The sequence below is a fragment of the Gorilla gorilla genome, chromosome 5 (genome assembly GCF_029281585.2).
Source record: "Gorilla gorilla gorilla isolate KB3781 chromosome 5, NHGRI_mGorGor1-v2.1_pri, whole genome shotgun sequence".
Classification (NCBI taxonomy): Eukaryota; Metazoa; Chordata; class Mammalia; order Primates; family Hominidae; genus Gorilla; species Gorilla gorilla.
In genome coordinates this window covers 114657255-114801433 of record NC_073229.2, presented here as the reverse complement: position 1 = coordinate 114801433, position 144179 = coordinate 114657255, and the positions used below count along the sequence as shown (strand labels likewise).

At 36.7% G+C, this 144179-nt stretch overlaps 1 protein-coding gene across 4 annotated transcripts; it reads left to right on the top strand.

Moving 5' to 3' along the window:
* Positions 1–51057: 51057 nt before the first annotated feature.
* MAP3K7 (mitogen-activated protein kinase kinase kinase 7) lies at positions 51058–124328 on the top strand. Of its 4 annotated transcripts, XR_010134322.1 has the most exons (18): positions 51373–51863; positions 66461–66571; positions 69650–69715; positions 76587–76632; positions 78042–78180; positions 81636–81760; positions 84660–84788; positions 86067–86197; positions 87698–87779; positions 90064–90194; positions 90851–90980; positions 93606–93686; positions 101848–101912; positions 114157–114262; positions 118610–118671; positions 119366–119481; positions 121242–122881; positions 124089–124328. XR_010134322.1 is itself a non-coding variant. In XM_031012287.3 (17 exons), the coding sequence occupies exons 1-17, from the start codon at positions 51744–51746 to the stop codon at positions 121420–121422; spliced, it is 1821 nt and encodes a 606-aa protein (XP_030868147.1). In that variant the 5' UTR covers positions 51313–51743; the 3' UTR covers positions 121423–124328. The 4 variants fall into 4 exon arrangements, 2 of the variants coding, with proteins under 2 accessions (XP_004044464.1, XP_030868147.1); XM_031012287.3 differs by having other exon boundaries at positions 51313–51863; positions 121242–124328; XR_010134323.1 differs by lacking the exon at positions 93606–93686.
* Positions 124329–144179: the final 19851 nt, after the last annotated feature.

The following is a 144179-nucleotide window of genomic DNA, read 5'->3' as shown; positions in this document are numbered from 1 at the left end:
TGAATTTGAAGAGTGAACAAGGGGAAGCATAAGAGACTCAGTGAAAAAGAGGGGGGAAGAACAGAGGACTGAAGCTAAGCACAGACAAAATTAGAAAGAGAAAGTCCAAAACCAAGTCATAAAATACTGAAAAACAAGACTTGGTAATTCATAGCACCAGCTGCAGAGAAGGAGCTTAGAGGTAAGTAGGATAGAGCATGAAAATATCCAAGAAGCACACTTCTATGGGAGAATCACATAAATAGAGAAAAGATGGTGCCTCTGAGAAGCATGGCCCCTTATTTCTTGAAGAAAAATAAGTAAGGAAGAAGAAGACGTTAAAAACTCTGCAGAAAAAAAGAGAAAAAGTAAACACCAATACCTCCACTACCAACATCATTGATTAAAGAGATTGCACATTACTCTACCTCAGGAAAGGCACTTTTGAATTCAGAACCCTATCCAAAATATGCCTCAGAATAGAAAAGTTAAGGCTAACTCCACACAAAGATACTGTACAAGGAAAAGAGAAAATGCATTTCAGCTGATGAAAATTCTTCCCCTCCTCTCAAAAAGAAAAGCCATGAGACAGAAGAGTATAATACAATACTCCCAGCTGAATTAAATAGCATTAAATGAGCATTTTGAAATTTTTTTAGAAACTAAATGTAAAAATTCAAAAACTAGAAGCCTTTTTTAATAAAATCAAACTTGCAGGGAAAATATGCATAGGAGGTGATTAAACAGTGATTAAACACAGAAAGAAGTTGAAGTAAAAGGCAAACCATCTCAGAAAAGAAGAATAAATTACATGATGCCCAAAAGAGAATACATTTACATAAATATTTAATTAGAGATGTCAAAAGGGAAGAATGACAACCAAGAGAATGAAAATAAGATTTTTTTTAAAAAGGAGTAAAAGAGAAAAATGCTTAAAAGAGAAAATAGAGAGGAAGGGGATCCAACATACATGTAATAGGAGTGCCTGAAGAAGAAACACAAAACAATAAAACAGAACCAAAATTTGTAAATATAATCAAGAAAAACTTTCTAGAAATAAGAGATAACTTAAATGTCACAGTTAGGAATAGTGAACCCTACTTGTAAACCCAACACTTCAGGAGGCCGCGGACAAAGGGTCACTTGAGGCTAGCGGTTTGAGACCTGGGCAACATAGCAAGGCAACTCTATCTCTAAAAAAATTTTTAAATATTAGCTGGGTGTGGTTGTGCATGCCTGTAGTCCCAGCTACTTGGGAGGCTGAACCACGAGGATCACTTGAACCCAGGAGTTTGAGGCTGCAGTGATTTATGGTCATGCCACAGCACTCTACCTTAGGCAACAGAACAAGACCCTATCTTAAGCCCCTCCAATGCCCCCAAAAAGGAATATCCAACTGTATACATGGAAAAACTGAATAAAATAGTCCTTCTAAAATGACTGGGCTTTATAAATAAAGAAAAAGTAAACATGCAAGAACACTTGGAAAGTATTGAAAGAAAAAAGCTATAAGAGAGTACGAGCCCTACTAGATGTTATAAAGTACTATGGAACAGTGTAGTACTGGTGACTGAATAGACAGGCAGACCAATGGACTAGAATAAAAAGTCAAGGAACAAACTCAATTATATATGAACATTTTTTTTTAAAGAAATGTGATAAAGTATTTGATAAAATATTTTATAATGGTGGTTTCTCAAATTACTGGGGTAAAGATAAATTGAATGTTTTAATAAATTGCTTTGGAACAATTAATAGCCATTGATAAAAGATAAAATATAATTCATTCTTGACACATACAACAAAACAAAATGAAACAACATAAATACTAGAAGAAAACACATTAACTTCTATAACCTGGCTGTAGGGAAAGACTTAATAACCATGACTCAAAATCTGGACACAATTCAAAAAAATTGATATATTTAACTACATAAAAATAAAGATATTTTCTTGACATAAAACACCACAAGCAAAATCAAAAGACAAATGCCAAAATGGGAGAAAAATCTGTGAGATATAGGGCAGAGAAAGAATTAGTATTTCTGATATAAAAAGAAATAATGAACAAAAATCCTATAGAAAGGTGAACAAAAGTCATGAACAGTCAACTCACCAAAAAAGAAAGCCTTAACAATGACTCTAACCATATGAAAAAGATGTTCAACTTTACTCATAGTAGATGATAAAAATTAAAATTATACCGAGATACCGTGTTTCACCCTTCCAATTGGCAAAAATTTAGAAGCTTGACAATATAGTCTGTTGATGAGGTTTGGGAAGAAAATCACTCTCATACAACACCAACAAGAATGCAAAATGGTATAACCCTTATAGAGAGGGCTTTGACAATATCTAACAAAACTGCGTACATATTTGCCTTTTAATCCAACAATCCCATTTCTAGGATTTTACCCGGAAGTTACACCTCTAACAATATGAGGTTATTTATTGCCACATTATTTGCAACTAAAAAATATTGGAAAGTACCTAAAAGCCCTAATGTAAGAGATTGAATGAATTAACTATGGCACAAACACACAGTGAAATATGATACAACAGTGAAAAGAATGAAGAGAATACGTATGAACTGATACGGAGTAATTTTTATGTCAGTACAAAAAATGTATATATAGTATGCTACCTTTGTATAAAAAGGAGGGAAAGCAGGAAACATATAAGAATATGCTTGGCGAGGCTTGGTGGCCCACGCCTGTAATCCCAGCACTTAGGGAGGCCAAGGCGGGTGGATCACCTGAGATCAGGAGTTCAAGACCACCCTAGCCAACATGATGAAACCCCATCTCTACTAAAAATACAAAAATTAGCCCAGAGTGGTGACGCATGCCTGTAATCCCAGCTACTCGGGAGGCTGAGGCAGGAGAATCGCTTGAACCCAGGAGACGGAGGTTGCAGTGAGCCAAGATCATGCCATTGCCCTCCAGCCTGGGCAACAGAGTGAGACTCCATCTCAAAAAAAGAAAAACAAAAACAACAAAAAAGAGCTACATATTGCACATACTCCTTCAAACATATTCCTTAACTTTTCCTCACAAAAAATAAAATATTGTCCCCCAATCCCCTAGAAGGCCAAAATGGAAGAGAAAAGGAGATGGAACACAGGGAGTCAAACTATGAGGGTTAATGAGAGAGGAGTCAAATTCCCTCTGTTGTGGCATAAACCATTCAGTTGCAATAGTGAAGGGCACCAGAAGAGAAAATCATGATCCTCTTCCTCAGAGAAATTAATTACTTTCTTAGATTTGAAACCTTTCCAGTGAAAATTTTCCTGTTGCCCAGAAGCACCTTTCTAATTAATGATCTTTAGTTTCTCAGGTAAGCTCATGCTACACAAATCCCCTCTCAGCTCTTTAAGAGGAAGAGGCATTTAAGGCACGAACTGCAGGCTAATAGGAGAGTTCCATGGAGGAAATGAACTGGCAGTTGGAGTTCATGCATGCTACTCTCATGCATGGAGCCTTAGGATGAGGGGCCACAAGAATCTTTGCCCCCTGGCTTGGTGGACAGGAGTATGTGCTGACTCAAGGCTCCAGTGCATTCTTGAAAAATCACTGCACAGTTAGCTTCTAAATTAGTGAGAACAATTGTAAAGATCAATAGAAAACACCAAGCTCTAAAGACATTTCCTACAGCATAATTTGAAGAAGTAGAATACATGAAGCAGTGAGCCACAGAAAATCAGGTCTTAGCACTAATTAGAAAATTTTCTAAGCTTTCTCTCTCAAGAAAATCAGTTCACTGGTTAAGGGGCCAATTTGAAACATGGTTGGTTTACAGATTTTCATCTGGACTGAAAAAAATTACAGCCAGATATTTAAACCAACATTCTAAATAAAATTGTGAAACTGATTAATTACTTACTGTTAATAAAATTCTAATGAAAAATCGATTATTCACTAGTAGTTGAAAGCTGTTTTCCATATGTCAGAATAAAGAAAACCTATAAAGCAGAAAAAAATAAAACACCCACTAGAGTTTCTTGTTTAATCAGAAAAGGGGGAAAGAAGCTTAATACTGTGTCCCCAGAAACATAACTTCCTCCCTTAAGCCCTCATTTTATAACATTTACTTTCAACAATGTAATAAACGCTTACCTCATGCTTAACTATGAACACTAACTAGCAAGGCAATCTTCTTCTCTTATAGCTTAATCCCATCTGACCCAGAATAGAGATGCCCCAAAGAGCTATTCGATGTTTATCTATATGTGTGTATGGCTTTTTTCAAGTAAGTAGTTTAGGAATCATTTTTGCTCCCCCTATCAATGGAAAATCCTGCTGAACTTCATCCAGATTCACCCATCTCATTTGATTTTTGTATGTTTGGTTCAACTGTTCACACTGATGTGACGTCTCAGGCATCACATCAGTGTGAACAGTTGAACCAAACATACAAAATGCCCTGAGAATCCATCTGCCAAAAACTATTCTTTTAAATAGAAATAAGAAAATAAACTCTCCTTGAGCAGATCAGTTGGGCCAAGATTTCTCCTCACTAAAAGGGATACACCGTGTAGAAATAGACCACCAGGGTGTTAGCTGACTCACCATCTTTCTCAAAGGATTTGTCACACCTCCTGTCCTGACTATTGTGAAGGTCACTCCCAATAGTTCTATCTTCCTCCACAGATTCAAAAGGTGGTCTAATGTGGACTTCTTTCATCTCAGCCTTCTTCTATGCCCAGGTCACGTCCTATATATATTATCTTAAATTTTCACTTCTATATTTGCAAAGCTAAAATTCAACTTTATTTTTCAATTGTCCTTTTTTTTTTTTTTTACTGTTTCCGAATTCATTGTATCCTCTCATTTGTTTAAGACAAAGTAGGTATTATCTGTGTTTTATTTTGCCAAATTTTTAATGAATGTTACAAGAAAATATATAAATATAAAATCAGAGAACACATGAACAAGTAGGAGTTATAAATATATGTTAGGACTAACTAAATATCAGCAATATCACTAAATATTCTGAAGTCATATGAAAAATTTCCTGCTACATGTTGGGCAGACTGGATATTAATACATCCTTTTTATTATATAATTGAGTATATTTGTTACAGAAAAATTAGGAAGATACATATAAGCCTAAAGAAAATGAACACCTCCCTAATCCCACTGCTTAAGATGACCACTGTTAACATTTGGGGTATGTCCTGTTTGATTTTTCACATTCTTATACATGTCATATTTTTCTTACAATAGTGGGACTCACTGCATCATCTTTTTTGCAATGTGCTTTCTAGGTCAACAAACATACATTTGAAACATTATTCTTTATTGCTGCGTTTTATGAATTTTATGAATGCCATAATTTTGTTATCCAAATCTTCAAAGATTTTTAGATACTAAACCTGGATCCATTTGTTGCATGGAATTTTGACTTCATGATTGTTTTATAATAGTTAATGCACACTGACCAGGTTCCACCTAAAGGCCAAGGATGTATCAGAATATCAGCAATAATGTTTAGCTCTTAGAAAAACCACACATAGTAATGTGAAATCCAGCTAAACGCATTTTGTGTTGAACTACAACATTTTGTTCCTCGGTCTCATCTATCAATTAGGGTGATAAGCAGGCACTCAAAAGCTAGCTTTTCAATTATGTTTTCTACCTTCAACTGAAATGTTCCTGTCATTGCATATCTTGTAGTAATTTTGAAAAGGCTTCATCTTAGCAACCAAGTGATAACTTTAAAATCAAGAATCTGAACCAATTAATTCCTAACATTAATTACTTCTTTTAAAACAAAAGACTCTTTAACGTAAGTGACTGCAAATATACTTTTAATCCCACTAACGGTCCTTATCTCTTTTTCCCTCAGCTCACAATTCTGTTGACAACTCATGCTCAGTCTCAAATCATCATTCAAATCATAATTAAAGCATAATTCTGAGCTCTCTTTGTACATGCTAATTCCAAAACCACCAGATGTAAAAGCCACACAGAAATTCCTATAGAGTATTATTAGCTTGCAAGGAGCAGAATTAAGATGCATAAAAGTATCTTCTATAGCAAGTAAATATTTTGATTTTAATTACGTTATTACCTTGTTTTATGCTACTAATTACAATTTATTGCATAATTGACTCTCAGAGAAAAATATTAACAGAGCAGTTCTGCAGTCTTAAACTGAAGATAGTATATACTAATGATTTTGCCAAACTACTCACCTCCCTTAAAAAATGTGAAGTATTTTTTATAATAAGTTTGATAAATCTCTTTCCTATTTTTGCACTAATATATAAAGTTAAGTACTACACTTATTTGCTGATTTATTTCTCTATAAAAAACAGGACAATAAAAAATTATGTTATTGAGCTGGGGACAATATATTATCTGTCTTTATTCCCTAGCACCCAGCTCAGAACTTGAAACTTAGTAGGTGCTCAATAAATTTTACTAAATAATGAGTTAATTATTTAAAGTGATCTTTTAACTTGACATCATAAAAGTAGTATTACTTAATACTAGCTAGTGTCTGTTTTAGCCTTTACAGATTAAAAACCTGCAGCCTTTAGAGCAAAAGACTGATTAGAAATAATAATAGTTTGCTGTAGATTGAAAACAAATGAGCTCATTCTGAGACTGGACAGTCATTCATAAGCCACTTGAGCTGCCTGTCCTCTGGCAGTTTATGAACTCAGTCAAGACTTTCCAGTGAAATAAAGCCTTGTGATCACTCCAGGGCCATCTATTGTTCTCTCTGTAATTTGTACCAAATTTTAAAGGTTATAAATATTTGCAGCGAAGCCTAGTTGCTGAGCTACATTCATTCACACTTAGGTGCCTTTTATTATTATTATTAACTACAAGACCAGGGACTGGCATTTGCTTACTTCATACTTATTTCATAATAACTTGATCATACGTACTTTTGAACTCAGGATGTTCTTCAAATGCCATGATTTATTAGGTCCTCCTTGGTCACATAGCAGTCAACCTCGTCAAATGCAACTAGGTCAACCTCATTCTCCAAGGAGTAGTAGCTAGCAGTAAAAAGTGAAGAGTTATTTCTTATACGAAACTACATATACTTGAATTCTTTCTCAGATTGAAAAAACTTTCTGGATAAATTATACTGCAAATGACAATGAAATGAATGAAGATAAGCATAGTTAAATCTATAAATTTTTTCTGCCCCCCACTCCAAAGCCTATTTCCGTCTTATTATTGTGCTTTCTCATTAATTTCTCTTGAACTAATGTACTCTCTAATGGTTAAAATAAAAATATAATCAGAACCATAAAATAAGTGCCAACTTATTAATTGCAAGAAATATTCCTACTTAAAAGATACTTCTTTAACTCAAAACTATGCCTTCAAGATCAAAATGTATGTCTTTTAATAAATAACAAGAAGAATAAGCATTTTATTTTATTTGTTCTATGCAACAGACTGTGCGAACGAGATGCAGCAAACTAACTTTCATCAATAAATTCAAATGCTAGTTCCTATAAACAAGGATCAAGTATTAAGGCTTGCATATACTGATAATGAAATACAGATTGGGGCTATGCCTATTTTACTATCCTAATAAGCATTTAAGAAATGGTACTACAAAAACATATTTTTTTCGTTCATTCTTCATTTTTATTTCTCTAACCTGAAATGAACGTTTGTCCTCACAACCTTCAAAAGAGTAAACATGTGTACACGCAAAAATGTTAAATAGCTGTGCATTTTTGTTCACAATTTACCCTCAGTGTTCATGTTCTCTTATTTTTTGTCATACTGTAATATCAGAAAATAATGCCTATTAAGTAATTACCCACTTAATGTGAGCAACGTCAATTGTCAATCCAGATAAGACAGGGATTTAGGAAGAAATTACTTAAATGGTTTATCTTGGTTGATTAAGTTCAGGAAAGGTATTGTAGTTTTATAACAGAATTTATTTCTAACAATAATTTGGTCAAGACAGAAAAATATAAGTAGAGAAAACATATTTAATTCTGTCTAGAAGGGTAGAGTTGAAATCAAAGACAGAAACAAAATATCATGCTAATAGACCTTCTGCCTTGTTTAACCATTATTGTTAGCAGTTGAGATAATTTGCTTCTTATCAAAACGTTACAATATGTACTTAACATGGAATTTTCAAGTCCCTTCCAATTGGTAATAGTTAAAAAAAAAAAAAACCCTGCCTTTTTCTCCTGTCTCAGAAAGTAAAGACATTATTTTTTCTGTTGTATATATGGGGTACATGTCATTGAGGTAAACTGAACTATCAAAGACTGCACTGAGTTAGTGATGGAAGTCATATTCGAATTTAGAATTATTGATGTGATTTGCTGATTTTGCTGGTGCTTTATGTGCATCACAAGAATGTTTTATTTTGTTAGAGAAAAAAAATTACACTTACCTGAATTAAATTTCTGCCTTTATCTTCCAGCACTCATTGGTGGAAGATAAAGATGTACAGATGTACAATCTATATTGCATGCATGATATTAATATTTTAAGTTAATACAAAAACAAAGAAAGGGCTGCAGGCTGAGGAACAGGAAACCTGGATTCTAGTTCTGTTTGTGCTACCAAATGACCCTGAGCAAGTTATGAAAAATTCTAATCCTTGGTTGTTCACCCTCTGAAAAGGAAATTTGAATTAGATAAACTGGGAGCTCCCTTCTAATTTAAAACCTCCAGTTTTTAAAATAATACACATTGAAAATATATATACACATTTTGTATGTATAATCTAAAATTCCAAGATGTTGTTCAGGTTTTTGTATTTTTTTATTATACTTTAAGTTCTGGGATACATGTGTAGAACGTGTAGGTTTGTTACATAGGTATGCAAGTACCATAGTGGTTTGCTGCGCCCATCAACCCGTCATCTACATTATGTATTTCTCCCAGTGCTATCCATCCCCTAGCCCCCCATCCCCCAAGAGGCCCTGGTGGGTGATGTTCCCCTCCCTGTGTCCATGTGTTCTCATTTTTCGAGATGCAGTGTTTGGTTTCCTGTTCCTGTGTTAGTTTGCTGAGAATTATGGTTTCCAGCTTTATCCATGTCCCTGCAAAGAACATGAACTCATTCTTTTTTATGACGGCATAGCATTCCATGGTGTATATATGCCATATTTTCTTTATCCAGTCTATCACTGATGGGCATTTGGGTTGGTTCCAAGTCTTTGCTATTGTGAATAATATTGTGAATACTGCAATAAACATATGTGTGCATGTGTCTTTATATTAGAATGATTTATAATCCTTTGGGTATACACTCAGTAATAGGATTGCTGGGTCAAATGGTATTTCTGCTTCAAGATCCTTGAGGAATCACCACACTGTCTTCCACAATGGTTGAACTAATTTACACTCCCACCAACAGTGTAAAAGCATTCCTATTTCTCCACATTGCCTCCAGCATATGTTGTTTCTGACTTTTTAATGATCGCCATTCTAACTGGCATGAGATGGTATCTCATCAAAAATAGTTTTGATTTGCATTTCTCTAATGACGAGTGATGATGAGCTTTTTTTCATATGTATGTTGTCCGCATAAATGTCTTCTTTTGAGAAGTGTCTGTTCATATCCTTTGCCCACTTTTTGATGGGGTTGTTTGTTTTTTCCTTGTAAATTTATTTAAGTTCCTTGTAGATTCTGGATATTAGCCCTTTGTCAGATGGATAGGGTACAACCCCGTTCTGTGGGTTGCCTGTTCACTCTGATGATAGTTTCTTTTGCTGTGCAGAAGCTCTTTAGTTTAATTAGATCCCATTTGTCAATTCTGGCTTTTGTTGCCATTGCTTTTGGTGTTTTAGACATGAAGTCTTTGCCCATGCGTATGTCCTAAATGGTATTGCCTAGGTTTTCTTCTAGGGTTTTTATGGTTTTAGGTCTTACATTTGTCTTTAATCCATCTTGAGTTAATTTTTATATAAGGTGTAAGGAAGGGGTCCAGTTTCAGTTTTCTGCACATGGCAGGCTAGTTTTCCCAACACCATTTATTAAATAGGGAATCCTTTCCCTATTGCTTCTTTTTGTCAGGTTTGTCAAGGATCAGATGGTTGTAGATGTGTGGCGTTGTTTCTGAGATCTCTGTTCTGTTCCATTGGTCTATATATCTGTTTTGGTACCAGTACCATGCTGTTTTGGTTACTGTAGCCTTCTAGTATAGTTCGAAGTCAGGTAGCAGGATGCCTCCAGCTTTGTTCTTCTTGCTTAGGATTGTCTTGGCTATACGGTCTCTTTTTTGGTTCCATATGAAATTTAAAGTAGTTTTTTCTTTTTTTTCTTTTTAAAGGTGTCTTGTACTACATCTCCATTTTATTTTAACATTCAATAATAATCACAATGTCTATAGTTTAATTTTTGATTTTCTTTTTTTTGTTTATTATTATTATACTTTAAGTTTTAGGGTACATGTGCACAATGTGCAGGTTAGTTACATATGTATACATGTGCCATGCTGGTGTGCTGCACCCACTAACTCGTCATCTAGCATTAGGTATATCTCCCAATGCTATCCCTCCCCCCTTCCCCCACCCCACAACAGGCCCTGGTGTGTGATGTTCCCCTTCCTGTGTCCATGTGTTCTCATTGTTCAATTCCCACCTATGAGTGAGAATATGCGGTGTTTGGTTTTTTGTTCTTGCAATAGTTTACTGAGAATGATGATTTCCAATTTCATCCATGTCCCTACAAAGGACATGAACTCATCATTTTTTATGGCTGCATAGTATTCCATGGTGTATAAAGTAGTTTTTTCTAGTTCTGTGAAGAAAGCCAGTGGTGGCTTGACAGGTATAGCATTTAATCTATAAATTACTTTGAGCAGTATGGCTATTTTCACAATATTGATTCTTCCTATCCATGAGCATGGAATGTTTTTCCATTTGTGTATGTCCTCTCTTATTTCCTTGAGCAGTGGTTTGTACTTGTCCTTGAAGAGGTCCTTGACATTCCTTGTAAGTTGTATTCCTAGGTATTTTATACTCTTTGTAGCAATTGTGAATGGGAGTTCACTCATGATTTGGCTCTCTGTTTGTCTATTATTGATGTATAGTAATGCTTGTGATTTTTCACATTGATTTCATATCCTGAGATATGCTGAAGTTGCATATCAGCTTAAGGAAATTGTGGGCTGAGATGATGGGAATTTCTAATTATACAATCATGTCATGTACAAACAGAGACAATTTGACTTCCTCTCTTCCTATTTGAATACACTTTATTTATTTCTCTTTCCTGATTGCCCTGGCCACAACTTCCAATACTATGTTGAATAGGAGTGGTTAGAGAGGGCATCCTTGTCTTGTACCGGTTTTCAAAGGGAATGCTTCCAGTTTTTGCCCATTCAGTATGATATTGGCTGTGGGTTTGTCATAAATAGCTCTTATTTTGAGATACATTCCATCAATATCTAGTTTATTGAGAGTTTTTAAAATGAAGGGATGTTGAATTTTATTGAAGGCTTTTTCTGCATCTATTGAGATAATCATGTGGTTTTTGTCATTGGTTCTGTTTACATGATGGATTACGTTTATTGATTTACATATGTTGAAACAGCCTTGCATGCCAGGGATGAAGCCGACTTGATTGTGGTGGATAAGCTTTTTGATGTGCTGCTGGATTCGGCTTGCCAGTATTTTATTGAGGAGTTTTGTATCTATATTCATCAGGGATATTGGCCTGAAATTTTATTTTTTGGTTGTGTCTCTGCCAGGTTTTGGTATCGGGATGATGCTGGCCTCATAAAATGAGTTAGGAAGGAGTCCCTCTTTTTCTTTTGTTTGAAATAGTTTCAGAAGGAATGGTACCATCTCCTTTTTGTACCTCTGGTAGAATTCAGCTGTGAATCTGTCTGGTCCTGGGCTTTTTTTGGTTGGTAGGCTATTAATTACTGCCTCAATTTCAGAACTTCTTGTTGGTCTATTCAGGGATTCGACTTCTTCCTGGTTTAGTCTTGGGAGAGTGTATGTGTCCAGGAATTTATCCATTACTTCTAGATTTTCTAGTTTATTTTCATGGAGGTATTTATAGTATTCTCTGATGGTAGCATGTATTTCTGTGGGATCAGTAGTGATGTCCCCTTTATCATTTTTTATTGTGTCTATTTGATTCTTTTCTCTTTTCTTCTTTATTAGTCTGGCTAGCAGTCTATCTATTTTGTTAATCTTTTCAAAAAAACAGCTCCTGGATTCATTGATTTTTTTAAGGATTTTTTGTGTCTCTCTCTCCTTCAGTTCTGCTCTGATCTTAGTTATTTCTTGTCTTGTGCTAGCTTTTGAATTTGTCTGCTCTCATTTCTCTAGTTCTTATAATTGTGATGTTAGGGGGTCAATTTTAGATCTTTCCTACTTTCTCCTGAGGGCACTTCGTGCTATAAATTTCCCTTTAAACACTGCTTTAGCTGTTTCCCAAAGATTCTGGTACACTGTGTCTTTGTTCTCACTGGTTTCAAATAACTTATTTATTTCTGCCATAAATTCATTATTTACCCAGTAGTCATTCAGGAGCAGGTTGTTCAGTTTCCATGTAGTTGTGCAGTTTTGAGTGAGCTTCTTAATCCTGAGTTTTAATTTGATTGCACTGTGATCTGAGAGACTGTTTGTCATTATTTCCATTATTTTGCATTTGCTAAGGAGTGTTTTACTTCCAATTATGTGGTCAACTTTAGAATAAGTGCAATGTGGTACTGAGAAGAATACATATTCTGTTGATTTCGGGTGGAGAGTTCTGTAGATGTCTATTAGGTCTGTTTTGTCCGGAGCTGAGTTCAAGTCCTGAATATCATTGTTAATTTTCTGTCTTGTTGATCTGTCTAATATTGATGGTGGGGTGTTAAAGTCTCCCATTATTATTGTGTAGGAGTCTAAGTCTCTTTTTAAGTCTCTAAGAACTTGCTTTATGAATCTGGGTGCTCCTGTATTGGGTGCATACATATTTAGGATAGTTAGCTCTTCTTGTTGCATTGATCCCTTTACCATTATGTAATGGCCTTCTTTGTCTCTTTTGATCTTTGTTGGTTTAAAGTCTGTTTTATCAGAGACTAGGATTGCAACCCCTGCTTTTTTTGCTTTCCCTTTGCTTGGTAAATATTCTTCCATCCCTTTATTTTGAGCCTATGTGTGTCTTTGCAGGTGAGATGAGTCTCCTCAATGCAGCACACCAATGGGTCTTGACTCTATCCAATTTGCCAGTCTGTATGTTTTAATTGGGGCATTTAGCCCATTTACATTTAAGGTGAATAATGTTATGTGTCAATTTGAGCCTGTCATTACGATGCTAGCTGGTTATTTTGCCTGTTAGTTGATGCAGTTTCTTCATAATGTCAATGGTCTTTACAATTTGGTATGTTTTTGCAGTGGCTGGTACTGGTTTTTTCCTTTCCACATTTATTGCTTCCTTCAGGAACTCCTGTAGGGCAGGCCTGATGGTGACAAAAATCTCTCAGCATTTACTTGTGTGTAAAGGATTTTATTTCTCCTTCGCTTCTGAAGCTTAGTTTTGCTCAATATGAAATTCTGGGTTGAAAATTCTTTTCTTTAAGAATGTTGAATATTGGCCTCTACTCTCTTCTGGCTTGTAGGGTTTCTGCAGACAGATCCGCTGTTAGTCTGATGGGCTTCCTTTGTGGGTAACGAGACCTTTCTCTCTGGCTGCCCTTAACATTATTTCCTTCATTTCAACCTTGGTGAATCTGACAATTACGTATCTTGGGGTTGCTCTTCTTGAGGAGTATCTTTGTGGTATTCTCTGTATTTCCTGAACTTGAATGTTGTCCTTTCTTGCTAGGTTGGGGAAGGTCTCCTGGATAATATCCTGAAGAGTGTTTTCCAATTTGGTTCCCTTCTCCCCGTCACTTTCAGGTACACCAATCAAACGTAGGTTTGGTCTTTTCACATAGCCCCATATTTCTTGCAGTCTTTATTCACTCTTTTTCATTCTTTTTTCTCTAAGCTTGTCTTCATGCTTTATTTCATTAAGTTGATCTTCAATCTCTGATATCCTTCATTCCATTTGATCAGTTTGGCTATTGATACTTGCGTATGCTTCACAAAGTTCTCATGCTGTGTTTTTCAGCTCCATCAGATCATTTGTGTTCTTCTCTAAACTGGTTATTCTAGTTAGCAATTCATCTAACCTTTTTTCAAGGTTCTTAGCTTCCTTGAATTGGGTTAGAACATACTCTTTTAGCTCGGAGGAGTTTGTTATTACCCATCTTCTGAAGCCTACTTCTGTCCTTTTGTCAAATTCATTCTCCATCCAGTTTTGTTTCCTTGCTGGCAAGGAGTTGTGATCCTTTGGAGGAGAAGAGGCATTTTGGTTTTTGGAATTTTCAGCCTTTTTGCGCTGGTTTTTCTTCATCTTCATGGATTTATCTACCTTTGGTCTTTGATATTGGTGACCTTCAGATGGAGTTTTTGTGTGAACGTCCTTTTTGTTGATGTTGATGCTATTCCTTTCTGTTTGTTACTTTTCCTTTTAACAGTCAGACCCCTTTGCTGCCGGTCTGCTGGAGTTTGTTGGAGGTCCATTCCAGACCCTGTTTGCCTGGGTATCACCAGCAGAGGCTGCAGAACAGCAGAGATTGCTGCCTGTTCCGTCCTCTGGAAGCTTCGTCCCAGAGGGGCACCTACCAGATGCAGCCGGAGCTCTCCTGTATGAAGTGTCTGTTGACCCCTGCTGGGAGGTGTCTCCTAGTCAGGAGGCCTGGTAGTCAGGAGGCCTGGTAGTCAGGGATCCACTTCAGAAGGCAGTCTGTCCTTTAGCAGAGCTCGAGTGCTGTGCTGGGAGATACACTGCTATCTTCAGAGCTGGCAAGCAGAAATGTTTAAGTCGCTGAAGCTGCACTCACAGCCACCCCTTCACCAAGGTGCTCTGTCTCAGGGAGATGGGAGTTTTATCTATAAGCCCCTCACTGGGGCTGTTGCCTTTCTTTCAGAAATGCCCTACCCAGACAGGAGGAATCTAGAGGGGCAGTCTGGCTACAGTGGCTTTGCCAAGCTGTGGTGGGCTCCACCCAGTCTGAATTCCTGGCAGCTTTGTTTATACTGTGAGGAGAAAATCGCCTACTCAAGCCTCAGTAATGGCGGATGCCCCTCCCACAACCAAGCTCAAGTATCCCAGGTCGACTTCAGACTGCTGTGCTGGCAGCAAGAATTTCAAGCCAGTAGATCTTAGCTTGCTGGCTCCATTGGGGTGGGATCCAATGAGCTAGACCACTTGGCTCCCTGGCTTCAGCCCCCTTTCCAGGGAAGTGAACAGTTCTGTCTCACTGGCATTCCAGGTGCCACTGGGGTATGAAAAAACTCCTGCAGCTAGCTCAGTGTCTGCCCAAACAGCTGCCCAGTTTTGTGCTTGAAACCCAGGGCCCTGGTGGTGTAGGCACCTGAGGGAATCTCCTGGTCTGCAGGTTGCAAAGACAAGGGGAAAAGTGTAGTATCTGGGCCAGAATGTGCCACTCCTCACTGCACAGTCCCTCTTGGCTTCCCTCGGCTAGAGGAGGGAGTTCCCATCCCCTTGTGCTTCCCAGATGAGGTGACATCCCACCCTGCTATGGCTCGCCCTCCGTGGGCTGCACCCACTGTCTAACCAGTCCCAATGAGATGAGCTGGGTACCTCAGTTGCAAATGCAGAAATCACCTGCCTTCTGCATTGATTTCACTGGGAGCTGCAGCCTGGAGCTGTTCCTATTCAGCCATCTTGTCAGACCTTAGCTTTTTTAAATACCATAATTTTTATTTTCAATTTCATCATTGTATTTAATCATTTTGCAAAAAATTCATAGTATTTAAACAAATTGTGATAGGATAAAATATCTTGTGAAAGTACTTTTCAACTATAATCACTGAGAATTAATGTAAGTAATCCCACTATAATTTGCCCTTGTTTACATTGATTTTGATTAAGTTGATTAGCTTTTGTTTTGTTTTGTTTTCTGGTATATGTTCCTACCTCTATGCTTTAGAGACAGGAATTATTTTCTTTATATCAGCTCCCCATGGTACCACTATTCGATAAATGGGTCCTCAATAAGATTGACCAACATAATCATGATTGACTGTGCCAGTTTTATGAATAGAATACAACCGGGATCAGGTGAGTGAGTTATCAGTAAAAGAGGTGAATGAGTATGTTCTCATATTCTTTACGGAGAACTTAGGCACAATATATCAATGAGTTTAAAAGTTATGTAGTAAATGTATGTTTGCACTAAAATCTATATCATGGTAAATGATTGGAACTAGAGATGTTTTGGTGATAAAGGTGAAAATACCTAAAAAATCAACACAACTCACATTATGCAGATTTAGAACAGGCAACATATTGAATCTAGTTCTTGAATCTCATAATGTCTCACTATGAAGAGATTTGGGAATAAAGGAATAATCAGTCCAATGGTTCCTCTGTGATTTCTCAGCACAGTAACAGCCAGGTGGAACCTCTGTTAAGATCACCAGCTATTTGGAGGTAGCCAGGATTGGCAGGTAGGCCAAGAAACCTTGGTGCATTCATTAGAAAACCTCCCCTTGTCCTTGTTCTCCCCAGCTCTCTTTCATACTTTTATTCCCTGGAAGCAAGAGGAAGTCTTTCCCTTCTATCAAGAAAAACTGAAGCCTAGGTTGTGTGTATAGTCCAGGCGTAGATCGAATTGATGGTCAGGAGCCTGCATTCCCTACCTTTACTCCTCACTTCAATCAGATGCTCCTTTTCTTTGCCTCTGCCTGCTCACCTGGCTCACTGCATGGTTATTACTTCTGCTTGCTTAACACCATATGTCACACCCACATGTGAGAAACACACTGAAGGTCATCCATAACAGTAGCCTAATTCTCTAATTTCTGATCTCAGATACCAGATGTTTTATCCTGGTCTCTAATTATTTACTTCATGACCTCCTACCCTGGCCCCTAGAACTGCAAACCCCTGAGGTCTGCTCAGCCCTTCAAACATTACTGCGATTGGAGACCTCCCTCTAGAATCATCAGTGCTAGAGGCATGAGAGGCAGAATAAGGTGGCTGTTAAGACATGGATTCTGTGGCCAAAATACCTGGGTTTTAATCCCAGATCTTTTACTTACTAGCTTTCTGACCAGAGGCAATTAACTTAACCTCCCCAGGTATCAGTTTCCTCTTCTATAAAATAGGGACAACTATAGCAACTTCACAGAGTCATCATAAGGATTAATCCTGTTTCTAAAATAAAATGTACAGAATAATGTCTGGCACGTAATAAGTGGTCAAAAATGTTTGCTGTTATTAGAGTGGCCAATTTCACTTTTTATCTCAGTCATAATGGCAGAACACTAAAAAGGCAATTAAATTAATTTTAATGACTCGATCATCTGGCAATCTTAGTTTCTATTTTTTATAATCTAAGGTGCTCATAAATTCTAGTTTTCCAATTTATACCTGTTGTCCTGGGCTAATTATTAATAGCAACCTCTTTTATTCTCAGAAGTGTCCAGATTTGGACAATAACGTACGTAATCACCCAAATTATAATATACAGTACTCAGTTGTTCTCCTGTACAATTAGAAGAATGAATTAGATGGCCTCTGAGATCATGTAAAACATGAGGGTTTTGTGAAAATATATGTTATATATATGGAAAGAAATATTTGGGTGTTTTATAAATAAATTTTAAAATCTGATAAAGGGCCATTAGCTTCAGTGAAGATGACATAATTCGATGGCTTTTTAAATTTTTAAAATAAATAAAGAGCGAACTTACATGTATGCGGAGTGCTGATTTTATTTTGCATGTTCAAAATGCATAAGAACGTCTGCGGAACTGTTCCCTCACTCTCCTTTAGTTCTTCCTCTCCTCTTCCCTACTTACTTTCACTCTCTCTTCTCTTCATTAGATTTGAGGTGGAGTAGGGAGTAGGCAAGAAGAGAGAGAGCTTTTTCCCTCTCCTAAAACTCAACCTATACTCTGTTAAATCAGGGTTCCCAAAAAAGCTTCATTTAGTTCATTACTAAACATTTCAAAGCACTTAAAGCCAGAAATAGCTTCTGGAGGATGACATAATTTTTTAAGGTTAAATTAAATACACCACATGAGAATTGTTTTTATTTCTTATCTCTTTTCCATCACACAGATTAAGTTTCCCAATTCAAATATTGTACTATTTATGTCCATCTTAAAATTATTTTTAATCACTCTGCTTTATGTCATTGATTAAGCTTGTAAAATTTAAGCTAAATAAATAACACTTATAGAGCATATATTGCAATTAATACTACTTACTTTAAAAGTTGATTGATATATAAATATGGTTCATAATTATGAAAATAGAGATTTTATATACTTCAGTAGACATGAAAAATCTAATCTTAAATATGAATCACACTATAATTGTGTGATTGTTGCAATGAGCTGAAAGAAAAAAAAACAAAAAACAAGGATCCTGCAGAGAACAAGAAATTGTGAAGGCAATCATTGTGGGAAATAATTGCTACATTTATGATTCTTTCAATTATGGATTATGGAGACGATTGCAAGGCAACCTCTTCAGTTTCAAGACAGCATGGTGTTTTATATAATAAGCCTCTGAATTAAGCAACTGTTATCAATAGTGTTTGCAACTTAATTGGCTACCTTTAAAGCTAAGGAGGTCTTTTTGCTCTCCAGCTTTGATTCCCAGCTATATTTTAAAACATTGGCATTCTGTCCAGCTGTTTAACCTCCATCCATGTTCACAGATTCTCTGGAGGACAGTGCATATACATTTTACTAGAGCCGAGCAACATTTTCACAAGGGAGAAATAAACCTTACAATAAGCCCAGAATCTGTTAAGCATTCATAAATGTATATGTTTATACAACAACATGCCCACACTGCACCTCTGCCCTATTATAATTACATTTAACATAAAAGGAACATCACCTCAAACCACAAGTAAAATTGATTAAGTTCTTAAACAAAGCTAGCCTCTAACGCTTAGCCCATTTACCAGAAATAGTATTAACAAGGAATGCATTCCTGTTTCAAGGTTTGTCTAGAAGAAGCTTTGCCTCAAACAGGCTTCGGTCCCTCAAAGTCCAATGTTCTCAAAGGCATCTGCCCCAACAGGAATGTCAGCCAGTGAGGATAGCAGCTTGAGAAATGACAGTTTCATGGCCCTGGTTTGGTGTAACCAGGAAGAGACGAGGGAGGCTTAGTAATACCAGAAAGTGGGGGGGAAAAGAAAGTACAAGTGTACAGCTTGTGATTAAAAAGGGGAGATCAAGAATTCTAATGACTCAAATATCTTGGAAGGTAAAATCTGGGGGAGGCAAACACTCATCTCAAGCTCATTTCAATGATCCATCTCATTTGCTTTTCCTATAGTGAGGTCTCAGCTATAATATAACAATATCCCCTTTAATTTATGTCATAGAAAAAAAGCGTTAATTTGATGTCTCTTGGCATTCAATCAGTAATACCAAAATAGAAAGTATGTAACAGTGGATTATTAGAGACACCAATATTTTAAAAGCAATACACTGATTCGGAGTAAAGTTTCCCACAGTGATATTATCTCAAATAACTCAGCATTTGATTGGTTTTACCAAGACTATTTCTGGTTTTCCTGGATAATCAGTGCTTATCTAAAACTATTTGGAATGAAGTAAATGCAGTTCTGGGCAGTGAGGTCCCAGTCATGGTTTTCACTCAATCAGCTCCTGCAGAGGAGTCCTTCTGTCCCTCAGACAGTTCCTTCTGTTGCTGCCCCTACACCCTGCTGTCCTTAAACAAAGATATGTAATCATTTCAGAGATGTTGAAAGACTCCCAAAATGCCTCCCCATGAAATTCAATACTGACAAAGCCCTACTTTTATGGCTTTTCCTGTACCTCAAAGGATTTGTTCCAGACAGCCCTTATTAAAATACAGGTATGTTACTGGAAGTCCTAACACTTTGTCATCCACTATGATAGTAAAACCAACCTTGCAATTTCATAAGCTCTTTGTTAGGACATTAAAAAAATAGGATTCGTTTTCATTCATCCAAACATATATTGTCAACCAACCACAGCTAGACTAATTGCTGGGAATCTCAAGATAAATTTTATAAAATGTCTCTACCCTCAAATGGTTTACTGTCTGTTAAGGAAGATAGAGTACTACATACAAATCATTTAATTACATGTAATAGATGAGTCTTAATAAGGAATTGTCTGATTAAAAAAAAATTCACTTTGGCCAGTTAAATAAAGGAGATAGTAGCATAAAGAGTTGAGTATCTAATAAGAAATTGCAGTCTCAAGAGGAACTCAAACAGGAATTGATAAGCCAACAGGAACCAAAATGGTATCCCACTCATTCTCTCTTTCTTAGGCCCCCAAATATCTCTCATATATGTTTTTTCTTGCAATCTGCTTCATTTTCCTATTCTTTTCCACAAATCAGCTCTCTTGGCTTGCACGTGTGACTATGAGACCTTTAAGACCATGAGACCTTATTCATCCAACACCCATAGCCAACAAATTTACTTGCTCTGTATCTCCATATCAATTCCCTAGAAAGAGAATCTGGCTTAACGTACACCAGGTCTAAGGACACATTCTCTTAAAAGAAAGTGTGGTGATGAGAAGTAGACACTTGTCCTCTCCAGGACAGTAAGATAATTTCAAGGTGAGCTTTGAAGGAAAGGTAGGCATCTTTCAGAGAAACAAAGGGAAAAAGGCAGTCTATGACATGTTCAAAGGTATGGATGGAGCAAAGCAGCCCACAAATAGCCCATAAAGACCCATGTATAAAGATGCATGGCCAAGAGGCAATTAATGAACCTGGGAAGATAGCCAGGGACCAGATGAGGAAGCACTTTTTATGCTGTGCTAAGGAGTATGATTTTTACCCTACAGCTGATGAAGGCAGGATGTCAAAATATTTCAGCAGAGGAGAGACAAAAGCAGACCTGTGTTTTAGAAAGAAAACTCTAACAGCAGGGTGAAGGATGGACAGGACACACCACTCAAGAAGCTATTTCAGTAATTCAGACAAAAGGTGGTGCAGACTCAAAATAAGACCATGGCAAAGAGGAATAGGGAAGAGGAAGGTTTCAAAAATATTAAGAAAGTAGAATCTAAATGGAATGGGGTCAGTTCAGAAAAGCAAAGATTCATAAGCTTTGATATGGGGAAGAGAAGAAAGTTTAAACCAAACCCAAGGCAGGTGGTAAGGGGTGTACCAGACATGGGAAAAAAGAACACACTGAAAGAAATGATGGGCATATGAGAAACATTGTACCTTCTTTCTAACCTTTTTATGGGCTAGTCTATTCCATGGTCTCTGAGTGTGTTAACCCAAACAAATGAAGACCCCAACTTTCCAGGGTGTGAGCATAAGAGGCTGAAAAATAATTGGTAATTAAGCCTTAAAATCAAAGGCATACTCCATTTATCCTGTTATTTTATTAAAATGTGTTTCAATTCAACCTATCACACAAAAGGACAAGAATTCACTTCTAGTGAAGCCTTAACTTGTGAATGCTGGGCCTTGTTTTATTATGTATCTAATTAGAAGCTTTTGTGATGTTGTTTTCCTTTCAATTCCATGAAGAAAAAGTAAAAAATGAGGAATGTGAACTTCTCAGATGATCCTGTGACTTTGAAGCCACGTATCTAAATATATGATCTCTTGCTTTTGCATTTAGAAGCCCTGGGGAGCTACATTATCTGACTGATTATGAATGCATATATTTTCATAAGAATATGCAATCTTAACCAGCTCAGCACAGGACACTGAAGTGACTAAGTATCAAATTAAAGATTATTCTTTTTTGTGTAGAATTTGCTCTAGCAAGAAATTGAACAAGGGGATTTGAAATCCAAAAACAGTGGGACCACCTCCCGAGACATTATTCATTATTAGTGGGTCCCAGTCTTCCAGTTTCTTATCTCCCTGTACACCCAATTCTCCCATTGCTTTAAATTATTATCATTATTTGCTAAATGCCTTCGGTATGCTCGGTACCCTGTCAAGCACAGAAAAAAGGTGCCATACCTGCCCAGGGGCTTTCTACCTAAATTACACAGATATAATTTAAGTTTGAAAATGAGTTGTAGTTGTCAGTTACAGTCTTTGCAATAAGCTTAGAAGCAATATGACAAAACTAAAAGAATATAGATTCACATATTGAATCTTTCCCCCCTCCTTGGATCTTCTTTCTATCCCACAGCCCAGTTTACTAACCCAGACAACAGCATCACAGAAATATGCCACAGGTCAATAGTGAGAGGTCATTGATAGCTCAGAGAAAATCATTAGCACTTAGAAACAATCCTGTGTATGTGCCCCATTTCTTACCTGCCCCCGCAGAGAGAGGGGAGCCTGTATTCAAAAGCAGCAGCAAGTGAGGAAAGCTGAGTGAAAGGTGAAGTTTCCACAACTGCCTCCCTCTTCTCTGACCCTACACCACCCAGTCCAAGGCTCTATATTGCTGGCAACACTCACACCCCTGTCCAGATCTTCCCCATCTTCAGAGGCCTTGTTCACCCCAGACCTCTCCTCCAACTCCTGTGACAAATGTCTGGAGAAGTAAGGTCTGAAACTTCAGTACCTCTGATTTCAGTCCTTTACATACCCTGAGAAACACATCTCATCAATATATATTGTATTAATGTTTACATGCAAGTTCAAGTGTATAAAAGGAAGAGAAAATGGGGGTACTCTTTCACGTATATTTCTTCCCTTCACTCCCATTATTCCTAACAAAAACAATCCTTTTTAAAAATCAAAAATGCTGTGTTTTCCTCAGGGTCAGATCGGTGATACAGCAAAGGCAGTGAATCTGGACTCTATTCCAGAAGATGGAGAAAACCCCAGACAAAAACCACAGGAGGCAGATGTGGAAAAGGAAAGCAGGACAACCATCCCTTGAGCCAGTGAAGCAAAGAACAGCAGGGGGCTTGGTGCAAGGGATGGGATATAAGGAAATGGCCTGAGACTTCAGAGAATAGCTGCAGGTTTACTTACACTAGAAAGTTCTTCCACACCCCCAACCCTACTGTTATCGCAGCCACCACTAAACCGACCTTACCCCAAACCCTAGACCCTGCCAGTAGTTTGCCTGCCAGTAGTTTGCCTGCCAGTGGTGTCTCCACCACCTATGGTTTGTCGTTAGAGCATTCCTTGTTTCCTCTGCCTAACAGGAAGGAGAAGAGGAATAATCAGTCCTTCCAGGATGCATAAAGGGGAACCATGCAGTACACTCAGGGGTTCAATCACTGAAAGTCATTTCCTGGCACAACATCATTCCACAGTGACACAAGTTTCACTGCCTTTGAGGGCTAAGCCAAGAACCTCCACATACACATTTTTCTATGGGAGGATGTTTGAGTTACCTAAATTTGAACACGTTTCTCCTTTGAAATATAAGTTCCTTGAAGGCAAAGCTCATGTCTGACCATGAATATAGTGAACAGTGTATATGAATACTTTTCTAAAAAATAAGTACTTACATACCCACTGCATTACTACCTGCTGGCTTTACCCTCTACCTTATTCACAGAGCCAGCTCCTCAGTCATTTCAATCCAGCCAAGTACCACCAGCTACACCCACTTCTACAATGCACAAGGCCAACTCTGCCACCTGCTCTGGCCATCTCTTTTGCTTCCTATCTGGATCATTCCACCATGCATTTCCTCCCCGATGCATGCTTAACACACATTCATTATTGATTTAAGGGTTATTTACTGAATGCCTATTATGTACAATACATTGTGCCAAGTACAGGGTATTGTTAAGTTCAGAGTTTTTTGAGTTTTAACATTCCATTCATGTCTGCTCTAACCTAATAATTTCTAAAATGTCAAACAGGTTTTATAGTCCACTGACGCAATATGAATCTAACTTCTTATTCCTCATACTCCTGGCATTTGTCTGGAGGGTCTTGAATGTATGCATAGTTCATTTCTCACTGATCCTTTATAGTCTTGTTGTTTGGACCACCAAAACCTTAGTCTATTTTCATTCAGGTAAATAAAATAGCATTCAATAGACAGCACGATGAAACTGTGTTTTGCAGACTGTATAAAAGTAATTTCAAAAGTAGTTCTGTTCTTATGGGGCTTAAGATTTGCTACCCCAAAATATGGAACCTTGGCATATGTTGAGCTGAAGGAATAATTTAAGCTAAAATAATTTGAGAAAATAGCAAAAGCAGAAAGGTCTCCCTGACCTGTTCCCATCCTTCTCCCCTGAAGCAGATCATAAACCTAGGAAGGATTTTCTGACCTGCCCTCAAAGGAGGTCATAACAGCCTCAAGTGAGAAGCGTCCTCCTTATACTCGGAGAAAAGAACATCTTTATCTCTGTAGAAAGAGAGAAATCAGAATCAAAAGACCTTGCTTAATTTCCCTGAGTTTATCATATTTAGCTCATACCCTATTTGTCCTATCATATTTCTCCACAAATGTCCACTCTTCACCAAACCCACCAGAAAAAAACAGTCAGGTTTCACTGTTCTTCAGGTCTTCATTTCCTTATGAAATGACATTTTCCCATGTCATGTAAAACTTATATTTAATAAATTTGTATGTTTATCTCTTGTTAATCTGTCTTTCGTTATATGGGCTTCAGCCATGAACCTAGGATGGGTAGAAGAAAATATATTTTTCCCCAAAATATGTACACCTATTCCGTATCAGCTAAAAAAAAAAGATAAAAAGAAAATCTTCACCCCTACAGAGCAGAGATGATGCTCAGGAGACAAAGAAAGCAGAAGGAAATATATATATATATATATACACACATATATATATACATCCATATATACATAAAACAAATGTAAAACAAAATTGTAATTAAAATCGAAATAGTAAAAATCCTGAGAGTAAAAACTACTGCTATACCAATGTTTGCTTGAAAATACAGATTTTCAGGGCAAAACAATGAGGCAAAGGTGAGTTTTTGCTTGACAAAAAGATTCACAGTATCACTGCAATATGAATAAAGCATGGTTCAATCAGTAAAAACAGAATATACATATACATACCTCTTTTCTGGTATGCATGAATATCGCAAATCTGTAGTATTTGTACAATAATTACTCAATACAAGCTTGTTCAATAATGGATCATCATTTATCAATTTTTAGCTCCCATTCTGTCTTCTAAACGTTGCCAAATATCTATAAAAATAAGAATAATCAGGTGGGAAGTATATTTTAAGAACGGGTCAAATGATTTAAGATTGGATCAGTCCTCTCCTTTCTCTTCACTGCCCAGACAAAGGCTAATATATGATTGTCAGATCTGGAATCCATAAATGTCATAAGCACAAAGCTAAATAATCCACATCATTGCGGGGAGGGGTGCAGAGGTAAAGAGGAAAGAAACAGTGAGATCATGTTTAAAGAAAACATATTATTATCATACTTTGTAAATGTTGGTTAAAGAAATGTTTTAATCTTATTGTAATATATTTTTCCTAGTTTCCGTGCTGCCTAAATTTTTCCTATCTAAATTACTACCTGGATTTGCCAGTAAATTTCCTTTTTTTCTCTACATTTTCTGTAGATCTTTTAATCTTATCTGTCTCCAGGCTCTCTCATCCCTGCCTCTCCCCGAACCCTTCTTTCATTAGTCTATATAATATAATCTATTTTCCTCTCAATAATTTTATTTTTTTCTTTTTTAATCTTAAATCTGGTTTGTACACAATCAGGTATATAGACAACAGTAGTGACTAATACAGGATGCTAAAAATAGGTATAAAAATAGCAACATCATTTTATTTTTAATTTTTTAATCAGGTTTTTTCTTTCCTCGGGGAGGAGTCTACCTTACTTTTTATTGTCATAATCATCTTTATTCCGTTAAAGGCATAAATGTGAATCAACATTTCCAACAAGAGCTCAAATCCTAAACTAGAAGTCCAGAGAATTCTCGGTATGTAAAAACTTGTGGGTGCCTTGACTTTTTAATGGGAGTAGATTTGGGTCTGGATGAAGTCACCGATGTTTCTCAGAAGAAACAAATGTCAGCGCGACCTATTAAAGTCAACCCTGAGCTAGGCAGCAACAATGAGCTAGGGATTAGCATTGACAGCTCCCTTAATGTGATTCTTTTGGACAGGGATTAATTTAATGTGTTGCTGTCAAATGAAACAAAAAACGAGATGGATTTACTAATGACTCTATTCTATACCACACACTTTTCCACTCCTGATCTATGTCAGAATGAATCTGACAGCGAGAGAAAATAATTTTTTAAATGAAAAGGAAGAAGACATTGCCTTCTTGACAAACTTTCAAGAAAGGAGTTTTCACTGGGCTCCCAAGAGGAAGGATGAGCGTGGGGTGCGCGCCCACGTGGAGGGAAGCACTGGGAACCGCTGCTCCAACGAACGCGCACAGCACCAGGCCCGGACCCGGTGTCAGGTCCCAGCTTTGGCACAAACTGGCAAGACAGCCTTAACTTCTGCAGGCCTCAGTTGCCCCCGATGTGAATGTTAACGGGTCTGTTAGGCGGCTTCTAAATTTCCCCTTAGCTCTAAATTGCTCACCTCTAGAAGAGGGAGCCCCCAAACCCACCAGGAGCTCTAGTCTTGTTTCAAAGACAACTCGGCTGTGAGGCTGTGACAGAGAGGGGGCGAACCACAGAGCGAAGGGTTGATCTTTAGCAAAACGGTTTGCCAAGTCAAATGCTAAAGCCTCCTTAAAATAATTTGGATTCTTCTTTGTTCTCCCTAACAAAGAAACTTTAATTCGCAGTTCTCTGAGAAGAAAGACAATGCAGACAAGCCATTTTCAGGTGAAAGGTGTCTCGTCAATTGATAATCATTGAATAATCACTGAGGACTGGCAGGAGCTATTCTTCGAATGGGGTGCTCATAATATGCAACTGCATCGATTTACAATATAGACTGGGCAAGATTCGTCCTTGTGATTGTTTTGATTTGCCCCCTGAGGTACAAACGTTGCTAGTCTTGTGTATTTGTGTATATTCCTGTAAGTTACCGTGAGGTTGGTAATAGCCCAGGCCCCCTCGTGTCTGTGAGTCTGGTCTCACCGACAGGGATGCCCCCTAGCAGCGTCTGAGCCCAGGCGGAGGACACGTTGTCCCCGCCCGGCGCCTGAGCCCTGGGACGTGTGGTTGACTGGGCTTCAACCCGGTGCAGCCCCCGCCTGCAACCCTCGGGGCGCGCCGGTGTGGCTGGAGAGGAAAGAGGTGTGGGCCGGGACGGGGACGCCCCGCGATGGCGAGGCTGGGAGACCTGCCCGTGGCGCAGGAAGAGCTTGAGCGAGACGGGGAGGGGAGGGATGGGGGATGCTTCTCCCCTCGCCACAGCCTAGACGCCTCCCGGCCCTCGCTCCCCTGCCCAAACTGCGGCTGGGGAAGGGACGCCAAGAGAGGCTTCCCGGTCGCGCCCCTGAAAAGCGCCGTTGCTTGGGGAGGAAATGGCTCCCAGCCCGGCCGCCTCCTCTGCGCGCGCCTGGCGCCGGCTCCTTCCCGGCCCCCGGCCGCGCTCTGCTCGCCCCGCGCGTCCTCTCCCCCGGCGGCCAGCGTTGTCTGGCCGGAGCCCCGATCTGGGCTGAGGAGCGGTGAGAATCCTGGCTCTGGCTCTTAGCTCGGTGACCTTGAGCAGTCACCTAACCTCTCAAGGTCGCTGCTTTCCCACCCGTAAAGCGAGACTGAAGCCGCCGTCTCTGCGGGCTCCCGAGAGGATGAAAGGAAGGATGGAGACCCAGCCTCAAGCTCCCAGTGCCCGGCCCCGTCTCCGTCCGACTCGTTTCTTCCTGTTCTCTATTTTCTGCCTACTCTTCTCTAGTGTTTGCTGTCGTTTTTGATTCTGTGTTTTTCCTCTTGGTTTTGTCTCCCCAGTCTCTCGCAGAATCCATTTCCTTTCAATTCTCCTTTTTCTCCCGTGTTCGTTATTGTGACCAAATTTATCAAAGATTGGTTTCCACTCCCTAGACCCATGCCTCCCCAAGAAACCGCCCCCACCCCCATAATCTCCAGCGCCCCCTCGCCGGGCTATCCCAAATAAACAGACAGTCAAGAAAGAACTCGGCTTGCTACACAAACACGGTCTTCAGACACACGTCCCCTTCGCACCATTTCCAACCATGAAATTTCTGCTACGTGGGACCTCTGAGACCACGGCTTCCCTGAGGGCAGGAGCCACCGTGGCTTCTTTGTCACCATGTCCCCAACACCAGGCCCAGAAATCCATGCGAGGGCTGGAGGAACGTCGGCCCGCGACCGACGAGCCTAGTGGGGAGCTGAGACTGGAGCCCAGACTTCCAAATACTCCTCTTGGTCCTTGGTACAGAGAAAAACGAAATTGTATATGATGTTCCATAGTCAAATATGAACATATTATTTAAAAGCACAATGTTGACTTGTGTTTTTTTAAAAACCATGTTCCGTAACTTTTACCTGTAGAAATGAGGTTTGGATCAAGTTCTTAATTATGAAAGTTGGTTAAGAGAGAAAATTAAAACACCACCAAGTTGAATTGCCTAAAGATGAGCTGCATTTATACTCATTTATTGAAACATTTTAAAGATGCTTAAAAATACATGTTATTTCTTTACAACCAAAAACCACACTGTATACACTATCATAGTATATATAACACAAAGATTATAAAATGTCGTAAACTATAACCAAAGTATGTACAAGAACTTTTTTAAAAGAAGAAAAAAGCTAAGGAAAAAAAAACTCTTGTAAAGAAGGCTAAGAAGATAATTTTTAGTTGCTTGCAAGTTACTTCAAACCTAAAAGTAACAGGTTTCCTTTGAAATTATTTCTCATTTTTATTAGAATCTAATTGAAGATCACCTGTAAAAGGTGGGGGAAGGAAGACAAGTGGGGAAATAGCAGTTCTAGGTAAAGATTTTGGAAAAAGTAAAAGAACCACAGTACCACCTTGTGGGGAAGAGAGATTTTTTCTCTTTCAATATTATGGTTGTTTTATTTCCCTATACTACAGTCACACACACACACACACACACACAAATTAAAAATAAAAACAAAGCCATTTGGGGCTCAAAGCAAAAATTTAGTTGTGATAATATGCTTTCCCTAATATTTTTAACACACTGGCATGTTCATATTAAAACTTTTAAGATTATACTAGAAAGTTAAACATAACAATACGTGATATTAAGAAATTTTACTCTTAATGCTGCAAATAATCCCATAAATCTAACGTCAAATGTTAGGCATGAAATAGTAAATATAAAACTGTGAGCACATTCTAACAGAATAATAATTGTTTTAAAATTGGCTTTGATTTCAGTATTAAATACAATTTATGCATTTTAAAAATATATTTTTTTTCAATTGCTTGGACTTGGAAAAAACATTTTTAGATAAATACAAAGCAATTTTTATATATTAAAGTTGTTTGTCTCATTATATCTAAGAAGGGTGGAGCAGCCAGACATTTATAGAACTCAACAATTGTTACCTGAACAAAACTGTTCTAGCCACTTTCAGGATATAAAGAGGGCACAGATCATAAAGCTTGAATTTTAAAAAGTAAAATTGTAAGACTCCAGAGCCAAGAAATGCAAAACAAAAACTGCTCCTCATCTATTGTACATCTGGAAATATCTTAAATGACATGAATGTTTCCTGCTCTAAATGTGTTTTCTGTGAGGCAAGAGGGAATTCAGGGGTTACCTGTAGGCATTCTTTATTCTTTGTGCTTTAGAATCACAGGGCTGGTATATCCCTCTGACCTTCAGGAAGGACTAAATCAAAAGCATCCCAGGAAGAGACCAGTGTATTTCAAACTGTGTTCAGCAGAGCCCTAGGGGCTGCCAAAAGATTATGAGGGGAGGGAAACACCGAGAGAGGCCCCTCACTCGCAGCTTCCACCAAGCAAGTCTGCTTTCATCGTTTTCACATATAGGAATTCTGCCTACAATTCAATGTAAACAACAGGCTCTGTGGCTTTAAAAATCCAACTAATTTTGTATAAGTCTAATAAATAAATGTTGTAAGAAATGTCCTGATGCTTCCTGCAAGTTTATTAACAAATGCACTTCAGGAGCAGCCCACCATGCTTCCACATACTACATTCTTTTCTTCTTTAAAAAGATTCATTCACTACAAAATGTACATAGGTTGGAAAACGTTTTTCAATTAAAATGGAAGTACATTAAACTAAAAATCTCCTTCTCATAACCCCAACCCTTTCACTCCCCAGGAGTAACACAGTGAACGTTCTGATTTGTATCTTCCTAGACAGTTTTTCTGTGTGCACAGGCACACGCCTGTATGGGTGCATACACATGCCCACCCCCAACAGTGTTTGATTGTTTGTTTGTTGGTTTCAAGAAAACAGGATTATATACTTGTGTTTTTTCTTCTCAATAACATAATAACATCTTTCTGTGTCGGTAGCTACAGAACCACCTCATTCCTTGCAATGACTCCATGGTATTCAAGGTATGGATGTGTATAATTTATTTAATCTCATCCTTCTTGTTGAATATTTGGATTTTTCCTCTACTTAAAAAAATATTTCCTACACTTTTCACCTGGCCAACATCTATACATACAAGTTCCAGGTTTTTAAAATGTTTCTTCCTCAGAGTAAACCACACCATCAACTTATAAGAAGTAACAACTGCAAATTTTTAAAACATAATTTCTCAATACAATATACTTTTCCTGAAAGAACATTTTAAATACAACAGAATGGGATTTTTGTAAGCATAGTTTCGTATTAATTTCTTTACTGGGAAACAAATAAACCTTTATCTTTTTAAGATTTTTTTTCCAGTACCACACAAATGAGATTTACGCTTTTTTGGAGAGCTACTTGGCTGCATCCATCGATATTTAAAATATTCATGTCTTTCAACCTAACATCAAGGTAGCTTTTCTATAGGAATATTCACGCAAGTTCATTAATTCATTGAACACATTTATTGAATCGATCCAAGTGCTAGTCATTTTGCTAATTTCTCATGGAAGAGTATTTAAAAGAAAAAAATACTCAGGGGGATTATAGTATAGTGAGAGAAATCTATACTGGATAATCACATGGTACATGCCATTATAAATTATGAAAAACAGTAATAGGAAAAGTAAATTATAATAAGTGATTTTAACAGTGGGTTTTCTTCCCAAAGAGCTACAAAATGTTACACCGTCTTCTCTCTCATTATACTTGACCTTTTAAGCCCAATCTTTTACGATATATTTCTAAAGCATCCCACATACATTTTTCTTTTTTTTAATATACCTCAATACACGGACAAACCACTTAAGTCTAATGAAACTTCAAGATTGACAAGTCACTGCTTTCAGCTCATTTTAGTCTTTGTCCCAAATTTATTATTAAAATATTATTAAGATACTTAGGCATTTGTATTTTACCAGCCCTTTCACTTTTCTATTGTGGATTCATTTTTCAAATAATGAGAAGTAAGGAGAAAATATAATAGAATATTCAAATATATAAATAAATATAGTTGTTTGGATAAAGCCAAGAACATAAGTGCAGCTAACTTTTTGACTGGCAATCAACACCAACCTACTACAATTTCAAAAATCATTGCCGATAAGATGGTTTAGAAGAGTCCAAATTTAGTACACAGAAGGTAGTTCAGGCATGCCAATCTCAAAGTCCGTACAGACTTTAATACATGAAAAGATACGTATGAAAGCTAAAAGCTAACATAAAGTGTTTTTTATTGTAGTGGAGGAATAAGAGCTAGAAAAAAGGTGTGGCAATGGTTTAGTTTTCAAGGATGTCAGTTGTGATAGTAGTAGGAGACATCAAGACTAAGCTGAGCTATGAACCCACAGAAAATTTCGACAAGTCTGAGCATATTTAGAGGACAAGTTAGATTTGGCTACCAGGCTGGGCGCAGTGGCTCACGCCTGTAATCCCAGCACTTTGGGAAGCCGAGGTGGGCGGATCACGAGGTCAGGAGGTGGAGACCATCCTGGCTAGCACGGTGAAACCCCGTCTCTATTAAAAATACAAAAAAAAATTAGCTGGGCATGGTGGTGGGCGCCTGTAGTCCCAGCTACTCGGAAGGCTGAGGCGGGAGAGTGGCGTGAACCCGGGAGGCGGAGCTTGCAGTGAGCCGAGATTGCGCCACTGCACTCCAGCCTGGAGGACGAGTGAGACTGCGTCTCAAAAAAAAGAAAAAAAAAAAAACCAAAAAAAAAGATTTGGCTACCAAAGGTCTATTTGTAAAAGGTGCTCCTGGAAAATAACTCATCTTTAGGTTAACAGAGACTTTTAGAGTACAGGTTTGACCCAACAAAGGATAATGAGCCAGTCTCATTAGAGGAATGATTTTGGCTGTGTTAGCAAGCTATGGAGACTTCCTGAAAGCACTGGTAAAAATTTAAGAGGCCAGAATAACTTGAGGGTAGATGGAGGATGGGGAGGTGATAATCAGAGAAGTACTGTTTTGTTTTTGTTAGTGTGAAACTGTGACCCTATGACCTCATTTTTATCCTGTATCTGGTGCGACCTAAGGAAATGTGAGTTAGATAACATAACAGTAGGCCCAACTGGGGAAAGTCGTTATGAAGCTGACACTGGCTTTGTTGTGCTAAGTTCTTTCTTTCAGGCTTTGGCTGAGTTTGAATTTTGGAAGCAGAGTTCTTTCTATCTGAATCATGAGAAGAATAGATCACTATCAAAGAAAGATTATTTGAGAACTCATTAATGACTCTAACTGGTATAAAACAATGTCTTGAAACTATAATAGGATAAACTCCCACTCTCTTCCCCCCTCCTCCCCCCACAAAAACAAAAAAAAAACACAGAACAGCCCTGGTCTCCAGTATTTGGGGTAGGGATTGACTGGGAAGGGGTATGAGGGAACTTTCTGGGATGATGGATACTGTTTTATAATATAATAGGCTTTCATTTATACAGGTATATTCATTTGTTGAGACTCAGTGAATGTATACTAAAGATATGTGCATTTATTGTATGTAAAATTTTTCGCAGAAGAAAAATATGTTTAAAATACTGAATTCTTGTTAATGTTATCAGTGCTGAACTATTTAGGGGAAAATGTACCAATGACTGCAATCTACTTTCACTAGTAAATACATCAAAAATTAAGATGTAGTAATGGGTGGATAAAGGGCTAAATAGATGGACGGAGATGCATAAAACAAGCAGAGTAAAATTTTAATGATAGACTATAGGTGGCAGACATTTGGGTATTCACTGTAAACTTCAAGTTTGATGTATGTTTGAAATGTTTAATAATAAAATATCGGGGGGGAAAGTTAATTCCTTGAATCCAAGAAGGTTTGAAGTCTAAAAGGGACAAGAGTAGACTAAGAATCTGTTTACACGCCATCTAAAACAATAAAGAACCAGAATAATGGGAATAGGCAAGATCAGAATGTCAGCTCTTTTAATTTTCCCTGCCTCTGACTCCCCTAGATCCCCACAATTGGTTATACTGGTTTCCCACCTTGAGGTCAGTTTTTTCCTGGTTATCCAGTCATTCTGAGTGTTAGGTAGTCAGTATGTAAGCAGATACAGCTGTTCACTACACAGCTACCCCTCACTTAACACACAAACATCACACTCGAAACAAACAAGCTTAGAAGCAGACACTTGCCCATTTCTCAGTCTCATCACTGGCTTCCATGTTGATGCCTGAGCCTCTTCCACCCACAGTCAGGCTTGGGGTTCAGTGCCCCAGGGATGATAAGTAGAATTCTGGAATTATCTTGTCCCTTTCAATCCCAGCTCTGGGAAGCTCTAGTTGTAAGGGTGGAGTTTCTGTTTTGGTTCCTGTTATCTCATCATGTCCCTGTGGTCACTTTCCCACTTTGGAGCCTGAGACCCAGCCTATCACGTAAATAGATGATGACTGCTATACCAGAATGACCCCTAGGATAAAGAAGAGAGCTGGAAAGAGTCCTAGACTTGGAAGCATGAGACTCAAATAAGGGTTGAGAGAGTTGAGGCTACCACTAAAGAGCTTGAGGTCAAGCCACATAATTATTTAACAAATATATTTAAGTTTCTGCATTGTACTAGGCACTATGCCAGGCACTGACCAATTGGTGGCAAACAAAACAGATATAGCCTCTGACCTCACAGAGCTGACAATGGTGGCAGAGTTAGTAAACACCAAAATATATATATACATATAAATAGATATACATGAATATATAACAATTTATTATAAATACTATGAAAAAAACAGAGTTCTCTGAGATTATATTAAGGCAACTCACTTTAGATGGGGTAGGTAAAGAAGAGCTCTCCAAAGAAATGCCATTTAAGCTGGGACCATGTGAAGTGAAGTACAGGGTAGAGAGGGGAAGATAGTCAAGACTGGCTGAAGAAAATATGAAAGTGTCTGAGACAGATTAACGTTAGAGGAAAGGGAAGAAATCTGGTGTGACTGGTGTAAACTGGTGTAAACCAGGGAAGGTATAAGTCCTTGGATAAGATTTCAGACAAGTGAGCATGAACCAGATTTTATCACGCAGGCCTGAAAAGTATGTTAAGGCCTTTGGGTTTTTATTTAAGCACAGTGGGAAATAATTTAAGAGTTTTGGGCAGAGAAATGAAGTCTTCCTGAGTGCCACGTGACCCAGAAATAGCTCCAGTTCTAGGTACCAAGGCTTCTGAAATAATACAACAAGAATGTCAGCTTCAAGAAGTCAAGGGATTTTTATGTGTCACTCACTACTCTTTCCCTAACGTCTGAAATAGCAGGAGCTCAGTAAACAGTACATTTTCTTTACAATTATAGATTCAGGTCATACTCAGTTTAATGGCTCTGCATTTAACTATGAATTCAATACCACAGGGCACTTCTTTTGGCTCCACAGCAAAGAAAACCCTAACTCTGCCACACATAGGACAAGGGCCAATTTGATATTTTGATCACAAAACTCCTGTGGAGGGAAGGAGAACAATGGATTCATATAGATTTACGTAGTAAGTACTGGGAAAAAAGTGACAGAAAAACACAATCTGCGAAAGGATGGTGGGAGAGCGTTGGTGGAGCAGTTGGAAATGAATGGTTCAAGTAAGAGTGGAGAGGTGGATCTCCAGGCACTACTGGATCCAGATGCTCAGACTTTGTCAGTAGGTTTCCATTTCTCTCCATATATCCTCCAATTCCTTTTACAGGCTTTGTTTTCAAAGCAAGCTCTTCCCATATGGTCACAAGGATAACTGCTATTAGCACCAGGCATACAGACTATCAGCCTAGCAACCCTGGAAGAAAGAGAATGCCTCTTTCGTACAGTTGTAGCCAAAGTTTACTGGTTCTGATTTGTCTGACTTGGTTTACATATCTACCCCTGAACCAATCACCAAAGACATGTTGCAAGAGAGGTACTACTCTCATCATTCACAGATGGTGTTCCCACCACTGAAGAGAGGAGCAGTCAACCTCACCTAAAACCCAAGTACTAGGAGAGGTCATTCTCCGAGGGAAAACCGAGATGTTAATGCCAAAACAAACATCAACGACAGACTTAGAAAGCACCATTTCTATGTGCAAAGAATGTTAATGGCAAAGAATGACTAATAAACCATTGTTTTCTTCAAATAAAACGCATATATTAATCCAAAGCTTTAAATAATGTACTGTATTGTACATAAGCTTTCTGCTATGTTTTCTTAAGTTCTGGCTAGTTGCAAATTTCAGGTGAACACTATAGTCAGTGAATGCACAGGAATACAGTGACCATGAGAAAACCATAGTTCTCAGTTTATAAATGTTTACACTGACATATGACTGTAAAAAATAACCATTTTTAAGATTTTTATGTATTTCTAAGGAAGTATTAACTTAATATTTTTTAATAAGCTGAAAAAATTGCTGCAATGTATAAAGCTAAATATGGCACTTATTTCAAACTTCTGCATAGTATTAAGAATTATTTGTGCTTCAGACCACTTAATTAAAAAAGTATTCAGTTTTGAGCATTTTTATACTTAATCAAAAGCTTAAACATTTTTTAGCAAATATGCCTGAAATAAACACAAAGACTTTGAGAAATGCTAATCTCAGTGAGACATTAGTGGAGTAATAAACCCTGAAACAAATAAGATTCGACAATAATGAAAACTCATTCTCAAAAGAATGACCAATATAAAGAGCAAAAAAAAGAGAACTAGTTAGGTTGATGTACGAGATATGCAAAATCAGTAGGCTGTAATCAATATAGAAGAGCACAGCAGAGAAAAATGTATTTCCACTCTGAGTACTGCAATGCAAGTACTAAGGAAAATAATCAGACACATTGAGTAAAACCAATAAACTCTTATTAACAGCCATTAAGATTTGCAAGAGCAGCATGTAAATATAGCTGTAAACAACAAAATAGCTCAACTTTAAGCTTCCATGAAAGCAGAAAGTTAAGACTAAGCAATCATTAGTCTTAGTCATTGTTATATATCTACCTAGCACAGTACCTAGCACATAATAGATGCTCAGTGAGTTTTGTTCGATTTAAAAATTACATAAATAATCACTCCACCCAGTGATTTATATTATTTAAAGCTATAATTTGGTAGGTCATTTGGTGATCTCAAAGTGAAACAAGTTAATGAAAAATTCCTGGGTACATAAATTATGTGAATGTGAATTTATATATACCAGCATTTATGTGCCTGTTAATCTGCAATCAAATATACCTAGTAAGATTCTGCCAGTCATATGTTAATGTATATGTTTTCAGGCCTGAAAAAGAAATAAAAAGTCTAACCACTATCTGTATTTAGTAGACCTGCACTGCTACAACCAAGGTTCCACCTGGATTGTTTGGACAATACCAAGTTTTTAGTTCAGTTTCCCCTAGAAGCAAAATCTGAGAAAACAATTATTGAGTGCATATGGGACAGTGTACTCAATGGACTTACAGAAAAAGTCCATGGAACAGTGATCCTTACAGAAAAAGGGGAAGATGATGGAGAAAAGGAAAAGCAGGCAGTAAAGGGTGTATTATTAAGCCAACTGCCCAAGTGACACCACGAGGAAGCTCTGGAATTAGTCCATAAAAACAGGTGAAGAGCCTGGGTATTTATACCTCTACACCACAGATCACTGGGTTAAGGGCCATCACCTGAAAGAAATTAATTTCCATCCCCTTCCAGCCGGCCCATGTATGTGGGCAAAGTGGGTTTTGGCAACTCAAAGGTAGCCACCCAAGAAAGACGTAGTTGCTGCCCGTGGGAAGTCAAGCTCACATGTATGGAAACAGTAAGATAATTTAAGGAGATATGGGTGGGACACTCAGAATATCTGCTACACCTGGCAATTATTGGCAATTCTTACATAAGCAAAAGAGACCCTAAAGTAAAGAAGAGGATATGAAAACAAAATATAACTGTAACTTCTTTTTAACTCCAGGCTAAACAGGCTTTACAGTATAGTGGCTACTACCGTCTACACTCAGTAAACCACTGTGCTTGATAAAGGAATCAGTGAATGATTTAGAAATAAACTATCCACATATAGATACACCACAATACAGCCATTCACACCCCACATGCACTGAGCTCTGAGTTTTAATTTGCTTTTAAAACTTCACTTTTATGTAAGAAGGGACAGCTTTGATGCAGGACTTTTTCTTCCCTAAGAGATGGTCACATACTCCATTTTTGGCCATAAAGAACCAAGAATAAAAATAATAGATTTAACTCTAACAATTTCTCCTAATATAAACATAGTTATGTAGCCAATTAAAAACCTAAAGTAAAAGAGCATCTTGAATGTAAGAAGCAAATTCATCTTCCTTTTTGTTCTCTACATATTCTGAATCTCTCACATTCTTTCTCAGGATCCAATGGCAACTCAAGGCTAAATTTGTAATGCAGATTTTACATCTTATCATAGTCCTTCAGCTAATTTTGTTGCTTTCAGAAATCATTTTTATTCCAGTTCAATATGCTTCAATCGTACATAAATTGTCAATTCTGATAATACCTATTTTTTTAATAAATTAAGCTAGAGACAGGGTATAATGTATTCTTTGTTTTCCAACGGAGATCCATCCCAGGCTTATTAAAATTGATAATGAGTGAGGGGCTGGAGACTGGTTAGGCTGAAGAAAAAAGTAGAAATCAATTCTGAGCAGGGGAGTTAAGGTAAGCAATACATGAAATTAAAACCAAAGATAAATCCATTTTTGTTAGTTTAATAAATACCATATGTCAATTAGAATATGCTATTGTTTTTCTTTTAATGAAGATGGCTTATATTGATTAATAACCTTTTGAATTGTCTGAATGTGTGAGGAGGTATAGAACTTACTCTCATTTAGATTGATCAAGAATTGCTTAATTTGATCTCACAATGAAATTTCCCTTTAGGCTGTGAATTTCATCAAGTTTGGATCAAGATAATGACATAGTAACCTTAAACAATTGTCATTTATCAAGGAAACCAGAAGTATTTATTAGAAAAGTTTAAGAAATGTAGAGGTTTAAAACCCAAACATAAACTGAATGATAATATTTGCTATTTTTCATCCTCTCAAAATCACCTATTTATGTACTTAATATCATGCAGTATAACATTACATTTGATGCACTCATTATAGTACAGACTCCATTCCTAAACATCCCAGAGGATTCATTTCTAGGGATTAATTGACCTTGCATTCTTTAAAACGTTTTACTCTGCATAAATTTCAACTTTAATTTCTTCTTCCTAAAATCAAAGAATCTTTCTACCCTACTCAAGTTTGAAGAATAGTTGGCGTCAGATAAGAAAAGAGAATACTATTAAGAAAACCATAGTGATGCAACACTAAAGTATAATTATCTCATCAAATAAGCTAACAGGAAAACCTCTTATTTTCCCAGGAAAGTCTATATTCAAAAAACATACTCTAGACAAGGAAGATTACAATTAATCATTTGTCTTAAGGAACTCTGATATGCCCCCAAAGGAATGTGATCATCTAATAGCTTCCGTAGAGGCCTAGAATTGGAAATCCAACTCTAAGCTTTCAGACAAGTAGGCTTTGGTGACTTTACATACAAGGAACTTTTGGAGATAATTAAAATGAAATGTCTTCCTGTGGTTACAAAGCTAGCTGTTTTCTTTTCAATGATAACCTGACCAAGTTGGTAACACAATTTTCTAGGACATTAAGAAGCTCACCGATAACTACGCCAATATCTTTTGTCAGTAGACTGCCCTTATCCAAGGGGAAAACGTTCCAAGACCTCTAGTGGATGCCTGAAACCATGCATAGTACCAAACTCTATATACTGTTTTTTCAACCTGATAACCAAGATGGCTGCTAAGTGACTAATGGGTGGGTAGTTTCTACAGCATGGATACCCCGGACAAAGGGACAGGACAGAATGTGACAGCACAAGATTTCATCATGCTATTTAGAACAGTGCACAACTTTAAATGTATGAATTGTTTATTTCTGGCATTTTCACTGAATATTTGCAGACTGAATATGGTCACTGAAACTGCAGAAAGTGAAACCATGGATAAAGGAGAACTACTGTATATACCACTCTTTTCAAGTCTCCTTTTATTCATAAGCCTATTATCATTCTCTTCAGCTTAACCAGTCTCCAGCCCCTCACTCAGGACTAGTATACTATATTGGCTCTTTAGTTCATATGGCACTAGTGGTTCTGGCAAGGAGGAATCAAAAGCCTAATCATCCTTTGAATTAACTGATAAAAAGGAGTTATTAAGCTTACAAAACCAAAGATTACAGCCACGATCAAGGTATCCTCACCAATGTGTAAGTGCCCCATGAACCCTACTGGAAATAGTCTTCAACTTCAGTGAAAAGAAATGTATTATAAATCAAAACAGCTAACACCAACTTGATTGATTGATTGAAGCAAGCTGTCACTCTGTTACACAGGCAAGAGTGCAGTGGCATGATCACATTTTACTGCAGCCTCAACCTCCTGGGTTCAAGCGATCCTCCTGCCTCAATTTTTTTACTTTTTTGTAGAGACAAGGTCTCACTGTGTTGCCCAGGCAGCGACTTTCTTCATTTAAACAACAGGAAAATGTGCTGAAGATTAAAATACAATCACTAATTTTTAGTTATTCAAAATGAATAATTCAAATTATTTATTAACATAAATGCTGCTGCCTATATGTGACCTCAAGGGCTCTCAACTCTGATTGGCCTGTGACATAGAAACTAATGCTGCCATATCAGAGACTTACTGATCAGAATCTATAGAATGGTGACTAACTATTGTTGTTGCATCATGTTGTTTATTTCTGTTCCTCTATATAGTATTTCATTCATGTTAACATTTTTGAAAACCACATATTTTCTAGGCTCCATACTACATACTTTCACATACTGTTTCATACACACTAAAATATTTAGAAATGGATTGACATTTTAATATTTAACAAAACTGATATGATTCAAATTCCGATTAACAACTAAAACAAAATATTTTAATATTGATAGGAATATAGCATAGCTCACTTAGCTCAATACTTAGAGTTAGCATGGTTAGTCAGGCTTCAAATATTAAAAGTTTATCAGATTATTTCTTCATTTAACAATTCAAGCTAAAGCGTGAGTTTAATAATCTGTGCTTAGATTGTCTTCTGCACTTCAGATAGAAAATTCCATTAAGAAATAATTGTCATAATTCCACTTCCTGAATTTCTTCTAATACTTCTAATATTTCTTCGGATATCTAAGCACTAAATATTGATTTCCCAAACTTGTCAAGTGTAATAGAACAAGTGAATATTTTAGATTCAACTAAAACACCATTTGGGGACACTTTTCCCATTAGACGATTTCCCTTAACTTTCTGAATGCCTCTGGGCATAATTAAAAGACCCTGTTACTTTTCCTGTATCACGTGTTAAAGTTTAAGTGTGTTACATAATTGAATTGATTAACAATTTTTAGAAGATTAATTAGCATCCCAACAGAAATTTAACAGAACTTTTCATTAATACCTTAATCTTGATAGTACTGACTTCCCTCTCAGAGCACTTTGAATTCCCAGAGATGGCTTTTAAATATGGAGCCTCTATTTACTTAATGGAGCTTTGTGCCACTGAGAGTAGCTCTGTGGGGTGATGGGGAACTCGGAGGAAGATGTGAAATGGGTTGCTAACGAACAAGAATGCAAAGTAGACCCTCTCAGCCTCACAGGTTTCAAGCACTACAATATCCCTTACCCTGGTTATAGCTTCAGGAGAGTGGAGTGGTTTGTTTGTTGAAATAATGAAGAGTGGATGGCATCCATTTTAGTGGAAAGTTTTAATTTGTGATTTCCTGAGGCTGTGTGAAATGAAATACCCTTATTTATTCCCATAAATGAAACCAAATTGCTTCTGCAGTTTCTTCTGAGAAAGATCATCTAAGAACATCGATGTGACATATTAGTCTATGATATAAAACATTCAGTGAATGCACTTTTGTAGTGAAGAGCACTATTTCCATGAAGATTATTTTTTTTCTGACTCATGTTCTTATCTGATTAAGTTTCTGCCATGAAAAACCGATGCTGAAGTATATCATGATGATAAAGCTTAGCTCAGAAGCTCAGAAAATAAAAATCTGTCTATTCTCTCTATTTTTACATACTTTTTGGTTAAAATATCAGTTATTTCTGAAAGTAATCATTAGTGCCATAATAACACCTTATTAACTTTCAACAAGCAAACTATTCAAATGAATTAAATAGGTATTTGGAAAGAACTAAAGTTTACCCTTGGAAAATCCAGGGGGAAAAAGTATCCTAAAACTTAGTAACATTAAGATTGGGGAGATATTTAAACTGACCAGGAGAATGAAGACTTTTCAAAACCCTCAAATACTTGAGAAATCTTCATTACAAATAGTTGGTATGCCAATTATATATCAATTTATTTATTAAATCTTCCCCCAGTTATAGAAAACATTTGGTTAACCCAATCCTTACACCTGAAATAAAGTAAACAGCATTTATTTAGAAATGTAGATACTCATTTACTTTCTAAAAAGTTATTAAGTGTCTACTAAACACTTACAATTCTCACCCCAGTTCAGCTAACATCCAGTGGGCAGGGTCTGGTAAGGGGTAGGAGGACAGAAAATAAACAAGAGAGAAAATAATTAAAAAGATGATGTTGATAGGTAAAGGGCTAGAAATAAAACTTAGTAATAGATAGAAGTGAAGGGAGAGGGAGCCAAAGGGAAGACAATATCACTATCTCTGAGGTGCTGTTTGAGCTGAGACCTACGTGATAAGGTACAGACATCTGTGGAAAATTTAGGAAATAGCAAATCCAAGCTGGGAACATCTTACCTATAAATCACGAGTAGTACACAGGAACAGAAATCTAGCACTTACAAAAGCAGACATTCGCCTAACATCTGTGGGGCTCAGGGTAAGAGTACAAATGAGGCTCACATATTATATGCCTAAATATTTATAAGCAGTAAATCAAGGTAAACTGGTAAATAAAATATATTCCATCCTCCTACCTTGACAATATTCCCTTTCACTAGAATGTAGTGGTATAAGCAAAGCTAGCCTCCAACTCCTGATTTATACCCCTCTCCTCCTACTCTGGGCTCAATCTACACTGCAAGGGGCCTTTACACACCCACATGTGGGCTCCCAAACCTGCCCATCTGAGCCCATTCACACACACATACGCATACACAGATACACTTTGGCTAGCCCTCCGGAGAACAGACCCAGAGGAGAACCTTGTACACGTAGCTTTGGGGCTGTTTGGGGGCTATTTCAGGGGCTTGAGTACCTAGAGCTCTCATCCCATGACAAACATGCTATAAAAGGAGATTTTAAAGTGTGTGGCTCAGAGCAGAGACCCCTCTTACTGGGGCTAGTGGAAAGAGTATACATAAAAAAATTACCAGCACACTTTTTTCCTCTCAACAAATCTCCCCAATCCAGCCTCTCTTTTCTTTCCAATTTTATACCAGTTAGCAACTAAGGATGATGGGACAATAGTCTCCTAGTATCTGTGATGGAGAACTGTTTTGCCCATTATCACCACACCAAGAAGGAAAAAAGGAAAACTAACAATTACTTCATATTTAATTTCTATGAACCAGTCACTTTTAATCTGCACCAAAACCTTTGATGTAGGTATTAGATAAACTAAAGTTGAACTTTTAAGTAATTTATTCAAGATATGTGGCAGAATCAAGATAAGAACTCTATCAGAATTCTAAAACCTGTGCTTTGAAGATAAAACACAGAAATCCTAACTACAATTAGTTTACCACCCCTCTTTAAAGCATAAGCAAACTTGAAGCATTTTAAGATTACCAAAGAAATAGAATAGCTTTTGCATGAAGATACCCTAAAAACACTAAATTTAAATAATGTTCACTGATGTTCATCTCAGTGATATTTAAAGGGGGGAGGGGGGAGTGTTAAAAACAACCTCAATGTCCAACAGCAGACAGTTAGATGAATGACTCACAGACATCCTGACATCTCAGTTCCTGCCCTTCTCAGTTCCCTCCTTTTCTCCCAATCATATCTCAGATCGAATGTTGCCCTTACCTGAAACTGCACCACCTTTGAAATCACAAATTCAAAAGTCTCACTCTCTAAACACAACCCCAGATCCACCCAGTTTGCCCAGGAAACGTTCACCACACCTGTTCTTCAATCACATGGCAAACCTCCACCCTATCGACCCTTCTACCTTCTCCCAAACTATCATACCCTCCCATTATCTCTTTATCCTCTCTTCAGGTTAGCTCCCATGGCCCATCATTCAGCTATACTCTTGCCAAAGCCCTAAACTCCCTCGCCGCAATGTGGGTTTAATTTATACTGTTCTGTATTTTGCCTTCCCTTAACAATCAAATTTCTCAAAAAGTTGTCCACATTACTGTCCTCATTTCTCTCACCTCTCACTCAGTCCAACTCATCTGGTTTCTGTTCCCATCTTGGAAACTGCCCTAGTCAAGGTTATGGGTGACCTCTGAGTTCCTAGACCTGACAGACCCTTTTCAAGATTTTCTCATGTTTAACTTTTTTTTTTTTTTTGGAGATGGAGTCTCACTCTGTTGCCCAGGCTGGAGTGCAGTGATGCAATCTCGGCTCACTGCAAGCTCTGCCTCCTGGGTTCCCGCCATTCTCCTGCCTCAGCCTCCCAAGTAGCTGGGACTACAGACGCCCGCCACCACGCCCAGCTAATTTTTTGTGTTTTTAGTAGAGACGGGGTTTCACCGTGTTAACCAGGATGGTCTCGCTCTCCTGACCTCGTGATCTGCCCATCTCGGCCTCCCAAAGTGCTGGGATTACAGGCGTGAGCCACCACGCCCGGCCATGTTTAACTTCTTGTAAGTATTCAACACAAACATCCTTTTCATGTTGGTTTCTACAATATCATAGTTTTTTTTAATTATTTTCCACAACTTTCTTTGGTAGTTACTCCAGCTCTACCCACTCCTTAACCGTTTTATTCCTTACAGCTCTTTCTTAAGTCCTAGTCTCACTTTACATATCTTTCAATTTCCATGAATTTAATTATTAATATCATCAGTAGATCAGCATCTGTTTCTCTAGCTTTGTCTTTTCCCGGAAGATCAACTGCCTACTTGATCATAATACTCTCTGGTACCTCTAGCTCAACATGTTTAAAACTTATTTCTTCATTCTCCTCTTCCCTAACCTTGTTCCCGCTCTTCTTCTTGCCTCTTGTAAAAGGCTCCCTTTCTACAATGAATTGCACAAATGAAAAATCTGGAAATCCTCCTCTATATTGCCCTTTCCTTTACCTCTTTCCCCACTTCCAGTGTCAGTCACTAACTCCCACCAATCACTAACTCTACCAATTCTATTTCCTCAATGCCTCCCATTTATCCGTTTATCTATAACCCCTATGGCCACTATCCATGTTGTTTAAACCACTATTATGTCTTGCCTTGAATACTGCAACAGCCTCCTAACTCGGTGCTTCCCAAACTTTTTCATGTCATGGCACACATAGAAAATGATATATTGGCCAGGCGTGGTGGGTCACGCTTCTAATCCCAGCACTCTGGGAGGCTGAGGGGGGCAGATGACCTGAGGTCAGGAGTTCGAGACCAGCCTGGCCAACATGGTGAAACCCTGTCTCTACTAAAAATACAAAAATTAGCCGGGTGTGGTGGCAGACACCTGTAATCCCAGCTAATCAGGAGGCTGAGGCAGGAGAATCGCTTAAACCCAGGAGGCAGAGGTGGCAGTGAGCCGAGATCATGCCACTGCACTCCAGCCTGGGTGACAGAACAAGACTCCGTCTCAAAAAAAAAAAAAGAAAAAGAAAGAAAGAAAAAAAAGATAATATTGTAAGATACTCTGGGATAAACTAGAAGGGATTGAAGTCATCTATTCAGGGCTTAATTTTAAAAACCATCGCTTTTTTTTACATTATATAATTTTGAAAAATGAAATACAATATATTAGAGACAATGTTAAACACTAAATTTGTATAAAACACCAAATAGACTCTTTGAAATTTTAGTAAGAATTTGTAATAAGCTTTCCTTCATGAATATAATTTTTAACATAAATTATTATATTTGAAATGACTACCATCAATTCCTGATCCAGACTTTTTAAGGATGATCTCTTCAAATTCTTGATAGTCATCATCAAAGAAAAACTTTCTTCATAAAAGTAAATGAAAAAAGCATTTATATAACCATTCTAAAATTTACAACAGTTCAAATTAAACAGCTCTCCTTTAGTTGTCAAATATAATGTTCAAACGTCTTGTGGTAATATAAGCAAATTTTGAGATAAGTTGTACTTTCTTATATCAAGTGTTTAGAAAATAATGGACATTTTTATTGGCAGAACACACAGACATCATCAAAACAGTCACCTATAACTAGCTTGGATGGGGATGGGGTTAAAGGAGAGAATGTTACCTGCAAACAGAAATGTCAGCTAACTGATGTCAGAGAATGTCTTGGAGCTGCACCTGCCAGAAGCCTCTACTCCACCTTTGCAATGCTCACCCTTAAAAGCTACATTGTGGGTAACTGGAACACCAACCCTTCCGGCATCTCCATGAGTTGGCTAAGTTCCAGCTTAGTTTCTCCTGGGATGCCAGAGACCTAGGATGAAGATATGGAGGGTAGAAAATATAGAACAAATGCATATATTAAAGAAATGCTGCTCTCTAGCAGTGTCACTAAAATGCTAAGGGACTGGCTATCCTCTGCATACTCCAGTTCTGAATACGGTGCAGCAGAAAACTATTTCTGAACTTCCTGGAAAGAATAATATTTAATTGGGTTGGGTGGGTTTGGGTCTCAGGCAGTAAAAATAGCACTTTCTAGGTGTAGAGCTTGTGTTAGGGCTTTCCGGAGAATCAAAACCAGTAAGATATATATAAGGAGATCTATTATGCAAATTGGCTCATGTAATTACGGAGGCCATGAAGTTACCCCATCTGCTTTCTGCAAGCTAGAGAACCAGGAAAGCCAGTGGTGTAATCCAGTCCAAGACCTGAGAACCAGGGGAGCCAAGAGTGTAACTCTCAGACCGGCTCCAAAGGCCTGAGGGGAGGACTGGTGTAAGTCCTGAAGTCCAAAGGCCAAGACCCAGGATCTCTGATGTCTGAGTACAGAGGAAATAGATGTCCCAGCTCAAGAAGAGAGAGTGAATAATCCTTCCTTTACCTTTTGTTGGGATCTCAACAATGGGATGATGACTCCCTACATTGGTGAGGTCAGATCTTCTTTACTCAGCCTACTTAATCAAATGCTAATCTCTTCCAAATACACCCTCGCTGACACACCCAGATATAATGTTTTGCCAGCTAGCTGGGTATACCTTAGCCAAATCAAGTTGACACAAAATTAACCATCAAGAGCTCAATCTGAATAAACATATGAATAATGAGCATTTGCTGGTTGCATACCCACCACCCATCAACCATTGCCTGCTTTGCTGTTCCTAAGAGTATTAAGATTTTCCTTCGGGTTAGCATCTCCTCCTCCTCCTTAGAGCCCATGTTTCCAGGAGCCCTCAATCTAAGTTAAACAACGTACAGTCATGCATTGCTTAACTACAGGGATAAGTTTTGAGAAGTGTGTTGATTGGCAATTCCATCATTATGTGAACATCATAGAGTGTACTTTTACAAACATTATATACTTATATCATTACAAGATGACATAGCCTACTATACACCTAGGCTATATGGTATACCTAGGTATATAACAGGTATACCTGTTCGTAGGCTACAAGCCTGTATAAACCATGTTACTATACTGAATACTGCAGGCAAATGTAACACAATGGTATTTGTGTATCTAAACATAGAAAAGGTACAGTAACGATACAATATAAAAGATTTTAAAAAATGGTACACCTATATAGGGCACTCACCATAAATGGAGTTTGCAAGACTGGAAGTTACTCTGGGTGAGCCAGTGAGTGACTGGTGAGTGAATGCGAAGGCCTAGAACATTACTGTACACTACTGTAGACTTTATAAACACTGTACTCTTGGGTTACACTAAATTTATTTTTTAAAAGTTTTCTTCAACAATAAATTAACCTTAGCTTATTATAACTCTTTTACTTCATAAACTTTTAAATTTTTTAAAACTTTTTGACTCTTTTGTAATAACACTTAGCTTTAAAACACAAACACACTGAACAGCTGTACAAAAGTATTTTATTTGGATCCTTATTCTATACACTTTTTTCTGTTTATTTTTTTTTTTAGTTTTTAAACGTTTTGGCTAAAAAGTAAGACAAACACATGTTGGCCTAGGTCTACTTACACAGGGTCAGGATCATCAACATCACTATCTTCCACCTCCACATCTTGTCCCACCAGAAAGTCTTCAGGGGCAATAACACGCACGGAGCAGTCATCTCTTATGATAACAATGCCTTCTTCTGGAATACCTCCTGAAGGACCTGCCTGAGGCTGTTTTATAGTTTTTTTATGGAAGTAGGAGTACACTGTAAAATAACAATTAAAAAGTATAGTATAGTAATTATATAAACCTGTAACATAGTTGTTTATCATTATCAATATTATGCACTGCACATAATTGTATTATACTTTTGTATGACTAGCAGCATAAGTTTGTTTACACCAGTATGACCACAAACACGAGTAATGCACTATAAGTAATGTGTCATGCTATGACATTACTATGGCTACAATGTCACTAGCCAATAGGATTTTTTCAGCTTCATTATAATCATATAGGACCACTGTCACATGAGGTCCATTGACCAAAAAATCGTTATGCAACGCATGACTGTGTGTATCCTCAAGCATCCTGTTCCCCATCCCTCAAGGGTACACTTACCAAGGGCTTTTGAAAAAGAATGTTTAACTGCTCTTCTGAGATGGCTACCAAGAGATGCTCTCTGTTGTACTTTGTGATGTGTCATGTGAAAAATGAAACTGCTAGTACATGCATTCTCAATGGAGGCAATAACACCTCCACAGGGGGCAAAAACTGGGGAGAGAAAAAATCTTACTCTTTTTACATATAAAGCACAAATATACATACAATACATAAATAGATATACAGTGTATCTGAGGTATTAAAACTTTGAGGAGGGGCATTAAGATGTCTAAAAAGGCTCCTTAAAAAAGATTGAAAAACACTATTGTAGAATACAGCAAATACCACAAAAGGCAGAAGAGAATAATGGAAACTCAATTATTGATGTTATCATCAAGCCTATGATGGAAATATGGAACACTTGTCTGACATATATATGACCCAGAACATTAAAGTGGTGCTACTTTAGTCCCAGTTTCTGCTAAGCCTCCATTAAAGTAGGTCCCAGATATCCCTACACCCAAAATGAGCCAAATAAGATCAGAATCTCATTTAGAACAAGCAAAGAGGTGGTGGGAAATGGATTTTGAAACCCTGTCCTCTCAACCCCTGGAGAGTATAAAAGGGCCAAAATTGAAGACAGAGTTGGAAGTTAGAGAGTAGTTATTAGGGTGCTGACATGAGGGAGAATGGTGGAGGGTGCTCAAACTCAGAGGGACTTCAAGGAATTTACCTAAATAGTTTTGATATGTATCTGGAAACTTGTGGAGACACACAGACTGGTGACTGAAGTTGACATGAAATTCTGAGGTCAAGTTTCTATCCTTAATTCATGAAAGTTAAAGGAAATGCAAAGTCAAAATTGAAGTGAACTGAGAGAGGTTCAGCTCCCCTCCATCATTCCTCTGCATTTAAACTTTATTACTTAGGATTATTTGGTTACAAGTGACAAAAATACAACTTGGACCAGCTTAAATGAAATGGTAATTTACTAGCTCACATAACCAAATCACAGAATGTAAGAGATGGATTGGACCTTGGGAATGACTGAACCCAGAGACATAAACACTGATGAAACTTTCCATCTATTACTAGAAGCTAGGGAAAAGGTGCAAGCAGACAAAAAAGAAAAAAGTAATCTGCAAGCAAGTTGGACAAAAATTGATTTTAGACTGGCATCAATATCAGAAGTCCAAATCAGTGGATAAAACATAGAAGTGTTGGGGTAGAAGATATTCAAAATCATGTAATCAATTCACTTTGAAATGCATCTAGCAAAATGGTAGATGGATGTAAATATGGATGGAGAGATGCACATATGTATATTATGATAAAGCAAGTATAGTAAAATGTTAAAGGTAGAATCCTGGTGGTGGGCATATAGGTGTTCATCATAACATTCTTTCAACTTTTCTCTATATTTGACATTTTTGTAACAAAATTTTGGGGTGAAAAAATCAAGCAGGAGAACTGCATCATGGCTGTAGTAATTAGCCCTTTGTCAAGATTCCAGTCCTAAACTGAAGGTACAGGAAACATATCTTACACTCCAGGGAAAGGGAGGACTGACAAAAGCTGTTCATTTGTACAGAATATCTAAGTATTTATTGAGTTCCCACCTGGCAGCAAGATCAAGGTGTTAAAAGGAAATCGGATATAGACCTGCAGAGTTATATCACAAGGTAAGAAGTGACCATCCTTGTTTGGAAATGCAAGGGGAATGACAGGTGAAAATGACTGTCCCACTGATTAAATCAGCTTCTATTGGGTATCAGTGCACCACACATCATTTCACATGCCCTGATTTCTCACTTGGACAACCAACTGGGTGATGGCATCCTTAAGTGACATAGGAAAATAACATAGGAATATATTTGTGGTGGGTGACAACTTTTGAATTTGCTGTGGTATCTTGAAGTTTAGGTGTTTGTCTAAGTAGAGATGACCAATAGGTCCAGAATTCAGGAAAAATCTTGAGTATTTGGAGATTAGGAGTCATCATTATAAAAATAGTATGAGAAACAGAGACCTTGGGTAAGAGCATGCAAAGAGAGAGTGTACAGTGAAAAGAAATTATCGCTTCTTTCATTTTTTTAACCACTCATCAAACTGTCACTGCGTGTCACTAGAACTACGAATAAAAAGTGACAGAATGTTTCCCAGGAGTTTGTAACTTCTTGATGGTCAAATCCAATGATCTATTTGCAATCCCAAATGTGTTTAACATAATTCTATACAGCATATACTTGGTTGGCTACTTCTTCATTGGAAAGCTCTCCTCTGGTGACATTCCAATTACTATTTTCCTCACTTCCCCTTTTCAGTCTCTTACTGAAACTTAGAATTTGACATTCGCAGGAATCCATTCTTGGTCTTTAAATCTTCATCTCTAACTCAAATTTTCCACAGTTAGGCTTTATGTCAAACGGACTATATAAAATTCAACAGTTAGTTTAAAACTAAAACTTGTGCTGGTAGTACAACATGAGCAATACTGACCATCTTGGGGACAGACTGATCTAGTTTGTGAGGACCATAATTGCTTTAAACTCTCAGCGTACTTTCTCATGTCCTGAAAATGGTGACAAAAATATTTGATTTTCAAGGCGACTGTTGATGATTCATTTACCAATCTAAAGCACTAGTGCCCCGCACTCGTAATCCATAACTTGAGATGAACACACCAAATTATAAATATCTTATTCACCTAATCCGTGGAAAGTTTGTAACACCAAAATATTAACTTCTGTTCTTGATCACTCAGCCTCCATAGTTATTCATGTTGCATGATCTGATTCGCTCTTTTAGAATTTCTCATAGCGTCAGGTACTAGCTCAAAGTAACAGGAGCAACTGCTTCTTTCCATATCCCACATTGAGGAAAACACATTTTGCAAGCCGTCTTAAAGAAACAGGTCAACTTAGTTTAGGGATGAAACTTGAAAGTAAGCTTCGTCACAAAAAACACAGTTCAACACCACCTCGCCCGTCCGCAGGCAGCTCAGAGGAGAGGAAGTGAGGCCAAGACATATTTCACGCAGCACAGACTAAACCCCAGCTTTTATCTTTCCCGCTGATCCTTAAGGGACCAACCGTACTGATTTTCCGTCATGTTCCGCGCCACTTCCGTTCGCGCACTTTAATTACGTCAGGCGTCCTCTCTCGCGGTATCATCCGGTTGCTGAGGCCCTGTAATAAAGGTCTCGCGAAATTTGTTCTAGAGGTCCAAGCTTGCTTCTTAGCTTACTCCACCCCACCCCCAACCTGTCCCTCCTTTTCTCTCCAAGTCACAAAATTCTCCCCTCCCCTACCCCGGAGTTTACGGCCCTCCTCCTGTTTCCGATTTCAGCCCGGAACCGGAAGTGTAGTGGGCGGGGCCCGTCGGCGGAAAACGCAGCGGAGCCAGAGCCGGACACGGCTGTGGCCGCTGCCTCTATCCCCGCCACGGATCGCCGGGTAGTAGGACTGCGCGGCTCCAGGCTGAGGGTCGGTCCGGAGGCGGGTGGGCGCGGGTCTCACCCGGATTGTCCGGGTGGCACCGTTCCCGGCCCCACCGGGCGCCGCGAGGGATCATGTCTACAGCCTCTGCCGCCTCCTCCTCCTCCTCGTCTTCGGCCGGTGAGATGATCGAAGCCCCTTCTCAGGTCCTCAACTTTGAAGAGATCGACTACAAGGAGATCGAGGTGGAAGAGGTGAGCGAGGCCCGGCATGGAGACGCCGGTCCCGGCCTGCCCCGCCCCTGCCTCTGCCTGGTCCCGGCTTGAAGGTGCCTCCCGGGGCCCCTCTAATTCGCGGGACCCTGCGGGGTCCACCCGGGACACCCCACAGCCCTCAGTAACGTGGGAGTGGGGGTTACTCTCTGAGCTCAACTGCTCGGGAGTAGCTGCCTTTTTTCCTCTCTTGGGTACTCTTGATTTTGGATTTGATATTCCGGTGATAAACAGGAGAATGAACTGGTGAGATAGTGTGGTCCACCAGTTCTCGTATCTGTAAGTAGTAGTTTCAGCGAAGATCGTAGCCGTTCTGGAGTTTCAGTCCGCTGGACGTAATGTTCTTAATGGCCAAAGATTGTATTATGTTCGACTTCTACTTCAGTACCTGGCATGTAGGGGATGCTCAATAAATGCTTGTTAAATTAGTAGATCATCAAGTCTAATAAAGTGTTTCACTTAGCACGGAATGGTTCTCAATTTCTCCGATACCGCACAGCAATACTCGTAATGTTTAAATGCTCGGCTTTCAGTTGGGCTAATGTAGGTGAATTTCACCATAAGTAACAGACTGGTCTACGATCAAAAGATGTTTCAAGTAGCGTATTCTGAAGAGATAACGAATGATTTCGTTGACAATCAGAATATAATATTAGACTAGAAATCGCTATCAGAAAACCCATATCCTTTCTTTATTCTGCAGTAATTTATTTTAGAACAAGATATTTCAAAGTGACTTTAAAGCGTCGTTTTTCAAATTAACAGGTAAATTGGGTTCTAATGACTATAAAATTTAGAAAAATAAAAACTGCATATATATTTTTTAAAGACACTTTAGAACTTGTTAAAAACTTTGGTTGAAAATACTATCTCTTACCATTTATTTGCCATTTTTTAAATTTATTAAGCACTTTGCGTTATATAGCCCATGAAAAACCTAGTGAAATATTATAGATCGTCAACGAGTTATGTCTACTTTAAAATTCTAAAATTATTTTTAAGTGTCAGCAAGTTCAAAGTAGTGAGATAACGTTCAACAAATTTTTTTTCCTGTGCATGTTTTCGAAGAGTAATGGATACTGAATTATATATTTTTTATCACATAAAGTAACTTTAGAGATTATTGAGAATATTCTCATTTTACAAGATAATATGGTGGGAAGAGCAAGGTCTTTGGAGTTAGAGGAAAGTTCAGTGTATCAGATATGCCATTTATTAGCTGTGTGATTTGGGGCAAGTTTCCTAACCCCTTTGAATTTTAGTTTACTCTAAGAAAGGGCTAATAAATTCTGTTTCATTTTATCTGCATAACAGATCTTAGTAGACATTATATGCAAAACACCTACCACAGGGCCTGACACATATTAGGAAACCTAGTTCCAGAGAGGAAATGTGACCTGCTTTAAGGTCACATGGCTAAAAGAAGACCTGTATTTTGAAAAGAGGGGGAAATGTTTTTAGTTTATTTTTTTTTACATTGAGGCTATGATAAATTCCTTTTCCAGAAGTGGATAGTTGATCCAGCTTTCATGGCTAATATTCTTTTTTAAGAATAAAAATTCAGTGAGTCAGTATACAAGAATTGCAGTTTTTAAATAAGCGTTTACGTCTGCTCTGTGGTGAATTGCTATGCTTGTAGACTACGAATTGTTATATAATAATAACTTGTGCTTTATGGTGTACTAAATGCTTTCACAAACTTACTTCATTTGGTTCTTACAACCTTAGTTTTTGAATGCTACTTTCTAAAGCTTTTTACATTCTTGATTCAGGGAAAAACAAATTACTAAGGAGGTAGTTATCATTTTGATGTTCTTCCCCTAAAGCTGTTTCGCTTCTGGTTAGGTTTCTGTGTTTCCAAGACTCTTCTCTCAGTTTAGATGATGTTTCAATCTTTGTGTGTATGTGGGTGTGTGTGTGTTTAGGACATTTCTGGGAGTAGGTTTTTGTTTTTCGATGAAAATTTGTTTCTAATATTAGGCAGTCATTTGGGTTTTTTTGTTTGTTTTATTCCCTTTCATGTTTAGTACTTAGTTCATTTTTGCATTAAAGATTGAATTCGGACCTTTCTGATGTTGAAAGCATTACATAATTTCCATCATCTTCTTCATTTGCATACATTAAACCAGTGTTACACAATCCAGGGTGAACCGTGAACACTTATTAGCTATTTGTCAACTTAGATTACACTTCCAGTTCAATTGTAAGAAAACAGAGGAAGATGACCAGAAACAAAAACTATTTTATGTTGCTTCCAATATTTTACATTGTATGAGAATATTACCTTCTAAATTAAAATCATGTATTTCTCAATGTAATTGAATTGTATTATATCAATATAATTAGAAACTGTAAAAAAATAATAATTCAACTACAGGCCAAATATGCAGCCATTTAGTAGATACATATTTCTAAGACATTAGCTGATCTTGCATTTCTAATATTGTAACTCAGTAGTATTAGCTTGGCACATCTTAGATTCAATTCAATTCAGTCAAATTAGGTAAGGTCTCAGCCTCAGAAATCTGCCTAGGTACTTTTTAAAAGCCATTTAGTGTTTACCATCTAGAACTGGCTTTAGAGAATGTTGGAATAAAAGAGGGGATGGGTTGCAAGAAGTGTTACACTGGGTAGTATAGTGGAAAGTGTTCTGGACTGAAAAAGAAAATTTAGATGCTGTACTGATTCTGCCATAATATATTTTTGTAACTTTGAGGAAGTCACCACATTTTTCTGGGCCTGTGGTTACTCATGTAAACTGATTGAACAAGATCATTTAAGGTCTTTTCCAGTTCTAAAATGAAAACACATTCATGTTTTCCAGTATTTAACTGTTTTCTATAGTAAGCTTAGCAGTTCTTTAAAGACTGATCATGGTCTCCTATAGAATTCAGTTGGTGACCAACTAATCCTGGGTTGACAGGGCAAATGATATCCCATTTTACAGATATTGACAAGCAGTCATAGAGTTTGACTTGCCAGAAGCCGCATGCCTAAGTAAATGGTAAAGCTGGGAATTGAATATGAGACTTCTCACTTGTGAGTCAGTTGCCCTTTCCACTGGATTTACAGTGTCACTCAGTACTTTCTGAAGTACTCTATAACCAAACCTAATATGGGAAAGGGGAAACAAAATACTGATTTCCTTTTTAGTGTAGTTGGTCCTGAGCATTTAATGAACATTCTCATCTGTGCGTAATACTCTGAGGTACTATAAAAGATAAATAGGGCTTGGTGCGGTGGCTCACACCTGTAATCCGAGCACTTTGGAGGGCCAGTGCGGGCAGATCACTTGAAGCCAGGAGTTCAAGACCACCCTGGCCAACACGGAGAAACCCCGTCACTACTAAAAGTACAAAAATTAGCTGGGTGTGGTGGCACAGGCCTGTAATCCCAGCTACTTGAGTGGCTGAGGCATGAGAATCGTTTGAACCCAGGAGGCAGAGGTTGCAGTGAGCTGAGATCATGCCACCGCACCCTAGCCTGGACAACAGAGGGAGACTCTGTCTCCAAAAAAAAAAAAAAAAAGATGATAGAAGAATCCTAGGATTACCTCCTTAAAATGTCTGACTTAGTATGATATCAGACTGGAGTAAACACAGAATAGTTAACTATAGACCACAAATTTAAAACTGTGAATATAGTGTAAATTAAACACTTAAGCCATAATTTGAAAATAGAGTTAATCACAGAAGGTTCCATTGAGTAGGGACAAGTTTAAAACTAGGTTTTGAATAAAGTGACCATCGTGGGTTGGGAAAGTCACTAAGATGAATTTTCTTTGTAGTTGTTCCTCTGCCTAAAGTGCTGTTTCCCCAGAACTTAAGATGACTGACTCCTCACCAGTCAAGTCCCACCTCAAATGTTATTAACACTTCCTTAGAGAAGCATTCCCTGAGCAACCTAGATCTTTTGTCATTTCTATTATCTTTCATGGTACTTACCAGTAACTGAAATTGTGTCTCTCCTTCAGCAAAATGTAAGGTGCTTTATTCACTTTTGTAACCTCAGTGCCTAGAACCTAGAAGGTTCTCTATACATATTTGTTCAATGAGTACATGAAAGTATCACAGCATAATCATAAGAAGTAAATGCCCATCTTGTTCTCTTATATTTCTTGTGATAAAATAGGAGCTAAGTTATGCGATTTGGCTAAGGCAACACATTAGAAATGAGATCCGAGTCTTGTTTTAATGTCGAGTCTATTATAATTAGCAGATACTTTTGTTTAGCAGGGATAAAAAATGCTGTAAAGGGCCAGATGCTATGAGTAAGCCACGTATGGTAGGTCTTTACTACAGAGTGCTAAAAAGACACTGTTTACAGTGGTTGCTTTTGAAAAGGGAGACCCATAATGCTGACCTCAACTATAGTGTAGGAACAAAGCTACAGTATTGGACACATAAAATTACTGCAGCATTTGTATATATTCTTCAGCTTTGTTAAGGAGACACACAAAGGCTTTGTTTTAAAAGCTAAAATATGCTACAAAGAGGAGATATAGATAGAACTTAAACAGTTATATGTACTTTATAGGTTTAAGTTATAAATATATGGGGAATTGGTATTAGAGAAAAACCTAATTTATAGTGGTCTAAACAAACTGAGTACATAGATTTATTAGTCACTATTTAATTATGGATACCTAAAATAATCAATACATTTTTTCATGTGAAAGTGACCACTGATTTCAGTAGAAATCTGGAATTACTATAGTTAAGAGGTAGTTACAGAGATAATTTTTGCATTGTACACGTGTAGCTTAAAAGATAGCATGAGCATATTATTTGAAATAAAAGCCTAGAAAATGGGTGAGATGTACTGTGGCAGGTATTAAAAGACTGCATGAAACATTCAGAAGAAAGTTTGAATAATCAAAGCTTTACTTTTATGTTATCAAATCCATCTTGTCAGCAGATGGCAGTTCCACTCTGCCACAGTTTATTAATAGATATTGAAGTTCTAACATAGTTGGAGGCTCCAAGTCCTAACTAATAAATGTATGATCTATGCTTGTTCTGTCTTGTTCTGCATTTCCAGCCAGAACAATGCCAGCATCACCAGGGGTCCATTCAGATAGTTCATAGAACAGGGCCAAATGAAACTGACAGCTGTAGTCACTGAACTAAAAATAACATGAATTCAGAACAATTAAAAGAATTATTTAATAATAAATTAAGAGCACAAAGGCATACATCCTTTTCCATTTAGGTTAGGTGTGCGTTTTGTTGTTTTCTTTTAACATGACTTGTCTGAAGGAATGGAGTCATCTTACATCATAAAGAAATTAATTTTTAAAGGAATTTCTTTAAAAATAACACACATACACACAAAACCTGATTTTTGTTTTTGTGCCTTTCAATAGTAGTTGCATGGAAATATTCTATATACCATCTCATATTCTTCTGTATTTTTTATTAAGAAATTAAATTTAAATCTACTTAATTGTATGAGACTAAAGTTGTAGACCCAAAACAAAGAGGTTTCAACCATAGGGGGAGAAATGCTTATCATAAAGTAATTAATCAAAAACATTTTGATTTAGAAAACATTCATAAATTTAGAAGGAAATATTTCCAAATTGACCTCCCTTTTAAAACCAAAGTCCTTTTTGCATTCCTCTGTTTTTTACAAATGAAGGATTATGAAGAATATCTGAAATATTTATTCGTAGGTCACCATTTTAGTTGGATGTGTGTGATGGGGAAATACTTGTAACTTGATATGTTCTCTTTTTTACTCTTGATGAAAATTCATCTTTGGGGAAAAAACAGTCATTTAAAATAATGTTGGGCTAGGTACAGTGGCTCACACCTGTAATCCCAACACTTTGGGAAGCCAAGGTGGGAGATTGTATGAGGCCAGGAGTTTGAGACGAGTCTGGGCAACATAGTGAGACCCTGTCTCTATAAAAAATTTTAAAAAACAAAAAACCTAATTGTTAATTACAGTGTGTCAAATAAACTGTATTATTCAGAAAAGAATACGGTTCAGAAAGCACGTTTGATTTGTGAACTTGGACTAGAAATTTGGTAGTAAATAAAAAGTGGCCTTCTTTCAGTGGTTTACAACTTGAATATTAAGTTTTTTCATTGTTTACCTCAGTTGCCAGTATGTCTCAAGAGTGGCCATCTATGCCACTTTTTTCTGTTGATCTACCATATGTCAAGAAAAATATCAAATTTGCTTTCTGTAGTTTGTAACATTGGCTCATTCCTTATCTAATAATGTACATAATCTCCTTATGTGTTTTTAGGCTTGGCCTTTGTAGTCCAGACATATTATTATTCTACATCTGATCTTCTCCACGATTTTATGTTCTTGATTAATACAATAAGGAAATTTGTTACCAAGATATTTGCATTTGAAACATTTTCTTAGAAATATGTGATATAGTTTTTAAAAATCTGTACACATGTAAGATTTTCCCCAGTCGGTGGAGTGCTGTTTTACATAGCCTGAGAGAGGTGGAGTGCAGACAGTAATGAACTTTCTTAACCAGCGTTTCCTGTTGGAGCGGTGGTGTCCACAATTTTTTGTTTGTCTGTCTCCCACTGGTAAAACAAAACACTTTCTATTTTGTATACTCAGTTTTCAGTGTGTATGTATGAAATCGGTATTTTTAAACAATGGGAGATGAAAGGTTTCATACTATCATTTGATCATGGCTCAAGTTGCAATAAGTACTTTCTAAATAAAACCTTTCTAAAATGTGAGAATTGACTTAATTAAAATGAGATAATATCTGTAAATCTACTTAACTAAGGTCAAGTAAACTACAATATACACAAATGAGGGACTGATAATGGAGTCAGTATTTGACATATTGAACTTAATAAGCCTGTAGGACCCCTGAGTCTCAAAGGCAGTTTTAAATGTATCTTGAGCTTGGGCAAAAAACCTGGATGGGAGAGATTTGAGAGTATGAAGCCATGAGATTAGAGAACAGATTCAGAAACAAAATGGCCAAGGACAGAACCCTGGAAAGTAGCAACATCTAAGGTTTGGACAGAGGAAGGAAGAATCAGTGAAGGAGGCTAAAATAGAACTCTTAAGCAGAGACAGGCAGAGAAGGGATTGTTGACAGCCATCTTTGGAGACTGCCATAAGCCCTTTATACACAAGCCTTCTATTAACCCAACTTCACTCTTTTTTCTTAAAGGAGATTAGGGCTTTTTAAAACCCCCTTCTAAACAGCTAAAATCTGATTCGAATATAATCTTTTGAAAAGTTAATTGTTGTTAATTATCATACTTGCTGCCTTTGAGTAGCATTTTTCTCTGTACCAGGCACTGGACCAAATCCTGGCAGGCCTCTGTTTTGTTGGCACCATGAAACATACCTGAAAGCTGACTCTGATTTACTAATTACATGATCCTTGAATAGGTAACTTCAGTTCTTGGAGCCTTGGTTTTCTTCTCTCTAAGGTAGGAATAAAAAATCCTATATATTCATGGGTTTATGGTGACACTCAAACTCCATCATATTTGTAAGAAAGAGCTTTACAAGTTGTAATATATTGTTAAATATAAGGTTGCATTATCGTTACACAGATAATAAAATTGCATTTCTTTAAAATGTTATTTCTTGAAGAAAGGAATGAGAAGTATATTGGAATGCCCTGGGAAGCTTTTTTTATGCTACATAGCACCTTCTGCCACCTCTAATTCCCATTCAGACTTCTCCCTTAGATAGCTAATATCAGAATGGGGGGAAGGAGAGCAAAATATACCAGGAAACAACTTTATCCATTGTATATATCATCTGATTATTCTGTCTTCTACTCTTATGGATATATGCTTATACTCTTTTTTGTTTAAAGTACAAAACTCCTGTCTCTGGCCAGGTGCAGTGGTTCACGCCTGTAATCCCAGCACTTTGGAAGGCCAACCCAGGCAGATCGCTTGAGCTCAGGAGTTCAAGACCAGCCTGGACAAGATGGCAAAACCCCGACTCTACTAAAAATACAAAAATTAGCTGGGTGTGGTGGCACAAGCCTGTAATCCCAGCTACTTTTGGGTGGCTGAGGCAGGAGAATCACTTCAGCCAGAGAGGCAGAGGCTGCAGTGAGCTGAGATCGCGCCACTGCACTCCAGCGTGGGCGACAGTGAGACCCTGTCTCAAAAAAACAAAACAAAACAAACTGTCCTGCTGGTATTTCTTACTTGTTTTTAAAAGTTAAGAAATGTAAATATTTTTCTATAACTACTGTTTAATTATGAGTCATTCCTCTTTTCAACTCAGTAGAGAAAAGCATTTAATCTTGCCACAACAAGGATAATTTCCATGTAATACTTGCCTCTTTTATGTATCTTTTTACTCAGAAATTTCAAGATTAATTCGGTTATTTCAAAATTCAGTCTTCCCTCATAAGGATTTTCCTTTTCCCTTTCTCCTGCCCAAGATGACATATGGGTGCTGTGGAAAGCTTCCACAAATAATATAAACAGCAAGGGAGAGCTCTCTGGTCTGTGTGATGGCTTCCACTGAAATATCTTGCCTTATTATCTGTTGTTAGTGGATTAGCCTTGAATGCAGTGATATTCAAACATTGAAACTACCTGGAGGGCTTGGTAAAACATGGATTGCTTGGCCTTACCATCAGACTCAATAATTCTGGGTTGCACCCTGAGAATTTATATTTCTAATAAATATCCAGGTGATGTTGATACTGCTGAACCGGAGACCACACTTTTAGAGCCACTGGCATATGCTTTCACTGTCCTTATATCTGTTTTCCTCCTGGAACGTCTTTTTCTTTTGGCTTCTCTGACACTCTCCTAGTTTGCCTGCTACCATATTGACTGTTCCTTCCTGTTCCTTGCCCATTCCTTCTCCTCTCTTGTGATCTAAATGTTGAACTGCTTCACAGCTCAGTTCCTGGACTCCAGTATCTCCATATTATTTTTGGTTACCTCTTCCAACTGATTGACTAGAAAAACTGACTACATGCTAATGACTCCCAAGTTTGTATCTCTGTCTGACTTCTCCATAGATCCTCTCACTCAGTTTCTACCTTCTTACTTGATATCTCCTCTTGGATATCTAGTAGGCATCTTAAACTTCATATGACTAAAACCAAACTCTGAGTTATTAAAAAAAAAAATCTGCATCATTCTTATCCCTCAGTAAACTGTTGTCCAGTCTAGGTGTTTTCCTTGATTCAGCTCTTTTCCTCTACACCTGTCCTGCCTAGATGCAGAGCATCAGCAAACCCTATTGACTCTGCTTCTAAAACATTTCCCAGATCTGCCCAGTTTCTGCACTACCATTGACCTTGCCCTCGCAGCTATTGTTGCTTGTTTGGACTGCTGTAATGGCTTCCTAATGGGTCTCTATTTACATATCCTAGCTTCCCTACAATCCTTTCTTTAAGAGCTATAATGATTTTGTTTAATGTCACATACCATCCTTACTTCCTTGAATTTTTTCAGTTCCTTCACATTGCACTTAGACTGAAATTCAAACTCCTTTTCATGGTAGGTAGAGCCATTCAGGATCCAACCTCTGCCTGTCCCTCCAGCCTTACCTTACAATCACTCTTCCCTTCCTCCACTATACACCAGCCACACCAAACACTCCCAAGTATTTCTCTAAATCATCACTAAAATGTCACCTTTCTCAGTGAGGCCTTGAGTGATTACCTTGTCTAAAATTGGAGTGGGGCAGAGTGCATACATGTGTGTATACACACACAATTATACTCCTTTTCTTCTTAGCACACAACTCCCTTCCTTTTCATTTGTCTTTTTCCACAAGAATATAAACAATGAGAACAAGGATTTTGATTTGGTTTGTTCACTCTTTTATCTTCAGTGCCTAGAATAGCGCATAGCCCTTAGATTGGGCTCACATATTGGAGTAAATAAGGTAGTGAGGTTTTTCTTTTCCCTTAGGGCAAAGCTTTATATTAGTTGTTTCATGTGTGTGTGTGTGTGTGTGTGTGTGTGTGTGTGTGTGTGTGTGTTTGTGTGTGTGTGACGGAGTCTAGCTCTGTTGCCCAGGCTGGAGTTCAGTGGCGCGATCTCGGCTCACTGCAACCTCTCAGGTTCACGCCATTCTCCTGCCTCAGCCTCCCCAGTAGCTGGGATTACGGGTGCCCGCCACCACGCCCCCGCTAATTTTTTGTATTTTTAGTAGAGATGGGGTTTCACCGTGTTAGCCAGGATGGTCTCGATCTCCTGACCTCGTGATCCGCCCGCCTCAGCCTCCCAAAGTGCTGGGATTGGTGCCTTGTGTCATCCAAATGTCAGATTTGTAACCTCTTTATATGGCCTTTTCAAACTGCCCAGCCTGGAGCTGCCAGTAGTCTCTTGGTCATAGCATCCTGTTTTTTGTTGTTGTCGTTGTTCTACGTGGCATTTTTTTAAAGTCTGATTTTTTTCTTACTCATCTTTTGTTTGTGTATCGATTGTCTTTTCTCCTTCTCCCCTCCCTTCACATACGCTAGAAAGTACATTTGTGTAGATCAGAGCCTTTGTCTTACTTCTTTCTGTATTTCTGATGTCCCAAACAGTAGCTGGATGTAGTACACACTAAAGAAATATTGGTTTAAGGAGTAAACAAACGAAGTTCATTATTCTTTCAATGTCAAGCCTCACTTGGATCCTTTGAAGGCAGAAGACCTAACCCAGTTCTCCCTGCTTGCTGACCATGCCTTCGCCTTGGCTTTCATTAATCCTCTGCAACCCAGCTGTGTTCTTCATTAAGTATTTGAGCTAGCTACCATCCCACAGACCTCTAATGTAGGTCCCAACACTCTGCCCTACCGCAGCCTCCTTCCTGCGATCAGAAGACTCCTTACTTCTCAGTTACCTTGCTTTTTGCTTCACAAGAGCTTTTCTTTATCCCTTACGTGTTCTACTGGGGCTGAGGGAACCCGGGTTAGGGCCTCCCTTGGTCTGTCTTCCTTGCCACAATCCTTACTCCTTTGAAGCTTCTGGTGTTTGCAGAGCACATGCTGTGAGGATGCCTGCTCTTAGGGATCTAAGTGAGAAGAGAGGGGTATGAGTCTTTTTTGCTGTTGAATCCCTACCCTAACCCTATCCTGAAAAGGGGGAGGGAGGAGTTTATTAGCCTTCATCATTAGCCCTTACTTTGGCTCTCTTCAGCTGGTAAGTGTTTAAAAGTTTTTAAGTAGTATTATTTACTCTTAAATTTCTTCTCTACTACACTTCATTCCATGAAGGCAGGGGTCCATTCTTTATATATATTTTTTCTTCTCATCCCCAGTGTATCTTCCTTTATGCTATTTTTAAAAATGGGAAGTCATTTTTGATACACACAAACTTAATTCTTTAAGTATTGACTGTGCTTATAATCTCACTCCTTTGAATTCACAGCAGTTATTATTTCTATCCTGTATTTCAGGTCAGTACAACCTTGGACATCTTCACCTTTCTTTATTATAACTTTAGATCCTGTCATTTCACTGTGCATGTGAAATATCTTGTGGCCCTAATAAGAATGGAGGCTTCTTAAGCCCATGGGCTCATCTTACAGGAATGTGCCTGTTTTGTATTTCAGGGTGTTCTAGAAAATTGCTTTCTTGAGCAAAAAGAAGAAAGTTTTTCATGTCCTCATTTGACCACATTTTGTTCCCATGGCTTTAAGTTGAAAGCTCAGAATCAGCTCTACTCTCATCACTAGGTGGCACTTGTGAATTACAAATAGTCAAATGAATTTTTACGACAAACATGTGATTCACAAATATAGATAATGTTTGGAATCCCTGCATGGACGTTCCTCAAAATGGAAGAAATGAAAGAAGGGGATTCCTAGTAAGTACCAGTTGCTGTGATGTATTTATAAATACATGGTTGAAGAATAAATTACTTCATAATCATTTTGTATTTAATACTAATATCAATAGGTAAAGTCTGGTCTCCATGCCTGTGTTCTTAAACTAATGTTGCCACGAAGTCGAAATTTTTTTAGGACCTGCTTGCTATTCATCTTAGTTAATTGCAAGAGAAATGAGTACTACAGGTCAGGTGCAGTGGCTCACACCTGTAATCCCAGCACTTTGGGAGGCTGAGGCAGGGCGATTACTTGAGTTCAGGGATTCAGGACCAACCTGGGCAACATAGTGGGATCCCATCTCTACCCAAAAGAAAAAAGAAAGAAAAGAAATGAGTACTACAGCACTTTACACTGATTCATACCCAATTCCAAGCACTTACTGTTCTTTGTAGTATTTGAGGAAATACCTGATTTTAACTTACGAATCCTGTAGATATTCATGAAGGAAAATGTCAGCACTTCTATTTTACTGTTGAGAAAACAGAAACTCAAACTTGTCCACCATTAAGAGCTAATAGGTAGACAGAGCCCTACATTCAAACTCAAGTGTGTTGGATTTCAGAGCCTGGGTGTGCTCTTTCATTTATTCTAATGGTACCAGGTAGCCAGTACCCTCTATTCACAATAAAGTAACTGAATGGCAAGTACAAATGTCTGATGAGAATTGTGAAGGAGAACAAGAACCTAAACCACAGAACACTGAGTGCCCAGGGCTAGGACGAGTGAAATGGGAAGTCAACAAAACAAAGACTAGCTACCAGAGAAGTTGGCCTACTTTGAAATTTTGCCTAGAGACAGCCGCATTTCCTTTAAGCCACTGATGAACAGAAGCTGAATATAGAGTATGTTCATCATTAGGTGCTCTAGGCTTCAAATTCTGGCTTCTCTGAATATTTTCTGACCATCCAATCTTGGGCAAGTTAGAACCATGTGACTCTATTTGCCTCCCTTTTAAATGGAAGAGGATTAAATGTGTTAATGCATGAGAAGCACATAGAATAGTACCTGGCACATAGTAAACATTCAATAAATGTTAACCATTTGAGTAGCTCTAGACATTGAACAACATGGTAAATGTTCATTCTGCCTTATTGATACATGAAGTGGAATTTAAGCTATGGCTAGAGTGGTCATACACATCGCAGTTTACAGCTAGTGTCCTAATATTATTATTATTAATGCCCCTTTTTTGATCTCCAAAGTGCCCTCAGTTAGATAATAACTCATTTGATCAACCTAGTTATAGTCAGCTTTGTTACAGAAGAGTTTTGTGCCAGGAATTTGTTCATGTAAGTCTAAAGTAAAAGTTCCTCCAAGGGAAGATACTAACTTCTACTTCCCGACATGGGGCTTTATATATGTTACAAATTAGGACTGGTAACATTCCCGTGTTAGACTACCTGGCATCAGACTGCACTTTAACACTTGCTAGCTATATAGCCTTGGGCAAGTTTTACTTCTTTAAAGCTAGGCACTTCAACTGTAAAATGAGGACAGCATTAGTACCTTCCTCTAGGCCTGTGTAAATGAGGTAATGTATATAAAGCATTAGTTAAGTGCCTGCTGCATAGAAAGTACATATAAATATGGTTAAGAGATGCAGATTTTTTGCTAAAGAAAAAGGCCTTGATACAAAGTGCTTAGGTTCATTGGAAGCTGAGAGATTGGAGTAGGTGGTGCTTAACTAAGGTCCTTTCACAATGATAAAATCTAATGATTTTATTCTAACAAGTATCAAAAGCTATTTTTGTTTTCTTTTTTTATATTATGAAAAATGTCAAATATTTGTAAAAATAGGACTCCATGAGAGAGCAATGAACCCATGCAGTATTCATCAGTTGGCTTCAACAATAGTATGATACATGGCTGATCTTTATTTTTATGACTTTTGAAAAATAACTGTAATGAGATCTATTTTACACATCATAAAATTCACCCATTTGAAGTGTACAATTTGGTGGGTTTTGCAAATTTACCAGGTTGTCAGCCACCACCATAAATTAGGTTTTTGGGTTTTTTTTTTTTAATAATTTCATCACTTTGTCAGGATACCAGCTACTCATTTACTGTTAATTCTAATTTTCACCCTCAGACCCAGGTATCTACAGATTTGCCTTTTCTGAACATTTTGTATAAATGGAATCATACAATATGTGGTCTCTGGTGTCTGACTTCTTTGACTTAGCATAATGTTTTTGGAGTTCATATTGTAAGTAACATATATCAATAGTTTTTCTTGCGGAATAAAATTCCATGGAATAAATAATACTATATTTTGTCTGTCCTTCATAGCCGGTCTTTTAACATCTATATTTATATCCTTTCTCCTCCATTCCCTATCCCTGTTGAATTATTCAAAGGCTATTTTTAATTTCTTAAATATGATAGCTGAAAATATTTATTATATGTTCCTGCTTTTTGTTTTTCCATATCATCTTCTGTCTTCTCATTCATCTTGTCTGTTTTAATTTTTTTTCTCCATTTAACAAATCACTTTACTTTGTTCCTCCGTGTGTCTTTTTTAGTTTTACTTGAGAATGAAAGGGTATACAGATCATAAACTTTCAAAGATAGAGACAAGTGTGCATTTAATTATCTTCTCACTTTAACAAAAATTCATACTTGTTCAGTGGCAAATCCAGATACTGTTGATTTCCATGTTTTTTTTTTTTAATTTAAAGTCTTAAAGATTGGCTTTAGTTCTTTATATTGGGCTGATCTATTTGATTCCGATTCTTGTGGTGTTTTTTGTTTGTTTTTTTGTTTGTTTAACTCAGGTTGTTGGAAGAGGAGCCTTTGGAGTTGTTTGCAAAGCTAAGTGGAGAGCAAAAGATGTTGCTATTAAACAAATAGAAAGTGAATCTGAGAGGAAAGCATTTATTGTAGAGGTAAGTTGAGATTTCATTTCTTTTGTATAGTTCTGCACTTAAGATACTCTGTGAATTTAATATTATGAAAAAGATTGGTTTCTCAGATGTCATTTCTTTGTATACATGAACATCAGCAATTCGGTTTAATCAAAGGTACTGCCATAGGAACATTTTCTCGTTCATACTCTTAATTCTGATTAAAAATTAGGGGAAAAGTGACTTAACTACATAAATGAATTCACCCCTGAATTAAAACAGTTTCATCCATGGAATTCAGATCTATTTCAAGGCATAATATTTTAATTTTAAAATAGAAAAGAAATGGTATGCTTTCCCATTATCTAAAATTAAGAAATTTTATACACTTATTTTAAATGGAATGTTTTTAGAAACTCAAATTAGATTATTTTAAAGAAAAAATATTTCAAATTTGATTTTTCTCATTTAGCATGAAAATTTGCACCTATTCTTTTAGAAATAGATTAGATTGAATGATGAAAGAAAATCCAATAATCATGAAATTAGCATATTATCAAATTTATCCTTTTCTAACTTTGTTGTTTTGTATTTTGGATCACATTAGTTAGTTAAATCAATGTTTTTATCACTATTAAACCTCATTGGCCAATGGATAAGTGGCCTGTACCTTATAAGCCTTCTGAATTTATATCTCTGTTTTTTCATTTAATCATAATTTCAAAATATACTTCATATTTTAAATGTATAGCATGGAAAAATGAGGACTTAATTGTGATATGAGAAAGTGATTTGTAAGTGGCTGAATGAGTTGAGAAATGCTGATAAGTGATTTGATGTCAGCATGAAGAAAGATGATTTCTAGTAATATGTTCTAGGAGTCTAGCCTCAGCTTTGTCTTATGCAATATTTTTATTAGTTTAGATAAAGCTATTGATCATTTCCTGTTACATTAGCAGTTTCACAAAGCTGGGTGAAATAGCATATGTGTTAAACATTAGGAATCACAAGTCAAAAAGATCGTAATAGCGTGAAGAAAATTTTTTAAATCCAGATGAGATGTGCATGTAATGTAAAAAATCAAATGGTTCTCCAAAAATTCTTAGTAAAAAAGACTTCAGTCTCCTGTACCTCCTCCAATCTAATTTTCTGCTTCCCAGAGACAACTACTTTGAGCTCATTCCTTCATGTTTGGTGTCCCCAGTCCAGATGCTGTTTATTACCCCTTCTCTAAAGAATCAACCTCTAGTCTTCTGCTGGGATGATAAGAGATAGTCATTGAGCTTTTTGAAGTCAAAGAAGGAATCTTTGAGTCTTTTACGCTGTCCCCTGCCCTATCCTTTGATTAGCTCATTTGCATAGGTACCTCGTTCTGCTGCCACTCCCCGACCTTTTGGAAGCTTTGTGAGATAAATCTGGTTGCTTCTCCATTTTTCTCATTGCCGGTTTATGATGCAGCTCTTCTAGGTCTGCTCTATCAGTTATTGCTAGTCATTTGCTTTCCAGCTTCCAAAAATGTATGCTGTTTGTGCACTTTGCATTCTCTTCATCCTTCTGAGGTTATGCCTTAAAATTTTTCAAATCTTTACCATCTTAGTGGGAATTAGGGAGAGAGGAGGAAAAAATGCTTGTATAATCTGCTATCTGAATCTCAGTGCTGAACCTTAGCAAGATGAAATATAGTAAATATATTTTCATATAGTAAATAAATATAATAAATAGTGATACTAATTCTATTAGGACGAAAAATCCACACATGTTGGCTCTAGATAGCTAGAGCTTTTTATTAGCATACAGTATGAAGGTTTAGAGACATTAGTGTGCTGAATATGAGCCAGCAGCATAATGTATGTAATAGAGAAGAGGAAGAAGAGTGGAAAAAGGGCAGAAAAGAGAGGAGAAGGGAGAAAAGAATGAGAGCAAGAAGCAGTTTGCTGTAGAGCGGGATGCATTAACAGAAAGAAGTTTGAAGACAGACATGATGGTTCACATCTGTAATCCCAGAACTTTGGGAATGGCAGATGGATTGCTTGAGCCCAGGAGTTTGAGATCAGTCTGGACAACATGGCAAAACCCCATCTCTACAAAAAATACAAAAATTAGCCAGGCATGGTGGCTGTGCACCTGTAGTCCCAGCTACTCCAGAGGCTGAGGTAGGAGGATTGCATGAGTCCAGGAGGCAGAGGTTGCAGTGACCCAAGATTGTACCACTGCACTGCAGCATGGGTAACAGAGCAAAACCTGTCTCAAAAGAAAGAAAGAAAGAAGTTTGAGATCTAGAATAAGAGAAGTGAGTATAGCCAAACCCCTCATTGACCTCTGTATGGATCATTGGATCAGGGATGATTAAAACTGAAACAGGGAAACCAGCTAGTAGGCTGTAATGATCACTGCAGCAGTTCAGGTTGGGATTACTAAGACAATGGCAGTGGGAATGCAGAGGAGAGAATTAATTCAAGAAATGAGAAATGGAATGGAGGCAAGTATACAGAGGGAGTGCACATTTTAAGTCAGATAGACTAAAGTTCACACCCCACTTCTTAGCTATAGAACAGGTCATTCAACCCTCTCTGAGACTTAAGGTTAAAATCTCATCTTTAAAATGGAAATGATAATACCTACCTTGCGGAGTTGTGATAATTATACAATATCTATAAAGTGCACATTAGGGCCCCACGCAGAGTAGCTAGACTGTTCAGCTATAGCTATGAAGATGATAACAATGATAGCATGACGTCTGGTTTGGATGATGCAGCTCAGTACCATCTCTGGGATCATATCCTAACATTTCTTGGCAGAGTTCATCTCTTCTTATTGTATATACTCATCGTGCCTTGTTCATAACTCCTGTTATAGCACTTTGCACATTGATTTAATTATTTGTTTAGATGTCTATCTCTCCAGCTAAACTGTATGAGCTGGAGAACAGGGATTCTGTGCCAATTTGGGCAGTCACTTGGTATTTTCAGTGACTATGATTACAATGCCTGTTACATAGTAAATAGTGATTGTTGAATGATTTAAACAAATGTTTTGTACACAGTAAGATTTTTAATGATACTGTGAAATCAGTACTTCAAAAGTTATCACTTTTTAAAAGAAACCTTAATTTCTTAACAGCTTCGGCAGTTATCCCGTGTGAACCATCCTAATATTGTAAAGCTTTATGGAGCCTGCTTGAATCCAGTAAGTTTGTTACTTTTTCATGGTCACCTGTGAGAAATGACATGGCAGATGTGTGTGTGTAGTTTATGTAGCTATTTTTGTTTTTTTTTAAGTTTTTCAAAAATATTATATTTTTTCAAGCTAAAAAGGTACCTCCAATACTTTAAAATATCAGCAGTGATCCCAATAGTTCAAGGACTATATGAGTACATGTGGCTATTATACACGCAAAATATGTCACCAACACACTCTAAACAGTGAGAATACAGCACCGTGGCATTGCTCCCATATTATTATTTTTTTCTTTCTCTTTATGTATTTACTGAGTTACTTATTTGTTTTTGATATCTTTTTTTATTATACTTTAAGTTCTAGGGTACATGTGCACAATGTGCAGGTTTGTTACGTATGTATACATTTGCCATGTTGGTGTGCTGCACCCATTAACTCGTCATTTACATTAGGTATTTCTCCTAATGCTATCCCTCCCCCCTCTCCCCATCCCACAACAGGACCCAGTGTGTGATGTTCCCCTTCCTGTGTCCAAGTGTTCTCATTGTTCAGTTCCCACCTATGAGTGAGAACATGTGGTGTTTGGTTTTCTGTCCTTGCAATAGTTTGCTCAGAATAATGGTTTCCAGCTTCATCCATGTCCCTACAAAGGACATGAACTCATCCTTTTTTATGGCTGCATAGTATTCCATGGTGTATATGTGCCACAATTTCTTAATCCAGTCTATCATTGATGGACATTTGGGTTGGTTCCAAGTCTTTGCTATTGTGAATAGTGCCACAGTAAACATACGTGTGCATGTGTCTTTATAGCAGCATGATTTATAATCCTTTGGGTATATACCCAGTAATGGGATGGCTGAGTCAAATGGTATTTCTACTCTAGATCCTTGAGGAATTGCCACACTGTCTTCCACAATGGCTGAACTAGTTTACAGTCCCACCAACAGTGTAAAAGTGTTCCTATTTCTCCACATCCTCTCCAGCACCTGTTGTTTCCTGACTTTTTAATGGTCACCATTCTAACTGGTGTGAGATGGTATCTCATTGTGGTTTTGATTTACATTTTTCTGATGGCCAGTGATGATGAGCATTTTTTCATGTGTCTTTTGGCTGCATAAACATCTTCTTTTGAGAAGTGTCTGTTCATATCCTTTGCCCACTTTTTGATGGGGTTGATTTTTTCTTGTAAATTTATTTAAGTTCTTTGTAGATTCTGGATATTAGCCCTTTGTCAGATGGGTAGATTGTAAAAATTTTCTCCCATTCTGTAGATTGCCTGTTCACTCTGATGATAGTTTCTTTTGCTGTGCAGAAGCTCGTTAGTTTAGTTAGATCCCATTTGTCAAATTTGGCTTTTGTTGCCATTGCTTTTGGTGTTTTAGTCCTGAAGTCCTTGCCCATGCCTATGTCCTGAATGGTATTGCCTAGGTTTTCTTCTAGGGTTTTTATGGTTTTAGGTCTAACATTTAAGTCTTTAATCCGTCTTGAATTAATTTTTGTATAAGGTATAAGGAAGGGATCCAGTTTCAGCTTTCTACATAAGGCTAGCCAGTTTTCCCAGCACCATTTATTAAATGGGGAATCCTTTCCCCATTTCTTGTTTTTGTCAGGTTTGTCAAAGATCAGATGGTTGTAGATGTATGGTATTATTTCTGAGGGCTCTGTTCTGTTCCATTGGTCTATATCTCTGTTTTGGTACCAGTACCGTGCTGTTTTGGTTACTGTAGCCTTGTAGTATAGTTTGAAGTCAGGTAGCGTGATGCCTCCAGCTTTGTTCTTTTGGCTTAGGATTGTCTTGGCAATGTGGGCTCTTTTTTGGTTCCATATGAACTTTAAAGTAATTTTTTCCAGTTCTGTGAAGAAAGTCATTGGTAGCTTGATGGGGATGGCATTGAATCTATAAATTACCTTGGGCAGTATGACCATTTTCACGATATTGATTCTTCCTATCCATGAGCATGGGATGTTCTTCCATTTGTTTGTGTCTTCTTTTATTCCATTGAGCAGTGGTTTGTAGTTCTCCTTGAAGAGGTCCTTCACATCCCTTGTAAGTTGGATTCCTAGGTATTTTATTCTCTTTGAAGCAATTGTGAGTGGGAGTTCACTCATGATTTGGCTCTCTGTTTGTCTGTTATTAGTGTATAGGAATGCTTGTGATTTTTGCACATTAATTTTGTATCCTGAGACTGCTGAAGTTGCTTATCAGCTTAAGGAGATTTTGGGCTGAGACAATGGGGTTTTCTAAATATACAATGATGTCATCTGCAAACGGACAATTTGACTTCCTCTTTTCCTAATTGAATACCCTTTATTTCTTTCTCCTGTCTGATTGCCCTGGCCAGAACTTCCAACACTACGTTGAATAGGAGTGGTGAGCGAGGGCATCCTTGTCTTGTGCCAGTTTTCAAAGAGAATGCTTCCAGTTTTTGTCTATTCAGGATGATATTGGCCATGGGTTTGTCATAAATAGCTCTTATTATTTTGAGATACGTCCCATCAGTACCTAGTTTATTGAGAGTTTTTAGCATGAAGGGCTGTTGAATTTTGTCAAAGCCCCTTTTCTGCATCTATTGAGATAATCATGTGGTTTTTGTCTTTGGTTCTGTTTATATAATGGATTATGTCTATTGATATGTGTATGTTGAACCAGCCTTGCAACCCAGGGATGAAGCCAACTTGATCGTGGTGGATAAGCTTTTTGATGGGCTGCTGGATTCAATTTGCCAGTATTTTATTGAGGATTTTTGCATCGATGTTCATCAGGGATATTGGTCTAAAATTCTCTTTTTTTGTTGTATTTATGCCAGGCTTTGGTATCAGAATGATGCTGGCCTCATAAAATGAGTTAGGGAGGATTCCCTCTTTTTCTATTGATTGGAATAGTTTCAGAAGGAATGGTACCAGCTCCTCTTTGTACCTCTGGTAGAATTTGGCTGTGAATCCATCTGGTCCTGGACTTTTTTTGTTTGGTAGACTATTCATTATTGCCTCAATTTCAGAGCCTGTTATTGGTCTATTCAGGGATTCAACTTCTTCCTGGTTTAGTCTTGGGAGGGTGTATGTGTCCAGTAATTTATCCATTTCTTCTAGATTTTCTAGTTTATTTTCATAGAGGTGTTTATAGTATTCTCTGATGGTAGTTTGTATTTCTGTGAAATTGGTGGTGATATCCCCATTATCATTTTTTATCGTGTCTATTTGATTCTTCTCTCTTTTCTTCTTTATTAGTCTTGCTAGTGGTCTACCAGTTTTGTTGATCTTTTCAAAAAACCAGCTCCTGGATTCATTGATTTTTTTTGAAGGGTTTGTTGTGTCTCTGTCTCCTTCAGTTCTGCTCCGATCTTAGTTATTTCTTGCCTTCTGCCAACTTTTGAATGTGTTTGCTCTTGCTTCTCTAGTTCTTTTAATTGTGATGTTAGGGTGTCAATTTTAGATCTTTCCTGCTTTCTCTTGTGGGCATTTAGTGCTATAAATTTCCCTCTACACACTGCTTTAAATGTGTCCCAGAGATTCTGGTATGTTGTGTCTTTCTTCTCATTGGTTTCAAAGAACATCTTTATTTCTGCCTTCATTTCGTTACGTACCCAGTAGTCCATTGTTCAGTTTCCATGTAGTTGAGTGGTTTTGAGTGAGTTTCTTAATCCTGAGTCTAGTTTGATTCCACTGTGGTCAGAGAGACAGTTTGTTATAATTTCTGTTCTTTTACATTTGCTGAGGAGTACTTTACTTGCAACTATGTGGTCAATTTTGGAGTAAGTGCAATGTGGTGCTGAGAAGAATGTGTATTCTGTTGATTTGGGATGGAGAGTTCTATAGATGTCTATTAGGTCCACTTGGTGCAGAGCTGAGTTCAATTCCTGGATATCCTTGTTAACTTTCTGTCTCGTTAATTTGTCTAACATTGACAGTGGGGTGTTAAAGCCTCCCATTATTATTGTATGGGAGTCTAAGTCTCTTTGTAGGTCTCTAAGGACTTGCTTTATGAATCTGGGTGCTCCTGTATTGGGTGCATATATATTTAGGATAGTTAGCTCTTCTTGTTGAATTGATCCCTTTACCATTATGTAATGGCCTTCTTTGTCTCTTTTGATCTTTGTTGGTTTCAAGTCTGTTTTATCAGAGACTAGGATTGCAACCCCTGCCTTTTTTTTTGTTTTCCATTTGCTTGGTAGATCTTCCTCCATCCCTTTATTTTGAGCCTATGTGTGTCTCTGCCTGTGAGATGGGTCTCCTGAATACAGCACACTTATTGGTCTTGACTCTTTATCCAATTTGCCAGTCTGTGTCTTTCATTTGGAGCATTTAGCCCATTTACATTTAAGGTGAATATTGTTATGTGTGAATTTGATCCTGTCATTATGATGTTAGCTGGTTATTTTGCTTGTTACTTGATGCAGTTTCTTCCTGGCATCAATGGTCTTTACAATTTGGCATGTTTTTGCAATGGCTGGTACCGGTTGTTCCTTTCCATGTTTAGTGCTTCCTTCAGGAGCTCTTGTTCAGCAGGCCTGGTAGTGACAAAATCTGTCAGCATTTGTTTGTCTGTAAAGGATTTTATTTCTCCCTCACCTATGAAGCTTAGTTTGGCTGGATATGAAATTCTGGGTTGAAAATTCTTTTCTTTAAGAATGTTGAATATTGGCCCCCACTCTCTTCTGGCTTATAGAGTTTCTGCTGAGAGATCCACTGTTAGTCTGATGGGCTTCCCTTTGTGGGTAACCCGACCTTTCTCTCTGGCTGCCCTTAACATTTTTTCCTTCATTTCAACTTTGGTGAATCTGACGATTATGTGTCTTGGAGTTGCTCTTCTCGAGGAGTATCTTTGTGGCGTTCTCTGTATTTCCTGAATTTGAATGTTGGCCTGCGTTGCTAGGTTGGGGAAGTTCTCCTGGATTATCCTGAAGAGGGTTTTCCAACTTGGTTCCATTCTCTCCGTCACTTTCAGGTACACTAATGAGATGTAGATTTGGTCTTTTCACATAGCCCCATATTACTTGGAGTCTTTGTTTGTTTCTTTTTACTCTTTTTTTCTCTAAACTTCTCTTCTTGCTTCATTTCATTCATTTGATCTTCAATCACTGATACCCTTTCTGCCACTTGATCAAATCAGCTACTGAAGCTTGTGCATGTGTCACGTAGTTCTTGTGCCATGGTTTTCAGCTCCATCAGGTCATTTAAGGTCTTCTCTATGCTGTTTATTCTAGTTAGCCATTCAGCTAATCTCTTTTCAAGGTATTTAGCTTGTTTGTGATGGGTTCAAACATCCTCCTTTCGCTCGGAGAAGTTTGTTATTACCGATTGTCTGAAGCCTTCTTCTCTCAGCTCATCAAAGTCATTCTCCATCCTGCTTTGTTCTGTTGCTGGCAAGGAGCTTTGGAGGAGAAGAGGTGCTCTGATTTTTAGAATTTTCAGCTTTTCTGCTCTGGTTTCTCCCCATTTTTGTGGTTTTATCTATCTTTGGTCTTTGATAATGGTGACGTACAGATGGGGTTTTGATGTGGATGTCCTTTCTGTTTATTAGTTTTCCTTCTAACAGTCAGGACCTCAGCTGCAGGTCTGTTGGAGTTTGCTGGAGGTCCACTCCAGACTGTGTTTGTCTGGGTATCACCAGCGGAGGCTGCAGAACAGCAAATACTGCAGAACAGCAAATGTTGCTGCCTGATCCTTCTTCTGGAAGCTTCGTCTCAGAGAGGCACCTGGCTGTATGAGGTGTCAATCTGCCCCTACTGGAAGGTGTCTCCCAGTTAGGCTACTCAGGGGTCAGGGACCCACTTGAGGAGGCAGTCTGTCCGTTCTCAGATCTCATACTCCATGCTGGGAGAACCACTGCTCTCTTCAAAGCTATCAGACAGGGATGTTTAAGTCTGCAGAAGTTTCTGCTGCCTTTTGTTCAGCTATGCCTGCCCCCAGAGGTGGAGTCTACAGAGGCGGGCAGGCCTCCTTGAGCTGTGGTGGGCTCCACCCAGTTCGAACTTCCTGGCTGCTTTGTTTACCTACTCAAGCCTCAGCAATGGCAGATGCCCCTCTCCCAGCGTCACTGCCGCCTTGCAGTTGGATCTCAGACTGTTGTGCTAGCAGTGAATGAGGCTCCATGGGCATGGGACCCTCCAAGCCAGGTGCAGGATATAATCTCCTGGTGTGCTGTTTGCTAAGACCGTTGGAAAAGTGCAGTGTTAGGGTGGGAGTGTCCCAATTTTCCAGGTACCATCTGTCACCGCTTCCCTTGTCTAGGAAAGTGAATTCCCCAACCCCTTGTGCTTCCCGGGTGAGGCGATGCCCTGCCCTGCTTCGACTCACACTCCATGGGCTGCACCCACTGTCTGACAAGCCCCAGTGAGATGAACCCTGTACCTCAGTTGGAAATGCAGAAATCACCTATCTTCTGCGTCGCTTATGCTGGTAGCTGTAGACTGGAGCTTTTCCTATTTGGCCATCTTGGAACCTCCTATGTAGCTATTTTGATCTGCTATCTTAGATGTATTTCTGAAAGAACAGTTATAGTTTGTTCATTTGACTTGTTTCTAGTCTTTTAGCAAAACTGTATCAGAAGAGTTGTTTTAGGTGATTTTGTCCAATAACCTCATCTTCTTATGAGGCTTTTGATATCCTGTGGCAGCACCTACTTACTGGCACTGGAGAAAGTCCCCAGAATATCCTGTGATTGTATTTTACATACATCTTCACTCTTAGTGGACTCCTAGAAGACAGTCTTAGGTCATAGATACCTTTTCCTTCCCTAGTGCTATTCACATAGTAGGGGCCAAAAGAATGATTTTTAATATATCTATAAAATCAGGGGAGTGAATTAAATTCTCTCTCAAAGGCCCTAAGATGATGGAGCTTCTTGGTTAATGCTTCTGGTATATGTTTCCTTTAGGTGTGTCTTGTGATGGAATATGCTGAAGGGGGCTCTTTATATAATGGTGAGTGTCATTAGACCTGTCTTTATCTAGTGGATTAAAATAATTTGAAAAATTTTAATATAAACCCTAAGTTGTTTAACATTCTTCACAATTTGCCGTCAGAGTCTCAAAAGGACATAATTTTTAAAAATCTGCTAAAGAATAAAAATGGAAAGATAAGATTCTATAACATTAGTATGTGAAATTTAGAGGTCTATCAATTTTTTAAGTAGATGGTACTTTGCATTTCATTAAAAGCATTTAAGTAAAAGTTTACTTTTTAAATAGATTTTAAAATATCTTCAGATTTTTTTTCTTTTTGCCCTCTCATAACTTTGAGCCTCCTCATTTTAGAATTCTTTAACCATATTTCGATTTCACTCTGCTTTATTTTTTCTTTTTTTCAAAAAAAAATGTGAAAACTCACTTCACACAACCTTTTATTTGTAGCAATGAAAAAAAACTTTGTGTAGTTACCTTTGTAGAACAGAGCTCTTTTACCCTAAAAATACCAACCATATGCAGAAATGTATTGTCTCTTGTAGCACCAGTTATATAAAACAAATTGTTACATTTTATTTTTTAATTAATATTATTTTACGTAAACTTTTACTTATATTTACTGCCCATGTGTTCATCATTGTTGATGGATATCTAATACCCCATTGTCTTATTTGATTGAACTACTTCTGGTTTTTAGCCATTACAGAAAATACAGGTGCAAACATCTTGATATACATTGTTTTGTTTCTTTCTGTACTGTTCTCTGCCTCTCTCTTGTAGTAGTGTGCCATAAGACTGCTCATAATTTATATTACTTTATAAAATTCTTTTCTGTTTGAAAAAATGTGGTAATGTATATTGATTTTACTTCAATGTAGGAATAACATTTAATAGATGTACTATTAAATGTTAATATTATGGCAGTTATCCACTCAAAATTATTAGATATTTTCATCCTTTTTATTTAGAAAAAAAACTAAAAGGCCAGGCATGGTGGCTCACTCCTATAATCCCAGCACTTTGGGAGGCCAAGGCAGGCAGATCATGAGGTCAAGAGATCAAGACCATCCTGGCCAACACGGTGATACCCTGTCTCTACTAAAAATACAAAAATTAGCTGGGCGTGGTGGCACACGCCTGTAGTCCCAGCTACTCGGGAGGCTGAGCCAGGAGAATCGCTTGAACCCAGGAGGTGGAGTTTGCAGTGAGCCAAGATCGCACCACTGCACTCCAGCCTGGCGACAAAGTGAGACTCCGTCTCAAAAAACAAAAAGAAAAAAGAAAGTAAAAAATTAAAAGCAGGACTGATGGAGCATATGTATATGTAGAAAAATACCCAGTCATGTGTTCTGATAGTGCTTGCATTCACATTGTGTCTTTTGTTATATGCAATAAAGTTCTTTTTAGTTTGTGCCTTTCTTTCGCAGTGCTGCATGGTGCTGAACCATTGCCATATTATACTGCTGCCCACGCAATGAGTTGGTGTTTACAATGTTCCCAAGGAGTGGCTTATCTTCACAGCATGCAACCCAAAGCGCTAATTCACAGGGACCTGAAACCACCAAAGTAAGTTATAATAATGTGACACCCCTCAGCCTCTTCCTCCTTCTCTCTCACTCTCACCACCCCGAACCCACTCTCTAATTCAAGCTCATTATTGTACAGGAGTTTCTCTTTTCTCTATTTGGCTTACTCAGTGTTTACTTTTAACTCACCTTCATCATTTAGTCATTTATCTAAGCTTGTATTTTAGATGTTGTCTTTAGTGGGATTTTTATTTTTGGTAACCTCTACCTTAGATTAGCATACTTCTAGAATCTGTTAGCCTATAAAAATCTCATTTTGTGCCTGCAGTATATAATGTTGCTGTTAGACAATTCCTTGGGGGCAGAGATAGGTCTGACGTTTTTCTTGCTGTGTCCCTAACACCTAGCACATAAACATTCTACAGAAATTTGCAGAGTTGTTATTACTTGCTCTTTCAGAGGAAAGTAAAAGGGCATTTCTTGGCATCTGGGTAGAAATGGAAAATATTCTGGATTCTTCATAATGTGAATACTTGGGACTTTAAAAAACTTATAAATTCCTTAGATAAGTATTTTAAAAGACTAAAACTTTGGGGGTTTTGTTTGTATAGGTATTCAGTTAAAGAAAACATACACATAAAACATATTGTTTCCTTTTCTCTCTTTTTTTTTCTTTTATGCACCTGTGACAGAGTAAAAATAGTCTCCACGTATCTTCTTTACCCTCCCCCAAGCTCCCACCCCAGCACATCAGTCTTTACAGAAGAGGTTTCCCTTAGGAAATCAGTATAGTCTTCAGTTATTCCATTCTCTTGATACTGGTTAAAGCATTAAAACATCCCTTCTGGGTGCAACTTGTCACTCTCAGGTCTAATCTGATATACTCTACATAGGTTCCAACTCTTAGAATCACTGTTCTTGCTATGTATCTTATCTCTACTCCCAAACTTAAACTGATTTCTGTTTCCCCAGGTCACTGATAAAATAATGTTTAAGCTTTTATTTTTCCTGAGGCTATTATCTTAGTTACCTGCCTTAACTAATGAAAAAATCACTTAGCCTTTTTTTCTTCGTTGTGAATATTCAGTCATCCTTTTTCCGCTATATTAACAGAGTTGAATTATTAAAGCAAACTTATGAGAATCACAGCTCTTACCCAGCAACAAATTGACAAGTGATCCAAAGGATATAGGCAAGCATCAGATACAGTCAAAGCATTCTTTTCCTAAAAGAGTCTGAACGCTTCTGATGCAACACCCAAAAGTATCCCTTTTCTCCTCGTTACAGTGTGTTTTGGCTTTGGAATAAATGATTAGTTATTGAACAATATATGGAGAAATATCTTACAAAAGGAAGTCATTTCCATTTTCTAACATCTTTTACATTGCACTAATTACATGGTTTAAATGACTATCCCTAATCTTCATCCAACTACACCCCATAAATTTTAGGTTTATTTAATCAACCTAGTTAGACCAGATATATCCTTCTAAAATCATTTGTAGATAGAGATTCTCCTTTTGCTAGTAAATACCATTAACATATTTACAGAAGGTCTGGTCTAGGTCATTTATTCCAGGCCTCTCCATGATTGGATTCATCTTGCAAATCGTCTTTGGAGCCCCTGGTATACAAGTTGGACTTTAGAATCAGAATTGATTCTAATTCAGAAAGTACTGGGTAAAAGAAATTCTTTGGAATGGCTGTGCTTTTATATATAATTGGACATACATGAATACCTGCTATATCTTTATTTTTTTATTTTTTTTATTATTTTTATTTTTTATTTTTTTGAGACAGAGTCTCGCTCTGTCGCCCAGGCTGGAGTGCAGTGGCGCAATCTCAGCTCACTACAACCTCCGCCTCCCGGGTTCAAGCAATTCTCCTGCCTCAGCCTCCCGAGTAGCTGGGAGTACAGGCATGTGCCACCACGCCTGGCTAATTTTTTGTATTTTTAGTAGAGACAGGGTTTCACTGTGTTAGCCAGGATGGTCTCGATCTCCTGACCTCGTGATCCGCCCGCCTCAGCCTCCCAAAGTGCTGGGATTACAGGCCTGAGCTACTGCACCCGGCCAATACCTGTTATATCTTATTGTCAGTGGAAAACCTACAGATTCTGTGGTCAGGAAGAGTTCCTCAAAATGGTATCTAAAGAAGGTACCTGATGATCTGGGGAGGTGTTTTATACACTATCAAGTTGTGCTTGTGCTTGTATTTTATCTTTTGCAAGTTTATTCACATTTACATTAGAAATTAAAATGTGTTTTTAATCTTAACAGTGTGAAAGTAAGCCTACAAAGATAATTTAAGTTCAGATTTCAGTGAGTCTTGAATTTCCTGTTCAAGGCTGGTGAACTTTTGAAGTCGAGTAAAGGAGTACTAACATAAAACTCATTCAGGAAAATTATCTTGAATCATCAGAAATTATCTTGATATCTTGAATATACCAGTATAAAACAAGGAAACTAGTTACAGAGTTCTTATAATTTTCTTGGGTAAAAAGTGTAAGAGTTTGAACAAGAACATTGAGATGCGGGAAAAAAGTTTTGTTGAAGTACATATAGAGGTATACTGGATTTAGCATTCTTTTCACTGGAATGATTATGAGAGTCTTTTTGGTATTATGGAACTGTGAATAGTAGTTTATCTGACTTATTTTAGTCACATTGGACTAAAAGAGAAGAAAGTTCCAAATAGTCTCTCCAGATGTAAAAAGTTTATAAAACTTGTAATTAAAATGAATTCCTATGTACTGCTATTGGATATTACTACGATGTGATGGTGCAAATTATATTACCCATTTCTATTTCTGTTTGTCATGAAAAGCAAAACCTTGTAAGTAAGAGTAGGCTACTTGGTGACTGTAGTTGGGTAATAGTACACCTAGGAAAGTCCGAATCTTAAGTTCAGAAAATTTTCCAGAAATCTCTCATTAGGTCATTTTAGCTATAATAGATTTGTATTCCTCCCACACATACATAGTCTAAGCACAAAAATGGTTTTGGGATTGAACATTTTTAGAAGTATCTTCAAAATAAAGACATTAAATTACAGACCATTTTTTTCCTTCTATATTGGCTTATTTTCTTTAAATTTTATAGTGTTACTATTTTTTAAGTAATACATGTTTATGATTAAACTCCCATTTCAGGATACCATAATGTTGACCTAATAGAAGTTTTTTAAACCCTACATTTTATTTTGGCCAGAGAGAAGTATGATCAGGAAAGATTTTGGAGCTAGAGATGAAGACATCAGAATGTGAGTCTAGCAGCCTTCCAAAGAGAGCTAGGTTATGGTCAATTAATTTTTGCTTATTATTTCTCTGAACTATTAGGCTTTTATAGTGACCAAGTAAATTAGTCATTTCACAGAGGTTGAATGATAACATTCATTTTGCTTAACCTTTTCCATTTCCACAAATGTCTCTTCTTTTATTGTAGAATAAAATGTTGGCCTTGTAACTTTTGATGTTTTTTGTTTTTTTTTAAACAGCTTACTGCTGGTTGCAGGGGGGACAGTTCTAAAAATTTGTGATTTTGGTACAGCCTGTGACATTCAGACACACATGACCAATAACAAGGGGAGTGCTGCTTGGATGGCACCTGAAGTTTTTGAAGGTAAAATGGCAAAAGTATGGTATGTTTGATAATCTCCCTCACTCCTTGTGAATTCATATGTTTTTATAGATTTTCCCCATTTCCATGGTTTTATTTCTGCATAGTACATAAAGTATACAATGAAATCTAAGGGGATATTAAATATAGTGTTGTATCCTAAATTTTATAGTAAGATTTAAATCTTCTATGCTTCTAAGCATATGTACAGTTGATCCTCATTGTTCACCAATTTCTTAATTGCAAAATTGCCTATTTGCTAACCTTTATTTGTAACCCCAAAATTAATACTCATGGTGCTTTCATGGTTATTTGCTGACAGTGCTTTCATGTATTCGCAGACAGTGTGCATGCACTGAGCAGTGCAAATTTTGAGTCATCTAACGCATGCTTCCAGCTGAGGTTGAACAAGACAACACTTTTCCGTCTTGTTTCAGCTCTCATGCTGTAAGCAGGTGTCCTTTTTTGTGCTGTTCAGAGCCCTTTTTCATTTTTGTGATTTTTGTTGGTAATTTTGCTACTTAAAATGGCCCTCAAGCATAGTACTGCCTAAGTACAAGAAGGCTATGATGTATCTTAACAGACAATATACATATGTTAAATTATCTTCATTCAGGCATGAGTTACAGAAATGTTGGCTATGAGTTCAATGGTAATAAATCAACAGTATATATGAATAAGGTGTCTTTAAGCAGAAATACACATGAAACAAGGCTATATATTGATCAGTTGACAAAAACATGGTGACCAGAGGCACACAGGAACCTACCCCTGTATTTTCCTTAGGAGCAATGATTCAGTGTTCACTAATTCAGTGTTCTCAGAAACTTTATAGAACATAAATACCAGGAATAATGAGAATTAACTGTGCTTTTGTATTGGTTTCCTAGCAATTAAAAATTGAGATCCCTAAAGTTTAAATGAGGATGCCTTAAAAAGAATGCAAGTAGCTGGGCGCGGTGGCTCAGGCCTGTAATCTCAGCACTTTGGGAGGCTGAGGTGGGCGGATCATGAAGTCAGGAGATCGAGACCATCCTGTATAACACGGTGAAACCCCATCTCTACTAAAACTACAAAAAATTAGCCGGGCGTGGTGGCGGGCGCCCGTAGTCCCAGCTACTCGGGAGGCTGAGGCAGGAGAATGGCGTGAACCCGGGAGGCGGAGCATGCAGTGAGCCGAGATCGCGCCACTGCACTCCAGCCTGGGTGACAGAGCAAGACTCCATCTCAGAAAAAAAAAAGAATGCAAGTAATTGGACAGAAATAAGATACTAAGAATTACAAATAAATGTCAAGCTTATATGTTTACCTTCTTTTATACCTCCGTATGTCACTGAAGTTCTAAAAGAGTTGTCTGTAAATTATATGCTAGGTTTCTGTATAAAAACATCAAATTATCTTTTAAATGAAAGAAGTTGAACTGAAGGTATGTGATTTGTATGTTAGGAAGTGTAAATGCCCATAAAATTCAGATACGTTCAGTTAATCAGACTCTGGTTATAGCTTATTTCTTTCAGTTTTGATGACTCTAAAGGGTTTTCTGTTTGTTTTTAGCCACCCCAGAGGAAGAGAAATTGCAATGCAACTAGTCACCTGAGTGGAGCTCTTTTGCCCTAAAATTCAATTTAGTAATAAATGAATAATCAGGTGTTATATTACACAAGATTAAGTAATGCCTCCTGTTTCATATACAGAATGTATACATTTGACATTGTTTTAAAATTATTTACTTATTTAATATACCTTTATGTGAGTTAAAATGACCCAATGTTACTGTATGTGGAGAGCAAAAAGATTTGTTTATACAAAAGATTAATTTTATTGCTCTAGACAACCCTTAATTGTCTAGAGCAACAAAATGCAGATGGTTAGGCTGTGTAAGTTTCTTCATTTCTGAAAGATGTCAGTCAACCTGTAGCCCAAATTAGATTGTAGCATGGTTGTAGTGCTATATTACAGTGTACTGCTTAGCATGTAAAGCTATAGCTATAAGAATTGTTCATTCTTACAGTGAGTTGAGTTTTTCTTTGTTTGTTTTTGGGAGATTATGACGGGTGCTTATTGTGCTGGCTGATTCAACCACCTACTTAGTTTGTAAATTTTGCTGTATAACTCAGGTTATCCATAATTTTCGTTACTTACAACTTACATTTAAGTTTACAAATTAAGAATTTCCCTTCACCATATATTGAGGAAAAAACTGTAACACTAAATTAGAAAGTTCTTCTGCTTTGATAGCAGAGTAGTGCTGTCTGTCAGAGAGTGGGAAGAAAATTTAAGATTAAAATGTAACAGAAAGGAGGCCAGGCACAATGGCTCATGCCTGTGATCCCAGCGCCTCGGGAGGCCAGAGCAGGATGATCAATTGAGCCCAGGAGTTTGAGACCAGCCTGGGCAACATGGCAAGACCCCATCTCTACAAAAAATTTAAAAAATTAACCAGTTGTGCCAGCGCATGCCTGTAGCCCCAGCTACTCAGGAGGATCACTTGAGCCCAAGAGTTTGAGGCTACATTGAGCTCCAGCCTGGATGAGAGTGTGAGATCCTGTCTCAGAATAAAATAATAATAAACAACATAAAGGAATGTACAGATGTTTCATACTCTGCCCCAGAGAAAGTATCAGTCTAAATACATAAAAGTCAAGTCCTGTGCCTCTTGATGAAAAGATAGAAAATAACTGAGTTTCTGAAGTAGTTTTTTTAGTGTATTGTTGATACTTAATTCATTTAAAAATGTACTTGTTGAAAACACAAAGTACTTCAGAAAGAGTAGTTTCTTAGTTCTACATGTGACAGCCTCATTTTTATCCATGATACCCATTCTCAAAATTTAAGCCATTGTTTCTGTAAGTCATGTGGAAAAATAGTCTTTAGGTTATATACTACCTTTTTTTTTTTCTAGGTAGTAATTACAGTGAAAAATGTGACGTCTTCAGCTGGGGTATTATTCTTTGGGAAGTGATAACGCGTCGGAAACCCTTTGATGAGATTGGTGGCCCAGCTTTCCGAATCATGTGGGCTGTTCATAATGGTTCGTAAAAAGAAATTTTTCTTAAATGTACTTTTTGTGTTTTCTACTTGGAAGACTACTCCTGTCCCCTTCCCTAAAGAATATCATTTATCTCTAACATTAAAATGTACAATTCTTTGTTAAGAGACTGCTTTACTATTATCAGACTCTGCCCTGTCCCTGCCCCAGAGTCCAGCAGAGCAGGATTGAGAGTAGTCCTGGTCTACACATGCGGCTGAGGATGTTCACTGGCTCCACTGATTAGGGAAAGGCCATCAGTACACAACCTAGACAGTTGGCTCTCTCTTAGGGAGAAGCATCAGGCTGGATCATGGAAAAAATAAAAAAATACATACATAAAATCTCTGACATGGTTAATATAACTGGAGAGTTATAGCCCTTTTCTCCTGAAGAAGCAAGGGCCTCATCAAGGAGAAAAAGCAAAGAATAATAATGCTTCACATATTTTTCCTGTTTATATTCTCACCCACCCTTAGAAGGTGAGTACTATTGCCTCATTTTACAGATTAGGAAACTGAGGCCTAGAGAGGTTAAATAACTTGCTTAAGGTCACAAGATTAGTAAGTGGTAGAGCTGGGATTCAAATCCAGATGCTTCTGACTTGAATGCTCATATCTTAAGTCATATTGACTTATGGACTCAATGTCCTTGCATCTGTCCTGTTTCTTTTATAGTTCTGGTAATGTTGTTTTTAACCACATATGATGTTAGAATGCATCCTCTTCATTAGTAAAGTTACTTTACATTTGCTTGGGAAAATAGCTTTTCATGAAGGAAAATTACTTACCTTCTTAATTTTAGCGCCACTCTTAGTTATTTCATTTCTATGCCTTGTTTATAATCATGTGACTAATGGCCATTTTTTACATTATTCCACAAGTCTAAAAACAAATGTCTGCCTAATTATTTAGGTCATTCATAGATTTATCAAACAGTGCCATCATCTGAGTAATCTTAGCTGTTTTTACCAGTTTTCTATACTGCCTTTAATATTACTACCGTTAGTATCATTGTGGAGACTGTTCAGCATTGACCAGGACAGCTTGCTTGCTTGCTTTCTATCGGTTGTCAGTGAATAATTGAACGTCCGTGAAGTAAAGAGTAAAAGAACTAACTTGTTAATTGATAAAATTACAAAGCACTTTTATTACTCCAAATTACAGATCTTAAACTACAAGATCTATAAAATAAATACCACTTTGGAAATACGTACAAAGAGTTTGCATCATTCTTTGGGTAAATACATTCTTCCCCCCTTCCTCTCATTTTCAATTGTAGGTACTCGACCACCACTGATCAAAAATTTACCTAAGCCCATTGAGAGCCTGATGACTCGTTGTTGGTCTAAAGATCCTTCCCAGCGCCCTTCAATGGAGGAAATTGTGAAAATAATGACTCACTTGATGCGGGTATAATCCTTCTTTTGAGGGGCTTTGGATTTAGGGGAATTTAATATGTGTTGAGTTTTAATGGAATTTTAAAAGGGATGTTATTACTATATTCTGCTTTATATATTACTATGTTTTCTAAGTGAGAATGGGCATTTATTACTCATAGTCAGAAGAGGAAACATTTCGAGAGGGAAAATCTAGTTCTTTATCACTGGAAAGATGGCTAGACTAGGTTTCTAGACTTGCTTTTTTCTTTTTGCTTACATTAGTGGACAAGTGTGTTTGTCTCTGGGCCTGTTGCCTCATTTGTAATGTGGGAGAAACTGAAATAGATAGTCTCTAAAGCCATCACAGGACTTGGATATATTAATATTATGACTTCAATACATGATAAACTAAATTTTACATTTTTCTGATACCAATTTTCATCAAGCATTTAGTCATTTATGCAAGGCAATAGGTTGCATTCTCAGACACATTTATTTGAGTGACTTTTACTATTTGGCCTATTTTCAGGTTTTTATATCCCAGTAAAAAGTTAAACTTTCTTCTATTTAGAAGAACCCTTTTAAATGATTATCAAATTTTCCTAGTCTGTGAATCAAGCGCCTTTAGAATTATTTGGAATATTTTACGCCTCTGGTTTTTGGTACATTAACAAAAACTGTGAAGTGATATCTTGGCTTTAAAAAGTTCACATATCTATGAAAGTGCCTGAATTTTGGAACAGTTTGTTCAGTAGAAGAATCTTACAATCTCCTTAAATATAGACTAAGTAATTTCCTAAATGGTAAAACGTTGTTTATTCAATCTATTGAAAATTTCTTACGCAAAGCAGCTTGAACTAATCTACTAAAAGTTTACCATCATATTTGGATACCAGTCATATATAGAACCCTAGGCCCTAAAGGTGTGTGCATAAGAAAACAACTTAGTATCTGTAGTCAGATTACTTAAAACTTTGGGATATATAAGTTATTGCAGTTGTAATTTTGCTTCTCTGTTCCTTGTCTAATTTGAGGAGAATACGTTTCCTTTTTTTCTCTAAATTCTAACATTTTTGTCCAGCATATACTTTGAGTATTATGCCTCCAGTTTGTAGAAAGACATTCATAATCCATCCTCTTAATATATTTAAAATGTTCTAACAATTATTCTATGGTATACTAGTCTCAGTCTTCAGACTAACAGTCACCAGAAGTTTACATCACTACTGTAAGAACATGAGTATGTTTTACATAATTATGAGAAATGATACTATTTTATTTCATATGTTTCTCTAGAGAAATATTTGCTGTTTTCTTCAAGACTATCTAGACTCCAATGTAAGCTAGATTCTTAGGTAGGTGCATGGAATTCATCAAAGTTGAAATCCAAGAGTACATTATTGTAATCTTTGTAAAATAAAAAACTTAGGCACCTACACATTTAGTATATACCTTAGGGAAAATAAAACATTAACAGGATTTAATTTGTATTAAGGAAATTTTAAGCTGTGGTTTACTTTTTTATATATAGTACTTTCCAGGAGCAGATGAGCCATTACAGTATCCTTGTCAGTATTCAGATGAAGGACAGAGCAACTCTGCCACCAGTACAGGTAAATGGATAGATTGGAAGAGTATTGACTTGATTTTTCTTTCGTCTCTATTCCCATGAAATTATAATCAAGAAGTAATGAATAATGTCCCCATTTGCATTTTAATTCCTTCATTTCATACGATTGACTGCAATTTGAGTTTACAGGTGCGTCATTCTTCATGTAGGTACCCTGATTAAAGAATTATTGAAGACCTGCTTCCAAGTCTTGGAATTCCTACATAATTATGAATAAAAAGATGGCATATTGTATTACAGTGAATGACATTCTTAACTTGAAAAATCATACATGGATACTACTAGATCAAGTAGTATTAGAAATTATTATAAATGTATTTAACACATTTCTTCATCATGAACACCCTAGTTTTTGTTCTCTTCTACAGAGGCTCTGATTTAAGAAGCTATGTTAAAAGTTCCTTAGTTTTCTGAAATGTGAAGTAGTAGTGGGACATGTAATTTGTGGTCATCAAAAAGATAGTAGAAATAATACTGTAACTTAGAAATATTGTACTTCTCAAAATATAGTGACATTATAAGCATTTCATTATTAATTAAAACTTAAAGATATGTGTGTGTCTATATGCACATGTATTTACCCTGCATTTATTGACAAATACTTTTACTGATCTATTTCTCCCACCTCAAGAATAGTTCTATTTATTTTAAGATGGTTATTGTTTGGCTAGTTATTCTCAAATTCCAGTTTTACTGAAAATATTTTGAGTTGCTCTGAATTCTAAAATGTACTTCTCTAAAATTCTATCATTTGTGTCTCCCACGTCCTCTAAACCCTCTCTTCATTTCCTTACTGTGACCTTGAATTTTTTGAGCCTCCTACCTTTTCACTGGTCCTCAGTCCTCTTAGGTCCTTTTTTCTTTCTCCCTCCACTTAATTCCAATCAACTATTATAATTCCTTTGGGAATAAATTTCATCTTTCTAGCCTCTCTCTCAAGCTTGCTTGGCTAAACCACAAGCCTAATGAAAGCTGACACTCGGCTTACTCCTTGCCTGTACCAATGCAGCTGAGTGTGGCTGGAGATAGCACAGGTTTACTATCCTCACGTGCATGTTTAGTGCTATTGGACAGTTGTACTATATTGTAGTTCATCTCTTTCCTCCTATATGTCTTAATTTTATACTGTAGCCTCTCCTCAGACTTCAAACACTTCCTCGCCACTCCTCACTCTCAGCTAATCTTGTTTGCTCTTTCTCTGAGAAAATTGGAGTAATCGGAAGACAGCTTCCACAACATCTGTGCCCATCTACTCTGCTTTCTTCTGTTACTCTGGCTAAACTATCCATACTTCTGGCCAAAGGTGTACCTTTCTGCCTGTGCATTATATCCCATCTGCTCCTCTGAGCAATTCTCCCCTGTCTCTTGCATCATCAGTTTTAGCTTTCTACTGGATCATTCCTAAAACATACATAGTCTGTATTTGCATTCACTAGCTTCTCTTTTCCCCTTCTTTCTTGAGCTGACTCCATTCAGACATATGCCAGTACTTCAGAATTCTTCTTGTCAAGGTCACTAGTTATCTCTACATCACTACATTTAAGGAATCATTTTCATTTCTCATCTTGACTCTCAGTAGCACTTGACCTAATTCATTACTTTCTCCTTCTTACAGACAGCACTTTCTTCAACTGGCCTCCGAGATACCATACTAGCCTAGATTCCATCTTACATCTCTGGCCGTCTGTTCTCAGTTTTCTTTGCTGGTTATTCCTCATCTCCCCAACCTAGAAATGTTGGAGTGCCCAGGGCCTGGTCATATGGCTTCTTCACTTATCTGTCTGCACTCATTTCCTTGGTAACCTCATTCAGTATTATGGCCTTATATACCATCTGTTGGCTCATAATGTTTTCCATCTTATACCTGAACTCTATACTCATATATCCAACTATTTCCTTTACATCTACTAGAAACTCAAACTTAATATTTTCCAAACTGAGTTCCTGATACTTCCTGCAAACTCACTCTTCCTTTAGTCTTTCCCCATCTCAATTAATAGCCCTCAGTTCTTCTACTAGCTCAGGTTAAAAACCTTAAGTTATTCTTGACTATTAGAAGACTATTTAGGCATCTTGGTTCCTTTTTTGTGCTATCCTTAAGTTTCTCTTAAAATGAGTTTGTTTGGATATCTTCATTAGCTTGAAAAGTCTTATTTTATTTCTGTTCCTGCCTGGCTAGTTTATAAAAGAATGTAAGTTACATAATACTAAGTGAAGCATTTGTATTACTTCCAGCCATTAGTCATAAATGTTTCTGCTTTTCCTAGGCTCATTCATGGACATTGCTTCTACAAATACGAGTAACAAAAGTGACACTAATATGGAACAAGTTCCTGCCACAAATGATACTATTAAGCGCTTAGAATCAAAATTGTTGAAAAATCAGGCAAAGCAACAGGTTTGTTATGTTATTACAAGTAAAACTGGTAACCTTACCAGTAGTCACAATATACTAACTGAAATTAATTATTTACCATCTTCTATTTTATAAATCCTGAATTTTCTTCCTGAAACATGCAAAAGAGCTTACAAATAGAGTCACGTAATGAGATTCTCCTACCATTTATTACCAAATGGTTTTTCCTTCTAATGATTGCTACCTTTGCCAACTCTAAATCCCTATCTGTAATAATCCCTAAATGTAATGGTTGATGGTTAAAAATGTAAAATGGGTATATTTTGGCTGCGCTGCCCAGTTAGAGGAGTTGTTCTAAGTCTATCATTTCATGCTGTTCAGATTTATTATATTTTTGCCATTGTTGATTTTTTAAAATATTTCAAGGAGTGAGTTTATTCATTTTGCCTGAGGCATTTAGGTTAACGAATAATTGGGGCTTTTAGCTCCCAGTTCTAGTGACTGCGTTTTCATAAAGACAGTATCTGCAGCTTGCTTTCCCTTACCCCTGTAGCTCCCTCTCGTACAAACTTCTCTCTCCTTTCAGAGCAGAACAGGATCTATCAGAATCCCATTTGCCATCTTCCTCCTTGTAGGTTGCCTAAGATTGCTAAATCTAAAGAACTTCAGTAATTCAGATTGACCTGTAATTTTAACAGAGTGAATCTGGACGTTTAAGCTTGGGAGCCTCCCGTGGGAGCAGTGTGGAGAGCTTGCCCCCAACCTCTGAGGGCAAGAGGATGAGTGCTGACATGTCTGAAATAGAAGCTAGGATCGCTGCAACCACAGGTAAAAAGGAACTACAAGTCTGAAGAGTGAAAATGTATACAAGCCTTTTTGGCCATGGTAGTTTCAGTTGTCAAAGGTTTTTTGTGTGTGTCTTATATTTTTTTTTAAATAGGAAGTAGGTTTACAATATATTTTTCTAAGTTACTAACAATAATTTATGCGTTTATCTCAAATTCCAAATAAGGAAGGTATGACTTGTAAAATTATTTGGATAAGAAACTATGCCTTCCTCATTTACAGATTTTATCAAATGTAATTCTTTCTGCTCAAACATGAGTTGAAAGTCTAAGTGAGAAATTGAAATTCTGCCAAAACCAGAATATTTTGGGGATTTTCAGTGATACTACTAGATTTTTGTGCTGAACTCAAATAATAGCAAATATTTTGTTTCAAATTTAACAGAAAAATGTATTCCAGATCCATGTATGATTTGACCTTCTATCTGCTTCTTCATTCCAGTGACAAAATAATAGCTAAGCTGGTTGTGGTTAATTTTTTTAATTGTAAAATAAAATATCATAATTTTATTGGATCTTGAAAGAGCTAGCATTTAAATTCCATTGTTCAGTTCTTAAAATTATTAATCATGGAAGAACTGGTCAGCACAAAAACAATTACATGGTTTGTTACTTAAGTAAACTGACAACCTAATTCTCTGACCAGGTTTCATTTTAGTAATGCTGGTTTAATTTGGACTTTTTTGGTTTTTTGCTGATTCTTTCCAGGGATCAGGGGGAGCTGATTTTAAAAGTAAACACGTTTCTGTTGTGGAAAATGTGGAAATGTAAACAAGCCAAAAAAACTTACATAATTACCCCACTCAGAGATAAACACTTAACATTTTTGTGTATTTACCCCGTCTTTTAACTATGTATGTGTATAAATGTATATTTTCATGTGTATTTGCATCTTTTTTAACTTAGCTAACCAATTTTTTAGGTCTTTTTTTCACTTATTTGGTTTTTTTCTAAATAGAATATTCTCATTGTGTGTGGAGCTCTTTTCAGAAAGAAGTTGTCAAGATGGACCATCATACTATGCTTGTCTTCAACTAATCATGATCATTGATTTTATCAGCTAATATTAGAATCCATTAGATATAACAATATCCGAAATAACAGTGTCTATAACACATAAGCATTATTTTTCACACATAAACAGGTCTGGAGGTAGTGGGCTCTGTGATCTTGAAGTAACTGGTCTCCTATTTCTGTGCTGTAATCCATCCCTATTGTATAGCTTCCATTCTCAAAGTTATCCTGCGCTCCAAAATGGCTGTTGAAGTTCCATTTCATCACTTCTACATTCCAGGCAATAGGAAGGAAGACATGGGGGCAGGGCAAATAGACATCCAAGTTCTTTGAAGGAACATTCCCAGATGCCTCTCTTAACAACATCCACACATCATTGGTCAAAGTAACATGGTTGAATGGCTACACGTAGCTCCAAGGGAAGAGGAGATCTGCCCTCTTTTATCTGATGACTTTTCTGTCCTAAATAAAATCAGAGTACTATTGCTAAAACAGAAGGGAAGAGTGGAAACTGGCAGAAGATAGCTGTGTCTGCCACAGATGGGTCTTCAGAAACTATCAAGTTGAGTAGAAGTCACCAGCCACTGACAAGCCCATGAGTCTCCATGAGTCACAAGTATTTCTTTGGAGCAGGGTTGTCTCACTGTAGTGTCAGATGAACCCTACTCACCGGGACATACCCTCATGCTTTGAGGAACCCTTTTCACTTCAGGGATGTTGTTCAGGATAGATCTGCCACATACTAATTGCTGTCTCAAAACTGAAAATTGTTATAATAATGGTTTCATGTCTTCGCTAGTATCATATTTCTAGTCAAGCACTGGTTTTTTATTATTATTTACAGAAATGACTTTGCTAGAAGGATAACCACACACATTAAAATTTTGCCTAAATGTAGAACAAATGCTATTGTACATCCCTTGAGTTTTACACAATTTAAATTTTTTCATGAATTGTCTTACTTGGAAAGAGTCATACTTTCCAGCCTTTTGACAGACTTTGTGTTTACTGTGAATGTACCCTAAACTTTGGAAAATATAATAAATATTTGGTACTAGAAATATGTATAAGTATGATTACAAAAGCATATACATTTCACACTTTGATTCAATAATTATTATTTAATCATTGGATTTTACTTTATAGCACACTTCAAGAAACACCTAACTTGAACATGTATTCCTGTGTTTGTGTAATTAAAACAAATACGACAACTTACTTTTTAACGCCTTTCTTCCTCTCCTCCTTCGTTCCCCCACCCCCATCACAGATCAGTGATTTCACTTAGGTAGACTGTTTCTATGAATATATTTGAAATTTTGCTTCCTCATTACCCTGCAGCTTTGTCTGTGTTCTTTTTATTTTTTTCTGCTAACTAAAACCAGTGTGTAAAACATCTTGTATTTGGTAGTTGTTTGCTCTTTAATCTCGCCTTTTCTGAGCATGGATGAAAAGTTAGGTAGTTCTGCATGCCATTCTGCATGAAATGTTATTAACATGAACTATTTGAAAATGAGTCTATTTGTAGTTAATCATTTTCCGTGTTACTGTTTGTGGTTGTTTGCATGTATACTGTATATATGTGTTTTTGCAGCCTATTCCAAGCCTAAACGGGGCCACCGTAAAACCGCTTCATTTGGCAACATTCTGGATGTCCCTGAGATCGTCATATCAGGTATCATAGACCACCTGAGTTGGTCTAATAGCTGTGGAACCGGAATAATGATCCCTGGTACTTGTAAAATGCTTCTTGCTCCAATTTTTACAAGACATGAAAATGGATACCTTGCATGCAGTAATTAGGGAGACAGATTGAAAAACTACATTTATTCTGAAGCAGTCTTGAAAAGATACCTCTGATCTACAATAAGTGAGGATAAAATAGAAGAGAAAGTAAACCTTTTTGGAGAAGGGAGAACACCAACCCAGAATTCTACCAACTTCCTCTCTACTTTTAAGTGAGCACATGAGCTAAACCCAGACCTTTTTTGCACCCAACAGAAAGAGGAAACAACTAATTAAAATTTGTTATTTTCCTTGGCTCCTTTCCTTCCTCAGTTACTGCTTTTTGGGTCCCCTCTAGACTTTTCTGTCCTAACCTCTTTCTGTTGGTAGCAAGTGAGTGTGAAGTTGAGAGAAGAGAGTTGCTAAATATTTAGCATTTTGCCTTAACCTGGAAAACAAAAAGTAAAGCTAAATGAGATGTGCTGTTTTGCAGGGTATCTTGCCAAAGAATCATGTAAAATAGTTGGTCAATTCTGATTTTTGTGTATTATCAGGAGAATCTCATAAATTACATGTTTTTATACCTAACTTACACATGGTACTTTAGTGTCCAAAATTGGTAAACTGCTTTATTTCTTATGGTGATCATTTCATAGAGGAATATGTTACCATTTTTAATAGAAACTTAAATGGCATATTGACCTTCAGTATTGATTAATGTATTATCAAAATTATCATTTATTTATCCCTTTAGGCTTTTCTCTACCTCTTTACCCAAAATCTTGATAAGGAAATACATATTTTCCACACACGTTCATGAGTGCGAGTTGGATGAATTCTTCAGCACACTGTCCTTTGCCTGTGATTGTGTTTTTAGCAGTGTTGATAATTCTAGTTGAATACTTAATGGTTATTTTCTCCTCTACTAAACTGAAAACTATGTGAGGATAGAGTCCATATCTTTGTGCATTATTTTGTTGTTGTTGTTGTTGCTTATTATTGATTGTATCAGCAGTTGCTGGCTCAGTGCTTCACATATTAAGCATATTAACATAGTGTTTAATAAATATGTTTATTAAATAAATGAACAGACCTATTGAGTATCTCCCCTGGTGAGAAACTAGCATACAAAAATATGAATTATACTATTCTTACGTGCCATTTTGTCTGTATAAAACTATTTTATATTAATTTTTCCCTGGTTATCAAAGTGGTTTCTTATTTTACAACATCATTACTATTGCTATTCAAAGAGTAGAGTTAACCCATTTTTCACATGGTAATTTTTATTTATTGAATCTGGACTGCTTTAGAAATTAACAAAGAGATCATTTTACATGGAGATCAGTTTACCTCCATGCGGAAAGGTACTGTGTATAAGGGACGTACTTTAAAGAGGTGGAAGCATTTAAACTTACATACTGCTGAACTGTGCTTCCCTTAAATGTTTGAGGGAATCAGGAAAATTTAGACAGATGGCAGTATAATCTTATGACTAAGCATTAAGAATAAATTTATATATGGCAGCATAGCCCACGCTATACAAGATAATGGGGGAGGGAAAAATAAGGAAAGAATAATAGTTTATAACTGTCAGGTACTACTGGCATCTAGTGGGCAGAGACCAGGGATGCTGCTAAACATCCTGATGTGTACCAGGCAGTCTTCTCCAACAAAGAGTGATCCAGCCCAAAATGTCAGCAGTGCTGAGGCTGAAAACCCCTGATTAGATGTTCTTTGTGCCCTACAAAGTAGCTTAAAGTACATCTTATTTTACCTTTATACAATCTTACAACTAGGTTATCGGATGAAATTATAGCTGTTTAACAGACGAAGAACTTAGATCTGATGATGTTTAGTGGTTTTTCCAGAATCATATAGCCAGGACCCCAACCCAGATCTTCTGACTCCAAGTCACATCCATTTTTTGTTCTTTTGCTTAAGTCAGAGAAGCTAGAGTAATTTCTTCTTGCTTTCTCTTAGTGTTCACATTAAGGAGAGCTCTTCAGCCAGGGAGATCCTCTTTTATGACATTGGGCCTTTATGGAATCAGGTAACCTTAATTCTCTTACTTGCCAGAGCAGCAGTGCTATTCATATGAAAATATTATTCAGTAATACCTTTTATTAAATATTCTTTTTAGGCTTTTCCCCCCTCAGATATCAAACATTAACTTACTCGGGTGCACTTCCTTTAATAGAAGAATACAAGCTGTAGAATTGACACTAGTGGACATAAAAGCCAATCATGAATGTGCTCATAGGTAATGTTTTTAAATTAAATATAAAAATACTGCCCACCCTTTGGGAATATCTCAAATTTCCTACATGACATTTTAATTGTAAAGAAGGGTGATACTTAATTTCCAAAATTTCTTAATACTTTCTAGAAATTGTTTTGTTCTAAGTGGATTTCCCACAAGCTTTATGGTATTAGCAAATACTTCTTGATATATTCAAACTGTTTAATTAGCATTAAAACCCAATTGCAGGGATTCTTTTTAAATATAGCTTTTTAAAAATCTTATTTATATGGATAAGAGTTTCATTAATACTTCCCTTTGGCCAAGTGCAATATACTGAGTCTAATGTACTTCTTGGAATGAACTACCTCTCTTAATAAGAGCAATCCTTCAAGCATCACAAAAAGGTTTTGTATGTATATCTTTATAGTCACTAAAATGTCTAACCTAGTCATAGGTAAAGAAATGCAAAGACCCTAATCTTGTAATCTTGTTTTTTGCTTGCTCTTCAAAATGTGTATACTATGCCATAAGTCAAATGTGGAAGAAAAAGCAACTTAGCAAAACAGCAGTATTTATCAATTTAGTAGTCTCTCAGATCATACAGAAATTAACCTTTAATACCTTAGGACTCCCTGTGGGTCAGACTGTACAATTTTTTATACCTCTTCTACCATATTACTGGCTCTGAAGAACTGACAAACTTGTATACGGTAACCCTTCCTTCTTTCCACTGTCCATCTGCCCTTAAAAGAGTGAGCTTTATAGATTAGCCTGGCTCCTTTTTACCAAGGAAGACACGCAGCTAAGAGCAAATTACCAGTAGAGTGTGTGACATTTTGCTGACTCTTCCTTTGTAGAGAAGGTCCTGCCAAGTAGCAGTGTGCTACCTAAGCAAAGTAAATGTAAATGTGGAAGTTTCTTGCCCAGTGTTTAGACCATATGAACTACAGTTTTCTAATGCGTTTGCTTGCTGATAAGTTGGAAGGGACTTTGAGAAAAGAAATAGATTTTCTTAAATGTTTTTAATTAAAACTTGAGTTTTAAAAACCATATCCTTTCTCCTTTCAGCCAGTACATCTAATTTGTTACACTTATATTTGAAGAAAAGGGAATAGGTAGCAGATTATTGGATTCTTTGAAGTTTTTCTAGATTTTTTTTTTGTTCTAGGACTTTAATAAGGGCAGTAAGAACACAGATCTTTGTTTTGCATGGATTTTCTTTACTTTTTCCCATATTTTCTTTTTGTCACTATCTAAGCTTCCAAGAATCTATTTTTCACCCACCTTCATCTCAAGTACACAAATGAAATAGATTATTGTGATTGTGAAACTATGTAAGACATTCTAATGCAGTTCATCTGATGTTAGAAGAATACCTAAATTTTAATTTCTTTTAAAAATCCAAATGTCAAAGAGGAACAGGTAGAATGCCTAAATATTACAAAAAAAGAGGAACAACCTTTTTCAGTTTAACATGTAGAGTAAGAGAATAAGTAGTTAAGAAAGCGAATTATTTTTCATGCTTGTAGCATCAGTAATGGAAGATGGGTTGTTCTGCTCTGGAGCCTTTGTGTGAGTAGTTAATAGCATTTAAGGAAATAAACTGTAATTATAATGCATTCTAAAATCTACTGGAAAAAAATACTGTCATATACATATATACTTACCACCTATAAAAGATTTAAACATTAGTCTTCTGCACTTCTACTCTGATATAAAATTTGTTGTACATGGTTCATACCGGCTTGATTGCTTTTATAAAGTGAAATGAGTTTCCCAAATGTGATATGCAAAAGTAAAATTTTCTAAATTACAGACATTTTTAATGCTATTATATCATCATAGATAATTCTAAATTTATTTCTTAGTTCAGATTAGATTATAATGCTTGATTTCAAGTACTTGAAAACCATCCATTCTATAGATGAACATTGCCTTGAAGTGCTTCAATTTGAGAACCTTGAACAGTGTTGCTTTAGTGTACCTTTTGTTATTTCTAAGCCTAAAATAATATGGCATAACATTCGAGAGCAATAAAATGCCTTGACCAAAGAGGATTTTCTGTCTTACATACTGTTCTTAAGGATATGCAAAAGAAGATTGAATATACAAATGTTTTTGAGTCAGATCTTACTGAAATAGATAAGATTTTTGCCTAGTTTCCTGAAGAGCCTGAACTTAATTGATATTTATTGTTTGTTATATCATTCTTAAAGCTAAAAAGAAACCTGAGGTGTCCTTATGATTTCAGCCGCATTTAGATCTCTTAACTGAATAAAAAACACGTATTCGCTTTTAATTTCAGTCAAGGACATTTAGCTCTATTGTATATTGGTTTTTTACTAACAGTATGATAAGTAGTAAATTGGAGTAAGTAGAATGTAGAGAGGCCCAAACATTTTAACCGAAAAATAGATGGGTAGTTAGGCTTCTAATACTTGTATCTTGTTGCCCTCCTTCAGAAGTTTCAAATGTCGGGTATTGGCAAATAAATTATCTAGGTGGGGAGGGCTTTATAGAATGCTTAAACAACTGGAAGCAGAGATACTTTTCAAGGACACCTGAGCACTATTTTGCTTTCTCCACCAGGATGAAAATATCACTTTTTTAATAGTATATTTGGTTCAAGAGCCGGTCGATAACTAATATTTGTAAACCTTTCTTTAACTGGAAGCATGTAAGTTATTAAATATTTCCTCCAGACTACTGCAGCACCAATATGAAGAGGCAAAGAGAGAAAGAATTGAGTTTTTCTAGATCTGGCAAGTTCTTACCTAGCACAGATAGTGTCATTAGCAGATGTAAGCCTTTGATAGGGATCCTAGGGCTAAGGGGTGCTATACTAAGATGTACTGTACTAGTTTCTGTGTATAGCCACCTCACTTTCAATAAAATTCTCTATTTGTGGCATATTAAATAGGGAAGTTAATCTAACTTTATAATGAATATTTAGGTGGCCTTTCTGCCATATTGTATAGTCTACCAAGATCACTTTTTATAATCTAAAAAATTCAACTCTAACCTAATAAAGCTGGTTTATTGGAAAGCAAATAAACCACCTGACGGACCTTTCCAGTGAAAGAGCCAGAATTTGTTAAAATTAGTAAAGAAATACGAAACTTTGGCAGCCTAAATTAGAACATATATTTTAAAATTACATGTTCAGTTTACCATGAAGCAGTAATGTAATGCTAGTGTATCATGCTATGCCTTTTTTTAAATCTTGGGTATTTTACACATGAAGAGAATGGTGTCCCGTAATTTGTAATATTCAAAACTTGTGAATCTCAAAATTTCTAACATTTAGGTTAAGAGAAGTCTCCAGGAAAATGTAGTGTTGATTCTTACATGAAGACAGTCTTCAGGAAGTTTTAAAGTAGAAAATAAGAGTAGTGTAAGTCAAGGAAAACTATGAGCTTAACTGATAAGAAAAATTACAGGAGTGGCTGTCTGGGACCTAAGCCAGCAGTCTCTGGAAGAAACCCGGGATAACTTTTAAATACCAGCTCAGGAAATCAGTTGTACTTAAAAGAGCAGCTTTTTTGAAGAGGGGCTCTGTCTTAATGACATTACTGTAAAAAGAATGGAACTGACCCCTAAGTTGCTTTCTATTTGCGGGGGGCAGGAGTGCAGATTTAGTATGCACTGGCAATGTGATGTATTCTTAGAAGTCATTCTAAAAAGTGGAATTTGTTCTCTATTATAAGACATGAACATTCCAGAATTCATTACAGAATGAAATACTCAGGATAGCATATGCAGGTTTCAGATTCCTTGATCAGGCATCTGTTTACATCATGCTGTCCTCATTTCTACTACTTTTTCCATTTACACTACCATGTATAATATAGGTATGTACATATCAAAGGACCAAAAAAGGTAAAATGAGTGAATGTCTAAATTAGTATTCAGTTGCAAAAAACTTCAGAATCAATTCAAATTTACTGAGAACACACCCAGTAATTTTCGTTTGAAGTAATAGGAGGTTGATTTTTCTTACATTCATATTTCTAAATTATGACTTAAAATTTAATATTGGAGCAACAAGTATTTGTTGATTGCAATCCTGTTTTGCTTTGTCTGAACTATCTGCCAGATGGTTTCTGCCATGGTTGTGCTAATTAAAATGCATTGCCTAATACTGCTTGCTTTGATTCATGCAGTAGCTTAAAGATTTCTCATTTTATGGCATTTGTTAACTGTCAGCTCTTCTTTACCTTACTTCCTTAAAAGTTTTTACTTCCCTTTTCTCCTATCCTTCCACCTAAATTTAAGTTCAGTTTTTGTTGTTATTGCAATGGTGATGTAATGGTTTATAGACACATGTGTTGGGTGGTTCCTGAGATTCACAAATGTTGCTGTGTTGCTAATCTGAAAAGAGAATTCCAGACACTTTTACAAGCCTGTCTCATCACCGCTAATTTTAGAATGAATGTGTTGAATGAAATGTGCCTAAAATTGCTTATTAGTCATGGTTGCGGGGATCCTTTTTGTCCTCGGGAAACAGGGGTAGTTGAAAGTATTCATAAAAGTAATCTAGTGGGTCTAATTCAATAAATGCACAGTTTTGTTGTTTTAGTTTGTAATGAAAAGTTGAAATTTTTGGAATAAAATGAAATTTGAAGTAAATGTGAATTCAGATTATGCAAAGAATTATAAAACATAGCTTAAAATGGAAAAAACTGATGATGTCTTACATTTGCAAGAGGAGTTACAAATTTGAGTTTTTATATTCACTATGCATATTATTCTATTAAACATTCTTATTCCATTGTAAGGTCCTTTTAGTTTATCTGCAGCATAATAATGGGGTCATGTGGGTTAAGGTGCTAAATTATATTGCTGATTGGTTTTAAAAGGATGTCTCTACGAAAGATTCTGGAAGTCTAAAATTTTAAGAATGAATTCTGTCTACTAATCGGGGAACTACAATTAGAGTGAGTACATGTTCTAAGTGTTGCCCACTAGTTGAGAAATTACGTAATACAGATTTCAGAGTCAAAAGAATTTTGAGTATTGTATCAGCTGTTCCTCAGTATTTTGGTGTTTCCTTTTAGACAGCTGATCTCTCACGTTAGAAGATACTGCATAAACAGCCTTATTCCCAAATAAAAGTGCTGAGTGAAGCTATTGCTCAATTCATTGTTTTGCTGAGGACTTATATGTGTAGAATTCTCTCATAAATTGATTTTTAATTAAATTAATTATAAACATAGAAGTTTCTAAAGCAGAATTAACACAATAGCCCATTTCAACAAGCTGTATATTTGAGAACAGAGTGACAGTTATTAACATCCAGTAGGAAACTAAGAGTTGTTGTTCACAAATAATAAATTACTAGATTCTGACAGAGACTAATGGGGATTAAGTAAGCGTGACTCAATATAACAAATTTAAGCCTAAGCATCTTCTAGGCCCTGAAATGAACAAGGTATTGCTGCCAGTTAAAGTCAGTTGTGTCTTACAACCTGCTAGCTGTCTTGCTGTAAAAACTGTAACGTAAGGCCCTTGAAATAGATGCCGTCATCAGCCCCAGCCCCCAAGCATTCATCTATTTAAACACATGACAGAAGATGGTGGAAGAGAGTTCAGCAGCTATTCATGTGGTAGAAGTGGTTATTGTATTAGGACATACTCTGTTGTAGGCCAGCAACTTTTGAGTTAAAACACTGCAGCTGTTTCTCTTCCTTTCTTTACATCTTTCTCTTCTTTTTTTTTTCTTAGCAATAAACTCACTTTTTTTTCCCCACAAACATTTTGTGTAGATCCAAGGAGCAACAAATTCCAACTTTCTGCTGTAGCAATTACACGCTTTTTGTCTGTTTGACTAGATTTTAGTATTTTACTTTTTTTCTTCTTTTTAAAGGCAACGGACAGCCAAGACGTAGATCCATCCAAGACTTGACTGTAACTGGAACAGAACCTGGTCAGGTAAGACAACATTCAAATTTTCTATCTTTGAAGAATACTAGGCAGAAATCAAGAATTAACTGTATTCTACTCTGCAAAATTAGTTTTATGAGTTGACCTAAAATTGCAATAGAGAAATTCATTGCACCTGAACTTAAATACTTAGGGGGGAAAAAAACATAGGTGCCATTGTTAATTTAACTTGAAAGATAATTTATTAAAGTAGGTTTATTAAACTCCATGGAAAAGTAAATTTTTCATTAGCACTGTATATATGTTATATGGTTTTATGTATGTTTTAATAAGTATTCAATTTTATAATTTAACAATTTATCATTAAAGTGTCCTTTAAAGTCAATCATTAGTATGTCTCCTTTTTACTAATAAGGGTAGTAAACATTTCCCCAATAAGTTGCTACTCCTCTAGGGCCACGTAGGGCATTACATGGAGAACTCTAACATCTTTTAACTTGGCATATCCACTGGATTAATATTTTTTTCAAATATCCTTAAGATAACATTTACTAAGCAAATGTGTAAACTCTCGAAAGCCTTCTATTCCAGTGGTTAAGATTTCATTGTTTATATTTCTGGATCCTCCTCTAAACTCTCCTTGTCTCTTTATCACTGCTGCTTTGCAGATGATGCAGACAGTGTTATAATTTAAGCCATTACTTATTAGTGCAGAGTTTTAACCCACCAGGTATATAAAAGTAGCTCAGTCATTGTTTTTTCTGTGTTACTCAGATTAATACACTTGACATATATAATTTATTATATACTATATTCTGTAAAATGAATGAAGATTAATTATAAGGTGTTTGTTTTCAGCTGTACAAGAATAAGTTTTATGAGAGCAGCATAAAAGTAATGAAATTAATAAAGTAATAAAATTATTACATATTAAGAAGTATTAAGTATTAAATTATTAAGTATTAAGTAATGAAATTATTACATCGTGACCCATATTTTTGTAAAATTTTAGCATTTATATATTATTAACAATCTGTTGTAATTTATGATAATATGTATTAGTATTTGTCATCCTAAAAAGGTTTTTTTTTATTATATCATTTTTATAATATACTTAAAATTTGGGAGATCCTTTGTAGTCATTAATAAAAAAGTCTTTTATACCCATCAACTTAACCAACTTACCAAAAACCACTTCAAATATTTAAGTGGTGAATATCCTTGATCTTCATTTATATCTGGAAATATGTTTATTTCACAAAATGCTTATAAACACATATATAAATAAAATCTATATAGACACATTAATTTATTATGTTTTGTGATACTAGTGACTCTAAATCTTGATTTCATTATTTAGTGATAGTTTTTTTCAGTGTATCTGTTTTTGTAAGACCCCAGAACTTTTGGCTGAAGTTTCCCATTTTCTCCCCCTCAGATACTTAAAAGTTTTAATCAGCCCATTTAGTAACAGATAGTTTGACATCTGCTATTTGCTTTGATTCTTTGGAGGTTTGATGAGCTCAGCCTTTTAAACTCTGTTTACTATTGCCACTGATATTCCAGTTATGAGAACTTCTAGCCAAGTGTTTGACTAGGAATGAGAAGCTTGTCCTAAGACATGTCAGGAGCAGCTACTAGTTTGAAAGCTTTTCTGTAGACTCTAGGATAAAAGTGTTGCCATAATTCAGGACTGATCTTCCCACACCAAGTCTTACTTATTTCTTCACAAGTTCCACATTATTTGAGATTTTGGTTGTTACCCTTTTAATTCACAATACCTTCAGGTAGTAAAACACTGGAACTGAGGCCAACTATGGGTGTGGGACAGTCATTTGTGGAATTGTCATAGACCACTCTGAAAGATTTGGGGTGAGGGAGAGTTTGATATGGCAGTAAAACCTGTTCTGAAACAGGTGATGTATGACCATTGTGTAGCCACATTTTAAAACTGATCCACTCTTTCAAAATTATTTGTGTTATAGCCTTAAAATGCCTAATGTTCAGCTTGGCATGAGAGTGGCAAATACTAATCCTAATGTACTATGAAAACATTTCTCCCAAAAAATGTATGATAAGTGACCATTAAATCTTTTAAATTACTCACAAAGATGATATTCATTTGAGGAAGAAAAGTATTCACAATATGTGTTTTCAAAATTGGAAGATGCCATCCTTTTTGAAGTCTGGCTAAGCGTGATTCCATCTTGCAGAGGAAAGTAAACTTATTGTACTGTGGCTCTTGACTCAAAACATAATCTTAGTAAAACCACTTAGAATTTCCATCTGTAAACTAAAATTAAATTGGTTGTTTTTCTGCTGCCATCCATTTGAGAGGAATAGTAAACGAAGCAAGCTTCTTAATTAAAAGTAATGATATAAGTATAGGTGTAAAAGATTGCATTCTTACAACATACAACTCACTTTCAAACATGGTTTTTTCATTAATTCAGGAAGCTTTTTAAACACTCAATAGATGTGACTTCCTAGAAGCTTTGAAAAGATACTGAGAAAGAAAAAAGCAGTCCCTGACATCCAGGAACTGGTTTGACACTGTGGCCTCACTGTTGTTAGTAGCTAGCCTTATTCTCAACGGCTGGCTGTCACAGCTAGAGCATGTTACTGTCTTATTGAACGTAATCTCTCAGAACACCAACATCAGACAAGATAATGCTGAGTCCGTGATTAAAGGAGACAAAACAAGACTACTTCGGAATGTTTTCTAAGCACAGACAAAAACAAGGTCACTGTGCCACCCACAAAATACCTAACATTGTCCTCTCCCAGCTATTAAGAGTGACTGCTGCTTCTTTACCAATTACAGCTTGGTCCTCACTCTGGACTGCCCTCCCTGTGGAATTGCCCTTGCTTTCTGACAGCGGCCAATCTGGAACGAACCCCTCCTTCCTTAGAGTTTCCCCAAAATCACTCAACCAAAGCCTAAATCCTATAATACATTCTTTTTCTAAAACCCTCTTACTGAGACACCCCATGCTGCCCCATGGTAAGCATTCTCCTTCACTGCAATAAATATTAAACCCAACTCTTTCCACTATTGGTGTGTTCCTGGCAGTCTTTGGCTAGAGGGCTTTGACAATAACAATAAAGCCTATTCCACAAGGACCTCATTTGGAGAGATCAGACTTATGCCCAAATCAATTAGAAAACTAAAGTAATAACAGCTTCCATTTGTTGTGCACTGACTTTGTGCCAGATAGGCTCTTAGTATACATTATCAGAATGTTAATCCTGTTATCAGGATCTTAGTCCTGTGAAGTTGGTACTTTTTCACCTAATTTGCAGCCAGGTAAAGTGAGGATGAGAGAAACTGACCTAAGTCTCTTACTTCCTTATACTGCCAGTAATTCCTATAACCAGGTTTTGAATCCAGACCTGATTGCAAAGCACACAAACTCTATACTTTAATCATTCTAACTTGCATGTGAAACTAGATGTGATGCATGCTGTTATAGCCCTAGATCTCTTACATTTAGGTATTTTGGCTTCTAATAGTCTGCATTGTCATTAATTATTTAAACAGTTGTTAAGTGATGATGAATTGTAGCTGTATCATATCATTGAACAAGGTTAACCTATCTTGATAATAAATTTCTACCAATGACTGCACAAATTTATGTTTTATACACCTGGGTGAGCCATTCTGTGTTTCACTAAAACAATATACATTCTTATAAATGCCTGAATACCGCTTCTGGAATTGTATTCAGTATAGATCTATATTCAAGAATTCTCTTAGAGGAGGCTGCAGTCAGTGAAAATTACGACTGCAAGATGATACAGTTATGATTATTTAGAGAAGTGGGCATATTACATTTCCATATGGACTTTATAATCTACTTTTACTAGTCAAATATGTGACTTTGGGCAAGTTCCTTAATTTCCCTGAGCTTCTGCACCCTTATCTGCAAATAGGGACCATAACACCCACCTCCCAGAGTTCTTAACAGATGTGAAAGTACCAGGGCACACAGTAGATACTAATCCATGTTGTATGCCAGCCTCTCCACAGTGTGCCTCACCGGGCTCTTGATACCACTTCCTTGCTCTCATGATAGTGAGAAACAAAAAGAAAATAGCACTTGGAAAGGGAAAGAAGTAAAATCCACCAGCGTTCTTTCTGTATCATAAGGAAACCTTGTGTCAAGGATCATGGAAAGTATTTGCTTTAAAGGTCTCATCGCATATTGAGTGATATTAATATACATTGTTATTATTTATTTGAGGGATGTGATTTCTTATACTACTTTTGTCCATCTTCATTCTGCACCTCCTTTTGTGTAAACAAATGTTCTGGTAAACTCTAAATCAGAAACTTATGTAATAGTTTTGAATAATTCCTTCTTCATAGTATACCTTTCTATTGGAGAATAGACACGTTTCTTCTTTTTTTTTTTTTCCGAGACACAGTCCCCCCTGTCAGCCAGGCTGGAGTGCAGTAGTGTGATCTCCACTCATTGCAACCTCTGCCTCCTGAGTTCAAGTGATTCTTCCACCTCAGCCTCCCGAGTAGCTGGGATTACAGGCATGTGCCACCACACCTGGCTAATTTTTGTTTTATTTTTAGTGGAGACAGGGTTTCACCATGTTGCCCAGGCTGGTCTCGAACTTCTGGCCTCAAGCGATCTGCCCGCCTCAGCCTCCCAAAGTGCTAGGATTACAGTCGTGAGCCACTATGCCCGGCCTCTGTTGGAGAACAGACACCTTTCTATTGTAGAAGACCATGTAAGAATAATAAAATTCTGAAATTTCCTTATGAAAAACTGTAGTGAAGCCAAAATTAGATCAAGCCTACAGACCTTTAGATTAGAAAGAATATTTTCAGTACAACCTTCATGTATAGATTTAATTATCTGTGACTACCATAATAAGTACCCATGTGAATCCACATTACCAACTTATACCCATTTAAAAAATATTTATATTATTGAGATGTTACTTTAGCAAGAATATCATAGAAGTCATCATTTAATCTCTGTGTTTTGTGCTTGTATAATTTTAGCTACTAAGATTTCTGAGGGTATTAAATAGCTTTTAAATGTCAGTCTAAATAATAACACTGGGTGTAAATTCCTGACTTATGAAAATATTTTCCCAGTCTTTCAGGTAAGATATTAAAAGCTGAGCTTTATTTTTGTCTGTAAAATAACTTCCAATTCCTTTTTATAAATATAGGGATAAATTTCTGGTCAAAGGCCAATTCTGGTTCATGTCTACTGATGGTAATCTGCCCCTGAGGTTTAAATTTGGCTTAGTATTCTTTTGCTGCCTTAAATTGCTGTGTCACGTTTCTATACCCTTGTGACTTTCATATCCATGTCTTTTGGTAAGTCAAGTTTGCCTATATCTCTTAAACTTTGCAATTAATGTGGGGATAGAATAAGTAATTGTAAATGTCTTAGAGGAAGGAGCAACTTAAATGAGTTTTAATAGTTTGAGAGCATTTGTGACCCTCAGAATTTTACCAGTGATTTTAAAAAATAACTACTGTAAAAACTTCTTCAGTAGTTGGTTACAAGCAGTAACATAAATTCAGCCACAAACTAGTTTGAGTTTTTTCATTGATTGTCTGACGTTATGTGTTCCTCTTATTTATGCCTTGTATTATTCACATACTCAAAAACTACAGTTATGCCTTGTTTTTAAATATTTCCTTAGTTTTTTTATACAAACATATTAGCATATTTTTATTTATTGAGATACACATTTCTTAAAATATAAAGATTTATTTATTAGTTAATGGATTTAAATCTAACCTGTGCTGGTCTAAAGACAGTTTTGAAACTTGCATTAAAAGTGCAAGCCTTATATTTCTTAGTTTCATAGCTGTTGGAAATTACAAGTGGGACAAACAAGCATGCACAGAAGGTACTAAGAGTTTCTTGGAAAGTAGAAGGTGAAAAGAAAGGTGTAGCAAAGAATCATTTTGCAAAAGATTTAAGCTTAAGGAGTACTATAAAATTCCTATTAGGTCCAACTTATTTGTTTTAATATTGCAGATGTTCAGTGACCTCTTTTTTAAATATACTAAATCCATTCTCATTTTAAAAACCTAATTATTACTTCTACTGTATTTTGTTGATTTCTCACAACTGATACTGATTCTTACATGTCACAAACATGTGTTTCTCTTTTTAAAATGTGCGTTAGCATTACACTGACTCTGAAACCCTGGTCTGCCACCACTTTGAAGGAAAAATGCTTTTGATTTATAATAGCAGTTATAACTATGGGCAAATTTGTGTACTTGCTTTCAGTCAAAGAAAGTTAAAAAGACTCAGGAATAATTTCATAATGTCTATACTTGCTTTATCAAGGGTAAAAGTATCCTAAAAGTAAGAGTGAAACATTTCATCACTGGTTTTCTTTGGTGTATGTCGTCGTTATTCTTATATACTAAAGGTAAATAAGCTTAAGCACCAATCTTGTATCTGAGTGCTAATAGCTTGTGTTCTCATTTTATTCAATGAGTATCTATTATGTGTTTATTATATATTCAGCAATTTCCCAGATCCTGGGAAGTACAATATAAAAAGTATGCATGGTCTCTGCCCTTAAGAGGTTGTAATACTTTTGAAGAGGAGTAAAACTTTGAGACTACTATAATTTCAGGCACAAGTTGAAGTAGGAACTGACTATACAGCCAAAATTCAAAGAAGAAAAAAATCTCGTGTGAAGACATTTCATGTACATCATTTCATTTAATTGTTATAACCTTATAGATAGATAATACTGTCCTTATTTTCCTATTGAGTCTTAGAGGTTAAATAAGTTACCCAAAGCTGTACTAGTTAGAAATGGCAGAGCACAGTCAAACTCTGGGCTGTCTTGTCTCCAACACCCAACTTCTTACTGCTACTACTTTTTCTCATTCACACTTCATCAATGAGAAACCTAAGTCTCAGAGAGGCTGAGTTACTTACACAAGTTCACACAGCTGTCAAGTGGCAGAATGGAGACATAACCCCAGGTCTCCAAAGTATTAGACTGAAACATGTGAAGTTGCTGAGTTTTCAACTACAAAAACACCAGTTTTATCTGGTTCAGTTTTATACATGCCCTGTGCACTACACCATATTATCTTTAGGTGAATATGAGGTCAGGATTAAAAACTGCAAGGGAAACAGGGGCATGAGGAATTTTAAGAGGAGAGAAAATCCAGATGGGCAAGGTAAACCTGCTGATGGAGAGTCATGAATGCCAGAGTGAGAATTTCAGAACTGATTCAGTAACAATCAGTAAACGAACATTTTGCCTGCAGTACACTGTTAGGCACTCCATGTCCTCAAACACAAGGTCTGGCCTTGTACACAAACAACCAGAGAAGTGGCAAGAATCACCACATAATGTAGAAGAAAACCTGAGCTGGGCCTTACAGGGTGGGGAGGGATTAACAAGGAGAAGAAAAGAACAGAATGAGCAATCTTATATGGAGTTAAAAATTGGTTATGGTGTAGAAAAGCTTTTTGGAATTTCTGTAGCAATTTCAGTGGGTACCCAAAATGAAAGTCATATTTCATCAGTTTTTCTTCAAAGTTAATTTATGATTTTTTTCTCTGAAATTGTTAGGAAAGTACCTTTCACTAAAAGTATAATTAGATTGTTTGTAACACAAAGGATAAATGCTTGAGAGAATGGGTACCCCATTTTTCATGATGTGATTATTATGCATTGCATGCCTGTGTCAAAACATCTCATGTACCCCATAAATATGTACCTACTATGTACCCACAAAAATTAAAAATTATTTTAAAAAAAACAGAAATGAGAGGAAAACAAAGTACCTCTCACTGTTTATTATCCTGAATCCATTGTGGCTTTTCAAGACCTAAAATCATATAATTTTAGCACTATATGGAACACTTCTCATCACATTCTTAACCCAGCCCCAACCCCTCTCCAGATAAAGAGAGGTTGAAGTGATCTGAAGCAGACATTACAGCATAATTAGAACTCACATACGATGGATTCTACTCAAAGGTACTTTTGTATTGCATTTCATTTTACTTGTTGCAGTCTTGAATTTGAGTGTTTTTATATATGTTGAAGCTAGATATAAGATTCTTCATGAATTTATTTTAAGTTTTATTTTCTATAACTCCATGTTCTTTTTTAAGTCTCTTCTTTGGTACTCAGTAACACATCAAGAAAAAAAGGGTGCTTTTTAAAAAGTCCTTATGAAACCCATTTTAGTTTCTGTGTCCTTTGAAAGGCTTTAATATATGAAATATAAATATGGAGACAAGAATGTATATAATGTATAAGTTATGAAAATAATAAAATGAGCACTTGTGAACCCACCACCCAGCTTAAGGAACGGAACATTAGCAATCCCAGTGGGGGTTGGTCCCTGTGTGTTTCTCGCCTGTGGCCTTCCCTGTCATTTCCCCACCAACCCTCAGTGCCACGTTCTGTCATATATCATGTTTCCAGATATCATAAATACCTTTTATCTGATTAAGAAATCCTCTTCCCACTGGGCACAGGGGCTCACGCCTGTAATCCCAGCATGTTAGGAGGCTGAGGCAGGAGGATCGCTTGAGCCCAGGAGTTCAAGACCAGCCTGCACAACATGGGCGAGACCCCGTCTCTACACAAATTTTTTTTTTAAATTAGCCATGCATGGTGCCGTGAGCATGTGGTTCCAGCTACTCAGGAGGCTAAGGTGGGAGGATTACTTGAGCCCAGGAGGTCAAGGCTGCAGTGAGCTGTGTTGGTGCCATTGCACACCAGCCTGGACAACAGAACAAGACCCTGTTTCAAAAAAAAAAAAAGAAAGAAAGAAAGAAAAAGAAATTCTCTTCTCATACATGGAATTTAAGTTTGTTAAATGTATTTTTTATAAGTAGATGTTAAATGTTGTCAAATGCTTTTTCTGCATCTGTTGAGGTTTTGTCCTTTAATCTGTTGATGTGATTAATTTTATTAATGGAATTTCCTAATGTCAGATGAGTGACCTTTGCAGTCATTTGCAAAGTTGGATAAACTAAACTTTTTAAATGGTTTTTATTGCTTCTACACTGCCACATTATATTTGCTAATATAATTTTTAGAAAATTTGACTTTTGTGTCTTTTTATTTTTATTTTATTTTTTTGGAAGTGAGGTTCAGTTGTAACTTTCTTTCTCACACTGTCCTTACATATTGATTTTTACTGCCTTCACAGAATGGGTCAGAAAGTTTCTTCTTTCTTTGTTTAGGATAATTTAAGATTGGAAAAATCCTTATCTTGAATGTTTGATAGAACTTACCTGTAAAACCCTCCTCTGTGCTTGGTATTTTCTATAATGTACAGGAATTTTTGAAACTTTTTTTTAAAGAATGTGTTCATTTTTATAGTATTGTCTCCGATTTCAAAATACTATCTTTTACTATTTTTCATTTTGGGAGGCAAATTCTTTTTTTTAACTAAGTTAGATCTCTAGCTTATAAATTGTCAGTGTTTCTGGTTTTTTCATATATATGTTTAGAATTAAATATTTTCCTCTAAATGCTCTTATAGTCACATCCCCAAGTATTAGCATGATTCACGTTAAAAGTCAGTTCAAGTACTTTCTAATGTCCCTTTTGTTTTCTTCTTTGACCAGTGAGTTATTTAGAAGTGTTTTTCAAAACAAAAGATTTTTAAAGGTTTTGAAATCAGTATAAAAAGTAATTAAATTATGATACTGAAATTTTTTTTAACTTTGAGATTTGCTTTATAGCTTAGTACATAATCAGTTTTCATTAGTGTCCCATGAATGCTTAAAAAGAATGTGTATTCTTCATTTGCTAGGCGTAAAGTCACTTATGTTTAGATTAAGCTTGTTTTTTATGGAGTTCAAGTTTTACTGTGTGTGTTTTGTTTTGTTTTTTGGTCTCCTTTTATATAATTTACAGAAGAATATTAAAATATATTACTGTGGGGCTGGGCACAGTTGCTCACACCTGTAATCCCAGCACTTTGGGAGGCCAAGGTGGGAGGATTTCTTGAAGCCATTAGGTCAGCCTGGGCAACATAACAAGATCCCATCTCTACAAAAAGTTTAAAAATTAGCCAAGTGCAATATCATGTAACTGTAGTCCCAGCTACTCAGGAGGCTACTCAAGGAGGATCACTTGAGCCCAGAAGTTTGAGGATACATCCTTGAGCTTTTTTACTTTATCTGTCTATATGTACAGCATATAAATTTTGAATTGTTGGCCAGGCACAGTGGCTTATACCTGCAATCCCAGTGCTTTGGGAAACTGTGGAGGGAGGATCACTTGAGGCCAAGAGGTAGAGACCAGCCTGGGAACGTAGCAAGACCCTGGCTTTACAAAATATTTTAAAATTAACTGGGCATAGTTGTGTGTGCCTGTAGTCCCAGTTACTCGGGAGGCTGAGATGGAAGGATCGCTTGGGCCCAGGAGTTTGAGGGTACAGTGAGCCATGATGGTACCACTGCACTCTGGCCTGGGCAACAGAGCAAGACCCTGTCTTTAAAAACAAATCTCACTGTGATGGTGGATATGTCCTTTTTCCTTGCAGTTTTTTGATTTATCTATTTGTATGTACAGCATATAAATTTTGAATCGTTGGCCAGGCACAGTGGCTCATGCCTGTAATCCCAGCACTTAGGGAGACTGAGGCAAGAGGGTCACTTGGGGCCAGGAGGTTGAGAGAAGCCTGGTCAACATAGTAAGACCCATTTCTACAAAAAAAAAAATAGTTTTTAAAAAATAAATTTTGAATTGTTGTATTCTGAATTGAACCACTTATTATATTATCTCTTTCTCTAGTAATTTTTTGGACCCTAAAATATATTCTCTCTGATATTAATATAGGTACCTTATTTGGGGTAGTTTTTGCCTGGTTTTCTTTTTTTATCCTTTAACTTTCTGTTTTCTCTGTCTCTGTAAATTAGATATGTCTCTTATAAATAGCATTTAATTCATCCTAACAATCTGATTTTTTTTTAAATATCTTAACTGGAGAGTAATTCATTTATATTTATTGTGGTTACTGATAAGTTTGCTCTCATTTTATGTTTTCTCTTATTTCTCTTTCTTTTCTTTCAAGTTTTGAGTTGAATAAATTTATTCTTCATTTTATTATTTTCTTTCTGGTTTGGGAGTTATATATTAATTACTACTTTTAGTAAATACCTTTGAAATTTTAACATTCATGCCCAACCTAGTAAAGATCTGTACCCTTATCCTGAACAATATTTAAAACAAGGAGTTTTAAGTCAGTGCTTTTCATGCTTGTGCTATTGTTATTATAATTTTAGTGCCATCTTGTTTGTTTGATAATTCTATAAATTCACTGTTTCTGTCACTGAATGTTTTCAGTGTGTAGATTTATTTCCCTGTTTATCACTATTCCTTGTTGCATCTTGATCCTTCTATCAAGTAAAATTTTTCTTCTTCCAAAAATACATGCTTGAAAAACTTATGTGGTAAGAATGTATGGAAGGTAAACTCAGTTTTTGCCCATCTAAGAATGTTATTTTGGCCTCTATCTTCAAATTTTGTTGGCTAGACAATTCTAGACTGGCAGTTATTTTTCAGCACTTTGAAGATATTGTTCTACTTTCTTCTGGCTGCTTTTTCTGTCTCCTGTTGATTGTTTCCTAGAATTTGAATGTATACGTTCCATGTTGAACTCAATTTGTGAGCTTCCTCCTATTTCTTATGCTGGGGATTTGTTGTGGTTGGAATTTGTTGTAACCTGCATCCAATCTGGAAATTTTTTGTGGATTCACAGTTAATACATTTCTCCCTTCCACCCAGAGCCACTAACCCAAGAGAGACAAATTTGTTTCCTGTCTGCTTTTGTAGGACAGATTTTTTTTTCCTAGTTGAGTGACCTTTTCTCTGAGAGTGAAGCCTCTGCTGAGTTTTAGCTTTAAGCAGAGGTTTCTCCAGTCTTACTTCCATCCTACAAAGGCCCAAGGCTTTATGGTCCATTCCTCTGAGTGCAGCAGCCTGTGAAAACAGTAGCTCTAGGCCATTGGTGTTTAGTTGAAATTCTGAGGGCTGTCAGCTTAAGCACTTGCTAGTTTCCTGATATTGTTTTGTTTCTAATCTCAGAGTATTTCTTAGTTTCTTGCAAGCTCATCAGTTTTTAATAGGTATCATGCGTGAGTGAATATAAATTTTTACATATATATAAGAGAGGATTTATTTTGTTGTTTACAAGAGTTTTGGGGGGATCTCTAAGTCTCTTCTTGCCTTTTAATGGAAACGTTCTCTTGTCGTTTTTTTTAATCAAAAAATCACATTTTGTTTCTCCTGTGACTTCTTCCTGTAGGTGAGCAGTAGGTCATCCAGTCCCAGTGTCAGAATGATTACTACCTCAGGACCAACCTCAGAAAAGCCAACTCGAAGTCATCCATGGACCCCTGATGATTCCACAGGTGACCAGTCTGTTTCTTCATACTTATGAAGTTGAATCAGTCATGTTTATATTCATTTGGCCATGTCATTACTCTAATGTTTACAAAGGCAGGCATTATACTGTTGTTTAGATTTTTATATTAAATAAACTATTTAGTAATACATGTTAAAATACCATTTTGAATACAGAGACAGAGACTGCCTTGCCTTCTGTATTTTTTTTAATCCAGATACTAAACATGTATTTTAAAGATTGTCTGTTTGGGGTTTTTTCCTAGTTGCAAAGCATATTGAATTCTTGATACTTCAGCCTGTGATTTTCCTACTAGATTCATCCTACTAGATGATAGTAGTAAAGTCATTTTTTCAGTAACCAAAATCGGAGAATGGTAAAAATCGTCCTCATCATCTTCATCTCAATCTTTTAAGGACACGAGATGTCATGTACCTTACGTTGAAAAAAATTCTGACCATTGACCTTTTTGAGTTGTTTTTAACTGATAAGAGACACCATTTTCAGTTATACAAATATTCTATTAGACCTTTAGAAACCTGTGATGAGTTATTAAAGCTCCCCAACATGAATAACTAACTGGTCACAATATTAGTATTAATGTCTACCTGCCTAAAGGTAGTGACGGCATCGTTTCATTATGGGCAAACAGGAAATGATGTGCCATAGTAGAATTAACTTTTCCCTAACTTTAAGAGAATACCTTGATAAATGCTTTTAGGTGTACTTATGAAATTTTTTATTTATATTAAGTCATGAAGGGAAAGATGATCTCTTAGCCCTTGGAAAATTAAAGCATTTGATATTTTATATAAGATCGACTGTGTTATTAATAGTAACAATTAGATTGAAGTTTAAAAGCCAGCTTTCTGTCTTTACAAACTAAAATACAACTCAAGTATTTATAGTTACCTGATGTGGTTTGGTCAAGTTTATAATTTAATTTAAAAAATTAACTGAGTGGTTTTTCTCTGTGTCATGTAAGATAGAACTATGTTTAGCCAGGGTGTACTCTCTAGTTTTAGTAAGTTTAAATTTAGTGGCGGCAAAAACTCCTGTTTCACCCCTAGCACAGCCCAACCTAGGACTGTCCAGAGCATTTACCACTACGCAGCACATGTGTAGAATTCATTATAGACTTGCTCCTCCCCAATGGTAGACAGGGCAATGCTCTTGCCCGGTTTTATCATTAACATTCAGGTGATAGCAGCTCTTTTTGATTTCTGAACCCCCTGGCAAGGGAGTACGTTCTCTGACATTACAGCATTTGCCCGGGTCTGGTACTCAACTCAGCAGAGCCTCCTGTCTTCAGTCTACACTAATCTGTATATGCCAGTCAATAGTGTGGCAGATTGTGACTTCATGGGGGTAAAATAAAAAATGTTTAAGGCTCTCTCTCACATAACTGCTACATTTCTGCTTCATATGTTGCTTCTACCTTCCAACTCCCGTCCCATTGTTTTCTTTTTCTGTACCTAGAAACACCACAAAATACCAATTGCTAGAAATAATTGGCAATATCAGCTGAATTTTGTCTTTGCCTTGAAATATATTGCACATGTGTGGCTATAATTTTGAATACATTTTAAAAATGGATGCTCTGGTTTAAGTTTATAATTAATTCAGCTTTGCAGTATTTGTAAGAAAAATATTGATAACCAAGCTAATAGAATAAATTAGGGAACAGATAGGTAAAGTCTTTTTCTTTGAAGGCCCACTGACCAAGGAAAAAATTAAGAGTATAAATGTAAGTTAAAGTGACCTAATTAAATTTTTTTAATTTGAGAGGTTTTTGTATATTTTCAGAGAAAGCTAAAGAGCATAACAATTTAATAATCATAGCTGATAATAAGCGCTCTTCAGTTCCTATTTATAATTTAATGGGTATTTAAAAAGACACACATACTGAGAGGATCTAGTGAGAGAGAGATCTAGACGCAGTAGAGGGAGCCGCAGAGGGGGAAACTCACTAAACAATTTTCACCTGTGCTTAGTGCTTTGCAAACATGTATTAATATAAAGTATAAGACATGGCCCATTCCTTGCAGTCTGGTTAGAGTCATAATACTGACACATTAAAAATAAACTTATACTATATAATAACTTACTAAATTTATAGTACAAGCTGAGTGTTTTGATAGTTGTAAGAGAAATCAGTTAAACAAGACTTGGCATAGTCTCTGGCCTTTTCATAAAATGATGAGACTTTTCTTTAGTCATAAAGCAGAAAGGAGAAGGCAACATTCCACTGAAGGGAATGCATACTCAAAGAATATGAGATAGTAACAAGTGTTGTGTTTGAGGGGTCAGAAAAGAGAGTTTGCCTAATTTAACCAAACCAACATGAGCTTTGACATTCAGGAGAAGCAATTAGATTTGATTAGCAATTGAAACACACATACACACACACACACACACGCAAAAAACTTTCATTAAATAATCTTCCAATCTGTGACCAATTATTGCTAGTAGAGATTGGAAGTTCAATTTCAATTTAGTGTAAAGTGAGAAAGTGAACTCCCCCTTCTTTTTTTAGAGAGAAGATGAAATTCAATGAAGGACCTTAAGTTCCCCACCATACAAGGGCTTTAATTATTTGAATAACACAATCCTTGGACTTTTTTTCCACTCCCAGAATACCATGCAACATTGATGTATTAAACTTAATTCTAAAATACATATCAGATACAGGGTGCTGATATAATGAGATATATAATGTATCAGTGATTTAAGAAAGAATAATAGGAAGGAAATCTTAAATTGAAACTTTTTCAAGACACTTAAATTTTTCTAGTAAATCAGGAGGAAATCAGTCATTTTTAATCAGTTTTAGTTTTGTGGAAAGCAGTGTTTATGTGGGAGCGTAGTTTGAAACTACTGTTGGGGTGGGAGAAGAGTTGGTCAGAGAAATAACAAATTAAGTATATTTCTTGTTTAGCCACTTCAGAAAAACACACATTTATGTTAGTACTGTGTATGAGCCTTAAGGGTAAGTGCCTTAAGTCTCTACTGTTTTTCTGTATTGCCCTCCAATATTTAATAAACATTACTTTTTCAATATGGAATCCATACTATACTATTTTAAATTGTTCTTTCTAATTCTCCATTTAGTATGAATAATAATGATAACTACCGTCATGTATTGAGTGCTTAATATACGCCAGCATTTGCATGGTGTTCCTCACATGCACTGTCTCATTTGGTCTGATTTCGCTAATTAGCTTTTGGAGTTTCTTGAGAGCACGTTATCAGTGGCTTTAAAAAAACAAAAACAAAAGCAAAAAAAAAAAAAACCCTGGATTATCAGTTGACAATAAATTAGAAGATTACTGAGCCAGCAACCCTTCTTGAGTTTTTTTGGATTGCATGCAGTGCGTCTGCTGTCTTCCTGACTTGCCTTTATCCACACCACTCCTTCAAGGAGTTATTCGTCAGAAAAAGGCTGAACAGCTCACTCATTTAGCTCTTTTTTTGTCTACTAACAGTGGGAAAGCAACTACTTCTGAAGTAGAAAAGTCTGTATTGCTTCAGAGTTATTCTGCTTACTTCTGGAACTGTTCTACATAACCATTAATGTTGAGAAGAGACTGTCCCACACATCTCAGTCAAGTTGTATGGCAGTTTTACCTCTTTTGAAATATAAACAAAAGCATTCTATTCAAATAATTTTATAAAATTGACTGGTTGTTTGAATTAATCAACTTAACTGTTTTCGGCATGACATTGAGCCACAGGTTTCAACCTCATTTTGGTTCCTTACTGTTCGTGTTTGTAATATACTCTCATCACCAACATCTCGTTTTCTGCAGTGGTTCTTACTGGGAAGGGCAGGATGAGTGGTGGAGGTCACATTATAATCTATATAAATTGAAAATGATCCACTGGAAGAGAATGTGTCTCTGCTTTCTCCCTTTCCCTGTTAAGGAACATTGATATTAGCAGAGTTGATATAGCCTTCTATAAAATAAACTTAGCATGATAAAGAAAAGAGATGGGGAGTTTGATTAGATAGGGTCAATTAAGACTGAATTTAAAATATAAAGGTCTCATATCACTGTTTTTGTTTTTAATTAACTAAGAGCTTAGAATCTCTAATATATTGTGTTCTATTCAGTTTATAGCCAACTTAAATTATGGGTATGAGAATATGATTGCATTCTAATATCTGATAATTGAATATCCTTTTTTTAACCTTTAGAATTCAGAAATAGACTCTTCAATTACCAATAGCCATAACTTTTAATTTACATATTATTTACTTTAGGGGAAAAAAAGCATTTCATTCATGCTTTCTTGCTGTTCGTTTATAATTATTTGTGACAGAAAATCAATAAAATACATGCTTGAATTCCAGATACCAATGGATCAGATAACTCCATCCCAATGGCTTATCTTACACTGGATCACCAACTACAGGTAAAGGAGTACTTTCTTATTGAAAGTTGACTTTTTTCTTCTTAGAGAGTTTAAGCTGACAATTGTGTTGTTACCTGTCATTGTGTAGTCACTCCTTAATTTATCCTTTTAGTTGGCCTCCTTAAACTTTTTAGAATCAAATCAAAATAATTCTTTTGGTTAAGTTAATCAAACTTTAAATTGGCAGAATCATATTCTTATCTTTTCAGTCATCTTAAAATCCTCCAGTATCTTTCTTTAGTACTGCTAAGCATTACGTTTTCACTCTTTAATTTTAGTGCATTAAAACAAAACTCATAAGCTTATTTCTATTTAATACATTTGTGATACATTCTCATGTTCATAGTGACTGAAAATGTAAATAATATACTTCAGTGCCCCCTCATGAGTATGAGGGCTATAAACATCATTTAGTTTGATCCTGTTTGCAGCCTGAAATGTCATACCAGAGACTACAACTCCAACAGTCATGATTCTCTGTAACAGACTGTTAAACAGCAAGAATAAATTTAAATGCTGAGTTAACTCTGACAAAAGGACACTGAGATTTTCTAGGGCATGGTTTAACACTTACTTTTAAAAGATCATTGCTTTAGTGCTATAAAAATATATCACAGTCTCTGTCTTAACTCTCATCTTAGCTAGATATTGAAATTTGATTTAATTATGTTTTAACATTCCTGATTATTTTCAGCCTCTAGCACCGTGCCCAAACTCCAAAGAATCTATGGCAGTGTTTGAACAGCATTGTAAAATGGCACAAGAATATATGAAAGTTCAAACAGAAATTGCATTGTTATTACAGAGAAAGTAAGTTATTTTTTATGAATAAAAATAAAAATACATTAGTATTTTGAGTTTAAAATATGATAAGGTGCAATGAAAACGTAGTTTTTAGAATTAGTCATTAAGTATACTTTCAACTTGTTTAAACTTTAAGCACCCTTTTACTAAAAATTTTTTATGCAAAACTCAATCCTTTTGACTATCATATTAGTGCTATGGAAAATAAACTGGTGCTTTATACTCGTTTTATGTTCTCAGAGCTGTTTAGATTTATTATTATAAAGATTTATTGTTTTCTTGTAAATAGATAAAATAATTTGATTTATTAACATTCAGTTGTGCCTTATCTTAGAAACATTTTTGTAGATACATTTTTTCCAGGTGTATGTTTAGAATTGGATTATTTATTAAAAGACTGTATTTCATAACTGAGTGTTTTTCTGAGGAGTTATGGAAACTGCCTTCCTCCCTTTTTAAAGAAACCCAGCCTAATTTCCTTACTACTACATTCACAGTTCTTAAATATGTATGTATCTTCAGTTTCTTAAGCATGACCTTCATGAAATTTTATACTTAGGTAACTGAATTGTTGGTGGTAACTAAAATGAAGTGATAAGGAAAAAATTTTGGCAACTTTATATATGTATGATAATAGTATTCCCTTCATTAATTTTAATCTAAATAAATGAAAGTTTTTTTTTCTGAATTTGTGAAAAGCTTTCTGTATGTACTTCAAAAAAAAGAGAGAAAAAATTGTTTTATCATAATTTATTGATACAGTGATTTAAATGGAACCAACCTGGTATTTGAAAGGTAAGCCTAAATAGGAAATTAAATACTACAGTTTGGAAATTGTAGAAGTAATTATCAAACTGCTGGCACTTTTATGTTGAAAAAGCTTGATTTCTTATTTCACGTATTTAACCTATACTTTTGCCATACTTTAATCTTTGAAAGAAGAATTCTATGCTGGAAAAAACAAATGGTGGATTAGGGTGTTGGCTGTGAAAACTGTGACAGTTTTAATCAATTTTAAATACTTTCAGAAGTAGTATTAGGTAGTTATTTTGCTTGAGGACTTTTTATTAATTATTCATTTATATCCAGTAACCTCACTTTAGGAAATGCCTAAAGATGCATCTTTTTTGGGAATACTTAATAGTTCCCAAATAAAAGGGACTTAAATAAGTTTATCAGACTATAAAAGAATGAGGGTCTTTCCTGAAAATGCTTGCAAATGTTAAGTGTTTTAAAAGAAGTGGTACTTTGTCATTTTTCTCACTGCTTTAAAATGGGAAAAAGCTTTAAATTGGATAGCATTTATTTTAATTAGATTGCAAATTTGCTATTAGCTTACCACTCTCTGCTATAGTTAAGTAGGATTGTGACTTCAGAATGTGAATCAGTATAAAAGTAGAATGTGAAGGATAAAAACTTCATGATATTTTCCCATAGCCAGATAGAACCCTTCCCAGCCTTTTTTCATCCTTCCTACACAAAAAGAGGATAGAAAATGAAATTTTCTGAAACTTTTATTTTACCATTTTATCTGCTTCGCTAATTATCCAAGTACAGTTACTTAATAAAAGGATTATGTTATTTGTATGGTTACACTAGAAGTAGATGAGAGTTCCACCCCAGCCCATAATTATATTTGATTAGTGTACCTAAGATGCAAAATGATAAACCAAGAATAAAAATTCTCATTAATTGAGCTTCCATCATCAGCTACTAAGGTATGAATTTTTCCATCATGTGTAATATTATGTGGTATTTGTTTGTAGGCAAGAACTAGTTGCAGAACTGGACCAGGATGAAAAGGACCAGCAAAATACATCTCGCCTGGTACAGGAACATAAAAAGCTTTTAGATGAAAACAAAAGCCTTTCTACTTACTACCAGCAATGCAAAAAACAACTAGAGGTCATCAGAAGTCAGCAGCAGAAACGACAAGGCACTTCATGATTCTCTGGGACCGTTACATTTTGAAATATGCAAAGAAAGACTTTTTTTTTTAAGGAAAGGAAAACCTTATAATGACGATTCATGAGTGTTAGCTTTTTGGCGTGTTCTGAATGCCAACTGCCTATATTTGCTGCATTTGTTTCATTGTTTATTTTCCTTTTCTCATGATGGACATACAATTTTACTGTTTCATTGCATAACATGGTAGCATCTGTGACTTGAATGAGCAGCACTTTGCAACTTCAAAACAGATGCAGTGAACTGTGGCTGTATATGCATGCTCATTGTGTGAAGGCTAGCCTAACAGAACAGGAGGTATCAAACTAGCTGCTATGTGCAAACATTGTCCATTTTTTCATATTAGAGGTGGAACCTCAAGAATGACTTTATTCTTGTATCTCATCTCAAAATATTAATAATTTTTTTCCCAAAAGATGGTATATACCAAGTTAAAGACAGGGTATTATAAATTTAGAGTGATTGGTGGTATATTACGGAAATACAGAACCTTTAGGGATAGTTCAGTGTAAGGGCTTTGATGCCAGCATCCTTGGATCAGTACTGAACTCAGTTCCATCCATAAAATATGTAAAGGTAAGTGGCAGCTGCTCTATTTAATGAAAGCAGTTTTACCGGATTTTGTTAGACTAAAATTTGATTGTGATACATTGAACAAAATGGAACTCATTTTTTTTTAAGGAGTAAAGATTTTTAATTCTGTGATTGTGTGTATGTGTGTTGAAACTGTAAAGCTTTTATGACTCTAATATTAATCTCTTAAATGAAATTAAAAGGCAAAAGAACATGATTGAGCTTAAATGATCATTTCTTCCTGCAGTGATTCTTGGATTGTTTTCTTATGTATTTGAAAAAAAAAAAATGAAGAAAAATAATGGAAAATGGAAGTAATTACTCCAGCTAAAAAAGTCTTGGACTTAGATTTCTTTTTATGATACCAAATGAGAAATAAACCAGGCAAATCAGAAGGAAGTTAAAGAAGTAAATATAAATTCAACAAGTGTCCTAATTATCCTGGATACTGGAATATTTGATTTTCCTTACAATCCCGTTCTAGAATGCCTGCCGCCTTTCAACACTTAAGAGAATTTCAACACTTACAGAGTATTTATATTGTTAACAGTAATTTTGCTACCAAAACCTTCAGAATAACTTTAATAATAAAATGACATGGAAATAATAGACTATACAAACTCTATATTTTTTCAGTTGGTGTTAAAATAAGTCACATTTTGATACCAGTACAAGATGTCTTTTAAATAAGGATGTCATCAGTCTGATTTTTATAGCATTAATGTTTTATGAAGAAAAAGTTCAAAATGAAAGCATTAATTGCTGTGATTATTAGAATTCTATCATGACTGTATTGTAGTTTTTGCTCCATTTCAGATAAGCAAGGTCTAAGAAGTTATCAAAACTATTCTTTAAAATGCTAAAGCAGGTAACTTTTTCTTCCATTATTTTTTCCTCCTACCGCTGAGTTTTGTAATGAATTCCTTGTGTATACAAGCAATACAGGTGAATACTAAACTGTTATTTTTAGCTTCTTCAAAAGCTATTTTAGAAAGCTTCCTGGAAATAAATGTCTTCTGTCATTTAATTTAAATAAAAGGAGTGTTATTGTTCCCAAATTTGATTACCTAGCTGAAACAGATATTGGGTTCAGCATAGTAATAGTAAAATAAAATTGGCAGAGAAAATAACTGTAGACTAGGATAAAGCATGACTCCTCCATAGCATTGTTGCTTGTATGTACATCTGTCACTCCACTGAAAGGGACCTAGTCACTTTAAAGAGGCCTTTTATCTCAGAGCACGAGATATCCAAGCGTGAATGCTAAGGCTTGATGTTTCCCTAGCATTCGAGATTTCAGATTTTATTTATAGTCATTGATGTATTTTGCTGTATTGTAACACATTTAAAGGGAAATTTTGTTATGGTTTTTACATGTAGTCATTTCATAAAAATATCCGGATAGGTAAATGGAAGAAAATAGTAGATTGTAGTCATGGTACCAAATGCAAGAGGCTGTTGAACAGTTGCTTGTTTGTTTACAGTAAGTTCCTTGAGATTTTCAGTACTGTAGTTGCCCTGGACATTGAGTACAGTTCAGCCTTACTCTGTTTTTAAGTAGTTGTGTTGTCAATTTCATGCTTTTAAGTCCTGATGATCCTTGGAGATGGGAGAAAAAGATACCAGGGATAATTAAAATCCACAGCCAGTTTCATCAGTTTCCTCATCCATCCTGCACATAGAAATGTTAACAAGGAGCCAAACTTATTCGTTCTGGTTTTACAATTTATTTTGACCCTTTTTTGGGTGAAAATTGCAAACAGCCAAGCAAGTGGCTGGAATGCCCCAGTCTAAGAAATTCAAAAACAATCACTGAGTAAGCCCTAATTACATTTTACTCTTGAATCCAGGAAAAGAAAGCAAGCTTTTATCTAATCTAGAGGGAAGTATTCGTGAGCAATAAAAATCACTTTTTTGAGTTGAATAATAATCAGTTAAGAATATTTACCGCATAGCAACACAACATATAAAGATTTGTTACAAGTTGTTTACAAATGTTTGACTATTTTTGCTGAAGTATTTTAGAGTATTGAATGTCTTCTCTCTTCAAGTTTCTTTCATGTTCCTAATTTCAGCTCCTGTAGCCAGAGATCACAGGTCTTCCCTGTGAAACTTTGGTTTCTTTCTATAAATGTGTGTGGCTTTCAGCGCTCAACTCCTGTCTTCAAATGGTAGTAAGTTCTACTTCTACTTCTGTCATTCAGAACATTTTATGTCAAATGATGTAATGCAGAAATTCTTGTGCATATTTGTAACTGAAGGAAGCTTTTTAGATTTATTTTTGTTTTTAATAAAATTCAGATTCCTATTCTAAACTGGTACATAAAAGTGGTGAATGACTTGTATCAGCAAATGAGCTGCGAAGTGTTCTGCTCTAGCACCGTGTTTACCTTACACAGAACCTACTAAAAACTGAAATGTCACTTTTGTATGATAATCATGGTTTTTAAGAGGCTGGGTAATTGGCCAGTTAACACATCATCTCTTGCATTTCAAAATTTTGTGTTAAATGGAGCTCTTCACAATTTCATGAGTCCTAATTTGTATGAAGCACAACACGTCATACATCGCTAAGTGATTCTTCTCATCAGAAAGCTGATTTCTTAGAGTATTTCTAAGTTAAATTAGGTATTTCATTCCTTTATCAACCTGCTGGCTTTCCAACCCTAACATATGCACACATTCTTATAAACTCTACCTTCATTTTAGTAAATCCATCCATTCATTTGCTCATTCTTTTAATAAATATTTGTTTATCATATATTATAAACTGCACTGCTATTACTAATACCAAGTTACATGTCCATTTCAGTCACACAGTAGTTAGATGGTATTCCCATCTTACAGATGGGAAAATAGGCTCCTAAAGGTTAAGACTTCTGCCTGAGTCTGCTTTTCCATCATCAACTGTTTCAGGCAGAATCTCATGCATGGGGACACTGTGGCCACTATTAGTCCATGATGCAAAGAAGAGCATAGGAAAAATCTTAGATTGAATGGCAAACAAAGGAATAGAACGAGATAACTTATAACTAGAAGATGCAGGGGCTTTGTGACCGCTCTGTAGATAGCAACAAAGCCAACATTGAGACCCACCCCCATGTCTTTTAAAACCCAAGTCTATGGTCTAAACAAATTTGCCATGCTGTAATTTTAAATGCTCTCCAAATTCTGAGGTGATTTAGCTTTCACATTGACTTATTTGGCAGGTGGGAGATCTGCATTGTTTTAAATTGGGGTATAATTCATATATGATAAACTGCATCCAATTTTTTAAAATGCAGATATCCTACCTGCCAAATAAGTCAGTGAGAAAGCTAAATCACCTCAGAATTTGGTGAGCATTTAAGTAAAAGTGTACTGCTTACAGAGTTTTGACTTATGTATTCACTTGTGAAACCACCCCAGCAGTCAACATCCTCAGTATGTCTACCGCCCCCAAAAGTACCCTCCTAACCCTTGCAATTGAGCCCTTCTCTCACCCCAGTCCCCAGACAACCTCTGATCTGCTTTCTAACAATATGGATTAGTTTGCATTTTCTACAGTTTTACATAAATGAAATCCTAAAATATGTACACTTTACTTCTTAAGCCTTTTCCCCCACTTGAATAGTTTTTGTAATTCCTTTCAGAGGAATTTTAAGTTTTCTGTTGTTTTTCTTTTCTTTATTTTTTTAAGTTGCAGCTGCCTTCTGCTTGCTCAAAATCCCAGGAAAGACTAGGTTGGTTGTTATGCCACAGAACAATTGGCAAAACAATATTTTCAGTAACAGTGAAGATAGTCTTTATAAAAATGTTTGACACTATCTCATACAGATGCTGTCAGTGGTCCTTCCTGATATGGTGCACGCAGAAATAATATTTGCATTGGCAGATCGTGTAACACTTAACACCAGGCTCTATGCTCCTTTTCCATCCATGACTAGACACTGGTCTTGGAGGTTCCGACACCCCTGCCATGCAGTTCCACCAAAACGGAACTTCAGTTTAAATGACCTGCCCATCTGTTACTTTAGGCAGCCTTTAAATCAGTAGGTTCTATGTTATGCATAACTTGAGTCTTCCAAAATACATAAGACCACTTTTAAATGAAGCTTTTTTGAGAAATGAATGGCTATTTAACTCTATTTGAGTGTCCTGGTACTTTCAAATTTCCAAGTCATGAAAGGCATTACTTTTCCTTTAATTTATTGGCTAATGATATCTTATCAGTGCCATATAGCAGCAGGATCATTGCTTTGAAAGCACCAGAAATTACTGAGTAAATGCTGGATATTTATCTTCTGAAAGGCAAAAGTAACTTACAAAATGCAGTTACTTTTCAGACTTCTTGCGTGTTTCTATTTGTGGATACCTCTTCTTTAGTTATTACTGGAATGATTACATTAATCATCGATGGGCTCATTTACTAAATTCAGATTAGAGACTGAAGAAACCTGAAACTGGGTGTAACTTTGGTTGTAGAATTAATGGTGGTATTCCCTCATCACATGCTCTAGAACCATTTTGGCTTTTAATCAGTTTCCTACAAAGGTCCTTAACTAAATATCCATCTAAAATGTGATAGACATCTTACTTAGAAAACTTGGCACCACTCTTGTTCCTTTTGCATGTACCATGAAAATATTATCTAAGCTGCATATGAAATGGATGAATTATATGCTTACAAAGCAGATCTACTTCTGTACATTGGGGCCATGATACTATTAGTACATTCTTAGAATTATGTAGTCAGATTTCAGTTTTACTATCTTTGCATTCATGGTTCCAAGTTTTATGTTTAGGAGGACTGAGGAAGTAGTATAGATTTCCTTGGCCTACACTGAACATTTCTTCCTATTGTGCTTTCTTTTTTATCCATATTAGAAAATTCCTTAACCTCAGTGCCTCAGACCATGTTCACTATCTCTCTATATTCACTAGGATGTAAGTTCGGCTGCTGCCCAAAATAATGGCTGAAACAAGTTAGCAGTTCTTTTTTACTCATATAAAAAACTAAAGTAGTATAATTATACACATCTTCATTGCCGCCAAAGGGAAGAGGAAAAGGGTAAGAATTGTGAAGGTGCACATCATTTACACTCATATGTTTTGACCAGAACATAGTCAAATGGCCACTCCTAGCTGCAGAGAGGCTGGGAAACATCTCTATAATGGATAGCCACATGCTTCGCTTGGGAGATCAGATAGAGTTAAGTTACAGGTGGAGGATTGAAAGGTTATAGGAGACAAGAATAGCCTCTGCCACACTCCCTTGGGAAGGAAAATAGGCCACTGCCTTGACCACTTCCTCCTTCCCCACTCTCCACAATAAAAGGGGAGCAGGAAAACCTGGCCTCTCACTAGAATGCACAAGTAACTTGCATCTTCATTAATGTAAAACTCTGATCAATATGGTGTACACATACCTGGAGATTTTCATGTATTTATAATTGATGCAGCTTGGAAAAATAAAACTTCAAAATGTGTTTTAAGTTGAAACACCTTAGCTGGAAACTAGATTTGAAATAATTTAAATATTCAGTATCAGACAGTGTCCCTTAGAAGAGGAACTTTGGTAGGAAGTCCATTATGAAAAGAAAACAAAATTTAACTTACAAGCATAAAATAGGTGTTAACAAACTTAGAGTTGTCAACAAAGACAAAGAGAAAGAAACTAACATTTATTAGGTGTATATTATGTTTCAGGCATTTCTTAAATGTGACCCTTGCTTTAGAGGTAAGCTGAAGCACAGAGGAGTTTGAAAGTTTGCCCAGGTAGTAAATTATGGACTCCAGTTCAAACCCAGGTCTTCTAAGCCTTAAGCCCTACAAAACTCTCATTTTTAATTAGTGTAGAACTTGGAGTGTATTTTCTTGTTAATGAAAGGGAAGAGAGCTAGATTCCTAGGCTCATTCACAAAAGTATATTTGGTCCTTAATATAAATGAAATAATAATGCCATTGAATGGAATAATTACAAAAGACTGAGAGAAAATTAAAAAGTGAAGTGGTTAATGTCCAGATGTTGGATTGTGGTGATTTTCCCTTTTTAAAAATTCTTTCCCTTCTTACTGTTTTCTGTGCAATAAAAATAAAAACCAAGAGGTGGGGAAGTCCTAGACAACACTCTGACCAAGTTTTATTGGCATGGGGAACTCCACAGGACAGCTTAATGGGCCAGGTACCCAGGCCCTTTGCCGTGGACACAATTAGAGCCTTTGCCTTCATGCTACAAGAGCTGGAATTTCTCCTCCCACTATTGGCCCCAACCTGGGTCCCTCCAGGTAAGGGTGGATCTGAAAGGAGGGGATTCTAAAGGTATTCTCATGGATTTGATGAGAGAAATTCTGCTCCCAGAGTTTGATGGGAGAAAGTACACATTCTGGGGAAATTCTGCTTCACAATGACAGTGTAGGACCAGGGATAAAACTTTTTTCCCAATTCCCCAAGTGATTCGGTTGCACAAATGTGAGAACCACCAAGACTTCTCGTTCCAAAATGGCAGCACAGAAGCAAGCTTGCTTTACTCCCCACCCCACTAACCCCCACACACAAAAAAAGACAAACATATAGTGCCGAGATTATCACCAGCAATATTCTAGAATTCAAATATAAAGAAGAGATAGTTCCCAGAACCATGGAGAAGTGAAAAGACTCCAAGTAGTCAGATAATTGGACCTCCATGTCCTCAATGCCCTTCCCCCCCAAAATTTCACCCCTCAGCTCAGAGTTCTACATTGGAAAAGGAGATTAAGGTTAACAACCACCTTCCCCACCATCTTGAGTTCCCTGTCAGGAGACTTGTCCCTACCTCAACCCATGGGAAGCATCAAGAATGCCTGAAGGGAAAAATACCCCTGAGGTCATCCAAAGACAAAGGCAGGAGGCAAGCCTTGGCAGCTCTGTAACTCAGCCAAAAGAAACACCAAATCAGAGTGGCCTTTCGGCAGCATCAGGGTATATGAGGTTCATTCCACAGGCACCCTGGGCGTGAACCCCTGGCCAGCCTTCCACACTACCAAGATACCCCTTTGGGTACTTTTCCGTCCCCATTTGGGTGGGTGGCAAACCTGGGGTTAAGGCACCATCTAGTGCCAGAAAAGAGGCAGCGACTTAGTCAGGGGAAAATCAGTAGGTCGATGGCAAAAAAATCTCTAACAAACGTATCCAAAAAAAAAAAAAAAAGCCATACAGAGAAGATGAGTAAATAACTAATGCTTTGATGCAAAGACATAAATGTATATCCACAGGAAACATAAGCAGACAGGGAACTGTGACCCCCCAAACAGACAAAATAAGGAACCAGGACCCAAACAAGACTGTGATATGAGAACTCAACAAGAATGCAAAATAGCAGTTATAAGGAAACTCAGTGATTCTCAAGATAACACAGAAAATCAATTCAGAAATTTATCAGAGAAATTTAACATTGAAATAATAAAAAACATCTTGGAATTGAGAAATATTTGCTGAATTAAAAAATCCACTAGAGGCTTTCAACAGCAACATAGATCAAGCTGAAAAAGGAATTCAGTGAGCGCAAAGATAGCCTGTTTGAAAATAGAGGAGAAAAAAGAATGTAAAAGAATGAAGGTAACATACCAGATACAGAAAATTACCTCAAAAGACCAAATCTAAGAATTATTGGTGTTCAAGAGGGAGTTGAGCAAGAGCGAGGGGTAGAAAGCTTATTCAAAGAAATAATAACAGAAACCTTTCTAAAACTTGAGTAAGAGATAAATAGGCAGATACGGGAAGGTCAGAGAACACCAAACAGGTTCAACCCAAGTAAGACTACCCCAAGGTATATAAGAATCAAACTCTCAAAAGTCAAGGACAAGGTCCAGGCACGTTGGCTCATGCCTGTAATCCCAGCACTGTGGGAGGCTGAGGTGGATGGATCGGTTGACCCCAAGAGTTCAAGACCAGCCTGGGCAACATGGCCAAACCCCATCTCTACTTAAAATACAAAAAAAAAAAAAAAAAATTATTAAAATACGAAAAAGTTAGCTGAGCATGGTGGCATGCACCTGTAGTCCCAGCTATCTGGGAGGCTTTGATAGGAAGATCACTTAGTGCAGGAGATGGAGGTTGTAGTGAGCCAAGATCATGCCACTGGGGTGATCTTGTAAGTGGGGTTACATCAAGCTAAAAAGCTTCTGCACAACAAATGAAACAATAAAGATACAACCTACAGAATGGGAGAAAATGTTTGCAAACTATTCCTCTAATAAGGGATTAGTAACCAGAGTACACAAGGAGCTCAAACAACTCAATAGGAAAAAACAGTACAATTTTAAAATGGGCAAAAGATCTGAATATACATTTCTCAAAGACACACAGGTGACAAATGGGTATATTAAACAATGCTCAACCTCACTAATCATCAGAGAAATGCAAATCAAAGCCACAGGGTAATATCATCTCACCCCAGTAAAAATGGCTTTTATCAAAAAGGGAACAGTTTGGTGAGGATATAGAAAATGAGGAACCCATGTGCATTTTAGATAGAAATGCAAATTAGTACAGCCACTATGGAAAACTGTACGGATGTTCCTTAAAAAACTGAAAATAAAACTACCATGTGACCCAGCAATTCCACTACTGGGTATATACACAAAAGAAAAGACATCAATATATTGAAGAGATATCTGCACTCACATGTTTATTGCAGCACTATTCAAATAGCCAAAATATGGAATCAGCCTGAGTGCTCATCAGCAGATGAATGGATAAAGAAAATGTGGGATACAGAGTAAATGTAAAACTCTAAATTATTAAGTTAATGCCAAAGTAATTGTGGTTTCTGTCGTTACTTTTAATGGCAAAAATCGCAATTACTTTGGCACAAACCTAATTTTAGAGATACACTATAATTAGGTTTATCACAGCATTGAGTAAAGAGAAAAAGACAAATACTCATTAATCAGGGTTAAATAAGTTATAATAGAGCTACACCATGTAATACTATGTAGCCATTAAAAGGCATGATATAGTTCAATTGGTGAAATCGGTCCATATTGAATCCCTTAAAATATTAAAAGATTGACACACCAAGAAGCAGGGTTTATAATACAAATGCAACATTTTCATTCATTATGTATTCATTATGTAACGTTAATTATGTAAACAATTATGTAAGCAATGTGGTGAATTATGTAATCAATTATGTGACATATTAATTAAAAAATTTAGAGAAACTACACAGTTATATCAATAGATGACCAAATGACAATTGATAATATTCACAAATAAAACAGGATTAAAATGAAATTTCCCAAACTTGATAAAGAACACTCACCAAAACCAACAGCATATTAATTAGTGAAAATGACTACTATCATTTTTTAATTAAACGTGAAATAACTAGGGCCTGAAACAAAGCAGAGATTCACTTTCTATCATCATCTAACATTTTTTAAAAGCTTCAGCTCAATGAAAAAAGCCCTCAAAAATGAGAATAGTTAGTAGTGTAAATGATGGAAATTAATTTTTTTTGTTTGCAGGATATAAAATTGTATAGTTCATGAGACTCTGCTTAAATACTGTTAGAATTAATAAGAATTTGATAAAGTGACTATCTGATATATATCAAAATCAGTAGTTTTTCTTTATAATAACCGGAAGTAAAAAATGATGTTTTTAAAAACTTAGTGGCAAGAGCAGTAAAATTATAAAATATCAAGAAAAACATTTATCAGGAAATAGAAAGGGCTGAAGAAAAGTAAAAAGGCTTCGAAAATAATGTAAAACAAGACCTGAATTTAACATTTTCCTAAATGATAAGACAATATTAAATATTTGGTGTAGATATACATGCATATAGATTATGGATTTGTTTAAAGTAATTTCAATTGGAAATCCAATGGAGTTGAGATTGGGTTTATTTTGAACTGGACAAAATGATTTTAAAGTTCTTAAGAAATAAATGCTCAAAGGTTGAGGTATAATTTATATGCAAACTGTACATTTAAAGTGTACGATTTGATAGGTTTTGACAAAATGTATTCTCCTGTGAAATGACCACAATCAAGAATGTGAGAGTTTCCCCAATCCCAAAAGATTCCTTGTTCCGTTTAATAATCCATCTCTCCTCCACCCTCATCCCCAAGCAACTACTGGTCTGCTTTCTATAACTGTAATTATTTTGCATTTTATAGAATTTCATCTTACAAGATTTAGTCTCTTTTTGGCTGACTTTTTCACTCAGTATGATTTGATATTCACCCAAGTTATTAACATATATTAATAGTTTCTTCCTTTTTAAAAGCAGGATTCCATTGTATCGATGTAACAAATTTTGTTTATCTAGTCACCTATTGATGGATATTTTGAGTTATTTCCAGTTTGGCACTGTTACAAAAATAGAGTTGATATTAATGTTTGTGTACAAGTCGTTATGTAGACATGTGTGTTCATTTCTTTTAAGTAAATACTTAGAATAGCTGAGTTTTATGATAGGTATATGTTTAACTTTTCAAGAAACTTCCATACCTTTCCAAAGTACTATGTAATTTTGTATTCCCAGCAGCAGTGTATGAGAGTTCCGTTTGCTCCATATCCTTGCCCACACATGGTATAGTCAGTCTTTTTCATTTCAACCATTCTAATAGGTATGTGGTGGGACCTTATTGTGGTTTTAGTTTGCATTTCCCTGATGACTACTTTTAGCCCCTTGGCGTGTGTTTATTGGGCTTTTCTTTCATATAACTTCTTTGGTGAAGTGTCTTAAAATATTTTGCCCATTTAAAAAAATTGTGTTGTTTCCCTTCTTCATATTGAGGTGTAAGACTTTGGTATATTCTTGTTACAGTTTGTTGTCTGATATCTGTGCTGTGAATATTTTCTTTTCTGCTTGCCTTTCTATTTTCTTATTGATATTTTTCAAAGAGAAAAAGGTTTAATTTTTATGAAGTCCAATTTATTAATTTTTTATTTTAAGCTTCCTGTGTTCTGTTTTAAAAAATCTTTGCCTACCCCTCACAAAGATTTTTCCTTCTGTTCCTTCTAGAAGTTACTTATTAGGTTGGTGCAACAGTAATTACTTTTAATGGCAAAAACCACAATTGCTGTTGCACCAACCTAATAGTTGAGCTTTTACATTTTGGTCTGTGATCCATTTTGAGTATTTATTATATTTGGTTTAAGGTAAGAATCAATGTTCATTTTTTTTCCATACAGATATGCAGTTGTATTCCAGCACTATTGATTGACTTTCTTTTCCTCATTGAATTGCCTTATTTCTTTTGTTGAAATCAGTTGACCATGTGTATATGAGTCTGTTGGTGAATTCACTAATTTTCTCCATTGTTGTAGCTTTTTCATGTTGTAGCTTTATAGCACCTCTTGAAATCAGTAACGTAAGTCCTCCAATTTTGTTCTTTTTAAAAAATTATTTAGCAATTTCTGCAAAAATTTTAATATCAGCTTGTTAATTTTTACCAAAAAATAATGTCTATTGGGATTTTGATTGGGATTGCCTTAAATGTATAGACCCAAGTTGGGGAAAATTGATATCTTAACAATGTTGAATTTTCCAATCTATGAACATAGGAATTTTCTCCATTTAGTTAGATCTTTTCTAATTTCCCTCAGCAATGTTTTGTAGTTTTGTAGTTTTTAGTGTAGAGATCTTGGACGTTGTGTTATAGTTTTTACTTAGAAAGTATTAATATATTATTAATTAATTATATATTAATTAATATATTATTAATTAATTGTATATTTATTAATATATTATTAATTTTGTTATATTTATTATATATTATATATGATAGTAGATATGTTATATATAATAGATAATATATTATATTGTATATTATATTATATATTATATATTATATATTATAATATATATTATATATTATATATTATAATATATATTATATATTATATATTATAATATATATTATATATTATATATTATAATATATATTATATATTATATATTATAATATATATTATATATTATATATTATAATATATATTATATATTATATATTATAATATATATTATATATTATATATTATATTTATTATGTAATATATTATATAATATATATAATATATATAATACATTATATATCATATAATACTTTATATATAATGTATTAATATATATAATGTATTAATATAATGTATAATAATACATTATATATAATATTATATATTATATATATTATATAATATTATATATATTATTTTGTTATATTTAATACTTAGAAAGTATTAAATATAACAAAACAAGCCTCGATTAAAAGTAAAAATATACCCTTGGACACAACATTCCTACTTTGAAAAATCCATAGCCTTAAGAATATCTGTATGTAAAGACATAAATACCAAGAAGTTATTTGAAACACTGTGTATAATGGCCCCCAAGTTTTTCATTAAAAAAAAAATCTCAACAACAAAAATGTCTATCAGTAGGGGAAAGATTGAATCAATTATGGTAAATTAATGTTTTTTAAAGGAATGCATTCAATCTATATACAGAGATCTAGATGGATGTCTGTGACCTATTGCTACATGAAAATAGGACATTGAAGAGCAAATATACTATTTTGGTCAAAAAAACTGTTAAGCAAGACAAAAAATTATAATATGACATGCATATGAATACAGAAAACAAGAGAGAAGGATACTCTTAACAGTGTTTATCCCAGGAAGGGTGGATGGTGCTGGAGAGCTTATTACCATTTTTCTTACACATTTCTTAATCACTTGACATAAAAATACATGGTGTAGGCATTATAGCATATATAATACAAGTGACCCTGATATCAACCTGCTATATTTACCACAGTCTGTAAATAGTGTGGCAAAGAATCTAACATTTTGAGGAGAGATGTGAAGGAAGGAGAGAAGACACAAGAGCCCAGCATAATGAATCAGTCGGTAACCATAGAGAGGGAACAAATAGTGACTAGCAGTTTTCCAGATTATTCTACAGTAATAGCAACCCACATATACGTGAATCATAAATCTTTCTACAGCCCAATAAGGTTTTCAATCTGAAGCACGCAAGGAAAGCTGCAGGAAGTGGTATTGTCTCTTTTGAGGGAAAGAAATGGAGGCACATTCATTAATCTCTGAGAAACAAATCCCAATCTCTGTCTGCCCTGGAGACACTTAGTTTATGGAGTTGTCAACAGACTGATCAACAGAACACACACATGAAACTTGTGTAGACAAAAGCACCTTTATGCCTAACTGATCAGACACTGAAACTGGGAACCAAAGGAGCATGTCATCTTCATGCTCACATACCTTTAAGAGCAGAGTGAAATGGCCTTTAAACTTTGCTTAGTCATTCATTCAAACAGATAAAGGGGAAGTTTCCTGCTGTGCTCTTGTTCAGGCCTTGCCAGTAGATGACACTTGCCAGCCACTTGGGGACATCACAGCAGACCAGAAAAATTACCCTAGAGAGATACCTTAGTTTTAAACATGGCTTAGCATATTTGCACATTTGGGAGGCATCGGGTTAATCTACTTTTTCCCATATTAGCCATGCCAACTGTTGCAGTTAAAACTGCATACTCCTAATTTAGGTGACTTTATGTTAAAATCAACAGAAATCACACACTCTTTAGGTTGGTCTATAAATCAAAAATATAGGAAATATGCATTTTTTTCTTGCCTAAACAAGCTTGTAGCTGAGCCAATTTTGCTGCCTGAAATGTTTAAGCATTGTTGCTATAATTGGTCCTTAGAGCTTCATTCCTTAGTGCTTCATTTAGGATTTCAACAACCTGCCATTCCCCGTAAATAACAACCTGTCATAATGACAAATGTGGAGGTAGTTGGTCCGAAATGCAAAGTATTCAAGCAGGCTGTTGTAGCAGACTGTTCCGTGCATAAGCAAGAGGCAGGTTCATCAAGATGAAACAGCCAAGTTTGCCCCAACTCAGAGACAATGCTTTGATTATTTGAGAGAAAAAATGTCTTATTTTGTACTTTTTTTTCCTTTTATTTTTGGTTTTGTTTTGTTTTGTTTTGTTTTTTGAGACAAGGGCTCCCTCTTGCCCAGGCTGGAGTGCAGTGGTGTAATCACGGCTCACTGCAGCCTCAGCCTCCTGGACTCAAGTGATCCTTCCACCTCAGCCTCCCACATAGCTGGGACTACAGGCGCATGCCACCACACCCAGCTAATTTTTCAATTTTTTGTAAAAACGGGTCTCCCTATGTTGCCCAGGCTGATCTCAAACTCCTGGGCTCAAGTAATCCTCCACGTTGGCCACCCAAAGAGCTGGGATTACAGGCTTGAGCCACCATGCCCGGTCATTATTTTATACTTTCAAAAAGCCAAATGGGACCACTAATTAAATATTTATTACTTAAAAGATCTCCTTTACCACCTTTGTTCTAAATTCTCTTATACTGCTGGCAGTTAGGAGTGGGGCATTTTATTAGCCACTAAAATGTGACCTTTCATCTCACAAGACTGTCCCTCTTTAAGCTGATTTTGAGAACGTGGATATGCTCCCTTTAATTGCTTTTATGAATACCATTTTTAGTGATCTTTTTATGTGTGTATATACACATATACACACACATATATGTAAATGTGATTTATATATGTATACACAGAGGAATAGCCCAGATCCAATTCCAAATGCCTGTAATCTTTCAGTATTGTTAGTGTTATCATCTCCATTCTCCACTAGGGATAATTCATTTCGTTTGTTACACATACTTCAGGTGTTAATGATAAAAATGTATCAAATGGTGGGAGAGGCCAGGTGTGGTGGCTCATGCCTGTAATCCCAGCACTTTGGGAGGCCGAGGTGGGCAGATCACAAGGTCAGGAGATCGAGACCATCCTGGCTAACACGGTGAAACCCCGTCTCTACTAAAAAAATACAAAAAATTAGCCGGGCATGGTGGCGGGCACCTGTAGTCCCAGCTACGTGGGAGGCTGAGGCAGGAGAATGGCATGAACCCGGGAGGTGGAGCTTGCAGTGAGCGGAGATCGTGCACGCTGCTGCACTCCAGCCCGGGCGACAGAGCAAGACTCCTTCTCAAAAAAAAAAATAGTTGGGAGAAAAATAGAATTAATGTGAATTTGTTTATTCCTCCTTTTAGAAAAGATTCTAAATCTTCTCACAGTTATAACAGTATTAACATAAATTCTTCACAGTCATCTTGAAAACATTACCTTGATTTAAGAATCAGTAAATATCCTGGGAACAAAGGTAAGGGTCAGGCTCCCAGTGGAAGATCTCTAGGACAGTAGGAAGAGTCGTTGTGCCAAGTTACTGCTGCTCTGTAAAGGGATGTGTTGGCAATACTAGCTCACTGGCAAGTCTCTCGGATAAAATGGCAGGGTAGCATTCCCAGATACAACATATGACCCATTGTAAGTCTTGTCGTATAAACCTGAGGGACACCGAGAAAAACAGCTGCTTCTAAACATAAGTAAAAATTGAACTTAATACTGTAACCACCATAAATTGTAGGATTATTTATGTAAAACCATAAATGTACGCTATGACTAAATGAGTCATTTACAGAATATCCCTTCAGTTATTAACGTGGCATAAATACTAATCCCTGAAGATTAAGTTGAACACTAATCACTTTGAACATTCAAGGACCTTTTGTAATCCCGAGTTTCATATTTACATATGGTAATTTCCCCTGTGATAGCCGAGTAGGGCGGATCATTGCCACGTAAGCAATAATGCATGACAAGGCATGCTGTAACAAGGAATGGGGTTTCCATCTTTTCTCCCAGTCCCCCCGCTCCACCTTCATTCCCAATGTGAGCTTAATTAAAACTCAGAACTTGGCTCTGTTTAACACAAGGGCAAAACAAGCCCAGAAATGCTGACAAGTTCTTCCACCTCTGCCTGCTGGGTCAGCTCATTAAGGGTCATGATTTTATGGCACATGCATGGTGGCCTGGCCACAGGTTTGGAGAAGCCTCAAACCAAGAAGCAGAATACACCTTAGTAAATTAAAAATTTGCCTTACTTTTTAAATGTCTTTTAACGATGAATTTTAATTTTTAAGATAATTCATGCACATAGTTTTTTAAGCAATTTTTTTTACAAAATGAGCAGCTGCTGTCCAACCTCCTGCTCTGAAACCATTTCTTCTATTTACCCATATGTGTAAATAACATGCTTATACTGCTGTTTCCTCATTTATCAATTTTGCACACCAATATTTTGACTAAACCATTTCTCAAACCATTTCTTCTATTTACCCCATATTTGTAAATAACATGCTTATACTGCTATTTCCTGATGTATCACTTTTGCACACCAAATTTTTGACTAACACGATAGTAATGGAGGATTTAGCTGGTTTACGCACACCTCTGCCATCTCCTCTACCCTTTTATCCCTATAGAATTGGATCACAATGTTAGAGTCGATCACAGTAAATATTGCATTATTATCTTATAATATCGAGCTTATGACTATATAAATTATGTTTACTGCTGATTCAAGTAATGTATTACTGTGATTGCAATGGTCTGAATGTTTCTGTCCCCCCAATATTGATATATTGAAATCTCAATCCCCAAGGTGATGTCATTTGAAGGCAGGACCTTTGGGAGGTGATTAGTTCATGAATGTGGAGCCCTGGTGAATGGGATTGGTTCCCTTATAAAAAAGAGACCCTGGAGAACTCCCTCACCCTTCTACCATGTGAGGACACAGTGAGAAGATGGCAACTATGAACCAGGAAGCATGTCCTCACCAGAAGCCAAGTCTGCCAGAACTGTGTGAAATAAATTTCTGTTATTTATAAGCCACCCGATCTATGGTATTTTGTTGTAAAAGCCTGAATGGAATAAGAAAATAATTATATTGCCTTTCTCTTAAAATTATTTGTTTTCTCCTAGTACCTTTTTCATTTGCCTATAGATTTATCACCTTTTTAAATAAGTGCTTCAACGCATGTATCACCCACACCTATCAATAATTTTTCAACACCAGACTGCTCAAACACCAGACCTCTCAGATCCATTTCTCCTTCAAAGACATCTTTCTGCAGCTGCCCCATGCAATTCCTCCACCTCCAATACAAACTCTCTCTAGGCCGGTGCTGAGCTATCATCTTGTGACTTCCTTTTGCTGTTTTCCTGGGATGGATCCCTATTTCCTGGATTTCATGTCTTTCTTTTTCATGGCTTACTCCTTCATTCACTGATTTTGCCCAGTGGCTTCATCAGAAAGGGCACAAGTGAGGTAAATTTTTAAATTCATTATATGTCTGAAAGTATCTTTATTCAACACCAGCTGCCCAGTGGCCCCTTTATTTCTTTCCCCCAAGATGCACCCAAGTTCTGCAGTCCCTGCCTTCTTGCTCAGCTGTTTTTGGTACCATTTTAGGCTTCGGGGACTGGTCTTTTCAGCATTTAAATGTCCATCCTATTACCAGTTAAGGAAATTCTTGCCTTATTGTTATATACTTGCCTTTAAAAAAAAAAATCCTTGGGCTTTTTCTGTACAAGGACATGGACTGGGATGACAGGAGGGAGAAGGTACAAGTGAAGAACTCAGTGGCCTGAAATCGACTCTCTTTGGACTATGAGGACTTGGCCATTTTCCACAACAGAGAGTGTAGAGGAATGCTGTCTTGTGCTGCCATGGGCCACAAGGTGTGGTGGCAGGTCTCATATGCTCCAACATCTGGCCCTGAAGAATCATGGTTGGTCAATCTCAGAGGGAGGAATGAGCTGTAAACCTATAAGAAAATCAACACCATTATTTCCCTAAAGTATCCAAAGCAATTCTGTGTACTTCTGACAAGGAAGCAGGAAGGGGAATCTAGAGTGCTGCTCAAATTTAAGGGAAAAGGAGAAGAAAGATTACATCAGCTTCTCCGTACTGCTGATCTGACTCTGAGCTTGTACCCTCATAGGATGACTACTTCCCTTTAAGGTTGGAGTCCTGCCTTGATCTTGCCCTTGCTGGCCCTAAACCCACCAGTGCCCATCATGGAATCTGGAATTTTATACACCCCATTCTATTGGTAAGGACCCTCTTAGCAGCTCACCCATCCTTCTTGGCCTGGGCAATTCCATGCTTGTCTGGACAAATATGGTCTGTTCCCAGATGTCCCATCCAGCAGCTCATGAGACCCTGTCACCCTCTGGTGGACCTTTCCAAGGTCAGCTGCTTGCCTGAATGATCACACCATTACCTTCTACTGAGCACCTTGCTCTCTGGACACCAGAGTCCTCCTGCCTGGATAAACTTCTTCCCTGACCTTCAGCTGAGTTTGCTGACCTTTCCTTCCCCAACCCTTGTTTAACCCCAGAGAGGTGCCTGGCTCCATGTCTTGCCCCCTGAGTAACATCATAGTACCCAGCAGATGGCATCTGGGCCAAATGACTTCATCCCTTACATGGCTCCTAGTCTGATTAAATCCCTCATTCTATTACCCATTATATTTAAGTTATAACTACTTCTACTTCTTTTTCAGGTGAGCAGAGTATAATTGCTCAATAAACTGAAGGTTAATCCGAAAGTGGATAGAATAAAAAACGTCTCTATCATGTAGGTTTTGCTTAAAGAAAAAAAAATCATCCCCCCAAAAAATACTTTCCATTCCTAATTATTCTTAATACTGTCCCAGATTCTTTTATATCAATTAAAGGCTTAATTGATATGAAAATTAAGTTTAAGCTATAATGTCAGGGAATGTTCTTTTTTCCTTTCTTTTGATAGGTGGTGATTTTTTTCAAACAGGCTAGGGATTCAAGAGAATATTTTTATCTGTTCGACCAACATCATGGCTATGATAACTGGACCAAGGTTCCCAAGACTATTGTGATTCCAGAAGGATGTGTTTTGCTCCTGTGGGTGACTGGAGTGTGCTCCCCTGACAGCAGCAGTCTTCCTGAGCCCGACGTCGACTGACCTGTCTTCACTCAGCAGATAAAGGAGTAGGTGGGGTTGTGCAGACAGGAGGTCCCAGCAGCCGCAGCTGCACAGCTCCTGTTGTTTCCCCTTCCTCAGATGGGATTTGTTGCTGATGCAATTATCAGCCACTGTTCTGAGTGTATTACAAGTATGAACTTCGTGATCACAAGATCTTTCTGAGTTAGGTAACATTATTATCCCCAGTTTACAAATGAGGACACTGACGGAGTTCAGAACACGCTACACCAGAATACGTCATCTTGTCATACTATATATTTTAGACTTGAAGGAAATTGAGAAAACCGCAAAAGCAGAAGGTCACACTCTGATCTTCCCTCACCCTCTTTCCCTTGAAATGGGCCATTAAACCTCACTGACCTTCCCCTGAAAATTGGTCGTAAAACTCTCATTTCAGAAGGGCCTTCCCTATACCCGGAAGAAAGGAAAGAAGACAGAGAAGACTGAACAAACAGGCCTTGCTAAATTCCACCCCCTGCTCCCGCAGTCTATTACCATTAGACCATAGCCTTTTGTCCTCCAGTCATACTTCCGTACAACTATCCATAAAAATACAGAGCCCCCTCTTACTCATGGAGATACATTCCAACATCCCCAGTGGATGCTTGAAACCATGGATAATAATGAACTGTATATACACTGGGGTTTTTTCTGTACATACATAACTATGACAAGTTTAATGTATAAATTAGGCACAGTAAGAGATTAACAGCAATAACTGATAATAATATAGAAGAATAAGAAAAATATAACTAATAAAAGTTATGGGAATGTAGTCTCTCAAAACATTTTAATATACTCACCTTCTCCTTGTGATGAGGTGAATACATTGGACAAAGGGATGTTTCACATCCTAGGTGAAACACTCAGAAGAGTGCACAGTTGAAAACATGAATTGCTTATTTCTGGAATTTTCCACTTAATACCTTCAGGCCATGATTGACCTCGGGTGACTGAAACCATGGATTAGGGAAGACTACTATACCCATATTTCCCTGTTTCTTGAAGTCTTCATTTCTGAAAGCTCCCTTGCCACATAAAACTTTTATTAAACAAGTTTGTATGCTTTTCTATTGTTTTTGTTCATTTGTTTTTAGACTGGGTCTCACTCTGTTGCCCAGGCTGGAGTGCAGTGGCGCAATCTCAGCTCACTGCAGCCTTGACCTCCTGGGCTCAAGCGATCCTCCCACCTCAGCCTCTCTAGCAGCTGGGACCACAGGCGTGTGCCACCACACTTGGCTAATTTTTTGTATTTTTTGTAGGGCTGGGGTTTCACCACATTGCCCAGGCTAGTCTGCAACTCCTGAGCTCAAGCAATCCGACCGCCTCAGCCTCCCAAAGTGCTGGAATTACAGGCTTGAGCCACCGTTCCTGGCCTTTTCTCTTGTCAATCTATCTTTTGTTATAGGCGTCTCAGCCGTGCACCTGATGGGTGAGCAAAATACTATGTTTGCTCCCTACCACACAAAGCCATGGGGAGGTGAAACAGTTTGCCTAATGTTACTTAGCTAGTGAGTGGCAGAGGTGGGATCAATGTGGGCAGTTTAGCTCTGGACTCAACATTATGCTGAGGTCTGAACACCACTCCAGGGGAGATAATAGGTGAATGTTTTGAGAAAATGTAAAGGTCCTGAAAAACATTGGAATAAATTTTTTTTCTGAAATTTTTTTCCCCAAAAGAGTAAAAACATTGGCCAGCACTTATAATCTGAGCATGAGATGTTCATTAGAATTATAATATCTTGATTAAGAAATCAGTTATAAACTGGCAGTTTTCAGATTAAAGAACTGGAAATGTGATCACGAAAAATGAGGGAAAATTTTCTACTAAAAAGCATTTCAACGTTTTCCAATGTGTTCTCTTTACAAAGGAAAGTAATGGTGAGAGGCTTGTTCACCACTGAAAAGTTTGGAGAACTAAAACATAATTCAAGTTTTATAAGGATGGAGATATTCTGAAAAGTGGGAAGAGGCAAGCACTTCAATAAGGGGCAGTATCTCTGGGAGATGGAAACGAACATCCTCAGGAAAAAAAAGAGAGGGGGTTAAACAAGAACTCAAGGGAAAATTGAGGAGCACCACTTGCATTCTAATTCATTTCTCTTGAAAGAATTCATTAATTTACTCAGGCGCATGTACTAGTGACACCAGGACAAATGAGTTTCTGCCCTAAGGAATTCATTACTGAATGGAAAAAATTCAGGGGGATAAAGCAAGCTGTGGCCACCCGCTGTGATATGCACTGTGATAGAGTTAGGCTCAAAGTGCTGGAAGGTGCTTCAAAGTCAGGCAGTATTAGGGCCTGGAGCCACGACAACATCTGGAAGAAAGTGATGCCTTAGCAGAATGCTGAAGATTGGAGAGAACTTGGCCAGGCAAATATGGGGAAACATTCCCAAGGAGGAGCAGATTGTTCCAAGGCCTGAAGAAAAAGAGCTCACCTCTTGAACTTTCTATGGCTACAGCAGAGAGTGTGAGGTTGGCAGAGGGAGAGACGAGCCAGGGAACCTGGGGAGGGACCAGGTCGTGGAGCCTTGTGTGTCTCCTGTAGGGATATGGACTAAATTGACAGCCCCAGGGAGCCTTGGTCACCATTGTCCTTCCCTGTAGCTGCTGTGATTGTGCCCCTGCGGGCCATTTCCACAGAGCAGGAAGAATAAACTTGAGAACAGATAGACTGTTCTGTCATGGTATTTCCCAAGGCATTTGGGGTAAGACTGGGGACGTGTTGCATGGCCTACAAAGCTGTAGCACATCTGGCCCCTGCCTCCCCTTCAGTTCCACCCCATACCCTCTTCCTCTTGCCAGTGACATGTTCTTCTCTACATCCTTCTCCTAGCTAGCTCTTGCTCAGTCTTTAGGTCTCAGCTCGAAACCATCCTTGATCCCCAATCTAATTTAAGCCCCTTGTTATACATTTTTTTTAATTGAGATGAAATTCACATAACAGAAAATTAACCATTTTAAAGTGTATAATTCAGGGTGGCATTTAGTGCACTCACATTGTTGTACAACTACCATTTCTATCTAGTTCGAGAATGTTTTCATCACCCCAAAATAAAACCATATACCCATTAAGCAGTCATTCCTTATTTCCTCCTGCCCCCAACCCCTGGAAACCACCAATCTACTTTCTGTCTCTATGGCTTTACCTGTTCTAGATATTTTATTTAAAGGAATCCTATCTTATGTAACCTTCTGTGTCTAGCTTATTTCACTTAGCATAATATTTTTGAAGTTCATCTCTGTTTAGCCTGTATCAGTACTTCCTTCCTTCCTATG

Bases quoted from the DNA above. Each gene is read 5' to 3' on its own strand.
- MAP3K7 (XM_031012287.3), top strand. From the start codon at position 51,744: ATGTCTACAGCCTCTGCCGCCTCCTCCTCCTCCTCGTCTTCGGCCGGT. The intron at 114,263-118,609 runs GTGACCAGTCTG...CTTGAATTCCAG, and splicing joins GACCCCTGATGATTCCACAG to ATACCAATGGATCAGATAAC. The intron at 118,672-119,365 runs GTAAAGGAGTAC...GATTATTTTCAG, and splicing joins CACTGGATCACCAACTACAG to CCTCTAGCACCGTGCCCAAA.